General features: G+C 40.1%; 5 protein-coding genes and 1 pseudogene across 10 annotated transcripts; 2 read left to right on the forward strand and 4 right to left on the reverse strand.

Moving 5' to 3' along the window:
• Window positions 1-4949: 4949 nt before the first annotated feature.
• UBA2 (ubiquitin like modifier activating enzyme 2) lies at window positions 4950-22743 on the reverse strand. Of its 2 annotated transcripts, XM_064519687.1 has the most exons (17): window positions 22493-22743; window positions 19091-19174; window positions 18744-18814; window positions 17528-17592; window positions 16997-17097; window positions 16714-16835; window positions 16015-16082; window positions 13474-13595; window positions 12530-12629; window positions 11814-11974; window positions 10741-10834; window positions 10529-10641; window positions 9911-10066; window positions 9213-9309; window positions 8442-8547; window positions 7547-7683; window positions 4950-6040 (listed from the first exon to the last, which is right to left on the reverse strand). In XM_064519687.1, the coding sequence occupies exons 1-17, from the start codon at window positions 22634-22636 to the stop codon at window positions 5859-5861; spliced, it is 1923 nt and encodes a 640-aa protein (XP_064375757.1). In that variant the 5' UTR covers window positions 22637-22743; the 3' UTR covers window positions 4950-5858. The 2 variants fall into 2 exon arrangements, with proteins under 2 accessions (XP_064375757.1, XP_064375758.1); XM_064519688.1 differs by lacking the exon at window positions 18744-18814 and having other exon boundaries at window positions 22493-22632.
• Window positions 22744-23790: 1047 nt separating this feature from the next.
• PDCD2L (programmed cell death 2 like) lies at window positions 23791-34660 on the reverse strand. Of its 3 annotated transcripts, XM_064519690.1 has the most exons (11): window positions 34467-34660; window positions 33767-33868; window positions 33419-33527; window positions 31411-31540; window positions 30467-30598; window positions 29276-29439; window positions 29100-29169; window positions 27660-28060; window positions 26461-26574; window positions 24637-24785; window positions 23791-23937 (listed from the first exon to the last, which is right to left on the reverse strand). In XM_064519690.1, exons 5-11 carry the CDS (start codon window positions 30503-30505, stop codon window positions 23807-23809), a joined length of 1068 nt encoding a protein of 355 aa, XP_064375760.1. In that variant the 5' UTR covers window positions 30506-30598; window positions 31411-31540; window positions 33419-33527; window positions 33767-33868; window positions 34467-34660; the 3' UTR covers window positions 23791-23806. The 3 variants fall into 3 exon arrangements, with proteins under 3 accessions (XP_064375760.1, XP_064375761.1, XP_025963442.2); XM_064519691.1 differs by lacking the exon at window positions 31411-31540; XM_026107657.2 differs by lacking the exons at window positions 30467-30598; window positions 31411-31540; window positions 33419-33527; window positions 33767-33868; window positions 34467-34660 and adding an exon at window positions 29572-29818.
• A 2682-nt stretch (window positions 34661-37342) lies between these two features.
• Window positions 37343-49876, reverse strand: LOC112987670 (fatty acyl-CoA hydrolase precursor, medium chain-like). 2 transcript variants are annotated; one of them, XM_026107654.2, is made up of 13 exons: window positions 49720-49876; window positions 48739-48943; window positions 47756-47900; window positions 47101-47234; window positions 46615-46768; window positions 45540-45641; window positions 44460-44564; window positions 43637-43777; window positions 43468-43551; window positions 42286-42433; window positions 41956-42087; window positions 41554-41626; window positions 37343-41127 (listed from the first exon to the last, which is right to left on the reverse strand). In XM_026107654.2, the coding sequence occupies exons 1-13, from the start codon at window positions 49790-49792 to the stop codon at window positions 40950-40952; spliced, it is 1674 nt and encodes a 557-aa protein (XP_025963439.1). In that variant the 5' UTR covers window positions 49793-49876; the 3' UTR covers window positions 37343-40949. The 2 variants fall into 2 exon arrangements, with proteins under 2 accessions (XP_025963439.1, XP_064375759.1); XM_064519689.1 differs by lacking the exon at window positions 43637-43777.
• Window positions 49877-55257: 5381 nt separating this feature from the next.
• LOC112987645 (fatty acyl-CoA hydrolase precursor, medium chain-like) lies at window positions 55258-65555 on the reverse strand (annotated as a pseudogene).
• Window positions 65556-68424: 2869 nt separating this feature from the next.
• CIAO2B (cytosolic iron-sulfur assembly component 2B) lies at window positions 68425-70939 on the forward strand. 2 transcript variants are annotated; one of them, XM_064519693.1, is made up of 5 exons: window positions 68425-68627; window positions 68722-68789; window positions 69065-69190; window positions 69750-69795; window positions 70341-70939. In XM_064519693.1, exons 1-5 carry the CDS (start codon window positions 68483-68485, stop codon window positions 70436-70438), a joined length of 483 nt encoding a protein of 160 aa, XP_064375763.1. In that variant the 5' UTR covers window positions 68425-68482; the 3' UTR covers window positions 70439-70939. The 2 variants fall into 2 exon arrangements, with proteins under 2 accessions (XP_064375763.1, XP_064375762.1); XM_064519692.1 differs by having other exon boundaries at window positions 68426-68627; window positions 68722-68801.
• Window positions 70940-86583: 15644 nt separating this feature from the next.
• Window positions 86584-92292, forward strand: RRAD (RRAD, Ras related glycolysis inhibitor and calcium channel regulator). The gene is made up of 5 exons (XM_064519694.1): window positions 86584-86732; window positions 86824-87202; window positions 87296-87369; window positions 87884-88088; window positions 89347-92292. The coding sequence occupies exons 2-5, from the start codon at window positions 86842-86844 to the stop codon at window positions 89622-89624; spliced, it is 918 nt and encodes a 305-aa protein (XP_064375764.1). The 5' UTR covers window positions 86584-86732; window positions 86824-86841; the 3' UTR covers window positions 89625-92292.
• The last annotated feature ends 51887 nt before the right edge of the window (window positions 92293-144179 follow it).

Raw genomic sequence — 144179 nt, forward strand, 5'->3', positions numbered from 1 at the left:
TTCATCTTCTCCTTCCCTTAGGTATTTCAAATAATACCAGTTCTCAACAAAGCAATCTAGTAGCTCAGATTTAGGAGACTGCATGTAGTCTTAGTCATACTTCCTTGCAATCACAGGACATAATCAGTGTTTATTCAAACACAACCAGTAAACTTAATAGCAGCTACTACATTTGCATAAATGCATACATTTAAGTTAGCCAGATCACTTAACAGTGCACCCACTTAGTACTCTGAAGGTTAAGTAGCTTATTTCAGAGACTTGAAAATATAAAAACAAACCAAGTTTCTCCAGAGCTAAAATTTATCATGACATCATAAAAAGAAGGTCCCAATTACAATACTGTAAAACCTCATCTGGCAAAGGAATCAGATAGCATTAGTGAATTCAATAAAAAACAGAAACACTGCATGAGATTCAGACTCCTATACACATCTCCTCCTGGTCTCTGCTGGTGATTGCTCCCAGACTGACTGCACATGCCTCTTCACGGCACTCAACAAGCACGGCCAGCCTGGAGCACCCCCCTCCTGACCTGGCAATACAACACACTTCAGCTGTCATGAGAGGGATCATTTTAGGAGAAGAAAGGGGACAGCAGTTTGTTGAGAGTACCAATTACTTGTATGTTTCATGGTATTTTCCATATAAGAAATCACATAACATTACAGATAAAACAGTTGTTAACTGAAAATATTAAATGCATTTGTAAGAAATAAGGAGCTGTTCCATGAGCAGTGGAAGCAGCAAAGGCCGCTCTGCTACAGGGCTGTTCTAGACGCTTTGCATCCTGCAGCTCCTCCCCAAATCCCCAGTAACGTTGCAGTCTGGTTGCCCTCTTTGTCCCACGGAGCTCTCCCGTGGCTACGGTCCCCAGGACCTACCAAATCCTCAGCCGCTACATGCAATACCTCCAGGTCCCCCCCACCATATCCCCCTACATCCCTCAGCAGGCTTGTCATCCCTCGCCTGTCTGCAAAGTTCCTCCTCTACAACATCTTTAATTCTCTCCTACATCTATCTTGAGCCTTCCCTTTATAATATCCACAGCTCCTAGCACTTCCCAAGCTTCTCGTTAGGTCTCTTAGCGCCCTCTTTCCCCTGCTTGCTTCTGCTACCTCTAGCGATCATCTGTCAGATGGGCAAAATGCATCAGGCTCCCACGTGGCGCTGTGTACCCGCCGGCAGCAGGTGGGTGAGTGCGGCACAGCTCGGCTGAGTGCTCCCGCGGGTCCCTCTCCCCTCGCTGCACACACTTACTTGTAGAACTGCAGTAGCTTCGAGATCCCGGACAAATGTGTTTAACATTCGCAAGTAGCTTCGAATGCTGTTGAAAAGGACTGGCAGAGCAATTCTATATGTATCTTTTCTTTAGGAAAACCATACTGAAAGTGCTTCACTTTTCTCTCATATGTGAATGAAGTAGTATGCTGACGAGAAAGACAAACATAATGACATGTATATAAACAGCAACATTCTGTTGTTAATGTAAACTGATATCAAGCTATATATAGATTTACACACTTTACCCCATTCTTCCCTTAAAGAAGCATCAAGGCTTCCACGTTATGGCCACGTTATTAAACTGCCTCCTCCTCCCATCCCTTTGTCCGTAGGTGTACGGTCTCTGTAATCATTCTGCTTAGACACTAGCTCAGAAACAGTCTCAGGCAAACAACAAAACAAAGACTTTTGGCTTGTGTCATATTTGTTACATTTCTTTCATCCTCATTTCCACATTCTTGCCAATTCAGGAGTACTTCAGATATTCAAAACCGAAGCCTTTTGTCCTTACAGTTGCAAAGAGAAGAAAGAAAAAATCTCTACCTATACCAGCAGAAAAACAGAATACAGAGAGGACCCGCCCCAAAATTTATTTTCCGTAATTCAGTGTGTGTTCAGTTTTCTAATCCAAATTTACAACTTTGGGGTAGTAGAGATAAGGCTCAAAGCAGACAGTATCAACAGTAAATACGAACTAAACACAGCCTTACTTTACTTTCTGAGATCTAATAAACGGTTAGCAAGAGGTCTTTGTGTAAAGGTCACAACTTGAAATGGCACATCAATCTGCTTGCCAGCTGCTGGAGTCAACAGGCCAGGAAAGCATGCACATCTCTGTGTGGTTCAATGCCGAAATGGTTTCATAAGGCAAAATTAAAATGTCACAAAGAACTACTACAAGCATTACATCAATATCTACAGGTTAGAGTTGCTTTTTAAGAAATAGGCTGGTACAAAGCTGTCGTGTCATGGCCCCAAAAGCTCTTTCTTCTGACTTCAATGGTTATCAACTGCCCCTTGAAGGAGCAAGTCCTGTACTCAGGTGATCCTGTGAATGTTTTGCGAATCAGATAGGTTGTGTTTCTGTGTAAAGTTTATTCTTTCTTACAATAAGATTGTGGGAAAATCCTCACAAATTTCTTCACTGTAAGTCAGGAGAGCTTCAGGAATCTCTAGTTAACTGCTATACAGGTGGTCAATACACTTTTCCATGCCCCAGTGCAGAAAAGGCATATTGAACTAATAGCATACAAAGACAGGTAATGGATACCCACACTCACAACTGCATTTAACTACATTAAAATACTCTACTAATTTTCTAGTCCTTTTAACACATGGCACTCAAGTTCACTACATGAATAGAGATACAAACATTATGAATCATTTTTACAGAGAAGCAGCCAGAAAGGCTTGTCTACATCACAGAATTTGCAGCAGCACAAACAAACAACTAGAGAAAACTGTGTGACAGAAAAGCCACTTTGTATCACTGCAAATAACGATTCATAGATCGATTTAATGACCCTGGCTCAAAAATCATTAGTGGAGACAGAGCCTACATCAGGACTGCCCAGCTAAGGCACTGAGGAGAATTTCTACTCCATTTTAATGCTTAAATCTCATGTCTTCCAACAGTATTTCCTTCTATGTTAAGTTACTGCTATTGGGGCAATAACACAAATGTTGAAAAGCAGGTTGCTGGGTTTTTTTTAACTACTTGAAAGCTTAGTAAGTGCTTCAATTTATAATCTGCTCTCAAGGTCAAGAGAAAGTGTCTACACTAATACAATGTTGGTGACTAGTAGCCAATTAAGGATACTGATACTTCCATCAGTTTTGAAAAGCAATTTTTCATTTAGCAGAGGCAGTTTGCGTTTTACTCGTTCATTCAGTATTACCGAACTTAGTAAGAACCTAATGAAATAGCAGAGCCGCCTGTCATATGTTCTACAGAAACAGTCTGTTTAAAGAAAATTATTAAAAACTATCCCACTTTAAAATATTTTACAGGAAGGATCTTGGAACACTTATAGCAATCTAAATATTTCATACCCAAACCAGAGCAGCACAATTACATCTCCTAAATACATCAACATGTATTTGCTTATGTTATTAAATTCTAGGCTACCTTTCATGCTGCAAACAAGAAGATACATAGTTTAAATTCTGTGCTTCTTGAAAATCTTATCTAACCAGTGTCCTGCAGTGGCCCCTCACATCTGAGCTGGAATGCTTGGTTAATGCCAAACATTTTTGCAATCTGGCTTTTTGACAGAGTCAAGACAGTTGTCTACCACCCTGACAGACTATTACCTACGTCTTATTGAACATTAGCATCCCAGATATTTTGAGAAACTAATCTTACGCTAACACTACACATCAGCTTAAATGCTAGATAACTTAAGTAGAAGGCCGCAAGACTGAATAAAAATCCCCCTTCTTACTCTTCTCTCTTTCCCTGCCAGATGTGCTGGTGCTGCATGTTATTGTAGAAATCTGTTTCAAATCAGCTCATATGCCATTCAACTTCCAAGTCTTGAACTCTCAACATCAGTAAAACTGATATGATAAAGTTACCCAGAATTACAGCTTTTACCATAACTAAACTCCTTTAGTTTTCCCTGTGCAAGCAGGGAAATTTCTCAGGTAGTAAATAAGATAGAAAAAGATATTTTAGACACGTTACACATGCCATGTGCTTAGATAGGATTGTGCTCCTCATTGTGACGTGACAAAGCTCTACCACACAGGTAACAAGCAATTTCACAACTAACTTAAGAAGCCAATAAAGCTTTATTTCTAATAAAGCTTAAAAGAAAATGTCAATTTTAATTTTCCAGATTATGGCAATCTGCACTTCAGTGACATCTGAGATGTATGAAATTCTAGTGCTTTAACTGCTTATGGAGAAAACTATAAAAACTTCCCATATAGTGTTGAAAATACTTTTACCCCTTTCATTTACATCTTTACCTCTCAGTCTTCACTGACGGTGGCCAAGAAGCAACTAACTCACAAGCATTTACAATTTCATGGTAGAGAGGTTTATGTCTCCAAACAAGCCACTGCATATGACTATTACCTAAAAGAAGAGATAAAACATTAATTGCACTGTAGAATCCTACAGTTCTGCACCTCATTGGCAAATTAATACTGATGAAAGTGGCCTTCGTACTAGACAGAACCAGATGCAGAACTGAAACCTAATGAAGTGTTTTTGTTTTTTTATATCCTCCTTCTCCATTGTTAATATCTTGTTTAAAATTTAGTCATTTTGCAAACTAAAATAGAATAAATCTCATTTGCTTAATATCCCTGCTCTCTAAGGCTAACACCGAGTACTTAAATGTTAACAAAAGCAGTTCTGGTTCACTGATACACCAAAGTTTGCAAGTAATTTCAGCAGGGCGACAGTAGTTACGATGGATCAGTGTATTCTAAGGACCGACGCTCACAATTTTGACAGCTACCAAAACATTTACAGAAATGCAGTAGCTTCAATATATTGTTCCTAAAAATAAACACTTTTGCTCTATGCACAAAGCGTAGTATATAAAAGACCAGTGCTTTCTCTTTCTAAAAGCATGAAGTGGTGAAAGCATTTGTACATGGTGGTGTAAGTGCTCCAGCTGAAGAGGCCAATAATTGATTGTCCAGGAAAAAAAAACATTCACAAAAGTTTTATTAAAAAAATCCCCTTTCACCTCAAACAAGTGAAGCTTAAGTTCTGTACTGCTAGGTTATGTTTAAAAAAATGAAAATAATACAGTAATTTTTGAAGGCTATACATTGTAAAATCCCATAAATCAGCGTTAACTTGGACTGTGCAAGCAAATATAGCAAGTATTTCAGATGTCATTTATTTGGTCCATCAGATGTACAGTATAGTAGTAGTATCTGAGTTTACAAAACATCAAATATAAATAACCTGAAACTGTAACAATACACAAAAATTTGCTTCTTACACTGACATACCAGGCAGTACGAGCTGAAAAACTTGAGTAAATTAACAGTTTTACAGTAATGTACATAGTGCCAGTTGAAGTTTAAGAACACTGTTAAAACATGGCACTAATTTGCTTTAGTGAATTTTGTCCTTTACTTGAGTTCAGGGTGTGAAAAATATTTAGGACTAGGCTAAAATATTTATCTTCAAGCAAAAAAAAAAAAAAAAAAAAGGCTTACTTATAAATTTGGGTATCAAATGATGACCCTTTACTAAATGAGGGTAGTTTCCTTTGTCCTATTGAATTATACCTAAAAAGTATTTACACAAAAATAACATGCTTTTTTTCTCATGACATTTTACGCAAATACTTATGTGTAAGTTTTTATAGACTATGTTTCTACTACATTTAATATACCATATGGAAAAACTTCTAAAGAGTCTATTGAGATGAAAGCTTGATCATCAAGAGGAACAGACATAAATTATTTAAGCCAGTGGTTTGGTATTCCCTTGGAACAAAGGTCTTAAAATTAGTCTAGTTCTGGACATTTTTCACACCCCCAACATGATATGCTGTTACTGTATTACATTATCTGAATCATTCTGTCAAGGGGCATTTGCATATTCAGTCTAATGCTATGATTTCATCTTGCTCTTCTGTCTGCTCTGTACGCACTCTCTTAGTACTGATGCACTCTTTATCTTCTAGTTTTCTCTTACGGCTTTTATTTTCCATGTCATCATCAATGTTGCTTGAAGGACCTTCATCTTCAGAATCAACAATCAATAGATCATCTTGATCTGGAGCTGCAAAATATATGTTTTTAATTCCAATGGATACTGCAAGGATAGTTTATCCTCAACCCAAATTTCATGTCACAGAACAAAAATAAGGATGTCTCTAACACAACAAATACATCTTGCAGCATTCTTTGTCCACATCCTTTGTCATTCAAATGCAATAATACTTTTCAATTTCCCTGAAATCCAAATAAAACAGGCTTTTCACATGTTTCTACCTCTTCACAAAAGATGAAAATACCACAGTCACCCAAAAACATGGGAAATGCATTAGACAGCAAGACTGTTTTGCATGTGCAAAACAGAAGAATTGCATGCTATCTGCAGGAGTCCCTGAGGAAAGAACCTTTACACACACTGAATCACAGTCCAGCCTCACCTTTACTAGCGTATTCAACAGAACTCTCACCAGAAGCCAAATTCCCTGAGAGAGAGAACACGAAGAAGAAAAGGAGTGGAAGGGGGAGCAGATTTTTAAAAAGAGCTAAAGAATATCCATAGATAGTATAAAAGAGGGAAAAATAGAACCAGATGGGAACTTTCCAGAAACCTGATCCATTTTGTTTCTTTCTAAATAAAAATTCACTGTAAAAACTAATTTTATGCTATTTTCTAGTATTAGTTTTTATTTAACTTTAAATAAATTAGATCAATGCTTTAACATTTAGTCTCCCCTGAGACAAGTAAGATGCAGGTATCATAAACAGGACTGACAGGCAGATGAACATCATCCCAAAGCGTAAGACAGAACTACAGATATTTGTGTGTGTCACAACAAATACTCAGATTTATATGCTATCCCTACGAAGCAGTAAGGCGTTTCCAGTACATTAGCTTTTAATGCTTAAACATCTTGTATTCATTTGAGTCAAGCTATTCTGAATAGATTTAAAGAAACATTCTGTGTTAGGAAGGTCATGGTATTTTTTCCTGGCTAGCAAACACTGTTTTTGCCATGCTTTGCTCAACGGGTGAAAAATAAGTAAGTTATTTTGTAAGTAAATAATAATTACATCTTCTTAAATTAATAAAATTAAGTATGATCAAAGACAGCAAAAAAGTATTAATCTGCAGAGAGATGGTGACAAATCATCTTTTTCTTCAAGTAACAGAGTGACCATCAGATAGAATGGGTCTGACTTTATTCAAATCACTATGCAAATGATGCACTTAAGCCAAATCCAGCCTCTCCACCAATCTTCTGTGAGTTAAATAATATGATTTCAAGGTATATTACTGTAAACCTTTATAATAATCTCAAATATACATTTTTACTATTCTTTATATATAAAATACATATATGTATAAATATATGTTTATATATACACATATACATATGTATATGTGTACATATATGTGTATATACACACACAGAGGTAATTTAGATCCTTTTCATTTCATATTGGCAAAAAGAAGTTATGTCCTAATACTAAAGACAACTAATGTTTTAATTGGACTGCACTACTGAAAGACTGCATTTCATTTTGTTTAATATGCATTTCTATTATTTACCTGTTGATGTTGATGGTTGCGCTCCATCATCACTACCATTGGTAATGTTCTTGGGTGTTGGTTCTGGTGGTTTAGGGCCAACTTTTTCAGGAGCATCACCAACAACTTCAAATTCTACATCTTTTTCTAGGTCTTCACTGTGGAAAAATCCATATTCTTTTAAATAACTAAATGAAAACAAAAATCTGACTTTTTAAAAAAGAAATTCATTCAACTATTACAGCACCCTACAATTATGACAAAATAAGAAAAAAAAATAAAAAAACAAGGAAAGCCTGTTCAGTTCTCCTTCATAATGTATGCTCTGTCTATTCATACTGTTTCACCCACTGCCCTGCCTTAAAATGCTTAGGAGAGGAAAAAAAAACCCATTATGTGAGCTTACTTTTCTTCCTCAGTTTCACATTCCTGTTTTCCTTGGAAGTGTAGTGTGTTAAAATTATTATATATAATATATATACCTCTTATCCACTGTTAAAAACACAGGCCAATTATTTTAAAGTGATTTCTATTTGCATTGTTGCATCTGATTACAGGTAGTCAGACAGATGATCTATTATTTAGCAGGGTTTTTTGGTCTTTGTTTGTTTTAAATCCTTTGCAGTTTCTCACTTGTTGGCAGCTCCAAAAGTAAATTTATTTTTTTAACTGCATTTTTCCTTTATGTAATGATCATATTAATTCAAATAAAATAAACTCTTTCCAATTACTACTATAATAAAAAACACTCAAATTATGTCAATTAATAAAAAAATAAAAATTCTTCTTTAACCTCGATATTTACTTTCAGTAGCTTAATCTTTGAGTTTTATTGTGAATTTAAAATTCTGTATTGGAAATTCCATATGGAACTATTTAAAAATAATACATGAAATAATTATTTCAGAATCCTTACCTATGAAGCACATTGATTAACAGCGTATAGTCCTGGAGGAAATCATCTGCTTGTAGTCGAGTGCCATTTCGAATTCCAAAGTCTGATAATTTCCTATGGTTATTTGCTAGAAAAATAGTGAAATACTGTGGTGTATATGGGTATTTATATTAAGATCTTATTTAGTATTAAAATTCAAAAACTATCCTTTACACCTGAATAAGTTTGATGAAATTAGCAGTGCAGAAATTTTATGTAGAAAAATAAGACTAACACTTATTGGCTATATTTAAAGTAAAAGCTGACTTTTAAGACTACGGGGAGTTAAACCTATATGTTTGACTTATTTACCCCTCATGCATCCAGTTCAAACACCTCATTATTATTACATTTAGGAATGTTTTCTGGAGAAGATAATATTTGTATTACAATAGCGTCTACAAGCATCATCCATCCTAAGAAGATCATATCTAAGAATCTAAGAACAAGAAAAAGAATGGGATTACAAACAGGAGGAGATCACTGGAGCACTTCTATAGCTGAGTATTTACTCTTGAAGTAGTTCAGATGCTCAAGGTGAAAGCATTTTATACAGGAAAGCCAAACACTGCTTACAGGCACGTAGACAATAGCACTAGCTATTCTTAAGCCATTTACATAAACACAAGTCCAGTTCTCTTCAAATATTAGTCCAGGGGATGTATACTTAGACATATGCTATACTTCCATTCTGTACATCTTAGTTACTTTGAAGCTTTTATTTACTCTTAATAAAAGCTTCAGTATGCATACCTTCTGTTTCTCCTTCTTCTGAAGAGATAAGGATAGTTCCTTTCCCATCATCTATTTGTACATCTGGTGCTACCATAGCAAATTTTTCTTTCACTATCTGAAAAGATGAATATGATTATTACTATCTTACTTGAAATTACTTATGAAGGAAATAAGCTTAAGTTATGATGATTTTCCTATCCCAGTCCACGTTCATTAAAGCATCTGCTAAAGCCTGTAAAATTATTATTTTTCTTTTTTTATTCCCACGAACAAAATAATTATCTTTTTGCTATCTGAACCCACAAAATCTAGCCACTACAAAAACCACCTGTAAAACCTGTGATCTTTCCTTTAGAGGTTCAGATACTATGCTGAAAAAAATCTTAGAATACTTCAAAAAAATTACAGAATTACAATTCAGTTGTTACTACAACATAATAATGTGGCTATTATATTTTTAAACTGAAATACAAATCGAATTTTTTGCTGTTAGATATGAGTAGGCTTTAAAAATATCAAAAACTTACAAAATACAAGCATTCTTTCACAGGAGTCAGAAGGGTACTGACTAATCTAGCTTTTCTTGTAGCTGAGAGAAATGCAAAGTATAGAGCAAATATAAACAGCTAAAGTACAGTGGAAAATATATTTAGAAAACTACAACTTTAATCATGTACATTACAATCAGAATAAAAGCTGTAGTTAATAAGATTTACCTTATCTTGGAGCGTTAACACGGTAACTTTGTGTACGTTAAGTTTCACAGTCACTTCTGGCTTACTTGCACAAACATAACAGTTAGGATTTGGTGGATCCAAAGCACAAGGAACCAATAGCTTCTTTCTGGGATTTGGTTGCTTATTCAGAAAAATCTTGAAGGAAGAAAAAAACAAGTTATTCCTTAAGTAACAACACTAATAAAACTTGGTTTCCTAGAGATTTATTCTTAGTCTCATAGGATGTTCTGTTCCCTAATCCTCTTTGACATGCCTGTTGAGCAGGAGAAAGTGCACACACATTACGGCCAGTCCACAATGACACCTGTGCTGATAGACCAGCTACTGCCAAATAGACATGTAACATGAAACAGCTGTATTTCTCAAGTGGTGTCAGAGTCTGGTTCTCTCCCTCCTATCCAGCAGCGTATTTTCATGAAATCAGAAGGAACTTAAGGATCCTTGAGACTTCCATTTCTCTTTCCACTGCAGCTGAAACTTTCCAGCACATTCAGGATCTACTGGGGTAACAACTGACAGAGAATAAAACTGCGCACCAGTCAAAGCAGGTTAATATAATGAATAACAACAAAATAAAGATATCTTATTCCCACTTACCGTTCTACACTGATCTATTTTTCCTGATAAAATCTTCAAACCCTCCAGCACTATCAGACCAGCTATTACTGCATTAGTAGTAGCTATAGCTGGGATAATATTTCCTGCCATTGCTGCAAAATAAGCAAGAGTATGCAGATTTTTAACAGTAAATGAAGACTAGAAATTTTAGATATCTATTTAAATAAAGTGATGGTATATTTTATTCTTACATTTGATGTCAAATCTGCTCTTCATATTCATACTGAAAACATGCATCCTGAGGTTTGCAGCAGAAGTGACAAAATCCATTGCAGAAGGATCATCCTGACAAGAAGTTAATGCAAAAGTATTTAAAATCAGATTATATATTGGAAAAATGCTTGCAGCAGATGGTTTCTAAAATTATTACCTTAAAAACACTTTAAGAAAGAGTCTGTATAAATCCAGTTCAAAGTTAATACATTGTCTCTTTCAAATGGTATGTTTAGGCAGAGCAGTAATAGTTTAAATATGGGTTTAGAAATTGTATTTAGTATTTTAGTACTGAATTAGTATATTAGTGTTAATAAAATGCCTTGTATGTTCAAAATGTTTAAGTACTCAGACTTGTAATATTTTATACTCAGTTTCAAAAACAGGTGTTTCAGAAATCGTAGTATAACAAGTATTTCACTATCTGTTGTAATACCATTCTATTCTTTTGTCTCCTCTGTATTTACATATCACTTTTTTTGTTTTATGCCAGCTGACTGCAGCAAGATCACACTGTCTCTGGAGCTAAAACAGAGGCAACTCTTTCACTTTTCATTTTTCTTCAGTAAAACTCATACTACATCACATGCCTACGGTCAAAGCTAATTATTCTGTACAACTAAGTGCACACTTTAGCTATGCACCGTTGTATAAGAACATATTTTGGAGAAAGCTAGAGCAAAACGAAAAATGAAATGGCGTTATTACAATATTCTCCAAATCACAGCTATGTATGACAACTACTTCTGAAGCTGTGCTTTTTAAAGTTGTTGAATTAAGTTATTACCTTACATCTTGATACTTAATCCTTAGACTAAAAGAGTAATAAAACATTAAGTGTCTAAAGTATACACCAGTTTACATACAAAAAGTGTTTTCAATAAGATGCCAGACATTTTTGTTCAAAGTAGTACTATTTCGCGGTGAAACTTTTGAGTCCAGTAATATTTGTACTACATATGTAGACTATAAGTGGTTCTTACGTATTCGGTGAACTAACCTTATCACATATGTAGAATATAAGTGGTTCTTATGTGTTTGGTGAACTAACCTTATCCCATATAAGTTCTGCTCCATCACCTTTCTCAGCTAGGTGAAGTCTCAGGGTTTCAACACTCTTTGAAAATAAGTGTGCATAGCTCTTTACATCCAGAACCTGCTGATCTTTCAAGACTGCCGAGGACTCATTTTGTTGGTCAGATACATTTTTCTCTTTGGGAAAAGAAAAAATAATTAAGACCAGGAATATTTAGAAATCCCACAGAAGTTCTTTCAAAGAGCTAATTTTTCCAATTTCAGTAAAATTAAATGTTTTCTAAACCAAAAAACAATGTCCTTAAACAACAGTAGCCCCAACATTTTACAATAAAACTGCATTTAAAACTACAAGCTATAGCTATCCTTATACCAATTGCCTGGACATGCACTAGTTACAGTAACTGTACATTTTCAGCAAAACTCAGCTGTTAAAAAATAAATGTATCTGTGTGTATGAGAAAGCCTCCCAGAATAAAGTAACATATAATTTTGTAAAATGTGAATTTTGCATGACCAGTACAGAGCATCTGAAATAACAATTCCAAAACAGTTCTAGAAAATTTGTTTTTTGTGTACAGAAGAAATAAAAATCTGCTGGAATCACAATCAAGTAATACGTTCATCATCAGTACTCAAACTGTGGCAGTGAGAAAACATTCATATCATAGAGATGCATTAACTAACAGGAGGTATGACTTACAGATACACAAGGGAAGGGAAAACAATTACCTTGATTTTGTACCTCAGCCCAGTCCAGTGGCACTGGAGGCTTTCTTTTCCTCCAAAGCTTATCCATTGTCAGCAAATATCTAATGTCATCTTTGAAAAGCTAGGAAATATTAAAAAAAATTAAAATGTGAGGAAGAAAAAAAAAACGTAGGTACTTTTCATCTGCTTTGAATATTTGCTTCTCACCTTGAAAATATTTCCAACCGCCTAAATAAATCAGACTACACAGAAGAAAAAGGTACAGGTACAAAAATGATCTTATTCCCCATCCTCTAAAACTTTTTGCTTCACACAAAGGAGACACAGCTCTGATGATTTTTTTTTTGTTTGAAAAGTAAAGTAAGTCAAGAAACAATAATCCAAGCACTGGGTACATCTGCCTACTGAAGCCATCATTGCAACTATTTGTATATTCTCCCTAAGATATTGTTATCTAGATGTCAATGAACAAATGAGCATCCAATTCCAAGGAAAACGGTTACTGCCAATCAATACTGTATCTCATACTCCTTTCCTGTTTATCTACTTGTGGCAGCTTTTTAGAACAAAAACTCCTAAAACAGCTTTTACTTCCTTACGCCAGGGTCTGATTACACGCAGGGGGTGAGTGATAGCTCTTTCACCCTCAGGCTGGATTGTGATTACGCACAGTGAAACTCCAACAGGATTCAACAGTTTGAATTTTTTTATATTAAAAGTAATTCAAATGAAGCTTTCTGTGTACAACGTGGAACCAGCTGCTGCAGCAGTAGCACAGACGCAGATGGAACACCATAAAACAACCAACTGTTGTTAAAGACCAACACTACAGCAAAACTGGTGGAAATCATGACATAGTTGCATAATTGATGGCTAGCAGTAAGCATATAAACTGTGTTTTGGATCAACTTTAAAGCAGTTCACACACTTTGAATACAGACATTTATTGGGGGCAAAAATGATACCTTAGTAAAAAGTTTAACTGGATCGTATCCAGTTGATTTAGCCCACTCCTTAGTTGAAACACGTTTAATCTCACCATCTTCATTGGATGCTCGTGCTCTGGCTTCCGCTTCTGCTGGCTCCCCTATTAACAGAGTGTTAACCAAGTATTTTAATTAAAAAACAAACAAACAAACAAAAACCCCACAAACCCACATCCAAATATTTCACCTAGAGTCAATAAACAAAATCATACAGGGACATAACATGGCCTTACTGTGCTCAGCAAAAGCTGAATTAGACATAGCTTGACTGCTCCTGTTTGCTTCTGTAACTACCATCCACGAATTTAACTTGATGCCACCTAAATCCTTTATTGGCAGAAACAGTGAATAATTGTTTCCCATTTATTTTCTCCACATTATGTTGTGATTTCATAAACCTCTAATCATCCCCTCTTAGTAGCCTTTTTTGCTGGTTAGAACTTCAACAGAGAGAATCAGCTTCCCACGTCTGGTCCTCCCTGCTGCCCTTCTCTGTACCTTTTCCAGTTCTACCATATCCTTTTGGAGACAGAAGGACCACAGCTATACAAAAAAATTCCATGTGCACAGATGCTCTTCATTTTCCGTTTCTTTCCCAGTCATGTCCAGCACTTGCAATTGTGATTCCTAATAAGTCGCACACTGATGTTCCCATAAATCTATCTATAAATATCTTGACTGAATAGGAACAAGTCAACTCAAAGACCATCATTTTATATGTAAATTTGGGAATGCTGCCCCCCTCTTCACCGATGCACCACTTAGTATTTATCTACACAAAGATTCACCTGCTATTTTATCTCCCAGTTATTCTGTATTGTGCAGCTTTCTGCAACTCTTTGTGGTTAGCCCTCATCTTCATTATTTTGAATGATTTTGCCTAATTATGTATGTTGAACAGACCTGGTCCCATTCACTATCTGAGAAACTCTTCTAGGCACCATTAATCCCTATCACTTAAGTACTTCATCCACATAAGGATGGACCTTTAGCCTTTTTCCATGGCCACATAGCTCCTTCAGGTTCCTCACCAACAGCTCCTGAGTGCCTTCTGGAGATTCAAAACTGTGTCAACCAGATATGCTTGTCCACAGGTTTGCTGATTCCTTCAAGGACCCGAATAGTCATGTAAGGCATGACTTCCCTTTACAAATGTTGTGTTGACCCTTCCCTGACACACCACTTATGTCCACTGCTTTTAACCAAAATTACAGCTACTGCTAGTTTGCTTGGTACAGACATCAGCCTACAGTTCAGTTCCTGGAATTTCCCTGGCATCCCTCTTAAAAAAAGTAGCATGGCATCTGCTCTCTTAAAGTCTTCCAGCAGCAGTTGTTTTAACTGGGTTGTGTGCCACTCACAAGGTTCAGTTATTTCAATCTGCACTTCCTGCAGGAATACTGGTGGGTGAATATTATCTGATATTTGGAGAATCTGAAGTATCAGAGGATCCCCTAAGCTTGCTCTCTCAAACCCATCCACCTATCAAAGGATCCAAAAGGAGAAGCAGAAGATGCTTATTCACCTATACACTAACTACAGTTACCGTCATTACAAAAAATACAGGACAGGTACAAAACACCCCTCAAAATGAGCATATTTCCTGTGCATATGAACGTGGAAGTGTTTCAGACCAGAAGAGTTCACACATAATCCCTGTATTCCCTTGCAATCCCTCAGCCAGAAGTTAAAAACGAAGAGTGACTACAAATATCACTCAGTTCTCTGTCCTCAGTTCAAAGGACAAGACTCCCAGCTCCAGGGAAGGAAGCACTCCCTCAAATACAAGTATATAGGGTCTCCACCCTGTGAAGATCATTAATATTTAATTTTCACCTCCAGCTCAATTTGCACTTCAAGTTTCTGCGCACACAGTGAAGACAGTTTACTCCACAGGCACCAGGAGTCTCTGAATATATAGTGAAAACCTCTTGATCTAAATCATATATCTTACACCTGGACGTGTTAACCCAAACTTTATAATTAGTGAGGGTATGACTGTTCCTCACAGCTGCTCTACCCACGTTATCTCTGACGCAACTAATGATTGCCAGTGACCCGTATTAAACTGCTGTAAAAAAGTTTTCACAACAGCTGAACAAATCATTTTATTAACTTTCAGGCTGCCCACACAGCTACAGTTTTGATAACTGAGACTATTAAACCATTTTGAAGAGTATTTTTTGCACACTGGCCACTCTTAAACATCTTTGACACACTATGTATCAAGGAAACCAAAAGACACTGAAATTGCTTCATATTTCTAGTAAGCAGTAGTAAGTGGGTGCTAAATTATCTACAGCGTACAAAAAGGTCTGTAAGGGAAACTACTGTTAACACACCCCAAACTCTTGCAGCACATGGGTACTGTAAGTGGAATCCTCTTAGAAGAAAATAGAGCTAAACTGCCTAACTTTAACTAACTTTAAGAAACGGATGGAAACAAGTCATAATTTCTGAAATAGAACTTTTAGTAATTAGACAGTATTCAAGTAAGCTACTAGTTTATATCACACTCACAGGCAGCTTCAGGATCAGCTCTGTCAGGAGAGACTTCTTGATCAGCATCTTCTTCCCCAAAGAGCTGGCTATATAATGATTAAAGATAAAAACAGCACTAGATTGTAATCATATCTGGTTAAACACTAAAATATTTCCTAACTGACATGCATCCATCTGAGAATTCTTACTACTAGAGCACCACTTCATACACTGCTTTTTAAGTTGGTGGAATTCATCACATGTAGACTTAACACTGACAATACAAAAAGTCCAACTAAAAAAATGAAGTAAAACAGATCTGTATAACTTACTCAATAGTTCATTTGCCTTATATTTATATTGCAGTACTGAATGCATTGCCTATACACCCTCTGTAAGATCCTAGCAAACTTTACAACTGTCGATACAATAATTATACTGAAAAATATATCAACTTCACAGAAAAATAAGTGAAGGATAAACTAATCTCTTAACAACCCACACTGTTGCACCCAACTTCTCTGCCAGATTTTCTGTGATACTAGAACAAGCCCTAAGTACTAACAGACATGTTATCTTTATATTAAACATACAGGTGAAACGGAAAGATTTCTCGATAATCCACATTCATTTGCAAAAAAAGTGTGTCCGTTTTGTTTCTCAGACTGTAGGTATCCCATTTAAAAACCAGAACACAGAGTGAATCACAGTAACTATTTTCTTTAAAAAATGACTTACTTGAACAAATACTTAGCCCACACAATGCAATGGATAGGTTCTGATGGCGTATTGCGGATTGTGCAGCCTGGAAAAGTCTTCTGAGTTGGTTTAGGATGACATTCATAACATTCTGTCACTCCCTGGTGAAAAGTGAAATATTTATTTGTCACATTGTGAAGACTACTGATAGTACATGTTATTACCAGATGAACTGGAAGTGTATCTCAAAATACCGAACACCTGGCTGTCTAAAACAGCCAGTGATTTCAACTTTGAGACAAAGAGTAATACACAACCTAACCTTTTTAATAACTGTTACTTGTCCAAGGTAGCCTGCAGTTCCACTCTCTATAAGAGGAACATCAGCAGCCAGACACATCCTGTTCACATGGTTACGGGCAGCTGCAAAATGAAGAGTTTTCAAAAAATAATTTGAATAAATAGAAAAACGTTTGACTTCTCCAGACTCAAACCAGACTCCTATGCAAATATTTATCTAGAATCTGCTTTATTTCATTATACACAAAACTATGCCTTTTTAATAAAGCCAGTCTTGCAATTAATACAAAATAGACTGACGCTATTAAATACAGCAAACTCAATTGAGAAGTCATATATGTACATAAAATACTCATCTGCTCCCATAAAACAGTAATATCAAAATTAATATTTACTTTGTAAAAGCATTGACTACACTTTCAAATTTCTAGTGATGCGCACAAGTATTAGTCAAACTACTGATGGGTTAAGAGGACACCTGTCACTTGACTGACATTGCAGAAATGCTAATAGTATTTTAATCTCAAATATAAAAACATAGGGAAAAATTCACCTCTGTTATCCAGAGCATTCATAACCAATGTAAACTGGCGGAAGAACTCTACATTATAGTCAGGGCTACAGAAAAGAAAAACAATATTCAAAACAGCATATGAAAGTTGTTGGTTACTATGCCACAACAGAAACTACACGCATGCAAAGTAGACTGATATTCATGGGATACATTACACATATCACAAGTTGACTGCTAGCCATTGATTACTCCATTGGCCTTCTGACCATCTTAAAGCTGGGTAAAAGCATGAATTTTATACTACTGGAAAGGAGCTACTCCAGTTAGTGCTAATGTGACCAGTGAAACAGGCAAAAAACGAAAGTGTGATTATACTGCTTTGACCTAATGAGACAGTTGGCTGAGCTGCGGTAACTGACCTTAAAAACCATCAGCCGAGGCTAAAAGGTTCACACTGTAATTACCACAGCTCATCAGACTGTTGATAATTCATTATGCTGCAATAGTTCAATTGATTTTGATTGTGCCTCCATATGCTTACAAGTCAAGACATGGGTTTCTAAAATCTTGACACTTTCATATTTTACATTGCATTTTTCTAATTAAAAAAAAAAAGACGACGAAGAGCACAAGTAAAGAGGAAACAGGATTAACAGTTTTACAGTTTCAGGAAATGAATGCAACTAGTCAGTGGTTTGATGAGTAACAACAGCAACATCAGACCTCAAACCTTAATATTAAAAGAGCATGACTTTTTAAGAAAATGGAAAAATAGGAATTAAAACATGGGAAATAGCTAACGAAAAGCTGCACGATTTTGTGCTTTACTAATTTACCATGGCTCGGTATGACATTAACTAGACTTTAACAGTTTTGGACATGTATAAAAGATATTCACTTACACACATACACACTTCATTTTTTTTTAGATCATGGACTCAACGTTCACATTTACTTTCATCTAATTATTGCTCAAAACATCTGGGCATCCTTGAAGTGTAGAAACTTCTACATTAACTGTTGTTAATAAAGGGGAAATTAGACACAAACAAGTAACTACAGCTTACTAACAAAGCATTAGAAAATTCATGCAAAATCTATGTTCCCACTCAAGTGTATGGTAGTCTTACATTTACAACCATTTCTTCTTACTGCAACAGCTTTGTAAATTATCTTAAAGCATCCCATTGTAGCATTTAAATAACCCAGTATTTGCTAGTCGAAACATGTAATTAGAGCTTAAAAACAAACATACTTCATGATGCTATCATGATAAGCTATAATATTAGCTTCTGGATAAAACTGTAAGACGCTTTCCTTGGCAACCTAGAAATGAACAAAAACAAAACATGCTTATTTCCTTCCTTCTTTCTAAAGGTAAAAGCTCAATACCAGTTTACTAGCACCTTACAGATTTAAATACATTTGAATGAAGTGGGTAGCCACAATCAGCCCAACACTTACTTTAGCAACTGTTCCGCACAGAAGACAAAAATATTGTAAGCAGTAGTATGTACAGTAGAAACACAGTTGTGACATATTCCTAACACTGACCATAAAATGCTAATACTGAATGAGACTTTAGCTTTAACTTTTTCTCACCTGTGATTTTGATCTTCCAACGTGTTTCTTTTGAAACAAAAACTGCCTGTTGAGATTGCTGACATCAATAGTATCCAAATCAATCTACAAAAACACAAGAAGCAGCCATTTCACTGTTACAGAAGTAAAAAGAACAAAATCATTACCAGACCTTTGAAGCAACTGTGACTGAGCAAAGAACATGAACTGTAGAGGTCCATTTCCAGAACTGCACATGGACAGTTATTACATTTGCATTACAGCAACCACTGAAGCAAAAGTGATCAGTTAATCATCTTCAGGAATACGCAGATTTTAAATAATTATTAATGATGGAAATGCATCTCAAAACCAAAGGGCTGCATGACAACAAACTCTTCAGAAAGAGTCCCTGCTAAAATGCACGGGAAATGCTGAGATACAGATGCAGAGCAGCCAGCAGGACGTTAACGGAGTGACTCTTCTGGTGACCAGGGGTGGAGAGGTCGGGGAGAGCTCCCTGGGACCAGCCCGAACGGACTCGGAGGAGATGCGGCAGACGGCAGCCTGGCTCCCGCCAGGCTCGGTAACTCCAAGACGGGACTAACCCTCCCAAACGCAGGCCCTCTGCCATGCCTTCCCCCAAGGCCCAAGAGAGGCTGCTCAGTAAACTAACTAGTACTTCTGCTTCTGGTTTGCATTTGAACACAGCTTTGAGCAACTGAATCAGTAAACCCCGGGCTGCATTGTCACCTAATTCATATACTGCAGGACAAAAGCTTTTACTATTTGTCACCAGGACTGACCGCTTAAATGCACCTTACAAAATTATGACATCTACTTACAAAGAAAGGCAATCAAGACGTGTAAAACCAGAACACCCAAGGTATGCAACCTCAAAGAATGCCGTAGCCTTAATTCCCCTATGAGCCATGTTTCTATTTCAGTATTTTACACTGGCTTTACTTTCCCATTGTATACATTAATGCTAGAATTAAGCAGATGTAAATAAAACTTTGAGAAGACATATTCGAGCCCTTGTTGCTGCTACTTTAAATGAAAAAAGTTTATCTGGCCGACTGCTCTTGTTAGAGGTCCTCTCCTGCCCCCAGCATTTTTAAACAGGCGAGGGGAGGGAGAGGACTTTTCTGAACCTCAGTGAGGTATTTTCCCCAAACTCCTCGATAACGCCAGCGCAGTCAGCGTTGTAACACTTTCAGCTTTATGGAGAGTATTAGCAGACCGACTGCAGCGTTAAGTTTGAACAGGACCTACTGAGCATGCTTTCATTTGCTTTTAATTTCTCATTATTTCAGTTTGGTTAATAAAAAGCATGCCACACACTTCTCATGGAGGAGCCGTCGCATGCAAGGGGCAACTTCCAAACTTAAGACTTCCTGTTGTCTGAGGGAAATATGTTTAATTTAAGGATTATGTTTTAATGTACTAACAACTGTAATATCCAAAGATTTTTAAACACCAAATAAAAGCACCTGCACATGTAAAAGCAAAAAAGAAAATATTTCAGAAACGTCTTTTCCAGTGGAAACTGTTACTCTCCATTACACACAGTATCCTAGGAATCACCTGCAACACTAGTTAAGAACATTTAGCCATCTTTATTGGACAGTTCCCTTACATCAATAACTTTTACACAGCTCCCACTGTAGTGAGTTAGAAGGAAAAGACCTCAGAAGCTTCTAAAAAGATATATGTTACTGTTCTCATTTCAGACTTGCATTTTGTCTAATTTGATTATGTCCCTGACTCATGAGGACAAAGACACTGTACTTCTCAACAAAGCATGGTTAAGCTACATATTTCTGAACTGTACATTCAAAACTACCAGAATTTTTATCATGGTTTTGATTAAAAAAGGGAAAATCTGCCATGGCTTACCTACGACAATAAAAAGCATTTTCTTGCATTCAAGTTTACTACTCTTTTTTAATCAAGAAAAACCTACAAAAATATCACAAACACTAACAGAAGCAATTTTTTTCATGACAGCAAAATTCCTCTTTGCATAACAATTCTCTTTTTGCATAACAACTCTTTCTCACCTTGTCCTCTGCCCACCCATTCCCTACAGCATCAAAATGCTACGTTCTTGCATAAAACACTGCCAACAATACTTTTAAAAGAAGATGGGCCTGATCCAACATCTACTTAAATTGGTGGAGTCCAACCAAGTTGGACTTGAAAACACAATGCAAAAAATCCAAGTACAACACGGGAAACAATAAACATACCCCAGCCAGATTTATGCCTGACAGCTAACTGGAAAATCAGGAGACACTAAACTGCCTATTCGAATGGACCGCAGGAGTACACAAATGACTGAGTAAGGGAGGAGAAAGGCGGAAAAGCAGCGCAGGCAGCGCAGGCCTCTGCTCTTCCCCCGCGCTGCACCCGGTGACACGGTGCTAAAGCCGGCTGGGCGCCCGCGGCACAGGGAGATCAAAGGGGCCGCCTGGAGCCGCGCTGCAGCGCGGAGCGCGGGGGGAAGCTGCAGCGCGGCGCGCGGGCCCGGCAGGCAGCTCTGTGCACGCGCCGCGAGGCGAGGCAGCAGCGGCGCTCGTGCAGGGGCTGCGGCAGCTCGGGTGACGGCGGTTTGCGACGTGCCCTGCCCGGGGGCCCGCGCCGAGGCCCCGCTCCCGGCAACTCGGGCGCGCGAGACCGCCCGGCGCGGCCCCCGGCGCAGCGGGCGCCACAGCGCGCGCGCGCTCCCGCGACGCCCCCAGAGCGCGCGCTGGCCGCGCCGGGGAGGCGCGAGGGCCCGCGGCCTGGCTGCGGGGGGCGCGCGCGCGGGACGCCTCCGCGGCCGCGGCCCGCCAGCCCCGAGGCGCTGCCTGCGCGGTGCCGCGCGCGCTCCCCGGCGGGCGGCAGGAAACAAAAGTGAAAGCGGCGGCGGCCCGCGGGGGGGGGAGGCGGCCCCGCCGCCCCGAGCTGACAGCTTTACAGCGCCGCGGCTGCGAACACGCCGCGCCGCCCACGCGTTTTGTTCCCCGCCGCAGCCCCGCGCCGCTGCTCCCAGCGCGACCCCGGGCCGCCGGGCGCAGCTTCCCCTCGCACGGCGCAGGCAGGCGCCGGCGGCCCCCGGGGGGGGGGGGGGGTCGTCCCGGGGGCCCCGCGCGGCGCCGCCCCCCCGCGCCCCAGCTCGGCCCGGCCGCCAGCGCCGCGCAGCGCCGGGGCGGGGGCGCCGTGGCCCTCCCGGCCGCCCGGGGCAGCGGCGGGGCGCGCAGGCCGCGGCCCTTTGTGGCGGGCCCGTCCCCCGGCGCGGCGGGCGGGGCGCGGCCTGCCGGCGGGGCGGCTCTGGCGGGCCCGGCGCCGTTTGAACCCGCGCAGACATCGCGGCGGGACGCAGCGCCCCGCGCCCGCCCACGCGCCGCCGCCGCCGCCGCCTCAGCCCCGCCGCCCCCCGGCCCCGGCCCCGGGCCGCACCACGTCGATGTTGCCGAAGCCGGTGAGCACCAGGTCCTTGAGCAGCTCGCAGCCGATGCCCCCCGCTCCCACCACCAGCAGCCGCGCCTGGGCCACGGCCTCCGCCAGCTCGCTGCGCAGCGGGCCCGACACCGGCGCCGACATGGCGGGGCGGGCGGCGGCGAAGGGCGGCGGGGAGCGGCTCCGCGCGGCTCGCCTCGGCCGGGCCGCACTCCGGACAGCGAGCCCCGGCCGCCACCAGAGCGCCGCCCGCCCGCGCCTGCCCCTGCCGGCCGGGAGGGCCAAGGGAGGCAGCGGCGCCGCGCGGCCGGGCCGCCGGTTCGAGTCCCGCTGCCCCCCGGCGGCCGCCGCCGGGAGCCGAGGGACTTCAGCCGTAATTTACCCCTAAAGAAGCAGTTTTGCAAACATACTCCATCCTTTTAGCTGTTTTTTTTTTTTTTTAACCTACACTCAGGAGACCTATTTATGCCGTGGTGTTAAGCCTGTACAAAAAGCTTTAGGGACACTTACTTAAATTACTCCTCCATTAAGTCTATTAAAATACAGCAGTTTAGCCTGAGCCACCAGGGAGCTCCACAGGGGAGCCGAGGCCGTTTTCACTACAGCAGTCCGATCAGTTTGTAAGCGAGCACCGGACTGCGGTAACAAGCCCAGGGCTGTACTAACTCCTGTCTTCCTGCATCCGTGAGAACAAAGGCGCTAACAAAAACCTCCACCTTTCCCCAGCCACAGCAACACAACTGTCAAAGCTCATTTAGCCATATAAACTTACCTCTTTTAACTGGAAAAAAAAATCTACAGAAAAGCTTCATCATAAATAAGATTAGTCACAACAAGGCCCTTTCAACTACTGCCCACTGAATCTTCAATCTGTGGCCAAAACAAGTAAATCCAATTTGATTTTTAAAATAATACTTACATTAAGCTTCTGACTGCTAGCTAGTCTATTGCTAGTGTTATACTGCTAGGATCCAGTTTGTAGAAACTAAGTAACTAGCAGTATAATAAGTAACTAAACACAATTGGACAATCTTTCTCCTTTAGTTTCCTCCCCAAAACATTTAAAAGTGTAACTACCATCATAAAACAATATCCATGCTTATTTCTGCATGTTTAAACAAAGTAAGCAAGTTTTCTATACCACTGCATTTTACAAGGCATGCTATGTGTATTTCTACCAATTAGTTATTCTTGAAAACAAGCCCCACATCATCAAATGAATTAATTTTTCAATTTAGCAAAAAATGTTGCATAATTACACATGTTCAACTGCAATTAAAAAATACACTTTTCATACATGTGGAGAAATACATTTTATTTAAATAATTTCTGATCTGGGTCTTCTTGTACAAAAATAAATTCTTCAAGAGGGGTTTGATGATTTGTTGGCCAACAGCTCCTCTCACACGTGTAAACTATAACAGTTCCAAATTCCACTGATAGATCTAAAAACAAAATAATAAAGGTATGCATTAGAAAAATTGTACAGGTAGGGGCTATTACTTATCACTGTCCTTGCATTTATGTACAGACTTGTACAACTTCATTACCCAATTTGTCACTTAGACAAAATTATTGGTCATTTTGGGGGATTGTTTTAGTTAAAACATCTGTAAAATGATTCAGGCAGGCAGCTTAGCCTGGGCTAAAAGAATTAAATAGCATTAACGTCAGGTACCCTAATCAGTACTCACAGTGATCTGATGCAAAAAGTACAAAATGCAGACAAGACCACTGTAAATCCGATGCTAAATGGTTGCCAGAGCTTTAAAAGAGCATTAAGTAAAACTGAGCAAAATTAGTAGTAATCTGAAGGACAGCTGTCTTCTCTCTTATGTTTGTGACAAACCCATGGCTTCAAAAAAATGGGAAAGAAACAACAACAAAAAAGCATTTGCAGTCTTATTAAAGTCCACCAGGGAGCAAATGTATTTGCAACCAGAGAGTCTCCATAAGATCAGAGATGTATCTTTTGCTTAGTGGTACTTATATTAGAAACATAGTAGATCCTATATAAGATAATCACTGCATTTAAGCAGATCAGTGCATACAGTTAAAAAGTAACAAACCAATTTGCAGTCCACTAAATGTTACCAAGAGGCTGACAGTTTCCACTGTTCAGCTACCTTAACAAAAGTCCACACCTGTATCACTCTGGAGCATGCTGACAAGTGCTGGCATAAGTTGAAATTCAAATACTCTGTTACTTCCACAGTTACTGCAGGCTGGGATACCTTTGTTAATGTTGGCTGGAGGACACGTTATGAATAAAGGCTGTCCCCCCCAGGAGTATCTAGGAGAAGAAAGTAAAAATATATATATATATTTTTTTTTGTATCTAAGTTTCACAGGAAAACATACATGTTGGTGTCAGTGTTCAGGATTCTCTGAAACCTCAGGGTTTGCTCGAAGTACAAAACATTGTTAGGAGGAAGAATCATTGCCAAGTTTCAGGTGAGTCATTCAACAAGATTAAAGATGGGGAAGGGGAAATACTTGGAAGGTCAAAACTTACAGTCTTATAGAGAGAGCTGCACTTAAGAAACAAATGCTTTGAACTGACACCTCCAAAATATCCTGTACCTGACTTGCATTTAATTAAATGCAACTACACATTCCTGGAAATGGAATCTTCATTGCTGGCTGTTAAGGATATCCAACACAGAAGGGGCCTCACAACCACTGTAAGTATGCCACAAAACCAAAGTTTTGCGGTTAAGGGCTATCACAGCTCTGCATATAACAAGAAACCATGATCAAAGATTGTTTCCATTGAATGCCAACAGGTGACTCTGTGTTGTGCTGACAGCACAATAAATAACTGGTAGCCCAGGAGAGGTGGGGGCCTGACAGGCACACTCACAATGCTCTGGGATCTGGAACGGAAGCGCTAGAGAAATACTATGACTAGTGATAATCATAGTGATCACCAGGTGTGAAGTTTGAGAAGAAATAACATTCAAAGAGTGCAATACTACAAAGTGATAAATCACGTGGAAAAAAGTTATTTGAAAAAACGTTACTTGTCTTCTGTAATAGTGAATTTTCTGTACAATCTTTGATGTTTAACTAACACAAATTCCTGATGTTTCTTATCTGTGTACTATGCCCTCAAACTTCGCTTCCTCATTGAAAAAGTACTAGTTAGTTCTACCTGGTTCTGGAAATCTGATAAACAAAAGTCCTATCACTGCACTGAGAGAGCCTGATCAGATAGACCACATCACTCTCTCTCTGGAACAAAGAAACTACAAATTAATACTTTATACAATCCATGAAAATGAGGGGTATTTATGTGGTACTATGAAAAATTCATGATTTGAACTCTTCGTTATACTTCCATTCAGAAATAAACTCCTCTTTGGGGAAAGCAGCTGTTCTGTGGTTAAATCTGCTTTTGTTCTAGGAAAAGCAACAGACTTAAAAGAACTGAAGTCTGCGTGGATCCCTAGGAAAAATCACAATAAGCTGCAAATGAACTCAGGTTTTAAAATCAGTAATTTCTTACTTTATCGTCCTAAGGCTTGAGACATAAGCAATGACAATAACATCACAAAACTTCAGAGGAGCAGATAACCTTGGAAATATATCACAACAGCATACCACTGTGCATTATGGTCCCCTCTCAAGACGGTCTCTGGAAAACCGCTATGTCTAGGTTTCACTGGGCCTTCAAAAAACAGTCTGGGTTGGCTCTCGTCAGGTCTTACGTTGAAGATTCTCCCACAGACAGATCCAGGCTCTCTGACCCTGCTTTGTTTCTCATCCGGCTTATACTTTGTATAAAAAAAAAAGTCCAACTAAGGACTGAAGTCTGACTACATATGCACACCAACAGTGCTCTTGGCAATTTTTTTGATTAAGAAAAAAAAAAAAAGACTCTTTGCAATGAAATAGTTTTATCTGACGTACTGGCAATCCATGACTATAGTTTATATCTCCCTGTTGTAACAAAATGATCAACATACCTTAAAATCTGTTCATGACAGACAGATATTCTTTTCATAAATTTATGGAATGTGTGATCCCTGCTTTTGACTTCACTCTTCTCATATTTTTCATTGTCACTTTCACCTGCAAAACTACAGAGAAAGAAGAAAATAAGCAAAATTTCCAACAAGGTTTTCAGTACAATGTGTGTGCTGTAAATCAGCAGTTGTTACTCTATATACATATAAATTACATTAAATACACTGAAAAAACTATACATGTTAAATTAGATGCAACTCCAGTTACAGGATGTAGTTGACCATCTTGCTTCTAGTTCTTTGGTATCTGGTGGCTTACAATTATTAAGAATGTTTCAAATTACCACATGAAAATCAAATCCACCAAACAGCTACTTAAACCTAAAGTCATTCCCTTAGAACCTCTAAGGAATATTTCTAGCTTTTAATTATGGTGCTTTGCATTTTTTTTTTAATTAAGTGTAATTAAAGTTCTTTGATTCTATTAAGGCCGAAAAAATCAACAGGAACACCACTAATAAAAAGCATTCCATGCACATTCTGTAATTAACTGTAGATTTAGCATTCAAAAAATTCAGCATAGCCCACAACTGAATCAGGGAAAGTCACTGTACACGTTAATACTAGCAAAAGAGACAGTGGTCTGGATATAAGCACTCCTCTATGCTAACATTCAACATGTTTGCAGTAACTAGGTTCAAAATTTGTTTTACAGACAACATCTTTAACAAAAGCTTTGTGACCTGTTACCATCATCGCAGTCTCAAGTCAAAGTATAACTCAGTCCCCAAGAAGTTAAACTTTTAAAAACTCAAACGCAATTTAAGGAAAGCTAGAGCGTTGAAAAGAAGAGTCAAAAGTCACAACAAGAACTTGTGCCACTTAGCATAAAGTGTGGCTTTAACCACATTTTAGAGGCTAAAGGTCCACCGCTCCATCTGGAGCCCAAGGAGGTTCCAGTTGTTCAGTCACTCAGAAATAGGTACATCTCTGAATAACTCAAAATTCCAAATTCTAACAAAACCGTGCTCATTGTTGTGATCTTCCTGCAAGGTACCACACATCATTGATTCTTGGTGGAGTCAGTTATGAACAAAAAGCACTGAGATTTACAGAGAATCAGATGTAGTCTGTCAGCCAGCACAGAGGAAACTATGCAAGCCCTTCAGTTTCAGCATGAAGTCTAAGCCTGTTCTCACCTTTCTGACATCAACTGTTCCAAATCAACACCCTCTCTCTGCTGATACTCCTTTAATAGCTTATCTGCATGATCTGTATCAATGAAACCAGTGTAGTCCTCCTCATCCACAACGCTAATGTAATAGGGCTGGAACACAGGAGCTGAACTAGCCGCTACTGTTCCTTCCCTGACAGGAGCACGAATACTCAGGGGACCCGACACATCTTTAGCTTCAGACAAGCGAAGCTGCTGGAACTGGGATGCACACTCCACCTCTCTGGACAAGGAGTTGCTCATCATCACTTCATTTAAGCCAAGCAGCTGAAGGGATGTGTACGCAGGAGATTCTGCTTCATCACAGACCCCCCAGTCATCTGCTTCTTCACACCAATCACTTGCAGCAAAGTTAGATTCCTGTTTCTGAGGGGAAAAAAAGGAAACATTTTCAAGACCCACCACTCCAATGCCTTTCAAATACAGTTTCACTATTACAACAGAAAAGAGAAGTACATTCCTCAAACTAACACTTAGCATTACTTTGCCCACTTGCCCCACAATGCTGACTACCAGCATAACTATGTTTACTTTTCACAGCAGTGTACGCAGTATGGCAAAAGAAATCTCAAAGTGGAGAAACGGCTCAAAAACGTATTGGCTTTTTCAATGGGCTATGTACATTGTGTTGCCATACCTATGCTGTTGGCAAGACCATTGCTAGTTAGTTTTCGTATACTTATCCAAACCACAGTTACTGTACCACAGACAAGCTCAAAGAGCAGAATGTGGAGGAAATATATACTACACATACATAAAATAAATTGTTTAAAAATTTGAGCTGTGGAGGGAAGCAGCTAGAGAAGGAAAGTAAGAAACAGTTTAAAAAAAAAAGTGTTACCATTTTCATCAGAACTTCATCCATCACAGACTCAAATTTCATGCAGCAAATGCAGCTGTTAAACACACTTACTGCCTGTCATCATCTTGTCTCCTCTTTCAATTTTTATAAGCCAACATATAAAAAATTAACTTTGTAAGAGAAAATCCCAGAAATATATTAACAATAATCCAGTCAGATTACTTAAAATTGATGATAAAATAGTAAGATAAAACACTTTTTTAAGGCAACTTAGATAACAAAAGTATTAAGTGTCAGTTTTGGCCATACAGTTAGACTACAACTTCCACTTTAAAATGACCCTAACATAGATCACAGGTAAGAAATTGCTCTTCTAGTAAATAAGGTGTAGCATTCACTGTGTCACAGAGCCACACAGATGACTCAAAACTAGCATGCAGTGCAACTTACTGCAAAAGGTTATGGTTGCTTAAACAAATATATATAAATATAAAGCTCATCCAACTCAACTGCAACTTTATTTTAAAACTTCCTCACCACTAGGCTTCATAGATCTCACTAAAACAAAAGGCAGAAAGTAAAATGGCGATATGCGAGCTTTACCTGCTTTAAACTCCGATCTCGTGCTTCCTTGTCTTCTGCCTGCAAACACTGGGAGCGCAGCACCTTCCAGCTTCGGCACGCCATGTAAAACAGACGGGGGCGGGGGGAGTTGAGCGACACCCGCTAGCCGCGCCGGAGCCGGCCGCATCGGGCGCAAAGGCGCAGGGCGCTCTCACCTCTGCGGCTTTCCCCAGCAGCCCTTCCCGGCACAGGCGAAGACGTTGGCGACGCGGTGGTAGGGGGACGCCTCCAGGGGACAGTACACCTGCACCAGGTGCAGCAGCGCGGCGCCGCAGACCCCGCAGCCGGGGCAGCCCAGGCGCACGGAGGGCACCGCGTCCTGCAAGACCAACAGCACAGCCCGCGCTGCAGGCGCCCCACTGCGGCCTCAGGGCCCCGCGCGGCGCGGCCAGGGTCCTCCCCGCGGCCCCGCCGTCGCCCCCCGGCCCGGCCCGGCCCGGCCCGCCCGTACCGCGGAGCCGCCCAGCTTGTTGGTAGCCCAGGCCGGGGCCCGCCCGCCGCCCCGGCTCGGGGCCGCCATCGGCGCGTCGCGGAGCCCCAGCAGCACGGGGCGCCTTGCCGCGGCGGCCATGACACCAGCACCTCCCGCTGCGCTACGGCGAGCGCCGGCGGACAAACCCAGGCAGGAGCTCGCCCCGCCCCGCCCCTTCAGCTCCCCGGGGCCGCCAGCTGGCGGAGAGGCGCCCGCGCATGCGCGAGGGTGGCGGACCGGGGGGGGGGGCGGGGCGCTCCCTTGGCTCGGCAAATCTGAAACTACATTCAGTAAATGCTGTAGCGTTGAAATCTTAGTTTCTGCTTTTCTCCAAGCAGTCGAGTTACCCGCAGCTGTTAATCTAAGGCAACGCTGCGGAATAATATCCCGTTTACAGTCACTAAGAATGTAACGGGTTTGATCTTGGCTGTGGTATTTAGGCAGATGAACGTGATCTTACCCATTTCGAACAAAGCCAGCCCAACACTGTATAACGGCTCTGCTAAGTTTAACCTCGTCTTCTGTAGCATTCCCTGCAGGACACCAGGGAAACTGCACTGAAAGCACAAGATGAACAATCTGGCGCAGCGCCGTAGCTGCCTGTCTGAGCATCCTTTGTGCAACAATAAGCAAATGAAAACTTCGATTTCCTCTCTGTTTTGAAACCATTTTCGGAAGTCATTGCAAAATTACAAGAACTTTGCACGAATATGGACTTCAGAATTGACTCCAAATGAAGAATATGATGGAAAAGCACGAGTCCAATAGTATACAAGAAAACTAAAATTTCTTATGCTACTAGAAATTTTTTATCTTATCAGTACTTAAGTACTGATGGTGCATATACAAATTATTTAGCAAACAGATACATCACCTGCCAAGAAGGGCTTTCCAAGTGCAAAGCCAATGTCATCTGGATGATCTGCTTTTACAAAGTTTGGCCTTGTATATTTAGTTGAACTTGGTTGATGCTGAACTTCATAAAAGTACACTGGATTACCGGCATCTAATAGACAAATAAAACATAAGAAGTTTTGTTATTAATAATATTTATCACCAAAAATTATATACTTAAATCAAGAGCTACGATGATAAGGTTTGGGAGAAATGACCATCGTATTAACTGTAAATGGGAGTTGTGTGGACATTGTGTATTCTCAAAGGTTGATAAAAAGGAATCCTTCATATGTAAGTAGACCCTGACACAGTCACAGAGCTGGTGCCATTAACGTTACTGGGACATACCTGACGCTGAACTATGAATCAGATTGTCCCTGAGACCTGTGTAGAAGGCATCTCTTACCCTGTATCATGTTCATTGTGGACATTTGTATTCATTCTCTTTCTGCAGTATAAGAAAAAGGCTCCACTTTCTCCTGTTGTAGATTTTCAGTTTTTCTGCAAGAATGATTCCCAACCTTCACTGTCCTATGGAGAGTTCAGAACTGAAGTCTTCAGTGAAGTGGCTTCAGATGCAAGTGACAAGAAGCCAGCTGAAATGACTTCAGATACATTACACTTTGCCTCCACTTGACATTAGTTTCAACTTCCTGCGACTGCACACAGTGCCAGAGGTTTGGGGACCAGTGCCTGACCTCTGGCAGGAGAATTTCAGGTGTTCAGGACAAGACAGCAGTTTCAACATTCATGAAAGATGTAAGCAGGCTTATGCGTTGTTCTAAGGATAGCTTCGGGACATGGGTTGAAAGCATTTTGAGGAGATATGGTAACAGACAGAAACATTGAGAAGGATCCTACTTGGGCTTTGCTCTATTTTTTTAGTTCAGGTATTTTTCTAAAGCTGAACTGGTGACTCACCTCTGTGATATCTGGCTTTTTCAATATCTGGAAAAACAAATATTGGATCTCCCAATGCCTCAAGGAAACCATTCTCACACTTCTTTACATACTCATCATATACTAGATGAACAAGCTCAGGAGGAGCATGCTAAAACAAACAGTAAAGATACCGTGTATAACAATGATGCATATTCTAAAACCTTAAGTATAAGCTTAATGTATTCTCCACCCATTACTAGAAACATTTTCTCTTCCTTCAAAAAGTAATCTGCACTGGTAGTAGTCAAAAACTCAGAGATGGGACTTCAGTGTTACTAACTAAAGCTCCACCTGGAAGCAAGAGATTTGCAGGAGCACAAAGGAGAATTATATCAATATCTGCTCGAGTACTATCAGTTAGCGTTGCTTGCTGTTTTCCCTCTGTGGAAATTACTTGCATGAGAAAACAAAATTCAGGTAATTTTACTGAGAGTTTCCACAGCATTATCTCAAGCTTGCTCCATTCCCTTCCAGGACAAGTCTAAAGTTCCTCCCCTCAGATCTTTGGAGCAACTTCTGGAGCTTGGGAACCAGCCCCTTGAGGACCCTGAACAGACAGACCCTCTGCAGAGCCTTAATCCCAACCTAGTGGCCCTCCCTACACCTTGCAGTTAGTTCAAGGACACCACAGTGCATGCAGGGATTTTGCTGCAGTGACTGTATCCAAGATGATGATGATAATAATAATAATAATAATAATAATAATAAATAATAATAATAAAGGAGGAACTAGTGCAGATCTGAGGTATCAACCCTCACCAGATAAAAGTCAATTAGTACATTAACATGCCTCTTACTGTTAAAGACTCTGTGCTCTGTAACACTTGAATTGCTACATTTTTGTCCAATACTTTTGCAAAAGGAGGATATTTTAGCAGCTGCAGAATTAAAAAAAAAAAGTTTTCTGTGAGCTCCTGCACTTCTGAGGAATTAACTGATCAATATATAAATAAAAGGCATTATTTTTACAGGATTACAGTTGGAAGCAGAAATCCAAATTCATGGTTTGTTACTCCTATTTTATATGGGACTGCATTGATCCTTTTTTCAGCTAGTAGCAGCAATGGGTTTTTAAGGAAAAATATAACATCCACAACTGCATCAATAAAGAGGGGATGGTGAAGGAAAAAAACCCAACATGTTGTTATTTACATATTGATTTTGCATATTGATTTGCATTTACATATTGATTTTTGATAATTCAGCATTCCTATTATTGACCTAAAGAAACCACCCAAGTGAGCTATTTTTAGTTAAAATATAAAATATCAAAGATAGCTAAAGCTAAGTTTCAGGCCTTGTTTTGAGTTTCTCATATTTTTAGTACTGCACATTAAATTAATACTGAATGCTCAAGATAGAGAGTGAACATGGATAACTCCACGTTCTTAGGGTTGGATAAGTAACAGGGTCAAAATAAACTCATGCAGTAAGATTGCATAAGAAATGACAAGCCAGCATTATGATATGGAAAAACTGGGTTTTGCAACAGGTAAAACTGCTACTAACCAAATGTCAGTTTTGCGGAAGGGAGAGTTTTCTCAATGACTGTACTTCCTACAAAGTTTTGAAAAAAGCTTTATTAGTTATTAGTTAGTTTATTAGCTCCTAGAACGTGCCTTGCTGATGACAGAGGTTACACGAGGCAGTGTGCAAAGCCGGCGAGCTCCATTCTGCAAATTTTAACTCTCCTGCCTAGCATTCCTGAGCTGCCTGGTTCATAACCTCTCCCAGAAGAAACCGCATTTATTGTTTACATTCCTGTGATGAATGCACTTCTACCTGGAAATGCATAAGAACAGACCCCAAGGAAGGTGGGGAATGTTACCTATTCAGATTGTTCAGGTGCAGTATTATTGTCCAAGTGTACTTTTGTGAAGTCCTGTGAAAGCCAAGCAAGCACCACACAATAGTTTTGCTTCAGGTTATTTTAGTCTTACAGAAAAAAATTGTTCTGTCTTGTGAAACCGAATGAATACAGTATTACCTGCCATTTTTAGAGTTATGTTTACCATCTCGTCCTCTGTTTTTTCTCTTAAGCACTGAACCATTGTAGCTGAATCAGATTTTTCACAGCCAGCCACAGTTGCAATTCTCTGCAATCAGTACAACACAAAATTTTCTTATGTTAACCATGCTACAAGTTACAACAGCATGCACACTACTAGGTATTTGCAAGTCTGAACGAAGCAGTGTCAGAATTAGGTGTACACACAGATATTCTCACAGGAAAGTATCATAGTATGGAAAGCAACAATATTAAAAGATCAGTAATAATAAAAAATACCGTTAAAACTCTAAAATGTGGAACAATACGCATCTTTAAAATACTTACTTTGGCTTGTTTTTCAGGATGGTCAGTTATCAGAGTTCTGGCTACAACTCCACTCTCTGAGATAGCCCTATGGAACAGACTCTGTGGCAGAGGAGACAGGACCTGAGAAGCAAAAACGGTATATAACAAACATATCTGTTCACTCACTTAGAAAGGCAATTACATGAATTATGGTATAATTAACACATTTTTGAAAATATTACAAAATTAAGTGTTCTATTGACAGAATGTGACAAACAGCGCAATATCAACAATTCTTGTTGAGGAACATTATCTAAACACACTGCTAAGAATTCTTAAAATATAGGTGCACAGTGTATCACCACATGCATATTTAGTGCATATGGACTGTTAGTGTGATGCCAAACTAGGTATCTATACCAAATGACTACTAGTAAAGATAAGAAGTGGGGTTTGGTCCATAACCTAGGAACTTAAAGGTAACTTCTACTTTGTGGCCCTAATATTATTCCTTTCTCAATTGCTTGAAAGAATGCCATTCTCAGTATTTGGGGTTTTAAAATAGAAAGATGGACTGAAAGCTTTTCACCCAGCCAGAAACTACTTTGGTATCAGACGTCCTTAACAAAATGATAGGCCTTACTTTTCCACAGAAGCGAAACCTATAGTTTTTCATTCATAAACACAAGTGATTTTTTCTCTATCCCCTTTAAGAAGATAATGATTTTTGTGAACCTACAAGGGCAGAAACACTGATTCCTCCTGCAGACTATCCAGCAATGGTGACAGAGCCTGGATCACCTCCAAAATTTATGATGTTTTCCTGTACCCATAGAGGGGCTGCCAATTAATCCAAATATCCTCAGTTTCCATGGGCATCTTCATCACCAGTACCGAAAAGGAGGGAGTATAGATTACTTTACAAGGTTTTAGCTTCCAGTAAGAGTGCGTGAGAAACAAGCAAACAAAACAGTAACAAACTTTGTCACAATTTTGTACAAGTGCTTTGGAAAAAAGCCAGCACAACATCTTGACTAAAATAGGCAAGGATGCCTACTAGGTATTGAATTGCTGCAAACACTATGTTTTCAAAGGCTGAAAGGGCTGAGCCATCATCTGTTGAAGCTGCACCCAGCACTAATGCACCTCCAGGGCTCCACACTACCTGAAGAAAACCAGACAGGGTCAGAGTTTCATACCTGCAAATCTAAACCCATGGATTTCAAATCACAAGTGATTTCACATTGATTTCACATTGATTGCTAATTGATTGCTAAAGATACAGCTCTATTTTGTGCTACACGCAGGTACTGCTATTGTAATCTCAAGTAACTAAGAGCATTAGATTAAAAAAGTTATAGGAATCTTTGAATGTTAGAGTCTTAAAGAGTAGTTAAAGTTGTTTAAAGAAGCACTATTAAGTATTCATATTATATATATTCCCTGAGTCTTTCAAGAGTTTTAAAAATAGAAATGTTGCATTAGGATACCTTAAAACCATTTTAATATTTAATTGTAAAATATTAAGGAGATTGTGTATCTTGCAGGTCTGAGTAAACGCATAGGAAAATTGAACATGCATTTATATAGGTTGATCCATTTTGCAAAACCGGTTCTAGAACAGCACCTGTACATTTACATACCACACTAAAGCACTGGCTGTTTCTATTTTTTCAACCAAATTAAGCTGTTGTTAAACAGATTTGGAACAAATTGAGAGCTATATCCAGCAAAGACAGAGCATACTTTTTTTCATGGAAATACATCAGTTACAAGATTGATCTATGGTTTCTCACTGAGTTAGCTTACGGGTAACTTGTTTTTGTCTGAAGAGGCAGGTATATACACATTTAGGTACAAACAGTATTCAGACATCTGGAGAGAAATTTTTGTTTTTCCTGTTAGTAATGATGTGTGATAAAAACTGCCCAACAACTTTATCCTGTAGGCACCTGAATAACTCAAAAAATATATATCAACCACAGTCAATAGACTCAGAATAACAAAAAGTCCACAAATATTGTATTCAGAAAACACGCAATACAGGAAATTCACATCTGATATATTTCTTACTGAAAGAGAACATATAATCATTTTCCATTTTCAATACAAGCACTCTTTTCCTGATGTGACTGATAATCGAACTTGCACTATACAAATATAGATAAGCTGACAGTAAAATACTGTTAAATTGTTAACTGGAAATGTAGTTTTAAACAGCTACCTGCAGATAGGCAAGGGCTAAGACAAATAAGCCTTCCCACAGCAGAAGTGCAAATGGATTCTCTCAAATTTATATCTAACCCTCAAATAGTGCATTAGAAATGTTACTGCTATCACTTAGGTAACCAGCACAAAGAAACAGCACGTGGCATAAGAATTTTATATTATTGACTGAATTGACATTAATCTTTATATGTAATATAATACGCAGGGGCATTTTATTCCTTCCACTGTTTTCTTAAGCCCTTGTCCCTTCTATTCCTAAGCTATGTGTTTCATAGTCATTACACGTGAGAGATTTAAAATGCCATAAGGGAACATCACTGACCGAGCAGACACCATTGATCCTTACCAAACAAGCATCATCTCTAAAAGAGCATCTGAAAAAGAATTTCAAATTCATTCTTAATAGACTAATTCACAGGCGATCCAAACTCTAACTGAACACAAACAGTTCTGGTTTTGCTGTCCTAAGTATCTATATTCTAGTGCTTCGAAATATAAACAAAATAAATAGATGGAACTAGTTTTGTCATTTTCTTACACTGGTGGGTAGAAAGTGGCATCTCTGCCACCTTTCCATGGCTCAGGTGGCTGGGGTTCGGAAAACCTCAACGGTCCAACAGGAGGTTTAGCAAAGGGAAGTCCCAAAAAGACATTGACACTCCTCTCAGCGGCGTGTACTCTGATTTGGTTTCCTCGGACTCTCCCATATTTGGTCACCACTTCTGGTTGCTCTGTGTTTTGTCCTGGGGGATGTGTGCACAAAATCACATGATTGAATGGTCTGTTCAAAATGACCGGGCGGTTTTCTAAGTGCCGCAGTGCTTAATGTGCGCGCCTATCACTGAACTGCACAAGTGTGATATTACTCCCAGAGAGGCAAGGAGAAATGTTTTAAAAACCTTACCTACAGCTGGAAGATCCCTCAGGCCAGCTACGAGAATCAGAGGCAGCAGGAAGGCATTCTTACCAGCTGGCATTTTGCAGCCACTCCAGGTCATTGTGTAAAACGCTCAGGGAAGTGTAAATAGCTTGGGAGGGACAAATGCCTGGATTTAGGTGTGAGTAATCAAGACAGTTGTCAGAGGCCACAAGTAATGGGCTGAACCTGTTCAGTGAGGCAGGATAACAGTGCATGTCATCTAATGTGAGGCTGGGAGGAGGGAGGCCTCAGACAGCCTCTGCCTTCAGGAGTCTAGGACTGACTCCATATACCTAATTTTGGATATAAATCATTTGTTGTTCCAGGTATCCCCAATCAGTATCCATTATGACTTAGAATTTGTCTTCTAAAGTAAGAAGAATAAAGGTTAAAATGATTATTTTAATCTGATCGAAAAGTAGTACTATAAGTGAAATAACAACAAAAAATGTTTCAGAAGAAAAATGGACATTTAAACCTTTTATTCCCAATTTGGAACAAAACTTTTTTGTTTTGTTTTGTTTTGACTGCTGGAGTTTCCTGTAGGACAGGAAATACAGTTCATGAGTAGCTTTACTGGCATGGTTGTTGCCTTGCCATTGTCCTAAAACATCCAAAATACAAACCTGACAATCTCCACAGTTAATGTTGGCTGCTTTATTGAAAAAATCATTGTTATTCTGCTTGGAAACATAGTGGGTACTGTATCCTTCATTTAGCTGGGAAATGTTTTGCCTGTCAGATGTCTTACATTTATAATATAACGTAAAATGTGTGTACCATGTGGTGAAAGGCGAAGAGAGGCCTTCCTAGCTTGACAGAATTTGAAGGATATTTTCAAAGACTGAAACTAATCAAAGCAAATGGAATGCTACCTGTCACTGATGTCTCTGGCTCAGAGCAAATGTATAAATCACCTTGAGAAAAATTAATGCTGCTTTCTATAACTTATTATTTTAAAACAAAGCAAAACTAGAATCGCTTATAACCAGTTAGCATGGACTTAGCATGAAGTAACGCATCGGAGCATAAAGCGAAGTCACGCTTAGAGCTATGTGACAGCACCCTTAAAAAACATGTCATTCATAAAACACAGCAGATGGCAAATGCCTTTAGCTGACCTCTCTCATGTTTCAAATGAGTGTGAGATTATTGTGTAATTTGCTGTATCACTGTTAGTGAGTCTACAGACTATGAACCTCATGTTGAATACAAAAGGTCAAGAAGTTAAACCATTTTATGGTATCAGGAGAGCAGAGGGGCAAAAATTTTGTAAGATTACAAGGATGTAAGAACGAGAAGTCTACAATGTTTGTTATGTTTTTAAGTAGATTGGGCTGCTGCTTTTGGAGATGGTGGATATAATCATATTTTAATTGCATTTGAAATTACAAACAAGTTCCTCTTGTGCCTAAACGTAGTTCAGCAGAATGCAGACTGACTTGACAAAACAGACCAAGATCTACACAAAATAAGGGATTAAGCACTAAAGCAGACTTTGTCAGAAATACTAGCACCAAATACGTGTAGGCCAAAATACTGCAGATTGGGAAATGGCTAACACTACAGGAGCCCTGCTTGACCCTGAAATTCTCTATGTGCCCACATTTCTGCCAGTGCACACTTTTCACATCATCAGGCCTTCCCTTCATGGGCCCATGGACAACAACAGTGAGCTAATAACAAGCAGTGAACAATACCATACTTTGTTCTCCCCTCAGCCTTGGTGGGTGTCTGTCCTGTCAGCAATGCTTCCTTCCTCTGGCCAATGAATCATGAACTCTTTGCCAGGAAGGACGGAAGAACAGAAAATCATGCCACAGAATAGTCTGTGAAAACTCGAGAGCCTCAGGACTCAGGTCTTGCCACAGAAAGTAGGAAAATTTAGATCTGAAAGCTTCAGACTGAAGAAAAACTGAGCACATTTTTTACTTCCTAGGTGTAACCTAACCAAGGTATATCGTACAAAAGTGTCAAAGAGCAACTATTCCTTGCATTATTTTGATTACATGCAGCTCTCCATATCCAAATGGGCCATTTGTTTCAGTATATAAAAAATGCCACTTCAGATATTTTGAGACTGCTTGTGTGCTAAAACCACCTGAGGAAATATCAAGCAATTATAACCTTTTGTATGTAGACATTTTTACTTAATCATAAGCAGACATTACTAATATAAAACATCCCAGGTTTCTAAAGTTTTGAAGTGTCTTGAATAGTTTTAAGCTGCGTTTTATGAAATACACCTTTCTAATCACATTTTTATATATGCCATACCTGTTTCCAGGTACTAGCACTGCTTCCAAATTCCAAGCACTGGTTTATTTATACTGTAATGTTAAATCTGTGGGAAAAGAACAGGAAGATAACTACTCATTTTGTGAATTTTAGTGCAGACAAGAAGGTAGACATATGTGAAAAACTGCTCTGAAGGTTATTGCCCTGGTAGCTGAGATGCTGTGACTGCCCCAGTCATTCCAAGGGCAAACAGAATCAGAGTTTTCTAAAACACATTAAGACCCAGCTCAAGCTGAACAAATAAGTGACTAAAGGAAAAAGAGTTCACGAGACAAGTTTAGACTGGTGTAACTAAACCTCTACAGATTTATGTATCAACAAACACTGCTGACATCACTGCCAGATAATCTTGCAGAAATGGTTTGCCTTACTACAACTTATCCTAAGCAACACTGTAACCACCAGCTGTTCCCAGCCACTCCTTTGCTCAAATTACAGACATGCAGCATGGCTGTTTGAGTGAGCGCTTATCATCCACTTCAATACAAGATCAGATGACTCTGGCACTCTGCTGGCTCACACACTTGCTTCTGTTCTCCCTGTCATTCTTCCTATGCTGTGGGGCAATGAGGTCCAGGTAACCAGCCAGCTCTGAATGTGAAGCTGTGTAGTCAAAGCCAGCAGTGCTGTCAACAGAGCTCATTCAGAGGAGCAGAAAAACCATTATGATTATGCAAACTGATGCTTTAACTTGAAGATATTATACAAATGTTTGTGTCCCGAACTTGGTGGATGGTTTCTGTGTGCAGATCACCTATTTCTGCAGCTTTGTTTCCAAAAAGAAGTACCACTGATCAGTTCAGACCTGGGTGGCCGACAAAGGCCACCTTGTTGCATGGGACACCTTGGGCTGCCAGGCTGTGTCGCTCACTGGAGAGCAGAGCTATGACAGATTTACAGAAGTCCCTGTCTTGTTTCCAGCCTAGTGCTGCCAGCATGTACAGCTCTGGGACTTGGAGCCACAGATAACTTACTGGCTTGCACAGCTGGGCAGGCCCAGGTGCAGGGGAAGATGCCCTGATGCCAGGACTGGTCAGTTCCACCCTGTCCAGGCTGTACATGGAAGACAGAGCCCTCACGGTTCCCAGTTTGCACTTTCACGCATTTCTTTGTTGAGACTTTCGCAACAACCTCTTGGAATTAGCCTGCATCAGTTAGGTGAAACAAAAGGAAGCCCCGCCCCCTCCCCCCCAAAAAGAAAAAAGTAACATTTATTTAAAACATTTTATATAACAAGAAAACAGGTAGAGAATTTCTGTCCTGATTTGTGAGATGTTGAGGCTGTCTCACAGACATTTTTATCATAGGGAAGATTGCTCTGCTCTCTACAAGCTATTTCCAGTAAAGAAAGTGGAAGCAGGCTGCAGGACTGACAATTGAGGACTGTATTCTGAAAGAAGAGGGAAATGAATACATATTCTGACATTTATGAAATTCATAAGAATTATCTATGCAGAATATGTCAATGTGTCTGCCAATTTTATTCTTGTTCTTCCTTCTCTCAGGAGAATTATTCAGTTTTGATATCCACTGGGTAGATACCATGGTGTCAGTCTGAAAGATTGTTTTTCTTTTTCCCCACTTCCTTCATTAAATACTGATTTTTAGTCCCATGAACATTCCAAATTTCCCTTGATTCTCTCCTATCAGTGTGATCATGACAACAAATTACATAATAGTGAGTTAGAAACTGATTATTAAATTCTGCATTCTGACAAACTAATTTGGTTTGGCTTTACTTCAGGTTTTAAAAGCAAATTACATCCTCTGCCGCACTTATAAATCTGTGTGTTCTGTCCTTCTTTCTGTCATGGTTTGTTTTGTGATCTGTGCCCAAAACTCCATTTTGCGTTCTTTCAATTTCTTTGCTGCCTTTTGCGTTAGGTCTATTTCCAGGTATCTTTCATCCAGATCATACTGAGGCCAATGCACCAAGCCTTCTCCATTGGGATTTCTGGAAAGAGCATAATGAAAAGTTAGCTTTTCATTTGGCTGTCAATTGTCTTCTGACTGCTCAGGCTCCAGCTGTTCCAGAAAACTAACAGGAGCCCAGATTATGTGATTCTAATATCTGAATAGTCAGATGTTTCTGTTAAAATGCTTAGCTGTGGAATAGTAAACATTTAATAACTGCCATTAGAGTTTCAGATCTAAAACTCCATTGCAAATGGAGTATTAGGACTTAGATCCTTTTTTTTTTCTTTTTTGGTAGGCAGGTTCATTTAAAAAGTTTTTCTTGGAATTGTTAGGAATACAAACAATTTGTTTCAATATTTATCTTAAATTCTACAGAATTTGTGGAACCACCATATAAGGATGGCTATAGTGTTTCAGGCAGCACAGGCAAAACTTGATCTGTAATTAGCATTGTGATTCTCACCCATTTCTAGCAAAGTTAGTCCAGTATCTCATAACTGTTCGGCTAAGTTTATTTTCTCCTTCTGTAGCATTTCCTGAAAAGTGAGAGATGAAATTGCAACATTAGAAAATGAGTAATCAAAAAACAGCACTTAAATCAATTCCAAAAAACTATAATCAGTTCTACTTGTTATTCTGAGCTATGGGAGGTTTACATGAGCAGACTCAAGGACAGAACTGCAGATGAAAGATTTCATGAAAAGTAAATACTACTAAAAAAAAGAAAATAAAAGATAGAAAACTGATATTTTGATTCTTATGTTTCTGAAAGCAAATTCTATTCTAAAAGCACTCAAGTAAGTAAAACGACTATTACTAAGGATGCCTTAAAAAAAGAATTCTTTAGCAAGCATAGATACATCACCGGCTAAAAATGGCTTTCCAAAGACAAAGGCAATCTCATCTCCATGGTCTGCTTTTACAAACTCTGGTACAACACCGGTAGCTGAACTTGGTCGATGCTGAAACTCATAAAAGTAGACTGGATTGCCAGCATCTAAAGGAAAATAAAAGAGTGCTACTTCTACTGCTGAAAATACCTGCCACCAAAGATGATAAAGTTTCATCAAGAGCTATTTTGATAAAATGAAAACAAATCTGTTCTTTTGATAATGAAGTTTGATGCATACTGTTCCTAGACACACCCTACAATGTAATTCTACATTTCCTCAAATATATGCTGAACTATACTCACCTCTATGGTATCTAGCTACTTCAATGGCTGAGAAAACGAAAAAAGAGTCTCCTAGTGCATCAAGAAGCCCATCTCGCACCTGAACACGGTTCTCTGCATTCCCTATGTATTCGTTGTATAATAGATCAATAACATCAGGAGTAACATCCTAAAGTGAACAGAAAAGATATTTCCTATAATAATGATCAACATTAAAAGGAATAGCAGCATTAACACTATCTTCTTTCAGAGACAATCCCCAATTGTGCTGGAGTGGGGAAAGAACTCAGAGCTTGGAACCGGGAGTTACACAATTACCAGCTATAGATATTCTCAGAGAAAGAGATTTGCAACATCACAAAGAGTCCCCTCCAACATCTTTAGATAGATATCACTCAGCGATGCTGATGAACAGATATGGCAGTCTATTCTCCCTTCTGTGGAAATAACCCTCATAAAAAAAAGAAATTCTGTTGGATTTTATAGAATTCATTTATTATTATAGATGGCCATAATTTAATGCCTTTGGAACAAGCCTGGGTTCTACCGACTCAAGTTTATGTCAGATAGTTGTGGCTCTGAATGATCCACTGCAAGTATAGGCTATAAGTCCTTAATTCTTATGTTCTGTAAGTCCTTAATTCTTACCTCTTATGTGGATTTTTCTATATGCAGTAGTTTCAGGATAGCATCCAGGAAGCAGAAAGCTAAGAGCTTTCTAAGTTTCAGGAAGCAAAAATTCAGATGCCTAAACATAGGTTTGTCAGTGCCATTTTAAACATCTCAGGGTATCCTTTCTAGTCTCCAGCCGCTGCTTCAGAAGGGCCTGTGTGTTCCATAGGTCTTGTGTCATACCTGCCAGTACTGTGCGGATGTCTTGGATATCACAGAATGTCTAAAATGTCACAAGACCTATGTTTAGGTACCAGAATCACTCCTGGATTTCTGCAGAACTCCTTTTATAAAAGATGGAGCATTTAGGAGGGAAACAGCTAAATTTAGAGCATATTTTCTGTGTTAATCACTTGCTAGGGGCAATAGGAATTAGAGCCATGTCGGCTGCCCATTTGGGAATTATGGCTCCACAGTAGGAAGCTGTCACACACTACAAAGTTTACCTCTAAAATATACCCCTCCAGGAGTACAAATAACATCAGCCCAGTCAAGAAGCAGCACTGGGTTATTCTGGAAATAGTCTCTTACTGTTAAAGGTGATAATACGCCCTGTAAAACTTGACGTGCAACATCTTTGTCCAGACCTTCTGCATAATCAGGAAATTTCATTACCTGTATGAGAGAAAGAATACATATGTAATAGGAAGTCTTATATTAACAAAATTATATATAAATAAAGCCATTATAAGTCTCTTACTGTAGGAATTATCCATCCAAACTCACAGTTATTTACTCCTATTATATATGGGACTGCATTGATTACTTTTTCAGATAGTAATTGCCTGGGACTCTTAGGAAAAAATACACCATCCACACATGCAGTGATGAACAAGGGAGGCTGGGAAAAAAAAAAAGTTCCATTAATACATTAATTTTGCTTCTGGAGAACATTTTCAGACTTTTAATGTAGTTCCAAAGCAAAACAAAGTAAGTGCCAAGTGAAAGTATAAGAAGTAATAGTATTCAAGACATCTCTTAGTTTCCCTGATAGATTTTCTGCACTGGACAGAAAGTTATGTTAACATTAAAATTACATTTTGAATATTCATGAAATGTAGGTGCTATTGTCCAATTTACATTTCTTCTTGTTTAGTTCAACCCTATTATGGATGTGTGCAGCAATGGGGGAAAACTTCTGTGATGAGACTGCAAAGGAACTGGGAAGTCAGTATTAGAATGAGAAATTTTGAGTTAGACCTTATACATGTGATATTAATTATTTAGGTTCTCCAGGAGAAATTGCGACATTTCACACACTTCTCCTTTCCCTGTTAGAGCAAGACAGCAAAACACAAGCAGCTCAAAGCCATATAGAAAGAGAGGGAAGTAACCTGTTTACATTTTTCAAATGAGGTATGGCATAACTGTAGTGTTGTGAAATCCTGCAAAAGTCAAGAACAGTAAGATGTTACATTCACTTCAAGTTCTCCTAGTGCTACAACACACACAGAGCATTCATGATAGCTGTTACAATAACATTTGAAGTGTCGCTCAAATGCACAGAGTAGAATTTCACCTACTATTTTCAGAGTTATTTGTTCCATCTCTTCTTCTGTTTTGTCTTTTAAGCACTCAACCATTGCAGCTGAACTGGATATTTGACAACCAGCTACAGTAGCAATTCTCTGCAATCAGTAAAAACAACAGTCACTTTTTAATTGATTTTTATGGACTATCCATATCCTTATAATTATCCCTATAATTCCTGTAGAAGGCTTTTATGGGCCACTGACTCAGACTCCAGCAAGGGGGTATCTAAACTTCCCAGCAAGGACCATCAGAGCCAGACATGTTCCAACTGCAGAGGCAAGAATAAGAAGCCTTCATAACCCTTCATGTTGTGGGCCAAGCAGAGAGACAAGCACATACTTCTCTAAAATATTCTGATACAGAACAAGGTATGGCATCCTTGCAAATAATATACTGGCAGAGAAGGCAGGATGACACATGGGAGTTTGTGACGCCTACTCAGAATACAACCATGTAGGTGGTAATAAAGAGCACATTACACCATCTTAATGATGTGCAGGTTTTTTTGGGTGGAGTAACATTTCTCAGCTGTCATCAGAGTGACAGAGATCATTATAACATTGCCTTTTTTATATCCTGGGTTAGCAAATCTAGGTTCCTTGGAAGTTGTTTCTTGTAGGTGGAGACTGCAAGGTTGAAATGAGCTCTTCTTTTGTTTATTCAATCATGAATTGAATTATGAAGAAAATTGAAAATCTTGTTTCTTTGAGCATGACAGGAATCAAACAGGGGGAGGATGAAGAGTATTCAGAGTCTGGCACTATTTTCCAGGCAAAAATTTGAGTTCAGCTTTTCCTAAAGACCATGTAATGAATTTCTTTACATTTGATGCTTTTTGCCTGCCTTCTCTCTCTACTTCCTTACTCTTTTGCTTTCTCTCAGGCATATGTGGATATCTGGGTATTTGAAAAGCAAAGCATCATTAAAGATGTATTTCTTATCTGCATACAGAAATGCTGTCTCTAATGACTGTGGTTGTGGTTTCACAGGAAAGTTCCACTTTTTGAATAAACAATTTAAAATGAGCAAAACTATCGGGAAAGTATTTAAAAATATCACAAAATACCCACTTGTGCTTGCTCCTCAGGATGGTCAGTGAACAAAATCTGGATTGCAGTACCACTCTCTGAGATGGCCTTATGGAACAAGCCCTTTGCCAGAGGAGATAAGACCTGAAAAGCAAGAACAAACATTACAAGTATGACAAGCACTATGTTCTGACCACTGACTTAGAATTTCAATATCAGAAATTGCCTTTTAAGACATTTTGAAAACATGACCACTGACTTAGAATTTCAATATCAGAAATTGCCTTTTAAGACATTTTGAAAACAAATGTCACAAGAGGGTTGTTCTGTAGACTTTGGTCATAGTTCAGCTACGCAGTGGGCTTTGGCAACAATATCAGGTTCAAGAGTTCATGCCTGTCCTTTCCCCTCCCATAGCACCCCGCTTCCAAGACTTTGTGGGACTACATTGCAAGACAGATATGGATTGAAAATGACTGTGTCCAAGATAGTCTGGCTGTGCTGCAGTAGGGATATAAACAACTATTTGCCAGAGGGCAGGAGCTCAGCAAAAAGGAATTACTGCTAATGCACGTGTATCACTGAAACCAGGTTTTGTTATGCATTTTCTATCAAATTATGAGAGTTTGAAGAAGAAGAGCCTCTTAATCGTAAATGCACCTCAAATGTACCTCAATGTGCTCAGTACTGATGTAAAAATTTTACATCATCACTGGGTCACAAAATGCATATCTAGTTCAGATATTATCATGACTATTCACTTTGGGTAACTTTGCCTGAGTGACTGTCAACACATAGGAAATGGGCAACAAGGCATCTTCTAAAAGGATTCTTCTCACATGGATAAATTTTGTGTTTACAGTTCTTGCACAAAAAGCAGAATTCAAGCTAGTAGATGAGGAATAATATTTTGGGTCTGAACTAGAAGATTTAGGTATAGACCATTTTCATCAGTCAGAAGCTGCATTTGTATCACATTGTCTTATAGACCAAAGTGATGGGTGGTTTATTATAAAACCATCGCTTTTCTCTCCCTGACTTTTCTTGCAGATACTAAAAATGAAAACGGATTGTATTTCTTCAGAGTGATTAAAATTAATGATTTCTGTGAACTTACAAGGGCAGAAACGCTGACTCCTCCTGCAGATTCTCCAGTGATAGTTACGGATCCTGGATCTCCTCCAAAATTTATGATATTTTCCTGAATCCACTGAAGAGCTGCTACTTGATCCAAATAACCCCAGTTTCCCCGGGCATGCTCATCACTAGTGCTGCAAAGAAAGAACAGACTTGTTTAAATGCTTGATGTAAGAAAAAAAGTGGAGATAAATACAATCTGTGGTATAAGAAATCAGTTGCCAAAGAGCCTCTCTACACAACTGAACCAGAAATGGCTCAGGAAGGGTTGAGATAAGCCTAGCTATCAAACAAGAACAGATTCTGAATTTGACTTGAGACCCTTAAATTGTTCCCAAAGGTTGCATATATAATTAAAAAAGTGTAGTTTCCTTGTATAAGTAAGTATCGTGCACATCTCTTTGCAAAGGTTTTGCGCACTTAATTTTGGAAATCACTTAGCAAAAAATAAGATAGACTATCTTACCTAAAATATCCAAGAATACCTAATCTGTACTGAATTGTTACAACCACCACATTGTCAAAGGCCGCTAATGCTGAACCATCATATGTTGAAGCTGCTCCAAAAACTAATCCACCTCCATGGATCCATACAAAGACCTGGAAAGAAAAAAACATAAACTAACAACCCAGTACAGATGAGAGGTCCCTGTGATACAAACTAAATATAAAACAAAACAGAATATTTTGTGCTATTTCACTCACAACTCTTTCAGATTGCATTTCACAAATGGTAGAATTCTTTTGAATATGAGATCTGCAATCTTATAAAATGGCATTCATTTTATTAAACATTTGCATTATGCCTATGCCCACTGACTTTTCAGAGATTTTTTTAGAGGAAATCAAACATTACTTATTGAAAATGTCAATCAGATTTTATCTGTAAAATAGGATTTTGTACACTTTCCAAATCTCAGCAAATATTTACTGGACCTAAGCATACAACTTGATTAAAGCTGGAAAACTGCACCTGGAAGTCTGCATATAACACAGGTTGTAGGTTTGCTGTAAAGTTATTTTAATCCTTGAGAAACTTTTAGAAGTTTTAGGCTTAACTTGTTCCATGAAGTCACAAAAGCAATCAAGTTTGTCAGAGATTTTATAAAGATTTTGCTTACAGGCAGTTTCTCCTGTTTTTCTGTAGAAGTGGGTGTATACACATTTAGGTATAAGCAGTCTTCAGACAGTTGGAGAGGAATCTTTTCTTTTCTATTAGTAATAAGATCTGAAAAATACTGTCCTTGTTCTCTATCCTGTAGACATCTGAATAAATAAGAAAAATAAGCAATAAAAATAATTAAAACCTCCAAGTTTCTTCCTCTATAAACTACAAACCAGTAGTCCATCCTGAGTACATTTCCAGATGTTGGCAACAGAAAAAAAATATATAAAAAATGAAAAAATATTATATTTTCTTCCTTTGAATGCCAGTCAGACATGTTGTTAATGAGATCAGTAGAAAGGAGCCACAGTATAGAGTAGAACAGTGACATGAAGATATAATTTTGCGTGTTTCAACATATTACAGAAATCTACCTGCAAATGGATATGGCCATAAGATAATTCAGTGAAAATATAAATGAATTATTTTGCACCTTATATAACTTTTTATATTGTACATGTAGGTTTTAGGCTTGAGGTGCTAATCAATGGCAGTAATTCGAGTAAGATGCTTACAGTATAGACTAGAACTGGTCTGTGTTTCCTATGTATCCTACTGAGCATGTGACTCACTGAACACTTTATTCTTCCACACTTTATTCCAACATTTCTTAGTTCCTTTTTGTTTCTGCTCCAAATTTACAAGGTTCATAAACATTACTAAGTAATGGCTGAATGTCCCCCAAAGCACATTATTGATCAAGTGCTTGCCCTTCCTAGTTTATTGCTGACACCTATTAGACAGCACTTTTCTTAAAAAAAAGAGCACCTTATGATGATATCTTTAAAAATGTATGCATTGTAAAACAATTGCAAGTGGTAATGAGATGGCACCATAGAATTTATCATTGTCACTTTTGAATGCCCTGTATATTGGTGTCCTGCAGCTGCATATAATATAAAATCATTAAAAAGGTCAGTAGTTCTGTCATTATCTTACACTGGTGGGTAGAAAGTGGCATCTCTGACACCTTTCCATGGCTCAGGTGGCTGGGGTTCGGAAAACCTCAAGGGTCCAACAGGAGGCTTAGCAAAGGGAAGTCCCAAAAAGACATTGACACTCCTCTCAGCGGCGTGTACTCTGATTTGGTTTCCTCGGACTCTCCCATATTTGGTCACCACTTCTGGTTGCTCTGTGTTTTGTCCTGGGGGATGTGTGTACAAAATCATGAGTGGTCCATTTGTAAGCAACTGACGCATTTCTAAGAGCCTTAGCTACTCAAATATGCATCTTTTGTTTGCTTAAGCAATTCCTTTTCATACATAAGGCTTCAACAAATACTCAAATCAGTATAACCAACATTATTTCAGCCTTCATTCTGATTGTTTTTGTATGTATAACCTCTCATATGTATATCAGCTATTTTTTATATCTTATTAGCCACACACATTAATAACTGCATATAGATCTTAATCCTTTTGACCTAAGTCATTATTCAAAACTCCAATACATTGCTCTCATTAAGAAAAGGCACTTCTTTCTTAAGAAAAAGATCTGCGAATACACAAAATAATTTGGGAATCTTCATAGTACAGCCAAAAAAACCCTTCCAATATTCCTGAAAATAGTACAGCATACATAAATAATGTTAACGTTTAGGTAAGATTCATTTTAAAATAAGTATGAAAGTTCTCAATACCAAATTAAAAATGTGGCATGTCGGTCTTTGCCTCAGCAGAGAGGATTTGGGGGTAGGAATTTGATTTCATTATTTGTGAAAAAGGCAAATTAAGGCAAATGTCTGAAAACAGATCACTAAAAAGAAATGAAAAACTATCTGCTATCCAGACTTAGTTTCTGTACAGCAATGTCGGGTGTCCAGGTCTTCCAACAAGGCTGGAATTCCCTAAAGTGAGCAGGTTGTGCACATGTTCTGTCTCCTTACAGAAGGCAACAGTGAAAAACATTTTTGACGCTTACCAGTAGCTACAAGAGCTGTGACCCCGGCGGTGAGAATCAAGGACAGCAGCAGTGTGTTCTTCCCAGTCGCCATTTTGCAAGCTAGTCACACATTCACCCCCCCAGTTTGTTGCCTTATATACTCAGTGAAGTATGAATGTTATGCAAGGCAAACACTGATTACAAAAAGCAATACCCAAGCTGTGAACCAGCACTAGCTGTGAGCAGCCAGAACAACTGTCCAAGATTGTAAGCCACTCCTCCCAGGCAAGTGCAAGGCAGCCCTCCCTGCCTTGCAGCATGGCCCCCTGAGTCTAATGCTGGCTCTCTATGGCTCCTTCTAAATCTTATTCACACAACCTCAGGCATCAGCTATTTGCTTTTAAATGCTCTGAAAAGAGTCTTCCATAACACCTGGGGATTCTTCCTGCTGCTGTAACACAATCATCTTTGACAATTAAGTTAGCAACAATTAAGTTGCTCCCACTACACAGTGGAGACTATGGAATAAAACTACTCTATTATTTAATTACATTTATTTCCTTCATTTCAGTATTAACATCTTAATGTAAACATCACATAATATAGCCATAAAGAGCAAAATTCAAAATGCTAATCTTGAAAAAAATTGTCTTTACTGAAGTAAAGTTGAATGATTTTTCATGTCACAAAAGAAGGCTATTTTGTGACAATAGCAGTATCAGAAAAATCTTAGCTTTTCCTGCAGGGTGGATACTCCACCTGTCACTCAGTCTGATCAGTCCAAGAATGCTTGTTTGGTATCTAATACAAAACAAAGAGGTCTGCTACGCTGATATGTTCTGAAGAGAGGCTTTCTCATATTTTTTAAGTTTGGGAGCAATATTCAAAGATTTGGGTGGTAAGCACATGTTTAAATCCCTCCGAAAAATCAGCAGGACTTCTGTGTGGACTCACATCTATCACCAGGGTGTGAGATGAAAAATAAGGAACAGATAGCTGAATAGAAAAGATTATCCACCTCTGTAACTAGGCAGTCATGTTTATTCTGTGTTTCCCTTTGTAAGCTTTGGCCTCTGCCTATGTTTTTGGCAAGGCTCAGTAGCTCTTGCCCCACAAAGTCTCTGTGTCTTGTAATTTTATATCATGAGAATTCTCAGTTGTCAGAGACAGCATTTCCATGGATTATTTTAGTGTCTGCACATTAGTTTTCAGCTATGTATGTCCTAAAGACCCACAGTCATGAAATTAGTTCAGCACATATTTTAAGCACGTAATAGCTGTGTGTGCTATGTATATACTCATGTACTCTGAAGAGATCCTTTACTCCTGACTTTTCCAAGTATGCCTGCACAGGCATGACTTGCAGCTCATGTAAGTAAATCCAAGCTAGCTTTAAACTAGACTGCTCAGGGAGTAAACCGGTAGCAAGTAGCTTCACATATATATGTTAAGCACATACTGAATATGTAAGTACTCATATTTACTCTGCTTATGCGAAGACTTTTGCCCTCTGTACTGAGCTCTGTGCTGCAGCAGCTACACTGTTAACAATGCCAATGCTAGCCAGCTTCTAAAAAAAACACTGTGGACAATAATTTGGTTGCAGAATTTTTAATTGGTGTGTAGAGGGTCTGTTTTTTCTTGTATTGTTTCTGAAGAGTGAAATTTATGACATTAATAAACATCAGGAAAACGGGGCTGGGATTAGTCTGTGCTTTTATGAATGTAAAGTCTACACTATACTGACAGATGTACCTACTATCAAATGCAATGAATGGAAAGAGGTGCCTGGAGTACAAGTAATGGTGTTTTAGCTCATGCAAACTTGTATCTTTATGCGACAAAGGTTTGCTGGAAGGAAAGTGTGGGAGTACTGTGTAGTAGCAATCTCTGCACTCCTGTTTGCCTGTAGGAACTTGATAACAGTGAAAAATGGGGAAAAGGAAGGAGGTTTCTGATTACTGGTTTCACTTGTACCGAACCTGACAAAACAAGGTTCCTTCTTCAGTAATGGATCAGGCTAAACAGATGCAGCATCTAAAGATTATTCCCTGGACATGTTGACACAGTATCTAGTCAACAGTGGAGGACTTGGCAGAAACACTGCATACGAAGTTATTCATTATAAGCTGCTCTTTGACTTCAAAATAATGACCAGAAGAACAAAAAACATGAAAACAAAATGCCTGTATGTACGGTCAAGTCATCTCCTAGGCACCCAACTTATAGCTGTTCTTCAGACTCCAGTAGAAAAGCATAGGAGGAACTGAACTGAGGTTACACTCTCAAACAGTGAGCTAATGGTGTTGCTTCCTGAAAAAAAGGCTGTTACTCCACCATTTCATGATTATTCTGCTGAGTCATTTTCCTTCCTCCAAAGCACTCCTGGAAGCTGGAAATCTTAAATGAGGGCCTTGGAAACTTGAAAACAATGGAAACTGGTTGAAGATGCATATGTAGAATTACCTTGTGCCAATTACTGTCAATGCTTAAAATTTTGGTATGGTATTGTCTGTCAGCAACAGAACGGGGAGAATGTATTCTTTTTTTGCTTGTGAAAGGCTGGACAGGACAATACATAGATGTTGCTAGTTTATGACCAAGATGGGGCGGTGGGCATATATATATATTCATATACCCTTAGCAGTTTACATAGATCTGGTTGAATACTGTTGCAAATCCTCTCACCATCTCCATTTACCTTGCACTGTTCTGGTTCTTGTGAAAACTGTTTCTATACTAGATGCAGCTACAAGAATCCCTGCTTGTAACGCAACTTCCATCCTGGTGGGCATGCGTGAGTCTGAACTCATTTGTGACTCTCAGACTACAGCAATCCTTTACTACAAAGCCAAATGCTATGTTGTCTGCCTGTTGCCCTTTCCTCTTGCTAAAACTAACCTTATTTATTTCTGTAAACAATTTATTTTCTATCTGCTGATCTTTACTGGTTTTCCAAACTCTGCTTTCCAATTTGCTTTCCCTTTACTTCCCCCTTTGTTTACTACTCTATTTTCCAAGCACCACTCTTCGGTCTTTGTTCTACCCCTTTCTTCCCTTGGAAATACCCATCTTGCAAAATGTATCAGCGTTATCCCATCCACAGTCCCAGAGATGTACAACTTGGAGGCCAAAGGAAGCAGCTGTCCTGAAAATATTACCAGAGGAAATTAGTTTCTGCAAAGTCTGCCAATCTCATTTACATAAGATACTAAATAAACAGGATTTTGTTTCCTTACTGCTTTGCCTGCAGATCCTTTGCATGGATCTGTATGTGGCAGTCCTTACCCTCATGACATACACTAACCTTGTGGAACCTGGAGACAGTGCTACATACCTGACAAGGAAAATCTTGAATCCTGCTCGGCATTTCATTTGAAGAGAGAAGATTTTGCAGTTTACTCTCAATCTGTCAACAATGCGCAAGTCAGGGACCAAGCCAAAGTAATTTTGCCATGAGACAAGATTTGCCTCTATACATTAATGTACTACTACTTTTCTTGATTTCAAGAGCTGAAAAAGTAAAGACAAGTATCACAGTCATGGGCCTATGTCACAGTTATGTACGGTAGAAATGTTTAGAAATATGCATTTAAAGTGGACCTGAGTTGGTCCTTTACTCAGCCTCTGGTGAAGACTGAGTCAATAAACTAAGGCTGAGGTTGGCCTTGCACAAGAAAACTCACAGAGCAACAACAAACTCCCACTCTTCACTCTTACCTTCACTCTTGCTTCTATACTTGATGATATCAGGAGCATCACGCTTGTTCTCAACTTTTCTTCTCAAGCGTGTCAAGGCTAAAGGCAGCAGTCATCTGTAATATGTTCAGACTAGATATCAAGGGAAAATCTGATAATACGCATTACTAAGCTGAATTTTGAATGTATTTCAATGTACCTGTATTACATCCTGCAGAGAGGAAATGGCTAAACAGAATGGCAACCTCAGCTTCTACGGGAAGAGACATGTGACAGTACATTTGGCACAGTGTCCACTTCTAAGACAATTCTGCATGTCACAGTTCTTACTCAGAATAATCCCACTGGCTCTCTCTCTATGGGAGAGCTAAAAGAGGCAGTTATTGAACGTGCAGTTGGAAATGATGTTGTATTAGAAAAATCACACAGCCATTTATCAAGCATCAAACACACCATGTGAAAGAAATCAATCAAAGCAAGGGATAACAGAGAATTTCTGCTTCTAAATCAATGAGTGTTCAGGCAAACCCAGTTCAACTGAAGTGTATAAAACTCAGTGCTAGAGTTTATAAAACTTAGTATTTGGACAACTTTAGTGCTCTGACTCCGGGCATGTGATGATCTCACACCAGGATGTATCTGGGGCAGCACAGAGTATCAGAGCAGTTGCTGCTAAGCAGATAGGAATAAAATCTTTTGACGTGATCCAGTGTGACTTACTTTTAGCACTGCGCCTGTGCATAAGAAGTCAGTTCCACTGCACTTCCCCACACATAACACATATTCTCTGCCTATATACGTACAACATTGCCTATTTTTCTCTTTTTGTTGGATATAGCCATGGAACTGCATGTGCAATGAAAATCTGCCAGACTATTTTGCTATTTTGAGATTATGTTCTCCTCACAAAATGTTAGCTAAAACAAAGAACAAGGAACAGATCCCACTTTACCGAAACAGCAGTTGTGTTAAGTCTAACCCTACCTTTCCGGTTCTGACTGGCAACAGAATTTGTGCAGAAAGGTGTAGGAAGCTCCACCTTATTTCCTAGGACAAAATCATTCAGAAAGAAGGAATGGCCAGTTACTTGCTGCAGGACATGATTAGCTGGGAACGACCTTAGTAAATTGTTCCAGAGATAAAGAGGGGAGATTAAAGAAGGACAAAAAAAAAAAAAAGAAAAAAAAAAAGAAAAAAAAAAAAGAGGAGGAACAGATGTGCAGTGCCCTGTAGGATCTATGAAGCTGCATAATGCTGTAGGTGCAAGGTAGCAGTAGGGTCAGGAATATGGTGGGAATAGCCTAGGGGCCAGACAGAAAGCAAACAGGACATAGCAAAGAAGTTCTTCACAACATGGAAATAATGCATTCAAGACTTGTTCTTGGCCATCCAAGTGCATATCAGCTGAAAAGGATGTCTGAATAATTCTGGTAAATGACTCCCTCTCCAGTGTTAGTAATGAAAGCCTGTGACCCAATGCAAACAGAAAACCTGGAACTGATTGATGGCATGGAGAGGTCTCCCCCAATAAAATAAGCACCATGGAAAAGATAGAAAGTGTGGAATGAATGTTACTACAGCTGTTGTAAAGTTAAAAAGAAAAAGAAAAAAACACTGTGGGTACTAGAGACTGCTTCCCTCTTTTCTAACGGTTGAGAGAAATCTGAATTTCAGCACTAAACTACTCTTACAGATTAAGTATCTGAACAGTCAGAAACATACTGGGCACTGACAGTTGTCACCACTGTAAAACTGACTTACGAAACAGAATATTTTTTACTTTCAATTCCTTTCCCAAAGTGCATTTCTGTAAGTGAATCAGACCAGAGCTTTCATACCATCACTAATATACTTGAACACCTGACATCAGAAAGACTGTTTTACTTGCAAATCAGGTCTTTATTGATTTCATTATATTAAAACAATGTTGATGCTACATTCTGTCTTCAGTCATGGGAAAGAGATATAAAACCTGAGCAGAAGAGAAATTTGGTAACTATCTTTAATAAAGGAGAGTTCTGTTGTGGACATGAACCCAGGAAAAAGTAAAGGATCACAAAATAGAAAGAGATCAATTGAAATCATTATAGTGAATATCTGTAAATGTGACAACCGGAAAGAAAAAGTGAAAGGAAGAAAAACATAATTTTATCCTCAAAAATATTTTAAGTAATTTCTTTTGCTATCATAATGATATGTCTATTATGTATATGTTTAGACTGTAAATTATAACTCTGAATTAACTTTCTTGTTTTCTGTTCTTTCATTATTTATCACTTCAAATATGACCCTTCTCCAGAAGTCCACCTTCTTTTCTTTCAATTTCCTGGCTTTCTTTTGTTTTAGATTTATCTCTAAGTATTCTTCATTTAGGTTGTAAGATGGCCATTCAACCAAACCTTCCCCATTTGGATTTCTGGAAACAAGAAGAAAGAAAGAGGGAATGCCCGTTTCAATCTGCAGCGAAACTCAATCACAGCAGTTAAGAATGAATGAACAAAGCAGCCAACTCACTATGGAGACAGCACAAACGAGCTAAAACACTTTTCTAGTAATGTGTGTCATGAGTCTCACGATTCTCACCCATTTCCAGCAAAGTTAGCCCAGTACTTCATCAGAGTTCTACTAAGGTTCTTTTCTTCCTTTGTGATTTCATCTGAAAGACAAAATACAAATTATTATTGGTGGCAGAAATCAAAACATTTCTGCTACAGAAGTAGCATTTCCACTCTGTGGATACATTAATCTTCACACAACCTATCTGTCACAACAGAAAGATCTCAGCTGAAATAAGTTAGTAACAATTCTAGTTACAGAGTGTTACCTTATTATTTATACATACACCTCAATATATCAAGAAAAATATTTGCTATTTTAATGTTCTCAAAGTCTAAGAGAACAGAAAAAAAAAAAGTATAGTACTCTCTAGTATATGATAAAAATCAAAAGGTACAGATTAATGAATGACTTTACAAGATAGTTGGACCACTCCAAAGTTCACTGGAGTAAAGAGTTTCATTTGTGTGGGCTTTGAAACAGATTGCAAAATACTGTGATAACCAGAAAAATGAAAGCAGAGAAAAATGACAAATTCAACCTAAAGTAAGTAAAATTTCTGTGTTTCTTCATCTAAATAAGAACTGCACCAAATTTATTTCTTGGGAAAGGAAATACTTTATTCTGAGTATTTACACTTTAGGCATCTGCAATTAAAGTGGAAGTGCTGGATTCATAATATTCCCAAGGATGCGGTTTCTTTTATCTACCTGTTCAATGATTGGGACATTCACTTGGACTGTTGCAAGGTGGAGTTCTGCGTGAAGGAACCGAACGCCACACTTACGAAATCCTAAGTGAATATCCAAACAGCCAAGGCGAAGGCAATTTTAGAAGTACATCCTTAATCCTTCCTCACTTGACCAGTTCCATTTTAAATAAAACGCTTAAATATTAATCGAGCCATGGGAGAAAACAGTCTTTAACCTAACTATTAGATCTTCATACAGAAGATGAAACACTGGAATTCTGTCCTTTTTCTAATTAACACAAGCTGCAACACTATCAGCAAAACAGACAGGGTCCCCCATTCCCTGGAGCCTGATGCCCAGGGGGATTTCATGAAAAGGATGATACATTAGCTTAAATTCCTCAGGCCAAGGAGAAAGCCTCGATTTCCTGCTTCCTGAGTACTCTACTAATCCCCTGCCAGTTTAATTGATCTTTCACTCAATTTATTTTTCAGACAAAACTATTCAGCAAATTCACAAACAGTGTTGGAATAATGAAAGTGATCTTTTCTAGCAAATTTTCTATTTGTGAAAATTGTTTACAACATGTGAAACTTATTGTGCTTCAGAAACAGCAAACCGCACATGGTAAAGAATAGCGAAGACAGTAAATTAATGTTAAATAAATACAGACAGGAGAAAGGGTTATAATTTGGTCTCACTTCTAATATATGTACTTTTGGCTCATTAAAATGAAACTAGTACTGCTGAATACAATACTGTCAGTATTATCAGAGTAACTGATAAATGAACACCGAAGATTCCATTCCTTACCACACAGGCATATGTCACCTGCCAGATATGGTCCTCCAAAGACAAAGCTAACTTCATCTCCATGATCAGCTTTCACATACTCTGGTTTAGTATCCCAGTATAAAGCAGGCCAATGCTGATATTCAAAGTAGTAGGTCGGAGCTCTGGACTCTGGAAGACATTACACTGACAGAGTAAGAGCTGTATTTGTTATGTCTGACACCAGCTTCCTAAAATACTGCTCTAAATATGCCCAAAGCTTTATAGATGACAGGGCACATTTATTATGTAACAGCATAGTCAAACATGTGTTTTTACTTTTAATTTGAAATTAAAAACTCACAGTAATAACACAAATCATGAAAGATTCACCCCAGGAAGACTTTATAGGAAACAAAATAAAATCCAATTATCTTCCAATTCCGGGTGTTTTGGCATTGTTGGTCTACATTTAATATGAGAAGATCTTCAGCCTACAGAACTGCCAAACTCCCAAGTACCAGTGGGTCAAAGGACAAATTCCAAGTTACTTTAACATGTTTTAATTTTTAAGCCTGTATACTTCATTTATCTACATTATCGTGCTGCACACTGGATATAGTCCAAGTATTGGCACAAGCGCAAGACACTAGTACAAAAGTAAAGGAGTGTATACACTTGCCTGACACAGTCCTGCAGATCTAATCACTTTTCACCTTAAGTTCCCACTTGGAATTTCAAGAAGGGCTGCCTACACATGGCAGGATTTTTTTCTAAACCATTTGATCCAGCATGTAGTATGAGGTTTGAAGGTCCTATTTTGAGATTTGTTTAAAAGCTGGTGTTCATTAGCTCACCCCTGTGATAATTCAATGTTTTAATAGTAAAACAATTGCTGCATCGCCCAGCAAGTCTAAAAATCGGTCCCATAGCTCAGCGGGATCATCTGTGTCTCCTAGACACCCATCCATTATCACAGACAGAAGCTCTGATGATACACCCTATGAGAAAAAGGGAAAAGAAGAAACAAACAGAAAAATTAGCATTCTTTGAATTAGTAGCTAAAAACGTCACCTTTGAAACTTCAGAGATTCTGCAATAGCACAAAGCTACAGAGTAGCGCCCATGTTGATGGGAAATCACGATGGCACACAAAACCTGTTCATATATTTTGTGGGGGGAAAAAAAAACCAGCTCAAATTTACATGAGATTTATATGGGTTAAAACTCTACAGGAACCAATGAAGTTCCAGCAGCTTCTCCCGACAATGACTTTGGCATCTATTTTCTCAGGGAGAGGGAGACCGGAATAATGAAAGTAGAAGTTCCGAGTCCTTGAAAGATTTGTGGACTACGAGAATACAGGGCAAGACTAATGGAATCCCCAAACTCATCCTCTTGCTGTTGGAACTTACTGAAGAAAAAAAAAAAAAAAAAAAAAAAAGTACATTTCAGAAATGCAAAGTATTTCAATAACTATTTGAAAAAGCCACATTAAACATAATGAAAAATACCACCTTGAAACCCATCAGCCAAGAGATTAGCTATTAGATACCATCCTATTTGGGGCACAATTACAGTAATTCTACATATAAATGTGTAATATGAAAATCTTGGTTCAGAGGTCTAGAAAGAAAAGATTATTTCCCAAAATCTAGACTTCATGCAATCCTATTTCTGTGTAACTCCATACACTCACTGTAGTTCTGTCAGCTTTGCTGGGACTGTCCCCAAAGCATATCGCAACTTTGAGGCATAGTAGCACTATGACTCAAGCAGGAAATTAGAGAGTATCAAATTTTGCAAATTTGATATACTCTTTAAAAAGATTTCACATCTGAAATGAAATTATACCAACAGTTCTTACCATCACTGGACGCAGAATCTCTAAAGTTGATGAGATTAATTTTTTATTTCCTACTTCCTTCAAAACTGGTATTGTTGACGTCTGCACAGAAAACAAGAATGTTATTAGGCCCATGCAACTTCTCCACTATTTTTAATATTGGAACTACTTTATTCCACTTCGTTCTTCTCACTACTAGTATTTATTTGTGAAGCATCATGCCCTATGCAGAAATGTAGTACAACACAGCAGCTATACCAAAGAACCTGTTTACTCCAGTGAATGTTTACTTAGTGAAGGCTTTCTACATAAATCACTCATGCTAAGTGATTTATCCTTAAAACAATGTATATTTCTAAGAAACTTAAGAGACTGCAAAGCACTAGGGCATAACTGAGGTGAAGAGCTTCAGTAAAAGCCTTATTTTCCTTCTCCGTTTTGGAGTTATCTATGGAAATCCCACGGGAAAGGGAAGAGTCTTGCACTAAGAATGGGTAGTACACACACATTTTCCACATAATCTGTCCCCATCTGAGATCTTCAAATAATATATCTTTTTGCATCATACCAAGGAACATGGGGAAATGATAGATCCAGCAGTCAAAGTTCATAATAATATAAGTAGCAAGCTACTTAAGATGATCAATGTAGCATTTAAGTGTTCCAATATCAATCCTGAATACTGCGTGTGTAACATCTGTTTGTTTTGTGGGGATGGATTGTTTTTGTTTTCCTTTGAGTAATAAGCTCTTGACTGTTGTGCTGCTCATCCCCTCACTGCTCAGATGAGAAATTAAAATTTTAGGAAGCGAAAATACTGTATAAAATTGATGTTCCAGGGACATCCATGTAGTTCGACCTGCAGGATGGAGCCTGTCTCACTGTTTTCTGAGCAATGGAAAATTGTTCTGGGCCATTATAGACTTGTAATGCAAGTAAAGTTTATCTTGTATACATTTCTACCAATGCAAAGCCTTTTGGCCATTCTTAAAATATGTCCTACCAGCGAATACCTCATTTATTCTTCTCAGAGATGCCTGAATCAGTTAATGCACACATTCAAAAAAGTGAAGAATAGCCATTAAACTACAGATCGAATATTCCAGCCAAATTCATTGTTGGTGACTCCTATCATAAATGGGACTGCATTAAACTCTTTTCCAGCCACTATCTCCTCAGGCGACTTACGAAGAAACACTCCATCCAAAGCTAAGGGTAGAAACCGCATTATCTGAAAGATGAAAAAAAAAAAAAAAGATCAAATTGTTAATAATATTTTTCTTTTCTTTCAAATCATGTAATAGAATGTCTATGTTAAATGGTCTAAGTATGAAAAATGGCTCTAAGAAATCAGGGTATATAAAAATCTACAACTACTGTAATAGTTTTGCACAAGACTATCAAATAATAGCCTGGTTGAGGCATGTAATGGAGTAATTTAATGGTTTCCTGAGTCTGTGCCGCTTCTAACTGACATTAAAGCATATGTACACTTGAGTCTTGCTCAAAACTTTGCACACACTGTCACACTTCGTTGAAAATTCTAAATCAACTTTGGAACAGGTCAGCTAGGAACTCTGGTCAGAGGCTGAGCTGAAGTTTTGCAAGTATGTGATTAAAAAGTCTGTAATTCAGTAAATTTTCACCTACTGTACTGTTAAAGACTGTATCTTTTGCTTCCGGGTTCCTTCAGCAATTTATTACTGAGAGTGAAGCGTCTGCCTCACACTTAAATATAATTGGATTTTCTGAAGATTATTAACAAAGATATGAACTGTCAGCTATGAGGTAGTCTTGAAGGAAATTATATACAGAAAATTATTTTAAACAGTATTGTTAACAGTTTTATATAAGGGCTGATTTAGGTTAACTTGATAGGTCTTCAGGTATTTTATTTTACTATAAATACTATAGTTAGACCATGAAGTCAAATCATCCTTGTGTACTGTTCCTTCTTGCTATCCCGCCATTCACTTTCCTGTAACAAACCTTGCTGTAGAAATAACACAAGGTTGTAAAATAAATCGAGTAAGGCAAGAAATTCAGAGAATCAACTTATGCGAGACTCACATTATTAGGTTGCTGTTTCAGGAAAAGAAATGAAAAGGTACTTACAGAGAGGAATTTAAATTTCAAAGCTTTTCTTTTTAAAATTTATTGATTTCAAATAAAGATCTTCCATAAAAGCCCGTGGCTGAATAAAAAATGAAAGCCTCTTCTGGATTCTAGTTAAGCATTCATAGTAATTTCCAAAATAAATTCCATAGTTATTGCCCAAGTGACAGTGTGCACAGAAATGGACATATGCCTAGATGGGCATGCATGTATTTGAAAATACTCAAATCCTCCCACAAACATTATAACCACATAACTGAACAACCTATTCCTAACACCAAAAGAGCATGGTAAGACTGCAAATAAATAGAGTATTTCAATGAAACACCTACAGTGATAGTCTATATATCTGTACATATGCCTTGAGAATTAATTCTTATTAGCTTTACTGTCTATTATGCAGTAAGATTTTCCTCTTTTCTCTTTTAACCAAAGTATCAGATAAAAGAAATATCCTATTTTAGATTATATAGACTTTAAAATGCAAAAATAAGCCTACCTTAAGATCTGCTGAAAGAAGTAAATCTTTATCAGGAGAAAATAAAATTCCACTCTCTGATATTGCCATAAGAAATAGACCCTTAGACAAAGGAGATAAAACCTGCCAAAAAGGAAGGAACAGAACATATTTATTGTACTTTAAGGTCCTTATCTCATTACTTCATATCCAACTAGACTGCTGGATTCAGTGGGGAAACACACATCTTTATGTGCTTACAGGAGAAGTGTCCAGACTTGGCACAACATACCATTACTTTTAAAAATTAGATTAAGCATTAAGTATTACATTAATTGAGTCGCTTTTTAAGATTTTACATACTTCACTTTTTAGTATATTTATTCCATGCCTACATGCGCAGAAACACAGCAAGATCCTGCTGACACACCAAAGAGCGCAACAGATCCTGGATCTCCACCAAAACGTTGAATATTTTCTTGGATCCATTGAAGAGCTGCTACTTGATCCAAAAATGCCCAGTTCTCACGAGCACATTCATCACCAGTACTGAAAATAAAGCAATATAAGCCAAATTTTCAGGAAGACCATTAGTTCTGTTTGTTTGTCCATACACAGATGGATTCCTAGCCTTATATTATATGAATTTTTGTTTTATACACCAGTGAACGAAGGAGATGGCAAGAAGGAACACCCTCCATAGAACCAAACAAGCCCAATGATTTAATAGCAGGTTGTAATCAAATGACAATGCAAATAAGTAGGTTTTTAGGACCTGACTCTCAATGTCCTCATGTCCCAGTGCTAGGGAACTATATAGATTTAAATCACTGCACCAGTGTGAAGCTGGTGAGAAGTTCAGTTGATTTAAAAAACAAAACTATCTGTGTTTTAAACAAGGTATGAAATACTTAGCAAGAAGTGAAGTACGTCACCTTATCTGAAGAATCCAAGAAGTCCAAGTCTGTACTGAATTATTACTACCACAATATTCTCATAGGCTGTGAAGTACGGAACCATCATACCTAGAAGCACCACCAAATATAAATTGCCAGCATGGATTCACGTCATTACCTTGAAGAAAAGAAGGTGAGACTTACTTTTATATATCACTTTGTGGATTTCATTTGAAAATGAAAGAGAATTAGGAACTCCAAATCACTGAAATTCAAAGGGAGCTGCATTTTAAGCCAGTGGACTTACATTCCTTACATTCCTCTGTTTTAGAATTAGCAGTGCAGACAAATACATGGATTTGTATGCAAATATATGCATAATACGGTGCAAAGAGATATGGACATAAGACATGTGGTCTGCAATGTCCCTAATATTTGAAGATTCTTAAGTCTTTTTGGAGCAATAGTGTTTACGTTGTGTTCGCTGCAGGATTAAAAAGGTTATCTTAAAACCTTCCATAACCTTTCACCACATTTGCTTTGCCAGGAGTCGGTACGATTTCAATGAGTTTGATTGTTAGTTTTTTGTTACCTTTGTAGTGTTTAAACTTCCCATTGCTCTTTTGTTCTTCAGAATTGTTTTTACAGTAGAGGTGTTAAGTCTCAGCTCCAATTTCTCCTGCAGAATTTCAAATGAAACACCATCAAATGCTAAAACGTGATGTACCTTCTGACTTCTACATAAGAGAACTTACTAAGGTTTTGGCACACTATTACTATGAAATGTAAATTTCTTAAATTCAAAGAACAGCAGAGCAAATAGTCTTTTGTGACTTTACATTCAACATCTCTCTATAATTTTAAAGTTTTAAGGAAGAGACAGAAATTGGAATCTGCTTTTTCTAAAAGGTGAACCCAGCCAACATCGCCTCCATTACAGGAAAAATCAGCTCAGACTTACCTTTTGTGTCTCCTAAACACACAGAAAAATGATGCTTGCCAACAAAACTTATTCAAAGTAATACACACTAACTTAAAGACCAATTTAAGATAACAAAGGAATGGATTAAGAAGTAACCTTTAATGCCAATGCAATCTATATATTAACTGAATATAATACAAAATCAAGATGAAAATAGAGATAAATAGGAACTTTGCTCACAGGCAGTTTGCCTGCCTTATTTGAATCAGCAGGTGTGCAAACATTTCATTAATCTTCAGCAATTTTCAAAACAGGACTCTGAATTTTTAAGATACTTCTCAGTGTTTGTTGCCAGTCCATATTTTGTATACACCTTAGTGATAAAATGAAAGTCAGTATCAAAGAAAATTACATTAAAATATGAATTTTACCTGATGATTTCTCAGAATCGCATTTCTAAAGTTTAGTAAATTTCTAAAGTGATCTAAAAATAGCTGTTTTAACTTCCTGTTGTTTCATAATACTGAATTATTTTGAAAAAAAACCCCTGTCACTAAAGAACTTAAAACAAAGAAAGAACTTTCTGAATGAAAAAGTCTCTTTACCTATATCCACTGACAATACAATTACAGGAATCTGTCCTTACACTGGTACACTCAAGTCTTTATTCATAACCTAGCTCACAGACACTAAAGACTATGTAAAACACCCACAGGAAATTAGATCAACTCATCTTTAATCTGCCCAAACACCTTTTTTAGACCCACAAATGATATCCAAACTATTGCATTATTTCTGAAGAGATATCAAAAGCAACTGAAACATAAAGGGATTGTTATGCAAGAGGCTATCACCTTGCACTTAAAGTGTTACCTAATGTTACAGAGAAAAACACTGTTTTTCTTTCTAGTCTCTCTTAACCTTTCATTGAGCCTGAGAAGCCATGAACTGGAAGAAAATGTCACCTGTCCCCTCATTCCTTATGCCATCAAATGAACTATTTGACCTTACTTTCAAGGCAACTGCAAAGACTATCCTTTATGTATAATCTTTCATTCACTACTGAGAGACCGATGTTGCTTCCAAAACCGTGATGCTAGCTTACAAACGTGTACTATTTATCCCATTCCTTATAGGATTTGTCATGTGTTTGGAACACTGGCTGTGGTGGTAACACTGCTGACCCAAATTTGTAAAGTCACTATAATTAATTATTAAATATCTCATTTGTCATATTTTCTCCAAAAAGCCTTGACACTGACTACTCAGTCAGTATGGAGACCACCAACTGCTGTTCTGAATGATACTGTGTATCTTTCTGTACTCTACACACCCTATTTATCTGTTATCCCATGTTACACTGTTAAGCACTTGGAGGCAAGGGCCAATCTCATTCATATACTACTTCACACAATCAAATCTATAACTAGGACCTGAAAGGACCACAGTAGTGAAAATATCAATATCATCCATGAATAATTAAACTTATTTATTACACCGCATTAAAAAACCATGAAAATTACTAACAGATTTTTTTTAATTTTTGATCATTACTGAATTATTTTTTAGAGGATGAAATAACTGAATTCATAGGACAAATGGTAGAAGGATTTTAGGACTCCTTCAGTCACTTACACATTTTAATACAACCTCAGTAAAGCAAGCATGTATTGATTTTGCAATTCAGCAAGCAGAACACAGAGCTACTAAAAAGAATTCTCTTACACTTGAAGGTAGGAAATGGAGTCTGTCCAACCACTCCATGGTTCAGGTGGTGGCATTGAAGGAAATCTCAATAATCCAGCTGGTGGTTTTGCAGCAGGCATCCCAAGATGACATTCACAGGCTTATTTGTTCCTTTTATGTTGTTCTGTCCTTCTTGAAATTGTATATTTTGGTAGTCACTTCTGGATTTGAGCTTTCATGCCCTACACAACAAATTACAAAAAATACACTGTTTTTTTCTTTTTTAATCAAAGAGTGGCTCAGGTGATCTCTGGATATACTTATATTAGAAATAAACTGCACATATAGGTCAAGAAAAACAGTTTCAGTTCTTTTTTGTACTTGTTAGTTCATCTTCATTCACCTCTAAAGGATGGAAGCAGGTATTTTGAAAAGTCCCTTTGACTTAACTGGTTCTATATACAAGGACAGAAATTTGTCTGTGTCGACAAAATCAAATCAAAAGAATCAAGAGTCTAAAAAGCAATGTAAATCACTACAGATATGTTTACAGTTTTATTTGCCCATGTTCATGAACCACGTCGACATTTCTACATTCATGTTCTAGCTTTAGCGTAGAACAGGTCTGTGAACACTTCTGAATCCGTGACTCTCAGCTATTTCCTCTCTGTGCAAAAGTCCAAATCAGAATGTAGATGCAGAGTAGCTGTGAGCTACAGGAGGCAGATAAGAGAAATATTACACTGGGAAATCCACAAGTTCTAATTTCCACATTGTCTAGCTCTTGGTTAATACAGCCCTATTCTGTATTTAACCCTCAGAAAGTTCCTAAAGTGCTTATGAATATATTCTCTCAGTATGCTACTAGTAGGCCAAAGAAGCACCATCAAAATGCATTATCTGTCTGCAAGGAGAATGCAACACACCAAGACTTCCCATAGTGTAACATACACCCTCTTATGATGGGATGAGGAGTTACTCAGCTCTGCAGAAAGTTTACAGAATCCAGTACCAAAACTAGGAGCATGTTAAGCATAATTGGCAGCTCTACAAAACCCCTAAGAATTTCAACCTAGAGCTTTGATAATACCTCAGGTCTATGTCAGGGTTATTTTAAGCAAGGCGAAATACCCGTGAACGTGCCTAACACTGAATCTGTTGTCCCTTATGACCCCCTACTCTCAGAAAAGAGCCATGAGACACTGATAACAGTAAAGTTACAGGATGTAGTTTGTGTTATTACCACAGAAAACATGGGTTCCTGTGGAACTTCTTGGCATAATTCTTGGAGGACTTCTTTGACAGGGAATCCACAGGAAAGAAGGCCAAAATTCTTTTGTAGGACAAGCTTATTGCAGGGTATTTTTTTTCCTAATATTTGAATCCTTCTGTCAAAAAAAGTTGTTGATGCCTCTCTAAATTAATTTATAACTTCTACAGCAACAGGTTAAGTGGGACGATTTGGGCAGCTTCTGCAGTGAAAGACCGCAAGAGCAAAGGCCAAATAATAATTTTATCTGCTACACCATATGAATTCAAAGTTGGCAGAATGAATAAACCTGCTTCATATTCATCACACAAGCAAACATTTCTAAAGCAGTGTACAAATATTATTTCCAATTCCTCCTCACTATAGGGATATTATACCCCAAAATTTCTTCATGTACCAGGAATTCCAGCTGATAAGCTAATTGGTGGAATAAAACTTGGTACACAGACCATAGTGGTAACTGAAAAGATCCTGGTATTCAGTCATGTAATCTGTAAAAGAGACAAGATATGATATGACTTCCAAAAAACTCAGAGCATATTCCAGGCTCTTTTACATAAATGTTTTTCACAGATAGCACAGGACTGTGCACAAAATGAATGCAATCACTTAATTCCCTAGCTCCTAGAACTGCTTTCCAGCTCTGGAGATGTGCTACCAAACACACTGCTGTCCCAGTTTCAGCCCATGCAAAAACACTTGTTTCTGTCTGTGGTGGTGTAGTGCAAAAGGCAGCACACTGCACGCTGCTAGGGCAGCGCCGTTCTCACCAGACTCCATGCAGGCAAAAGCACAACTGCATTTACTGCAATTTCTGTAAAGCAGTGTTAAGCAACCGAACCACAATATGTGAGTTTCTTTTAAACCTCTAAATCTTTTGAGGCAGTACATCTCAATTCCTTTCAAATCCACTTTTATTTCTAATTAACCACCAGGGAAATTACCTCACTCTGCCTGAGGAATATGTTTTCCATATATAAAAAATAAAGTTAAGTAGCTTATGTGTAACTATGACTTGACACAGTAGGTCAGATGTGTCACTAAGCAGAAGGTTCCAACATAAATCTACTCAAAAAACCCTATGCCGATCATTTTTTGTGAAGAGAAACAAATATACAACAAGGATGACTGCATACAAGATGTTTATGCAGGAGTAAAAAAAAGCTTTAACTCCACTATAAAGGGGTCTATAAAGCCAAGATGTAGATCACCATTACAGTCACTTTATCGCATCAGTTTCTTTGTCATGTTTTGTCATGTTTTCTATTATATACAGCTTGACTTTTCAAGTTATCTACACGATAACAGAAGCCATCTTAATCACCATTTTGCATTTAAAATGCTGTTTAATTTACCTATCTTCTCAAGCACTAAGGTCGCAGCAAAGGCCCTCAAATAAAAATTTTACAGAGCCACCGACCTGAACGAAGCCATTCCCCCTCCCCCGTTAGCCCTCACGTTTCACGTCAGGCAACAGCGAAACCGCTGCCCGCCGCCTCCCGGCCCGCCAGCACACCCTGGGACGCTCCCGCTGCAAGGCCGCGCAGGAGATGCTGCCGCTGCCTCTCCACAGCTGGAACAACCTGCCACACAATTTCAGTTCACCCTGCCCTCCCGCGACGCGCTTCCCTCCTGCGGAGGCACAAGCGACAACCGCGGAGATAACCCAGCGCCGGTGTTGCCGCGGGGGGAAAGGTAAGGGGGCGGGGTGGGGGTTAACGCTTCAGCATCCCCCCCGCGGCCAACCGCCAACGGCCACCTGCCAACCGCCAATGGTCCCGCGCGCGGTGCGGCGCCGAAGAGCGTCCGGGCTCCTTCCGCCGCCGCGGCGCCGCGCCGGAAGGGCCCCCCGCCTCGCGGCGCCGCGCGAAGAGGTGCCGGGCGGGGCGACCATGGTGGGCCCGGGCCCGGGCGGCGGTGCGGCGCCGCTGGAGAACGCGAACCCCCTCATCTACCGCCGCTCGGGGGAGCGGCCGGTGACGGCGCGGGAGGAGGACGACGAGCTGCCCGACTCCATCGACGACCGCGAGATCTTCGATATCCTGCCGGGGCGGGGGCGGCGCGGGAGGGCCGGGCCGGGGCGGCGGGGGGTGGCGCAGCCGCCCGCGGCGCGTTTTCCTCAGCCTGGCACATCTCATCCGCTCCATCAACGACCCCGAGCACCCGCTCACCCTGGAGGAGCTCAACGTGGTGGAGCAGGTCCGCGTCAAGGCGAGTTCCCTGCCGCGGGGGCGGCGCTCGCGGGGCCCACGGAGCTCGGCCGGGCGCGCGGCTTCGTCCTCGCGGTGTTTCGGCCCCGCGGGGGGAGGTGGCGTCGGCTTCTGCCCCGTTGAACACAGCGCGTACAGATGACGGCGAAGAAGAGGATGAGCGGCAGAGCGGAGCCGCAGGCCGCGTGTCGCATGGCTTGCCCCCCGCTGGCTTGTGGTAAAGTCGGTGGGTTGTGTACGTAGAGAGTGTTTGCTTTCCAACAGGTGAACGACGCTGAAAGCACCGTGGCGGTGGAGTTCACTCCCACGATCCCGCACTGCAGCATGGCAACGCTAATCGGCCTGTCGATAAAAGTAAAATTGATTAGATCTCTGCCTGAGAGATTTAAGGTGAGTAACAACATCAGAAAGCAAAAGAAGGGGGTGTGTTTCTAAAAGACTAACAACTAACTTAGAGTGAAAAATCAATTAAAGTGAAAAGTAACTGGAGCTTTTCTCCATCTCCTCGTATGATGGGGGAGGGAAACACCCCAGGGATCAGAAGGCACTAAACTAAGCAGTGGATGCCGAATTCCTGTTCTCTGAAGGTCGAGTCAAAGGCGACTGGGATTACGATGGGAAATTACCGGTAGTTCTTTGTGGTGCTCTGACTCCTTAAGGGTGAGAATCTCAGTTTTAGAAATGGGGATTAGAGGCCTGTGTTTCACCCGACTGCCTGAAGGAGGCGTAAAGCAGATCAGAATGCAGTGCAGGCTGCTGCCTGGAAGGGCATCCAGATGTTAGACTTTGTTTTGTTCTGCTATATATAGTAGCTGGCTTTGACAGGAATGTGTGTGTGTTGGGTTTTTTTTAATTATCTTGTTTTCTTTGTTAAATTGAGTTTGAGCTTCCAGTGTGTTGTTGACTTGTCCTCTCTTTCTTATTTTGTGACCTTTTTGCTCCTTTTAAGGTGGATGTTCATATAACACCAGGAACACATGCCTCTGAGCATGCAGGTAAGCTTTTTAGTGCTCTGTTGTGTGGTTTTCATTACATTTTTAATCTTGAAGACTAGAGATGAGAGAGACTCCTGCATCTGCAGAGCAGCTGTTGAGTATCTGGAACTTTACACGCACCAGCCCCTTCCAGCAGATGTTACAGAACCAAAATGTGTAATAATGAAGCTTAGATATGTTGTGCACCTTACCTGAAACATTTTCTCAGACAGCCTGTGCTCTCAAATAGTCTTGATTTTCCTGGGTTATGGAGGCCTCAGAAAATGAGGAGAAGCTGGGGATAAATTCCTTGTCTTGTTACAGCTACACATGCGTAGCTCACTGCTGCTGAATTATAAATAGCCTCTTTTTTTAACTTGTGATATAATATGGTAGCTTTGACTTTAGATTACAACTCTGTGGTGTGCTCGGTATCTGCAGAATTACTAGTCTACCTGAGTACCATAGCAACAGCATGATTATCAGTCTCAATGTAAAATGTTTTAAAAAAGACATTGTGTACCAATATTTTGACCAGTTCTTTGTGATCTTTTTTTTCTGAATAGTTAATAAACAGCTTGCTGATAAAGAACGTGTAGCAGCTGCTCTGGAAAACTCTCATTTACTGGAAGTGGTGAATCAGTGCTTGTCTGCTCGATCATAATTGCCCAATGAGGAAATCTTTGGTATTATGCTTCATTAAACACATTTTGTATATAAGTAGTGATGCAAGTGTTTCACTGTCTGTGTATCTATAAGCAAAATAAAATTACTTGGATTTTCTTAAAGAAATGTTTCATTACTTCTGCAAAAATTAATATGTGGGAAATTGGCTTGCAGGCAGCTATATAACTATTATGAAATTTGTCTTTTAAATTTATTAGCTATAGCACAGTAAGATTTTTCTGGGCCTATCTTTAAAAAGATTTGTTTGAACTTGTTTTTAACAGAATTCTGACTATCCTAAACCAAAGATTAGTTATAAACTGCATTTTAGAAATGGATTTTACACATTGACCAAGAAAATTAGCAGTTAAAATCTTTACATTCATATGGTTAGTTTGGACTGTTAGTATAATTTCAGCTTCAAACATCGAGATTTTTACAAGTTGGTGCGTGCAAAGTCATAACATGCCAGTAGCAATAAATGTAAACACTACTAGAATCATCTGTCTGTTTTTTATTATATTGACTTGGATTTGCCAAATATGGAGACCTCTTTAAACCTGCATGAAATGTGATTATTTTTAACTACTCATTACTTCTGGTAGCAAATACAGTATTTCGGAGGTAGATTTTTTCCTGCACCTGTCAAAGCCTAGGAGGGAGTCATGCATAGTTTGCAGTATGAACAGTCCAGCTACTCTCTGCTGAAAGACTTTCCTGGCAGAGTTTGACAGCTAAATCACAAGTTTTGCATTAAGCGTATTCAGATTTAGTACTAATACCTATCCCATGTTACTGGGCTGGAAAATATGGCACTCACCAAACAGTTGTCTGTGGTAGAAATTGACAGTAGAAAAATTCACTAAGATAGATTTCCATAATTTACTTGGATTTTTGTAAGAGATGTTTTTAATCCTGGACCACACGAGGAAAAAAACCCAGACTGTTAAATAAATAGACCAAGTATTTTGGTGCCTGCACACATGCAGTGTTATGTATCAGTTATCAAATACCTTCACCGTCATCAGTTACCTCAAGAGCGAGTAACTAATACACTTTTTTCAAAGTAGACTGTGCTGGTCCTATCTATAATGCTTTATCTTTCAGTAGTAGTTTCTCTTGAAGGATCTTGCAGGATCTTTTGAAAATGGTGAACCCTATGAACACTGACTATGTAAACCACAGCCTGATACTTCACGCTAATCTCCGAGTTGTTACAAAACTGAGGAAGTGGTATCCAAGTAGCATAGCTAAAGTCACAGAGCAAACTAAGACAGAAATAAGTCCTGATTTCCTTCCAGTTTGAGAAATGAGGCACCTAGTTTTCACAGGGCTTGTGCAGAATGCCAACTCTGCAGCAGCCTTCATCTGCTTATTTGGTTTAGCATCCTTTGAATGATCAGCTCTTGATTAGATGCATGAGTTTGAAATTGTAAATAAAGACAATATTTGTGTAATATTAATACTGGGAAAGCAGCAGAATGTTCCATATGTTAGTATTATCTACCCTCTCTGCCTTTTTTGCTGAATCATTAGTCAATTCTGATGTTGCCAGGTATTGCATCACAAATGAAAACTTCAACCATGGCAGTTCACGCAGGCATCTCATGGGCAACAAGCTTTGTTGGTTTGTTTTTGTTTTCTGTTTTTTTTTTTTTAATAGAAAATGAATGGTGCCTTCCCAGCTTTGGGGGAATATTGGAGTGCAAGTATGTGTGTGGGGAAAACAGAAGGATGAGTAAGCTGTCAACAGATTGCTTCAACCTGCACTCCAAATGGAAAGAGAATCTGGAAATTATGCTTGATTGAATTGCTACTGCTCAGCTTTCGGCACTATATGATAATAGTATTAAATAATTTATTGGCATGTTGGCATTTGCCTTGCAAGGCATGTTATACGTGATAACACTGAAGGGGCACACAGTACATGATAACACTGGGGAATGTTTTGTACCACTCACCTTTCCAAAGAAGCAACAGTATGTGTTTACATTGTTTAGACTTACAGTACCTAGTTGTGGGGTGACTTTTCAGTGAAGGGAAAATCTTCAGTCCCCTGTGTATAATGATAATTATCTGGCTCCTAAACATTAATTTGTTACAAATATTTGTTTTCAACACCCCCGCCCCCCCATTTAATCTCTAGAATGCCTTGTAATAGGACACATTCCATCAGAAAACATGACCCTTTACAGCAGCTGCACTGAATACAAACAGCCTCATTCAAGTCCAGGAAAAATGCCAGAAGCAGACATCTGTTTCGCATTGCGAGGCTCTGGGCAGAGTCTTCCAGGGGTGGCTGAATGGCATTCGCTGCTCTAAATCTGCAGACACAGCACCACGAGCTCCCCAGGGCAATGGGCTGTGCTGTGCACTAGAATAACCTGCCATGTGTTCAAGCCAGCGGACCAACACAGTTGCGTCCGTGCATCTTGGGCCCTGCCCCTTGGCACATACTCCCCCCCGCCCCAATCCTTCCCTCGGGGAAGAAACAGCCCTCTTTCTAGCTGCTCTCATACTGTCATTGCTTTCTAGTACCATCAGCCTGAAACTTGTGAAGACGATTCATCCCCCAATTTCATTACGAGTGGATAGAAACCAGCTTGGGGGCAACTTTTTTCCAGAGGTGCAACTAAATGCAGTCCACGGAAGATGTCACAGGAGGAACTTTACACTTTAACGGGCAATATTTCTTGGGTTCCTTGGGTGGAGTGATGTGTACCACACGCTGGCAACTGTTTGTTAAAAAAAAGTTATTTCAGTCTTCTGGCCGTGCTCAAGATTGATGTGTTTACATCGATAAAGTGCTTTGATAGAGATCTCCCTCCAGAGCTTTGATTTATAAACTACATGTTTTGCGATGTTTTTTATAGCTGCTAAAAACATTTCCTTTTAGCCTGTCAGGCAGACAACTATGCCACTTTCCCTTCCTTGACGAAATGCAGTTTGGCGTAAATGCAGACTGCGAACAAGTGTCAGACTCAAATTTTTTCCTTAAATGAAAGGGAAGCTTTATAGCAAAATCTTTCAAATGTTACTATGGAAAGCTAAGTATCAGCTTAGAAAATAAACCCAGGGGAAAGTGAGGCTATTATCTGGGTGTTTAAGTTTGCTGGTGTGCCTCACCACCACCTGCCAACAACATTTAATAGTAAGCACATAAAACTGCCTGTTTTCTCATTCCACAAAATGCTAAAAATACACAAAAATTTTACAAAACATACAAGTAGCAAAGAGCTCTGATTTTACTCAGTGCGCAGGAAACAGCAGGAGCAAACAGCGCCTCGATGTCCTGCCCCTACCTGCAGGATGCTTCTGACCTCCTGCTGCAGCAACGTGGAAGACCAAGGAGCTCTTACAACTGCTTGCTGGAAACCCTCCCCTCCAAACCGCAGGAGCCAAGAGACTCCCGTTACCTCGTGCTAGACATCTCCCACCCCTCCGGTTTCCATATCGCCCGCGGGCTGGCTGCCCGGCGGGGAGAGTCCAGCGTGGAGCCTGCGGCCAGGGCACGGCCATGCTGCGTGGAGTGCTCTGCACAGTGCCAACGCCAGGTCGGTGCTCGAGCAGCACGAAGCAAGCTGAGCTGCACCCAGGGTTTCCCTTCCCTCTGCCTGGCAGCTAGGCAGCCCGTCCACCGGCCCTCGCGCTGCAGCAGGCAACAGCAAAGCCTCGGCAGCCCCACTGCAGGCAATCCAGGTTCCTCCCTCCCAAAAAGCAGCACAAGGCACAGAGGACCAGGAGGGCAGGCATCTACGGAAAAATAATGCTCTTAACATGACAAAGGGAGATGCACAAGTTGCTAGGCTGTAAGGGCAGTGGTCACAGAGAGCAGCCGTGCCCATGCCAGGCCGAGCAGGGAGAGCCAGGCAGTGACCAGCCGTCACTGCTGCCCTCTCTCCTCTCTGCTGGACGTGATCCTCCCCATCGCTTGGCCGCAACCTGGGAGAGGAGATTTCCAGTTCTTCTGGATGATGGTTTATCACAGCGCTTCTTTTCCTTATCTACCAAATTAGTTCCATCTGGGTTCCCAGCAGATGTCTCACACAGGGTTTTGACCAAAATAGCCTCAGCAGATTGTCAGGAGCACCGGCTTGCCTAACCCCGTGATTCCTGGCAGCAGTATTTCTCTAGGAGGCTACACCTTTGCTAATGGAAGAGCTGGCACCTGCTCTGTCTAAGGATTATGAAGATACTTAAGCAGCAATACTCCCCCCCTCTCCAAGGGCAACAAATAAATCATCCACGTAGCCTGAATTGCTTGCAGAGAAAACCAATAAATGCCAACGGATTCCAAAATTTACTCCCAACAGTTTTAACAGAGCAGCACTTGTTTTATTACTGAAAATTGGGAAAAAAACAGTCCCAACAGCACTACAGCAACTTTTTTTAAAAAAGATGGTTACTCTAGAGGTAGAAGGAAAATAACGATTAGGAACAAGTCACATATAGATTATTTCTCTTCAAACTTGTACTGACTTTTATTTTCATACTGAGTTTTTAGACATTGTTTTTGGAAGATGGAAGTGGATAATAAAAAGTGCCCACTAAATTCTATTTTATAAATGATTCTTACTAATGATGAACATTGACTAGGAGCTTGATATCAGATCTGTTATTTAAACAATTTCTTCCTCTCCCTTTCCACACTCACCATGCTGGGTCTGATACTGCAAACTGAGAACTTGGATTGAGGTGATACTCTGGATTATATTTTTAGCATATAAATGATGCTGTCTCATCATTTATTTATTTTTAATGGTAAGAAAAAAATTGGGCCATTCCTGGCAAAAATCAAGAGTTAATTTAGTTTTGCAAACAAAAAATAAACATTACATCAGCTTTAACCTCATCAATCTTGACAGCCTCTCTTCAAATGCATATTTCATTTGCGCGTATAGATTTCAGTTCATTTATAGTCTAAGCATTTAGCTATCCAAGAGCTGTAGTTATGCAGCTACCAACTCATAATTAATAGTTTTCTTGATTTTAAGGCTGAACAAATAAACACTATAGCTAAGATGCATTGTGTCATAATACACATCAGCTAAAGTGTCATACTAGTTTAGAAATGGCATTTGCAGTGTATTCTAGTACTCCTTAAAACAGCCTTAACCTTGTTATGAATGTCACCAGTGTTTGAAATAAGCACACAGAAAAGATGGCATGCCTTCCTCTGCTCAAGGCTTTGTCAGGCTACAAATAAATTGTGTGTTTTTGTCTTCCGTGCCTCCCTGGGCATCCCTGCTCGGGCATCAGGACTGACGAGATGAAAGAGGCAACGTGGTCTGGATTGGGGCTCGGTCCAGCTGGGAACAACGGAAAGGATCCCACTGAACAGGCTCCAGCACACACAAATCAAACAATATGCCAAAGAAAGGGAACACATATAGGAAGGCTGCCAAGGTAGCGATGTAACAGCTCTCTGATCAGCGGCATGCGGGGCTGTGCCACAGGAAACACTTGCCACAGAAGCCGCAGTGCCCAGAGCACGGGCTCCCCCGAACACGGCCGGATCCAGAGGGAGAGCGCTGCTCCCCGAGGGCCCTTTCACCCGGCGCTCTGGGTCTCCTGTCGCCGCTGCCCACCACCCGTCCCGGCCACGCAGGCTTCGGGGACTGGGGAGCGAAATTCGAAAGCTCTGCAAGTTAGATATACCTGTGTATGTACATGCAACTCGGTGAAGAACACAAAGGGGAAATGGGAGATAGGGGATGGCTAAGAATAACATCCCCTTGCAGTTTCAGACGCCACTGCAGATTCGCCCGTTGCTCGGGCGGTTGCCAGCGTCACCCCGGTAGATGGTGCTGCAATTGCGCACCGGCCAGCGGCCGCGATCCGAGACCTCGCCGAGCACCGGAGACCGAGGCGGCAAACGCCTTCGCCTGGACTCCGGGAGCGCGCTGGGCCTCACCGGGGAGAGCCGGCCGCGGGCGGGCAAAGCCGACTTGTCACCTCTTTGGCCGTGGCGATGGCCGAGCCCCGCCGGCAGACAGCGAGCTGGTCGGCGTGCGGGGCTGCGGGGCGCAGAGCCGGGCGCCTACGCTGTACCTGCTGGCCCCCATCAGCTCTTCTTGTTCCACCGACCGCAGCCGCTTCCCCCTCGGCAGAGCAGTGCTCACCATCCGCAACGGCTCATAGTGACGGGCCGTACGTGCAGCGGGATGCCTTTTCAGCTTGAAAGAAAACCTCTTTTTAATGCTGACACAAGTTCAGCTGAACTGAGATTTGATTTATTTCCGCCGACTTGGTAACTACTGAAGCATTCCGTTTTAATGAGGAGGACGGTTAGTGAAATCCGTCATTAAATCTGTTGCGGTTTTTAGCCTTGGTGAAGCAACTTACCAATATGTAAAAATACAGAGAAATAAACAGGTACAATATACACTGCATTGCTGTTTTCTTTCACAGCTAATCGAGGGAAGCCTATCCATCCATACGGCTTGATGATGACAGGCTGACAGACTCATTTCTCCAATGAACCATTTTCTTCTTATAAGGGAAAAAGGACTGCATCTGAGTGAGATCATTTAGAAAAGCCCTCCTTCCCGAAAAATACTATATTCTTGTTTGTTGCCTAGCTACCCGCGGCTGTTACCTTAGAAGGCTGCAGATTCCTCTGAATGATTCTGGTGGTGCTGATGTGTCTGAGCAGAGGAGTAATGCAAATATATAACCCTTTCTTTGGTAAAGATTATGAAAGAAGGATTATGCAGAAGGAGGGGTGAGTGTGAAAAGAAAGCGCCTTTGCAGAGGAGAAATTTAGTGTGTTCATCATCCTGGGTGTATGTGCAGGCAGTGAAATCACCGACTTGATGCTTTTGACGTGAGAGTCTGATGCCAGATAAGCGTTTGCCTGGCTAATGCTAATTACTGCTGTGAGTAAGTGCTGAGAAGGGAAAAGACTGTCAAGGCCTGATTCTGATCTCATTTCCAACACTGTAAACCAGTAAAAATGCCATGAAAGGCAATAATGTTGCTGAATTTCATTGCTGCCAGAGAACGGGATAATCACTGAATCTCTTTTTAAATATAAGTAGCCTTAGTAATTTGGATAATTAAGAAAGACTATTTTAAATGCCTAAAACCCAAAGATTTACATTGTAATGCACCTATTGAAGGAACCTCTGACAGGGAGCTCTGCCCTCAAGCACGAGACGGCCGAGTTGAGAGTGTGAGCGCTGATCCCCTGGCAGCTGCCCAGCTCACACAGCAGCCCAGCACGCTCTGCCTCGCACGGCACGGCGGGCCGCTGGCCCTCGCTACACTCGGCACCTGGCCATTGCTCTCAGGAGGAGCAAGATGGACGGAGAAATAAAGCTATTTCATATCTGCTTCACCGTACCTGGTTTGGATGTGGAATAGTTTTGATATGGGTCAAGGTTAGGAAGTTTTATCTTTAGGACCTAGAGAATTTTAGCACTGGAGCTTTGATTGAGCTTATTCCAGTAAGGGCTGGCTTTGAAATTAAGATTTATATTCGAGTTGTGCCATTTCTTTTATAAAGTAACTCTTTTTTTTCATGTCTGCACTTCCTATAGCCCTCTTTATACAAGGTACACATTTCATATCTCAGCCTACGCTTGTATTTGCTACCCATTTTTTATCATGAGTCTAGATCTTGATCAGTTCAAAATTTTTCTAGAGAAAATGAATCATATTTTATATATGAATATATGAATGATGAATATGAATAATGAATCGTATTTTTACTATCATCACCATCATTATTGTTATACTCTTTCACAAGAATAAAATCAGAAAGAACTTAGACAAGTTAAAGTGAAAACAACAAAGTCCGTAGGACTCTAGGAATCTCTGCCACGAGGAGTTTGGGGGCCCTCGTCAGAATAGCTTGTATAACAGCAGAGGCAAAACAGGAGAGAAGGCGTTCAAAAGAAGACAGAGATGCCGGTTAGTGCTCTGCTACGCGAACGTGGAGTTTGCCAAACTCAGCACATTCCAACCGGACAAACTCTGAGCTTCTCCCGGCACAGCTGACAACATCCCTCACATCCCTTTGCCCACACGATTTTCCGCGGAAGATTCCATGACATCACTTACAGCAGGAAAAGGCAACTACAAATTCCGCACTGGGGTAGAGAGAAGTATGAAGGCTTTCCAGTCCAAATGCGTGAGCCTCCCCTCCTCTCTCTGTGAGCTTGCCTCTTGGTTTCAAGCTTTCCTTTCCTGCAGTGAAAGGGAAATGGCGTTTTCCTTGCAAGGGAAACGAGGTCAGACTTTAACACCTAAAGCAAAAGGGCAAACGTGTTTTAATTTTGGTCACCATCACTCCCTACCAGGAGCCTTATAAAAGGTGCAGTTACTCTAAGCATTATAAAAGCGCATTTGGGCACAAAATTAAAGCTTTCTGCTGTAGGAAAATACATATAAAAATCCCTATGCTTTTTCATTATCTAGTACACAGAAGAGGGCAGCATAGTTAAAGTTTCACTTGATATTGTCACTAGCATTGTAAACTGCGTGTCTCCCTTACCTCCTCGGCGGGGACCTGATCCGTGTGACCGACGTCGGGCAGCTCGCTGCTCCATTTCCTCGGAGGACCACAAGCCTGCTGCCAGGCTCAGGCCCTGCTGATGGATTTTCTTTGCAAGGAGACTTTGTCAAAGGCATTTGTTCACCTGTCACATTCATGGAATCCTCTGTAATATGATGATTTTATCTGAGATTATTTATTATTTGGATGTAGTCAAGATCTGCAGTCCTTATATGGCCAAAATCTTCTTTTCTTTGATACCTTTGTATCAAAGGCATGAAATGTAACCAGTAACTTGTTGCTGATGCAATCTGCCATGTTGCTGGCATCCTCACTGTAATCTCTTGCTACAGAGAAGTTTTCCCTTACAGCTATATTTTTCCTTTTGCAAGTTTCTGCAGTATTTCCGCAGTACTGCATGGAAGATGCGTGTTTACAGGCGACTTTGGAGACATTGTTCTGCAGGCATGCAGGAGAAACAGGCTCCGCACGTCGCCACAGCCAGCTTCAGGCTGTTTTCTAGCCTATTTGCTACCCTGGCTATTAAGTCTTTAGTGGCTCAATAGAAGAGAACTACAGTAGATCCATGAACATGTTAGCTCAATGCTCAGTTAACAAAGAGGAAACAGACGCTGGGGACTTTTAGGAACAAGGGACAAAGTGGAAACCATCACTGTCTGATGTGTAAGTGCTTGGGCACCCGCAACTGAATAATCTGGGTGCTTCTCATCCCCTAACTTCCAAAAAGGTGTATTAGAAATAGAAAAGACACAGAGAAGAAGGGCAATGGGAATGATTCAAGCCAGGACGGTGTTTGTACAAGGAGTGACTAAATGCACTAGGTTCTTCAGCCGAGGGGAATGGTTACTGAAGGAACATGCGACAGGAAGCTATGAAATCAAGAGGTGTATGAAGAAGGCACAAGAGAACACTTATTCTCTGCTTCACAATACACTAAGTTGAGGTGTTGCAGAATATCAGGTGTCTACATAGGTTAAAAAGAAACTAGAAAATGTTCAGTAAAAAAATTCATCAAGGACCACTGAAAGAAGGAATACTCTTAGCCTGGAGGATGTACAGGGGAAGTTCTCATGTGTTTGTCATATTCTCACCCTCTTCCTTAGATATCTGCTGGAAACTGGAGGTAAGCTGAACCTGACCCAGTATAGTGCCTTTAATCTGTTGTTGTAAACAGATTGGTTCCTCTTGTCAAGAGCTACTGCTGGTAAACAACAAATCTTACATTTGCAATTTGCTTCCTTACCACTGCGTACTCCTCAGTAGGACAGCCAGCCAGCCATCTACTTTGCCTGCTCCTTAAACCACCATTGGCAATCTGTAAATTCTGAATCTTTTTCATGGTATCAGACTTCTAGATATTTCTTGTAAAGGGCTTCTGAAATCCACACTAAGGAGCATACGTCTCGCAGTATTTGTAACAGGATATTTAGCGTGCTGTTCATAGTCGGATGATATGTTACACACATTGGCCCTGACAGGTTTAAGATTGAAAAAGAGGAATTAAGGGTGATAACAGAAAATAATTACGGAGATAGGTTAGGTCATGTTCTGATTTTATTACAAACTTGAAATGCAATACGAGCAAACAGCTGACCAGACACAGTACGTGCTAATGAGCCTGTTCCCCAGTGACTGAACTGACGAACCTAAGGGGGTATCCAAATTCTGACTCGTATAGCATGTCATAGCTCATAAGTGGGTTACTGTATCAGCAAAAACAAACCTGAATCCAAAAAACTAAAAATCAATGTAAATTTGGAGTTAAGACAAACTGCTTTCTACAAAGGTATTCTAACAGGTAGATTACCAATAGTGTTTTGCACTTTATTAAAAAGAAGCTGGGAACTGCACAGGGAGAAGTGAAATTAGATATGCCACTTGTGTAACTTCTTTTTTTCCGAGCAATGATTCACCTGGTTCCGTTGGTCATGAGCTTTATCGAGCAGTGAAAGCTTTTCAGATTACTCAAAGTGATGAGAACTTCAGAGCAGCAGGAAGATGAACGACATTTCCAATCACTCCTATCCCAAGTTATTTTTTGCACTCTTTAGCAAGGGTTTCAGAAGGACAGAGACCTTTGCCTTGAGTTGCAACCAGTGGAACTAAGACATATCTATCCTGTGCCTTTCTCACTGAAGAACACCACCAGTAGCACATTCTTTTGCAGTACCTAATTTGTGACCCTTAGCATTTCTGGTCTGGAGCTGGAAGGAAGCACAACGGCTGTGAGAGGAACCAACGTACGATTCATTTTGTTGATATAATACCTCAGTTTAGTTAGGTTTCTGTGTGCATTTTCTGCCTTGGCGTTATGTGCGAGCCTGCTAAGCTGTGTTCATTTCTATTGACTCCCAAGTTCATTTTTCTCATACCTCATCAATGCAGCCCCAATTCATGGCTACCACTATTCAGTCAAAAATATTAGCTATGATTAAATGCAAGAGTAATGATGGGCGTAAGAATGGCTCCTTGGACAAAGAGATGCGCTGCCTCCCTTGGGAACGTCCAAACGCAAGTTCACGTGGATGTGACGCTCATCAGGCTTTCAGACAAAGGGAGTCAGTGCCGAGGCTGAAAGCTGCACCGTTGCTACAGTCATTCCTACAGTCTAAACTGTGGCCTACTTTTACATCTGTGTATATCAACTGCAAAATAATGCAATATACAATATATTACACATGAGAAGGTCTAATATATATTTGCATATAAATTACAAACTGAACCAATTACTCCATATCTGTCCGGCACACACTGTTCTAAGGTTTTAAGGGTGGTGGAGAGGAAAATTTAACACCATATTTGTACCATATCCTACTTGTCAAGAGTTAAGGAGATATGAAGGAGTATTTTGTTCAACTCCCTGCACCTCTTTCTCTCTTGCTTAGGTTAAAAAAAACCAAAGCCATTTCCTACTGCTGCCTCTGCCTCATCTCTCACCGGCCTGAGTATGTCAGCTGTGCAATTAAAACAATAATAAATATACTCTTATTTCTTTTTCAGTCCAGGTATTTGGGAGGTAGCCAGACTCCTGCTTCTGCGGGAGTAATGCGTCATGCAACTTGGCAATACTAGACCTTTGTGGATATCTCTGAAGTCTGCATAGAAATAACTTCACCCACATAATGGTTGATTAATTAGACTTGAAGCAGCGCAGAGGAGTTGAAAAGTAACAAGAGGAGAAACCCACAACTTCCAGTGTCGAGCCAAGCTGAGAACAATACTTTCTCACAAGCCTCACTGCTGCTAATCCAGTCTTTGGGCTGGACTTATTTTGTTCAAAGTATTTCTATCGTTCCTAATCAAACATGGAACAATGCCAACATAAACACAGGCAAAATAAAAACTGGAATTCCATGATTAATATTAATTTGATGTAAAAAATATAAATGCTATTTATAATTTGGTATTTGACCTTGAAGAAACACTGATAAGGTGGAATCACATACAATTAATTTTACCCGAAACGTATGCATTTCTGTTTAAAAATTCAAAGAGGTCAGGTGTTAAGTAATACATGCTTAATTATCACTGCATCCTTTGCAAAGTCTATGCTTGTTATTTAGATCATGAAATGCATTCTGCACCTAATACAGCATACAGAAATTCAGGCACAAGCTTAATTCCCCTAGTAACTGAAAAAACGGAATTGGACTGTGTGTTTTATATTTTCCATATGATGAAAAGTACTTGGGCCAACAGAGTGCACTCAGAGTGAACAGTGATACTCCTCAAAAGCCAGGGGAACACTGCAAGGGAGCAAAAGGAGACAGAGAAGAAGAAAGGAACGGGATGACAGAAAAAAGAAAGTGGGCCTGCTATAACAATAAAACACGAAGAAAAGGCACCTTAGGAGGAAAGCAATTGAAATAAGGAAAATGAAAATCATACGAAGATGAAGTGAGACTGGAAGAAAAAAACTTACAATCCTCGATGGAGCTTTGTGCTCCATTCGCCATAATAGAGTACATCAACCTTCCTTTCCTTTCCAGTCTCATTAAATTCATCCATGAGAACCACGAGAGACACACCACAGATGATGGGTAGCCACGCAAAGTGAAACTTCTGGATTTACTCACAAATAGGAGGTTATGGTGATTCCCCCAGCTGATCCTGGGATCCCCCAGGATCCCAGAATACTCTGTGTGTTAGGACATAGTTGACTCGGGTGCCTGGGACCACGGGCGATCCAGTGACTCTGGCCTCAGCAGAATTCACTGGTGACTTCTGTCAGGCCTTGCTCCCCCGTGCAGCAAGGACTTGGATTGCTCCGCAGCCCTGGGCTGCAGCTCTGCTGCTGGTTATACGGCCTAGCCACTGCAGGAGATGGGCCCCACAGCTGCCCAGGAGCCACCTGCGGCTCAGGAACTGCAGCCGGTCCCACTGCTGCAGTGATAACCCTGATTCACCGGCTTCCCGATCTGCCGTGCAGGCTGGAGGGGACTTCTGCCTGCAACACTGACAGGCTCCAGGTCTGGCTTCATGTAGAATTCAGCAAAATTGTAAAATTTCCTGTTTCCATTTCAATACGTAAGGAATGGTATATTAGGCTTGCTAAAAATATCAAGTCTACAGTATGTGACTAAAGCACTCATTTAATTAAAACAAACCTTAGACCAGGAGAAGCTAGAACAATGGATATTAAAAGCAGAAAAAACAGGACATTAAAATCTCCTTTTAGCTAGAAATAAATTACAGTAATACATCTGTTAAAAGCACCGTCCAGTAGAAGAGGAAATAGAGAGCAGGTGAGAAAGGAGAGGGTCTGTAAACCCTTTAGAGGAACTAAGATCAGCTTTTCAAGTTTGGGTGGTCTCATATATATCCCACTGAAACCATCAGGTGCCACAGTAATATATATACAAACATATAGAGTAATAATGAATAGCAAAAAGAATTATATGCTATGTGAAGCAGCATGTTATCTGTCTCAAGTGATTAACCTGAAGTATCTGCTAATTCCTTCCAACTTCACAAAATAGCTGGACCCATAAAGATCAGAGGAGATAAATTAGCTCCATGACCCCCGTGATCTCGCCCTTCCTCTGGTTCCAGGCACAAATCCTGCGGCAGACGGGAAACAGACCCAACTGCCTTGGCACAAGGCTCCTCTGCAAAACTTGCAGGCATCCCTCTAGGAACAAGCAGATCCCCAGGGACCTAATCCAAGGCCATCTCACTTACTGTGAAAGGACAGCTCGCAGCAGCCAGTGCCAGACCCCTCGGAGCCTGGAATTACCAGCTCTCAGAAATCCCCGTGCTGGTTTTACACCGCATTCCCCAAACGACATGACTGTTGTCCCTAACGATCCTTCCGAGCTGAGAAGGAGCCCCACAGCTGTTTCCACAACGGGAACCGAACAGTAAGCTTCTGAACTGAGCTTTGCAAGGAGCCGTACATCATATTTTTGGGATCAAGGAAAGCATACTTCCACTCTGTGAGTTCTTTAAACTCGGCTGTAAATCCAGACGCACATGGTAGTATCCTGTAACCATCAATTCATTAACTGTATCTGTGGCTGGCACAAAACAATATTTGCCACACAGTCCTGATTCTTTTGTATGTTTGCTGTCAGGTAGCTTTTATTTTCAGTCACTTTTACTGCTGAAGCACTGTTCTCTCAAGGTTTTTATTTAGCAGTCTTCTATATAAGCCATTCTTGATTTTTTTTGGGGGGGGGGGTGCTAGTGATGGCTCTACCCTGAATTTACATCATTCAAATATTCATGATTTTCACCAGCAAAAGACCTGGAATAAAATATGGCTTTTTAAAGTCCTGTTTCCAAAACTCCCTCCCATTTTTAGCTTGGTTCCAGTCGGTAGTGCTATATGAGGCAGAAAAGTAGCCTTTGGTTCTGATTTCCCTTCCTTCCTATAGAAACTATCACACACATCCCCCAAAAAAGAATAAAAAAGAAACAGCTTAGATGTCAACTTCTAAAGTTTGCCCTTAAATACAGTAAAGGCACGCAAGAAAAACTGGTCCAAAAGACTGATAAAGCCATTCAGAATGTCTTGAGGTGAGATTTTTTGCCATTTTTTAAAGTTAACTGAACACAAACCATTTCCGCAAGTGTATTTACATACTTCATTGTATGTAACTACAGATTAACCAAGGTGGTTTGCTTATCCAGCTTTTCCAAGCAAAGTAACCATTGTGTACTTAAAACGTTAAGTATAATCTATTCAAATATGATTTAAAATGTTAACTGTAGCTTTACAGTTCAGTTTGTTTAACTGAAGCACTCGCATCGTTTAAGCAGCGCACTGTGGCTATTCAAACCGACAAGGCTATTTCGGTTGCCGTTTGGTGAGACAGGCGGAGGGGACTTGCGAGCAGCTGGTGATCTTTAACTGCCACAGTAACGCTGCGAACTGCAGCTATCGGGGCAAGGGGGCCGAAAACCATCCCAAGGGCATGGACGGGACATTTATAATTAGCTCAGAAAATGACAGAATATCCACTCATTTCATTTCGCAGGAGAAACACCCATTCCCTCTGGTCAGCCCCTTTACAGTGTTTCTCGTGCTTATCTCGATTTCAGCTGAGCCTCAGAAGCGTAATGTCTCACAAGGAGACGTTTCTGAGCTGGGGTGCTGTGCTCGATCGGCTGAGCAGCCCCCCAACCCAATGCCACAGATGCCTTTCTTTCCCTCACTCTGTTCCTATTCCTATGACTTCATTTGCATCACTCCCCTATCCATCTGCTGCTTTCTTTGGCCTTGTTTCTGCATCGGATTTGTAAACCCTTAAACTTTCATAAATTTGATGGCAATGGTCCCCATAGAGAGTGAAAGGGGATTTTCCTGCACTGATGAGGCTGTAATCTCTTGGGAGCAGGAACCAGAGTTATTCTGGCTGCAACGTCTAGCATGTTGCGGTTGCTAGGTAAACAATAGACTGTATACACGATGCTTGGATGAGCCATTCCCAGTACAAGGATAGATATCTGGTTAGTCGTTCCTTCACTTGATCACACGGTAATGACTGTGTCACCCCAGAGATAAAACTTGCACAGTCTCCTTGAGCGGCTCAGGTGAAATCCGGTGAAGAATTTGACCTTTATTTTGGTACCGGCCTCCTAGGCCGCCAACGGCGCACACGGGCGATGCGCTGCGGTGTGTGCGCAGCGCTGGGCGCTGCACGGCCCCTGCCCCCCATCGAGCGGTGCAGCCCCAAGCGATGCAAACACTCCTGACGCTGCTGTGAACGTCCGTAACGGCCCCGAACTCCCCGGCAGCAGCACCAAACCTGACGGACCGCCCAGCACAGGGACTCCCCGGGCCGGGGCGGCGAAGGGAGCGGGGTGCGAGGCGCAGGGCAGCACCGCAGCGGGCAGCGCGGCCCGCCGGCACCCCCGCGGCTGCCGTGTCCCTCCGACGCGATCGGGGGGGGGGGGGTTCGCGGCGCCTGGGGGAAGCCGGGGCCCGCGGGAAACGGGCGAGGGGCTGCGTCAGCCTGGGGGCTGCGGGGCCGCCGGGGCCGCCCCCCACCGCCGCGTCGCCGGGCTGCGGGGCCGCCGGGCTGCGGGACCGCGGGGGCGGGCGGCGCTGCCCACGGCGACACCGCCACGGCGACACCGCCCCGGCGCGTCACGGCGGGGCGGGGCGGGGCGGGGAGGCGGCCCCGGGCGCGCCATAAAGCGGAGCGCGGGGCGGCGCGGCGGCAGCGCTCGCTGGGGAGCTCCGGCGGCAGCGGCGGCCACCAGCCACCAGCGGCGGGGACTCCGGCGGGGACCGCTCCTTGCACGTCGCGCCCCTGCGCCGAGCACCGAGGTAAGGCGCTGCTGCGCGGCGCGGCGCGGCCGGCCCGTGCGGGGCCGCCGGGGCCGGCGGGGGTTTGACGGCTTCTCTCCGCGCCCGGCAGCCGCAGCCCGGCGCCCCCATGACTCTGAACCGCGGCGACAAGCTGCGCTGCCTGGACAAGCGGCGCGGCAGCATGCCCTTCGCGGCGCACCAGCACCAGCACCTGCACCGGCGCAGCATGCCGGTGGACGAGCGGGACCTGCGGGCGGCCCTGCCGCAGGGCGAGCTCTCGGGGCTGGTGCGCTGCACCTCGTACAGCCCCGGCGAGGCGCACCGCGAGAGCTGGGCCTCCGACTCCTCCGACTCGGTCATCTCCTCGGGCAGCGACTCGGACGGCCGCCTCTACAAGGTGATCCTGCTGGGCGAGCACGGCGTCGGCAAGACCAGCCTGGCCCGCATCTTCGGCGGCGTCGAGGACTGCGCGGACGCGGAGGAGGCCGGTGAGGGCGGGCGCGGGCGCGGAGCGGGCGCCGCGGGGCGCTGCGGCTGCCGGGGGCGGCGCGGGCTGACCGTGCGCTGCCCGTCTCCCGCAGGGAACACGTACGACAGGTCCATCGTCGTCGATGGGGAGGAAGCGTCTCTCGTGGTGTTCGACATATGGGAGCAGGTACTTGCGGACCTTCGGCTTTTCTCTCGTTCATTTAGCTACTTCGCTTGTCGTTCATGCTGAAAATGTGTAGAAAGGGAGCAACCGTGTCGAGTTATCTGTTGCATCAGGCTGATAACGTTAAAGACGGCAACATTAAATACAGGATTCCTTCTGTGTTTAATTCAGTCGCTTGCAATCGACTTCTAGTCGGGTAGCGATCTCACACCCTGAAGGTGAACCCCGTACTGCTTCGAATGAGCAGCCCAAGAAGTACCTGTCAGATGAGGGAGTCGTGCTCTGATCTGCGCCAGACCTGATAATATTTCTGGAAACAAGAGAATTGCTTTGTAATAGATGTTCAAATCAGGAAATTTTTAAGAACACTTTGGGGAAGTTGGTTTATTTTTAGTGACTTTTTACAGTAAAGCTAAGAAAATTATCTTTATGGTGCTTGCAATAATTAAATCATTTAGACATACTGTTTAACAGATTTGCAATGCAATAAATATATTCTTTTTGTGTTCTGTTTTAGGATGATAGTCAATGGCTTCAGAATCACTGTATGAAGATGGGAGATGCTTATATTATTGTATATTCAGTGACAGACAAAGTTAGCTTTGAAAAAGCTTCTGAGCTAAGAATCCAACTACGAAGAGCGAGACAAACAGAAGACATTCCTATTATTCTTGTAGGCAATAAGAGTGACCTGGTCCGATCCCGGGAGGTCTCAGTTGATGGTAAGAGACACTCACTGTAAAGCAATATTTAAATTAGCAGTAAAGGCTACCAGAGGGTCCTGATCCAGTAGAAGTGGTCCAATTTTGATACAGAAAAACTATATGATTTGAGGCACACCTGAGAAATCAAGCCAACAGGTCCATGCTGAGGGACTTTGTATGACAGCAAAGTGATGGAGGTGGTGGTAGAAGAGGACTTCTGGCTGTGCAGAGTAATCCTCTGAACTCCAGTGCCAGAGCAGGAATGCCTCAGAGCTGCAGCTTTAGCATGTTGCTCTGTGTAGGATTTACTTTGGGCCGATACAAATGAAACCTTTTCAGTTATGTTACGTACGCAGTAGCACTTGCTAGTATCAAGATATGATAATCTCAGCTATGTTTAAGGGACAGGAAGGCCATAGTGTAAAACCTATCAAGCCAGCGGCAGCCTTTAAAAAGGGTGGTCCCACAGAGACTGTACAATGCTCTTTCTGCTGGAAGTGACTCCATTATATGTGAGGTGAGCTAAAGGGACCAGGCTCGCATGACTTGAAGTCTTTCTGTACCTGTTCCACAGCTGCGGTCAGTCAGTTTTCTCAGGTATTTCGCTTCTCAGCTAGTGCATTTCTGTAACTAGAGCACAGTAACCAGTACCAACAACACAGTGTTAATTCCACTTATTTAAAAATTTGGGTGTCTTCTTCACTGGGAAGGATGCTATAAAAGATCAGTGCCTTGATGCAAGAGCAGTTGCTGTCCGGTTCTGCTGTGTCCCCTGTGTTAAATGCCCAGTAGCCTATGCAGGGAACTGATTAGAGCTCCTCAGGAGATTACTTTCAGGCAGGTGACAGTGCACGGTTGACCTGTCCTAGTGGTGATGCCACTACTCTGCTCAGATCTGTAGAAATAAGAACTAGTTTTTCTCTCAGTATCTCACACTCTTTCCTATCAGACAGCAAGTATGCATCTAAATCCCTCTCTTATAGCTGATATGTCTTAAACAATAGTGAGAATAGTGAGCTGCCTATAGAACTATTGTTACTTTATATTCAGTACTAATATCAGTCAAGTGATATTTCTGACAATACCACAACAAAACCTTGAAAAATGGAGGGTCAAAACCATCGCTGCAAATATGCACCTTCCTGTCATATAATAAAGTTCTTCTGTGGCATTAAAGGCACTTTCCTTACTTTTAAGTCAAATTTCAGTCTTTGCCAGTATAAATGAATGGAAAATGGCAGTTTCCACTCATCTCCCTTTTTCTCTTTTGATCCAGAGGGACGGGCCTGTGCTGTGGTATTTGACTGCAAGTTCATTGAGACTTCAGCTGCTCTTCACCATAACGTCAAGGACCTGTTTGAAGGTATTGTTCGGCAAATTAGACTGCGCAAAGACAGTAAAGAAGACAATGCAAGGAGAATGGCCAACACAAAAAGAAGAGAAAGCATAGGCAAAAAGGCCAAGCGATTCCTTGGGAGAATTGTAGCAAAGAACAACAAGAAGATGGCTTTCAAAGCAAAATCAAAATCTTGCCATGACTTATCTGTGCTTTAGAAGCTTTCAGCAAAGCCAGATGTTGCACGTGGCTGCTGAACAAGCATTTGACTGTTTTGAGAAGTGTATGGATGATCCTCGTGGTGATAAAAAGACTGACTATCCACTGAGACTCTTTAATGCCTTAAGGTGCACAAGCAAGACCGGAAGTTGCATTACAGTGTCTGCTTCATTGATAAATGGTTTAAGTTTCAATATGTGCAAGTAAATGAACTAGCTAATAAGTGGCTTCACATGCCCACACTTTCACTGTGTACATAAAATATGTCCTCTTGTTCTGTGGATACCAGAGATGCAAAGATAAGAAAGGATGATGATAGAAAATGAAGTATCACCACAGACTCTTCTCGTTTGCAGAGCAAAACTTGAAAATTGTACGCAGGCTCGTACACTCTTTTTAGTATAAAGCAAGCAATGTTAAATCTTTTTAAAATTAAATGTGGGGTTGGGGGAGTAGAACCACATTAGAATGGGAGAAAGCAAATTATAGAGAGAGTTAAATACAGAATAAATATCCTTTTATGAAGTTAATTTGCACTTCCATTAACTGTTATTCAATTAATTTGTTACTTGTTTACAGGCAGATTTTATAATAAAGTATTATTTCCTGTTATAATAAACTGTGCTTTTCTCATAGCATAGATAAAGAAAGAGCAGTATTTTTATACTGGCATTTTTTCACTGTACAAAAAGTTATACACAGACTTCAATTATCTATGCAGACTTGCACATGATAAATATCTGGAATGAAATCAATCAGGAATACTCTGTGTCCACTCCTTTGTAGATAGCTTTCCAGAGATAGACTCTACTTTTACTATCTTGATGAATATTCTACTTGGGAAGTGGAGCAGGAGCTGGACCTTTTTTATTGTTTATCTTCAGCCTGGTTCTCAGTTCAGCTCTAGCAGGAACAGGCCTCTGTATAACGCCTTTAGCTAGATAGAAGTCTTATGTCTAGTTACATTGATAAATAGAAGCCTATCATGATCTACTAAAGTCCTCTCCTGCCTTGAAGGTTCTGTGTTATAGTCAATAAGCAAATGGCTTTTTTTCTTCTTTTCTGCTGACAGTATAATTCCCTCATCTATTCACAAGTCTGTAGATACATTTCAGTGATTTCAAGAAGATCAAACCAGCTTGGCAAGGCTGTTTGAAAGAGGTGGAGGTAGATGCTCCAGTGTATAGTGTGGCCTTCGGTGCTGTTATGGTTTTCATACTCATTTTGCTCTGTTCAAATTAATGCATTTCCATAATTTTTCCCTGTTTGCTCTTCATGAAGTTAAAATGCTTAGCTAGCAATCATGTCTCAGTGAAACATTTGGACTTGCTACATTTGCTTTGTAAATTCCTCTTCATAGGATATATTCTCTCAAATTCTTCCAAAAACTCAGTTCCCACAGTCAATAAAACATACGCTCCTGTGTCTCTCTCTACTCTCCTTGGCTGAGTCTAGCTGCTGAGAGAGACTGTCAAGCTGTGTGCGAACACTTTTTGCCCATGGTTTTATAGTGGCTGATCTTTCCCATACAGCAGATCGATTGCATCATCTGTCATACCTTAGAGCAGGCTTCCACGAGCTCAAACTCCTCTCCGCTGGGCTAGTCCAGTGCTTGGGTGCTCATCAGGGAACAGATAGTACCGTGGGAAAGGGCATCAGGCTTGTGCAGGTAATGCTCTCTGCTTTGAGTCTATAGAACTAGTGCTGTGCTGCTTGTGGAGCTCTTTGGTTAGATGCACAGCCAATCCCTTTAGCATGTGTTGCTGTTATATACAGGACACATCAGTTTTCCTATGAAGAGGGGTGTTTACTTTGTGCCCTGGGTGAAGTCTAAAATGAGTAGTTCTGTCCCACTGCTAAAGCTTCCACTTATCTGATGATACATCATAATTGAACCTGGCTTTTTTCACCAGTCTTGATTCCTGACAAACTATTTTCAGTGGGACATCTAACCACTGTCAGAGTATGGCACACGGCATCCATTTACACTGAAGCTTTGACTGTTAACACAAAAGCAATGCTCTAGTGCAGAAAAATCTGCAGCAAAAATGTCCAAATTCAGGTGCATAAATGTGGCATGAATCTATTCATGCTCGTGCTAAAGTTAATGACAAAACTACAATGTCATTTCCTGTGTGTTTGCAAAGCTTTTGTCTTTTGTTTGCTTTACGCTTTCAGAATAGAGGCCAGTAGAGGACTGACATGTTTGATTTGATATGTAAGATTTAACTGCTGAATTCTGCCCATAATAAATGCAAGGAATGTGATGCAAGCCCAGAGTTTAAGATGCAGCTTTTCACAAAGTGCTGAGCGTCACGAAGATGTATCACACTTGATGCTGCAACACAAATGCAGCCGCAAAGCCTCTTCAAGGTCATGGTTAACAGCTGTGCTTTTGCATACTCTGACCTACAAATCAGATGTTTTCCTGTGTTCATGAATTCAAAAGATTAGGTTTGGACAACTCTTAAGCCTGAAATATTCATGATGGGCTCTAGCACATTGCTAGAGGTTATTTTAAACTGTGGAAAATAATTTGTATTTTCAAAGTATGTCATATAGGACACTATGAGACAAACTGTGAGTCACTCTAAAAAAAACCTGGGTTGATCTATAATGTATTCTTTCAATAAATATTGAACAATAAAATACTTATTCAAATCATCATTATACTCTTTTCATTTGTTTATACAGTGATTAGCATAATTCAGCCATGGTTCATGAATAAGAGGAGGGTTCATTTTTATTGCAGCTCTAATAATAACCTGGTCTAGACCAAGATTATCTTCCATGCTGTAGCAGTATTACCATGAGTCCTATTCTGAAGAGATTTTTTTAGCTCCTGGAAGCTTTTCTACCCAGAAAAACCTTACATTTTTTGATGCTACTTAGTGGAACTTCCAACCACACTGTTTGGAAGTACATGCACAACGCCGATGAGAAATCAGCTACAGACGCTTATCTGGCAAGTGTCTCCAAAAATCAACTCCATTTCTTCAAGGGGTTATTCATATCTTTAAGCATTTGAAAGTGGTCCATAGGGTTTTGTAATCTGAGATGTTTTATTGGAATGGATACTCAGATTCGTGCCGTTAATGGGCGTGAATCTATGTTGGGAAAAATACTGGGAGTCCCAGATAGCAGTGTTTTCCCTTTATTACCAGAAAAGAGTGGCGGGGGTAACAATGGTGTGAGTTTTCTCAGTTTTTGCCAGTGTACATCAGCTTTAATTTGGAAGGACAGTTCACATAGTCATTTAATCCTTACTGCCTTTACTACTGCTGCCAGCTCAAGTTCCTATTACTGCTAATTGCTGTGGTGGATTTTGTTTTGGCACAAATCCATTTGGAACAGCTCTAATTATTAACATCTACAGTGGAAGGACATTGCCTTTTATATGTGACACATATGTTAGGTAAACAAATCAAAGACTCCTCCGCTTGCTATTGCTAAACTAGCTTCTGTAATTTCTTCACAGTATGAAAAACGTGAAGAAAATCGTTCCTCCATCTGCCAAAAATACAAAGCGTACAGTCAAGTCACATAAAATTAGATGAAATGTTAGCTGCCGGGGGAAGACTTAGTATCACCAAAAATGTAATTTTACTCAGATGTATTTTCTCAAAATAGGACTAGAAAAAACAACTCACCATCCACATAGTAACGTTGCATAACACAGATGGCTGTTTTTTACTGAAAAAGAAAAATAGTGAATTAATGGCAATTAAGCATCCAGTGTACGATAAAACATTGCTAAGAGGTAGTCTAAGGAAAGTAGGATAATACTTGAATTATGCTGGAACTGGCTTTAGAAGTTGTAACTTTATTCAGGGGTGGTGTAAGCTTAACTGCATGTACGTCACGGAGACGTCACTGAATGTACATTTGCAGCCAAAGGTCTTTGCATTCCAGGACTGTCTTTTACTTTATATTTTACTTTATAATATCTAGTGTTATAAAGGACAATTTTATTCCCTCTTTAAATAAAAGAACATCTGAACTCCAATACTATTGAAGTTAATTTCTAAAAATTGATATCGGAAATTATGTTAACTGTCCCTGTGCCCTATGACATGGACATTGAATAGAGAAGTAAAAGATAAAAGGAGAGAATGAAGGACTCATTATTTACCTCCAAATGCCATCTCTCTAACCACTGTTCAGAATCAAAGGAGAAACAGCTTTGTTTAACTTAAAAATGTACTAGGAACTCCAGTGCTAGAAAGTAGGAAGCAGGAAAAGGAATTCACTGCGACACTAAGTTCTTTACCAGCAGTTGTCTTGCCATTAACAATTACATATCACAAAAATGTTCTGGTAGCTGGATAAAATGGACAGTTAATGTTCTAAAGACTTCCCCCTTCTCTTGTTCTCTTTTTTTTCTTTTCTTATTTATGAATCTGCTGTCTAAATCCATCACTGGAAAGCAGTTAGGAGCCTACCAATTTTTTCCTAATACTTCCCATATTTATCACAGGGGCTGAAAGAGGTATTAATCTGAACTAAAATTCAGCAGATTCAGAGTCTGAGATGAATAGAATACATTTGAAAATACTGTTTTTTGCATCCTCTAAATAAAGCTTCTCTAAGGCCCAAAGCAGGGACTGAAGAAAGGACAGGAGTCAGAGCACAAGAACAGAACCAAAAGTTGCCCCTACTCAGAATAGTCTAGTGAGACCTACAGAAAGTAAGTCCCGCTTCTGTGAGGCCTGTAACGCTAGCGTGAACAGTTACTTCTCCGTCTGGCTGGCAGTCCTGCTGAAGGCTGTGGCCCTTACTTGGGGAATGGCAGTTTTCAGCTCAGTAGATGCCTTGGCAGAAGAACAGTAATTTTTATCACCTCTAAACTGGATTATTGTAATGCATTATGCTTAATAAAGAGCTCTCAGGAGCTCCAGGTAGCAGAGAAGATAGCCAAGTTAATGATGCTGGCTAGGTCAAAGTGAGCACCTAACTTCTGTGCTTTGGCCTATGTTCCCGTACATTTCTAGGTGAAGTGATGATCTAGGAAAGCTGTAAGTAACACTGGACACAACTAATGTTCAAACTGCCTCGCTCTGTTGCGTGTTTCCTGGCTGGCTACAAAGCTTGTTGGAGTTACTGCGAGGCTGGCAGCATTTCTTGATTTTGGACTGCTCAGTGAGAACAATCTTTGCATTTCTCATTGCAGCCATCTTGCTGTGACAGGTATTCAGATGACAACAGTTTGATTTGTCTGACGTTGCAGAAGTATCTGCAAGAGGTCATGCCTATTTATTACTTCTGCAGATCAAGGATGCAAAAAACATGAAACTACAGAAATGCATCTTAACTAGAACACACAGAAAATTTTAACACCATCCCAATTTACATCAGCTCCACTGCAAGTTCATTACAGGCCTGCTCTGGAATTTATCGAAGACTGTGCATCAATGTTGCTCAACACAAAGACGAGCATAACTTTCTTTGGCTATCAGTTGGGTGCTGAACAACTTTCTCACAGTTTTTTCAGCTCGAGGTATCTCAGTTGTAGGGCTCCCCTTTGTCACACGTTTTTCATGTCAACTTCTATTTTATCTTTCCAGCCTCCATGGTTACACATTGTCACCCTTCAGCAGTGGCTCTGCAGGACGCTGGGAACGGGAGAGTGACACCCCCCTCCCGCTACATGACTCACTGAAAAACATTAGCTGTCAACAGTCGTAACATGAACCTGGTCCCTCAGCTCATTGCTTTACATAATATAGTCCAGATAAAAATGTCAGATTTTGCTGCACATAAGTCCCTGATTAAGACAGCATAGCAAATTAAATTACTCTCTCCTTTAATGTCAGGGCTACCGTTGCATTTGCGAGGTGAAAGAGAATGGAAGATTTTTAGCGGTTTGGTTCATGGGAAAAAAAAGAGCTTTGAAAAAACTTAGGCAATCTGACAGCCACTTCTCAGTTTTACCCCACAGTCACTTTTCCAGTGGAAATCTTTAAGGCTATAGAGCCTATACTCTTTTGCACATACTCTTTTGCCCTCTGACTATTCATAGAGTTCTCGGATCTCTATTCTTCCTACCTGGTTCCATTTGGAAAATATTCTTAAATGCCTGACACATGAGATCCAAAATAGAGCAAGATAAGTGACAGTCATGAGCAATGAAAAGTTTCCATGACTTTTAAAAACACTAATGAAAACATTTTTTTCAATAAATCAACATTTCTGTTCTTTACAACTCACAGCCTGCAGCATTATGGTAGTCTATCAAATTCAAAAAGGAAAAACTGGTTATATAAACAAAAAACCACAAACTAGTTACTATTTATCAATAAATCAGTATTTTCTGTGCTCATCTTGATACTCTGGAGCAGATCTAAAGTCACTGTCTGTACTAAACTGCAAAGAAGTAGTCAAAACAGAAACAAAGAGATTGGGCTGTTTTCACTCTGCTTTTTTAACTCATTTAGCAACATAAGCCTTTACTTGTGATGCAGATAAAGACCTGAATTCATATATATAGTAAATGCACAACCAATGGATCTACATACCAGATATCCCTATTCCTATTTGCCTTCTTAGTTTTATCATTTAATTTGGAGGCCACATGCAGATAGTTCATGTTTCCGTCGCGTTAGCCACTGCACGCACACGGGACAAAAGCCAGCCCCTTTCCCAAACGCCGTGCCGTCCACACATAGGTGTTAACGCTCCTCAGCCAGGAGAAGGATAAAAAGACCCAGCTATGGGCTGTGCATAGTGCTGAACCAACTGGGTCTTCAAGCCACTAATGCACCCTCTCCTAAGCTCTGCCTATTTGATTTGGTGGCTGGCCTCAGCATAGAGCACAGTCACTCCAGGGCTGTTCCCTCCTGCAGCTAGCTGCCTGCACTCCCGGCAAGGGTTTTGGGAGCCCACCATCACCAGGCACCCACACACCACGAGAACAACCTCTTTGAGAAAGCTAAGAGCCAAGAGCAGAGAGTCAAGGCACTGTTTCTCTCTTTTCACTGTAAGATTGTCTATGCAGCAGGAGATCCTTAATTCACCGTATAAACTTGTTACGGAATTGCTTAGTTCTGCTGGAGTACTTGAAATTTCAGTAACATGACTTCACTCCCAGCCGTTACCTGCAAAATTGGTTTTCTTTCCTTTTCCTCTTATGTAGTAACTCAAAACATAGTACTGAAAATCAAAAGTAGAGTAGAGAAGCAAAATGAGCACAAAACTAAAGCAGTAGACAGAAATGAGTAGGCTAATGATGCCTCCTGCAGACCTGACTCTGATTCAGTTTTTATTTTTCACGGTACAAGGGAGCTAAGATATCAAATTTAGTCAAAAGTAGAGCTAGTCACGGGTCAGAGCAAAACTTTGAATGACTAAATCCTTGAAAACGAAGACTTAAGGTGAAAATATGCAAGACCCTGCCCTTAATCGGTTCTGAGATCTCGTTAGTAGAATGTTTCTACATCAGTTTCCAGGGTTCTCAAATCAGAGTATGTTATCTGCTAAAATCACCTTCAAATCCAAATATGTTAGGAGCTTTATAATTAACAATTTTATACTCAGCTTTCAGAAAATGAGTTGTAAATTAAATTTCTAGTTAAATTCTATAGATTCTGACTTGGTTAGTAATTGGTTCATTTTTAATTACAAGGTAAATAATTAACTAACAAGCCTCTATTATTTCATTCCCAAAGTTATGTTCTGCCCTTCAAGAGCAAGAAGAGGTAAAGAGCATTTTGTTTTTAACCAGAAAAACTGGGAGTAGGCTCAATTTCTCCCTCCTTTCTGATGGCTTGGACCATGACCCCCTTAACTCACCCTGCTCCCACCCGCCCCTCTCTCCAGCACGAATAAGGAGGTCTCCAGCCGGTGAAGTGAGCCATGTAGCAAAGAGCATTTTCTCTGTTTTTCAACTTTTAAATTTCTTATTTTAAGACTGTGCTTAGACATCTGCTAATATAGTATTCATTTGGGGATATGATGTAGAGCAGATGTGAAGCCCAACAGAACAAACCACAGACAAATTTTGACAGGAGTTGGGATGCTGTGAATATTGTAAAGGCAAATTACTATTCTGGGTGTTAACCTCAGGTCTTTCTTGACTGGACAAAGATTTTCAATGTTCTTCTCATTAATAAATGTTGATATTTTGTAGGTTTGTTTTTAAGGGTTTTTGAAGTATTTAGGCACTCTAAACTTTATTCTGGATGTGGTATATTTGGTGGCAAATATGGATAAAAATTTGTTTTAACTGGAGTTTTTCAGAAATTTTAACTTTGGACATCTTAGGAGGAGTGACTCATTATCTTGGTACGTGCAGAGGTCATATAAAGGAGTAAACGAGTAAAAGGGAAAATATTGAAATTAAACCTATATGCAACTCAATGCTGCCCTTCAAGAGGAGAGCTGGAGTCGTCATGAAGCAAACAGCCTCTGACTTCCTTCAGTCCCTGCAGAAGCTGGGGAGATGCGGGATGGAGTGGATGAACAGCCCAGAGAAGGCGTGTAGGTCCAGATGGAGCATGCACACAGATCCTTTCCCCACTCCTCGCTATACTCCTCCCAAACTCCACAGCCACTGCAAGCTGGGTAAATGCAGGCCTTCTCCGACTGAAGCAGGGAAAGAGAGAGGGAACAGAGGAGGAATAAAAACGTCACTTGTACTAACTTCTTGCCTCTGAGCTGCTTCAAGAAGAAACTGCAGCATGGGCATCACTGGCTTCAGCAGGAGCTGTGCCTGGGAAAGAGGGAGTGAAGGGTCTGTAAGCTGCCCAAGCAGGAGTGCATTCTCCCGTGCTCTGCTTGGTGGGAAACTTCCTGTATTTCCAGGGGTTACCTCTTCCCCCCGAAAAAAAAGGGCTATTTTTAATTCACTGGTTGTACGGCTACTTTCCAAACAGCAGGATGGAGGTTTAATTAAAACTGCACCTGGTACTAACATAATCCAGAGAAATCCCATCCATTTCAGGGATCAAATCCCTGCTGAGGTTGGTTAACCAGAGTGATACAGTTTAGGCATTTCTGTACTCTTCCTTGAATTTAACTGTATTTCTGTGAGAAAAGCTGCCAAAACCATTCAAATCTCTAAAACATTTATATGACATTGAAAATGGCTTTTTAAGGTCACTTGGTGGATAACAGATGAAGAACACCAAGTGCATTTTAATATTTGTGCTTCTCTTAACCTTAGAAATGTCCACAAGGGTGAACAGAGAAAAAACAGCCGAAGCTCCTAACGCTGCTATTTTACATGCCTATCTGCCTGTCAGGGAAGGCACAGCACCTTCATTGCTAAACACACACTCAAACATTAATTCCTTCTTCTACTGAGAACTGTGTATGCAAATAATACTATTGCGATTACAGGAAAAATCCTGCCCTTTTCTGGAGAGTCAGCAGATTTAGGCCGTGGTTTTGGAAACACTAACAGATGCTTAATGCCAGGAGGGTACATGGGCTGTGTAAAAATGAATGAATATTTAAAAGGCTGTTGATTTGAATATGGGGAAAACAAAAATAGAATTTGGCATAATGAAAGTGTCTAAGTCATCTCATGAAAGTGTATGGTATGTTTGCAGGATCAGAACTACATTTTGAAAACAAAATAATTGGTAGGACAATTTACATGAGGGCACAATCACACTGTAACAAAAATGTGAAGGAGTACAAGACAGTTCTCCAGACTGGTCAAAAACAAAGCCAAACAGTCCTTCCACTGATGATTTATTTTATCTTAATTCATTTTAGGGAGCTATAAAAATAAGATAGATCAGGTATCTACCACTAGAACAAGAAAGAGGGACTATATTAATCACTAATAAATTCAACACTTGTTTTGGAATGTTCTCAGTACTTACAGCTCATCAGCTAAAAAAGAAGACAAGAAATTACTAAAATAATAAACTAAGTAAATTAAAGTAACATGGACACAGAGCTTTTATAGAACAGCACGGAGCTAGGAATCAGTTTTCCAAAGAAAGGGATACAGTTCTAACACCTCCTGCAATTTTATGGCAGGGATAGCTGATATTTTGCCGAATGCCTTACATTTGAAGAGGAATGAGTATGCTGGAATCTCATTTCTATCAGAAAAGACTCTGCCTCTGAAGATACAGGAAAAAGTTGAAAATGTAAACTAGATGAACCCCAAAGCCTCAAATAAAAGATATTTCTGAGCTTTCATATAATTTTGAATCCTGGTTTGTGAGTTTGTGATAAAACTTGAGACTGACAGTATCCTGGATCTCTGTCATCAGTAGAAAGCATCTGTCTGAAGCTAGGGAACCTGTATAAACTTGCATCTGGGTCTTATCTTCTTCTGAGTTACAGCAGAACAAATTGAAAGTAATGGCACTGATTTCAAAAGAGGATTAGCCTTAGGTTTTTGTTTTACTCAACTCTTTTTATTTCTTCTTTGATAATGATTTGATACTTTAGGAAATGAACCATTAATTTTGTATCCATCTACCACTTCTCATCTGGAGAAATAACAATTTATTTTAAACTTAAGTTTAACTCTGTGCCATTTTCAGTATTCTAATTAGAAGTATGATCATTTTATTTAGAAAAAGGAAGAAAAGAGTCTATAAATTTGCAGCACAATACTGTATACTTTTTCCCTATATCAAGTTTGGGCTATAGCAATTAGCTTTCATTTTCATACATTTTTGGCATCTTTAACGTTGAATTATTAAAAGGTGAGTAGATAGATTTATGGCATAAAGTAATGCCTCCCTATTTGGAGTGTCTTTGTCCTCTGTATGTGCACATATCCTTTTTCTTTTTATCCTGACACATCAGGTACTACTTCTATATATTTGCAAGGCAGGAGAAGAGACCCACATCCACCTCAGGGATTTTTAAGCCTGCAAAGCAAGCCGTTCTAAAACGTCCACCAGTCAGATGGTCAGGGCACTGAGCTACAGTGTGGATGGGTTAGGTCCTTTGACTTGTCTTTCCTAATTCAGACCTATTCCAGTTTACATAAATAAGTATACCTTTGAATGCAGAACTGGATCTGGATCTAGTTGCTGTAAGTTCAAGAATCATTGCTTTATGAAATTCCTTTCTGTTCTCCCTCCACTCCCTCTCTGAGTCCCCTATTGAAAACAGAGGACTTTGGGGTTTTGTCCTGAAGCAGGGAATAAGAAAAAAATTGAACGCCTCCAAAAGGCATGTGATGGGAAAATGGTTTCCTGCCCAGCCCTGCTGGCAAATGCAGTGGGTTAAATGCTAACCCTAGTGAAGCCAGTTAGAGTTTTCTCTTAGACTTGACTAGGGCCAAGATTTGTATTTTCTTTTTCATTAACGATGTAGTAATTTGAAGAACCACAAGAAGGAAAATAAATTCCATTTGAAGTGGGCTTTTTAAAAATTAACAAATTATACATAGAAAGAATTTGAAAACTCTACTTCTTGTTACGTGTTTTGCACAAGAATGTTTTGACAGATGGATGCATTCAGACAGAGAAATTGAGAAAATGAACCCAGTAAAGATTTCCTGATTATTTTTGTTTCCAATTTCTTGAATATTTGGATGACTAAATGCAAAACTATGTTTCTATGTCTGGGAGGCAATTAACAACAACAAAACTGTGGAAAACTCTTTCATTTTATTTGATTAAAAATAGAGCTAAAGTCTGAGTCCTGCAAAGGACACACTTTACGTGACTGCAGAGCATTACTGAGTTCAAAGGAACAACTTAAATTTGAAAATTTAAACATATACCAGAGGATGTGGATAGCTGACCTTCCCCGGCTCAGTCTCCGTCCCAGCTCCCTGGCAGGGAGCGCGGGCCCTGCACCCCAGCCACTTGGCTCGAGCCGCGGGGAAGGTAGGGTTAAGATAAGACCCTGGTTACCCTCATCGGAGAGGTGCAGTTGGCATCTCAGAACAACGAGATTTTAAAGATCCACAGCAGAATTTATCAAAGCTCTTCTGTCACCGCTCTAAGCATATGCATGGCTACAGCCCTTCTGTACAAGCTGGTGTGCATTAAAGAATAAACCACTCAAAGTTAAAACTGATACACTGCTTTAGTAAATGCAACTTAATACTGCGTCTACCCTGGTATACTGACATTTAGACATGTGTTTGATACTACTTGAATAAAACCCAAAGTAACATGTAAGTATGTATTTACAGAGCCACGGCTCTAATGACTAATACTGGTATCAGGAGGTCCTTTGGAGTATTACTCTTCTTTTTGTATAATCCAATATTTTTTCCTCAGAATAAGATATTTAAAAGACAGGAAAATATAGACAGATTCAAATAGTGTCCAGCATCTACACAAAAAGAGGAGAAATAAAAAAGATTCATCCACAGTTGGATTTTGTTGCCTTATACTATGGGAATTTAAATTCAGTCAATTGTTTTAACTTTGTTTGTAACAGGGATGCAATTAAGCCAATGTTCTGACACTGAGTCAAACAGCAGGCATAGCCGGCTTTAAAAGCATATTTTTCCATATATCATTCTTTCACTGTTCACCTTTCAGTAAACATAAACATTTCTGGGAAGCTGAAACATCTTTGGCCTGAGAACTCTCTAGTAATCATCTTTATCTTTTCATAAAATAGTATTTGTAATAATACTTTCTCATCTTGAATGTTGTTATACATAAAATTACTACTTTCAGTTTTCTAGGACAAATGAACTTCTAATTCACCCTGAAATCCTTTTACCTTTCACAGGGATATTTAAATATCAGGTTTCGGTTATCTCATTTGTGCCTACAGAACTATCATCAGTCTAGTTTATGGCTGAAACGTTACACCAATTACTCCCTACTGCATTCCAAGCACATTAGCAAGCCCATTCTCCTCTTTAATGAATATGTGTTAGCTGAGATTCCTTATGAATGTCTGCCCCTTTCAGATATCTGCTTAAGGCCACCGAAGGCTTCATTGCTTTAAAACATGAGTGTGGCTTCTTTAATTAAAACTGTGAGCCTTAAAAAGAAAGTTTTTTTTTTAAATGATAAAGAATTCAAAAAGCATGGCAGGTTAGAAGTCAGAAGACCTCTTAGAGAGAAGCCAGTGGGGTTTTTTTCCATCAGCCTTCCTTTTGATGTAAGGGCCTAAGTGCAAATTTATGTGAGCATACTTACTACTTGAGAGGCATCAAGCTTGTAGGAGGCAATATTTTCCTGAAACAAATTAGCCTGGCACAGTAGGAAACCTGCTACCAGCTGAGAAAAACAATATATGATAGTATTATGTGATGTTACCAGCAGTTTTATATACAGTAAATGGTATTCTGTAGTATAACCTGTAGGTATACCTCTAATCTACAAAACAGGCCACCTGAAGAAGTTGTCCCTTTTTTATGCTTTTATATAAAGATTTGAAAACAAAATCTGCTTGTTTTCAGAAGCATCAGGAATGATCAAACTTCCTTTTAATTTTTCTACCAGGCAACTTCTGGTAGGGCTGAAAGAAGTGTTTGCAGATACTAGGGGAACAAGTACAGATCCTACCTGTTTCTTGCTTAAGTGTTGTATATTCCTAGGTCATTTAGTATTTCATATGGGTAATTATACATATTTTAATCTCATTTAACCATATTCAATTGTATTTTGCTCTGACAATTTATTTTGAAGAAAAAAATTATTTATTTATTTGTTTATTTATAGACAAATCAGAAGACTAAAATAACTTTTCATTTTGCTTCAGGATGTCTAAATTAATCTTTACTGTACAGCTATTAATTATTTCCTTTTCTATACTTCAAATGGTATATTTATATTTTATATACATGTTCTATGTATGTTATGATGTGAAAAAATGTGTATTGCTTTTATTAATAACTTTTCTGTGGTATGTATATTAGGACTCCATAAAATGGATATTTTAGGACTCCAAGTGCTGCATAAAGTTAGGCAATAAAAGCTCCTGATAAGACAAATACTAGAATATTGTATTAGGTATGGTCTCTAGTCATGCACAACACAGACAAAGCCAACATTAAGTTCCAAAATATTTACACAAAAATATTTACACCGTTACCATTAAAGTAAGGGACTAGCTTTTTGTTTTAAGAACAAGTTTGAGATCCCAGCTACCCACTATTCTAAATATGGAATGTCCTTTTCAATAAAAGACATTAGATTTTTACATTTCTGGGCATAGAGATACTTCAAAGTTATGATAATTTCTTGGATATGATCTCAATTTGCAACGTTAGAACCCCCAGTTAAGAGGAGTTTTAAACAGCATGCTTGATTTTAAGTATGTGAGCAGTCATCCTCCTTGAGTAGTTTCATTATTCATGTTCTTAAAACTGGATGCCTACCTAAGAAAGTGGGTGAATCATGGCCTAAATCAAGAGTTGCCATATTTAATTCAACTTACACTGCTGTGAGATCAGAATGAAACTTATAGGGCCCAATTCTTTACTTCTTGTCACATTCTTTTTAGTTGTTGTGCAAAGTGAGTATCAAATACTGTTGAACCCGATGTCTCCACTGCTGCGTCTGCTACACGGAGCTAACAACGTGCAGTGCAAAGGAGCCTGGCTGCATTCTATGTTATCTTAAAGCAACCTCTGTAGAAAATCCTGTTTTTGCAGTTTACCTAAGTATCTTCTCACACGAGTATGATCTCTACTAACAAATGCCAAGCTGCAGCTTCTCTGTGCTGCCAGGCCATGCTGACATTGGGTATGGTCGGGCGAATGGCACGGGCAAGCCTGAAACTGAGCTTCCCTGACCAGGCTAAGCTCTCAGCAAGGGCCAGCTGAACTCAAATATTCAGAAATTTCGGGTAAGTCGACACAATACATCCAGAGTAATATATCGTGATGGAATATTTGGATCACAGAGTTGTGATATGAATCTCCCAATAACAGTGGATCAGAAGAGTCCTTCATTCTACAGATAACTCTCTCTGGACCATAAGAAGAAATTTTGACTTGATTTTGTCCCTAAAGCATACTATGAAGCTGCTCCAGGAGTTTGCATCATGAACAGAGATACTGGCTATGATCGTGGAGGAGCTGAGCCCCGTAAGCTTCTAATGCAGCTATCTGCAGTGTGCTCACTAGTGCATTTGTGCCGTAATTAAGTATAAAATGGTGTAGGCTGACAGAAACAATGACCCAGGAAAGTAGAAAAGTATGAAAACACAGTGATAACATTGTAGGAGGTTAATGATAAAGACTTACAAAGGTTCAGATAAAGCTCTTACACACACAGCTGCACACTGACAAAACGCTGGACTAGACACAGGCTCCCCGTTCTGCAGAAGCAGTTATGTGCTTCCTCACTCTTAGCCCCACTCAGACACCACACTCTGCCAGCAGAGGACTATGCATGTCACTGACATTTCTTGTAATCCTGACATCGAAGCAGCGACATTAGTACCAAGGAAACACAGTCTACATGTCTTTAATCCTCCGGTCTTCTGGATGCTATAGAAAGAGTTACAAGACTCTTGTGAGGACTTGTTACTCATATGAAGAGTTATAGGAGCAGTCCATGATTATTCACGCTCTTTTTTCCTCTCCATGATGATTCACAGTACAGCAAATATACATATATATCTGTATAATATTTTTCCTCCTGAAGAGTGAATCATCTGTACTATTTTGAATAGACTCATTATCCAGTGGATTAGCACCGTACAAAATGGTGCAATGTAGACTTTCCCTCACAGATTTGGTTAAACCTATGTTCCTCTGCATTAGGAGGAGCTGTAATGGTCTACGTTCTTTTCTCACTGGCTAGTGTACACAAAATTGTTAACTCTAGTTATTAAGCAAATAAAAGGGGGTCACAGTTCCTATGTGATGTCATATATTCTTTGTGGGTCCTCATAATATAAAGCACATATATGGACCAAATCTTTGAGAAATCTATTTTACATTGGTACACTACAATACCAGGACTGAAAAGTAATGTTAGGCATATCTTAGCCCATAAATGGGCTAAGATATATTTGTGACCTTATTCAGAGTTTTCCTGTATGCTTTTTGCCTAAAATGTAGTCTGTGGAAAACATCAATCATCAAATCAAGGAAATGTGACGCTCGTCAGTCTATCAGGTCAAACATTTTCTGCTTCCCCATGTTGTCTGGTGGTCCATGACGTTACAAATAAATGTTTTCTGCAGGGATGGGGGTAAGATTCATTTCTTCCACATGACCTTTACAAGTGCAGTTATCCCTGTCACCTGAGCAGCTGACAGTTTAATATGCCCGTCTGTTTAATTATCCTGATGGAGATTTTATTTAGACCTCATTCAAGGTTGATGGTGGTTACTCAGATGAGCATGAACCAAAAATTCTTCCTCTTGAGGCAAGCTTTTTCAGAAGTGCAGGGGTATTGCTTTCTGAAGTTTTCTTCTGACCGTCTTTAAATTATAACAACTCTCTAGTTTGAGTTTATTAAAGAACAAGAAACTTGACTGTGCTTGGTTCCCTTATCAAGTATTGAGGTCAGTTGAGTGAGCAGCTCAGACTATAACCTATATGCAGAAATAGAGACTGATTCAGAACTCATTCCTCAGCATTAAAAGCAACTCTAAATTAGGCAGAGGAGTTCAGATAATAGTGATTAAAAGCGTGACACAAAGAGGTTCTGAATCCCAGAGGATTCAGTGGAAGCTGTCAATATTCAGCACCATTCAAGACAAAATCCTCTGTGTTAGAGCTTATCCTGTCCAGAAACCTGTAACATTTTCTGTAACAAGCTAGGAACCTGTAAACATTTTCTTGAAGTATAGCTGAGTGTCCAGACGTTGCTGCTGTACCTAAGGAAGACTGAACACAGAATGGTATGTTTAAGCTGCTAACCTATGCAAACATTTTTGCTATGTATTTTGCTCATGTAGAGTAGTTAGAGGAATGCCTTATCGACATCGCATGAAAAAGCAAGTATTTATTCTTATTAAGAAAAGGAGAAAGGAGAACTAAAGTCTGATCTAGTGCATATTGATCAACTTCAGAATAACAAAACTAACTTTTAGGGAGTCAGGCCACTGAATTAAACTGGAATCTGTTCCACTGCCATAAAGGGAAGCCAATGCCCTAATATTGTCAGGATAAGAATAAATTAAATATTTGTATTTATTTTTCTTTAAATTAAGAGGTTACTCCATCTTACAGGTTTTTCCACTGTTATTAACAATATATCCCATTAACAGCAAAGAACATGTAGGGGTGCCTGAAAATCACGTTGGCTCATTCCTGTTGTATTTAAAGAAGGTAAGGATCTATACAGCCATTTATACACTAACACGTCAGTGGTATAAAGTTCCTTATAATACAGTAAAAACCTATTCAGGTCTTCACAAATATGATTCTCCTCCTCTTGTCAATGATTAGTAGCCCCACCAAAGTCAATGAAAAGACAATACTATAAAACAGATACGAGTCAAACAGACCTGCCTCATCTGCACTACAGTGGTCTGGTGCTGTTTGCAAGAAGCTTTTGCTGTATATTAAAAAATTATTTTCATTCTCGGCTTTCTATCTGCTTTTAATCCCTCTTGTTCTTCCAGAGCCCTTTTGCTGGTATGCAGGAAATACAAGAAGAAACCACTGATGTCAGATAAAAATACATTGATTTTAATAAATTTGTCTTTAGCAGCCTCCTTCTTGCTCTATACCCAGACAAACCTTTATACCCACTGAAAGCATTTTGGAAGCAGACTGAGTTTAGGAGTTCAGTGTGAAAAATGGACTAAAAAAGCTTTGTCTGGTCTTGATTTACTTAAAGAATGAGCCAAATGCCAAAGAGAAATATTTGGAAAGTGCTTTTCTTCCAAGAAAAATGTCAACAGAAATGCACAAACATTCTTTAAAACACATTTCATAGAACAATTTCGAAAGAAGGTCCTAAAAATTTGGGCTTGGAAATGTTGCTGTGCTAACTCCAAGGAGTCACCGTTCATGCCCTGTTCTGCTGCACGTGTTGGGCTCCGTAGCAGGGCCGTACGCACGCCCTGCGCACCAAAGTCTTCCCTCTGCTCACGCACCCCCAGAGTCCCTGACCACGGTACATCAGGAAAAAGGCAGGACGATGGAGAAGGAAGTCCACAGAGGAGAGCAGAGCTATCAGAGAGACCTGTTCCCATTTTTACAGCCAGTATCTTCATTTTAAATGAAGAATTAGACAGACCTAGCTTACTTCGCTTTTACAGTTATTATACTGATAATCTTTACACAATAAATGATGCAAAGCAAAAATGACATCCTAAATTTAAAAGTGTAAACATTGTTCACTGGAATCACTCAGTTAAAACACATACTGAAAACAATCTAGACTGTGTGCCTCTCTTTATCTTGGGATCTTACAAGGCACAGGGAGATTTTGGAGAAAGCATCATAATTATTTAAGACAACAAAGCCAAAGTCACTTAAATATTATGCTCCTACTCAAACTTACCACAGAGCCTGCAACCGAAACAAGTGTCAGCGATACTAAGTTTTGTCTTTTAATTCATAACAACCTGTTTGACTTCAGTAACTGTTGTCTGTTAGAATACCAAATACAGCCATTCTTCTTCCCAGTTATAAGCACCATCTGCCATTTAATGTGTTTTCAGTGACTCATTATTCTGTACTTAAATTGACTTTGAACAGACACTGCCGTTTTATTGCTGCTGTGCTTTGCACCACCAGCTAGGACCCTTAAAGTCAATACTGATAATGTTAGTATCTTTGAAAACAGTGTCCAGGCTTGCATAACTGATGCTACAACTTCATTTAGAGCACTAATACTGCTTTCCATATCTAACACTTTCTAAACTCATGAGCACACAATGTGGTACAACTGCACTGTTTTTCACAGAGTAATATCTCAGGGTATGTTTTCAAAGGGGACCCAAAAATGTTTTACATGTGCTAAAAACAGTAACAAAATAAACTGCATTTTCATGCCGATTAACCGTCTCCTCTTTAAAATAACTTCCAGAATACATCTATTTCTGTAAAGGTTCTAGCTATCAAATAGAGTCCAAGTCCTTAAATTCATATTGCTAATAAAACCAGTAGTAAAGTTCTTACTGCAACCAATGGTTGTTTTGTCCAAGTCTTGCAAAAACAGACCTTTAATAATTACACATCACTTTCCGCTTGTATTTGCAATGTGTTTGCTTGTCATGTCAGATCTTAAGCACTGCACTTGGAGATCAGTGAATGAAAAGGCTAGATAGGCTTGATTTTATAGGGACTACTTGACCAGATGTTGACAAGTGAATGTCTTAAAAAAAAGAGTAGTAAATAATGCTAATTAAAGAAATAAAGATCAAACAAATTATTCTTTCAAAATTAAGCCCACATTATCGACTAATATCACCCTACCCAATAAGAATTTGCAAATTAAAGAACATAGACTATTCTGGGTTCCTGGTCAAGAAGGCCACTTTTGGAAAAGTCAAATTTTGGAGAAACTTTGGGGGAAACTTATCCTGAATCACCTATCTTCCCTGACACTAATTTAGGCAACACTTGACACAAAGTCTCTTGCATTCCCAAGGACTTTCAACATGACGTGAAATCAATATAAAGTCTATAGCTGAAGTATTCAGCTCTAATCCGAAGTACATACAGCAACCTCCAAATCAGGAGATGTGAAGTCCTGAATGGTACGAAGGTGAATTTGGTAGAATAAAGCTATTTTTAATAACAGGCCTTCTTAAATGCTCTATTTCTATCTTCAGATAAACCTCATAGTTGTTCCCCAAACAGACATTCAACTACTTGGAATTGATGACGGTCTGTTTTGAATTGAGCCAGTGTCTGGGATTCACTTTGTTACTAAACTACTAGATCAGGATAAAGAAACCTTCTACCTGCTTCAGATATTGCCTATTCTTATCTTCTTCTCCCACTACATACCTCACAGGTACCCTCCGCAGCTGGCATTTTTTCTGCTGGAAGTAAGGTGAGACGTCAAAGAGAAATGAAGGACCAAACCTCCCTTGCAACGTGGCAGCTCTGTGATGAGGTGCCAGCTGAGGTAGTTGTTGGCAGGACCTTTCTTCAAATTCCTGGGATAAATACAGAAGATTTCGGACATCCAGTGAAGACACTCCAGTTCTGACTGATCTCTAGGTGAGCTACAGGGGCTCAGTACCACATTTATTTTTTCTAAGATACCAGTTCATATTTACCTTAACATACACTGGTGACAAGTTGAGATAAAGTGAGAGACTCATAAACATCAAAAGAGCCAAATACTGGTCCACTGGCAATACCAGTAAAGCAGTGGATCTCTTCATATAGTTTTCTTTCTGGACAACACACAAGCAGACTACATTGTGGTCATGCCAGGATGACTAAAAGGATGGAAGAAATAATCGTCCCCCTATTCCTTGAAGGCAGACACAGCCATAATTACATACCTTAATCTCTCAGAAATTATTAGCAGCAATGGTAAGACCTGGAGATCTCAGTAGGGGCCTGTCTTTTATCTCTCCACTCCCTTTTTCGGGGGGGGACAGGAGGAACAGAGAAAGCTGCTTGTCTCCACACCTCAGTTTATTTCTTTCCTCTGCATTATAAATAGCAAATCTAACATCATAGGTTTTTTACTGCTAACAACTAAGAGAGCTTTTCCTACGGCTCCAGTGTGTGTTATAAAACATGCTGTTTTAAAAAGCAGGCAATTGCAAAAGATGAAGGTGAGCATCCAGTATTAAATTTCACGACCACAGTAACAGCAGCAAAAGACGCAAACAACAACATGCCAGTGTTGGCTGAGGATGTCTTCTCTGCAATTCTTAGCAAAGGGACAAAGCAAGGTAGCGTTAACGTCACCAGCTCCTTTCTTTAAAGAGACATTTCTTTTTCACTTGCCTCCTCCTAGTATTCAGTGTCAAAGGTTTTACAGATCACGTGTGCTAATCTTTGTAAATTTAATCAAACATTCCATTAAGATCATCCAATTTATATAAATTATACAGTGTCTATACTAGAAATAGTTCAGAAATTCTCTGCCTCCCAGAGAGAAGACTAGAACTGAATATCAAAGTAGCAAGTATAAAATGCCTTCCCTCCTCAAAGATAATCACAACCGTATGTGTGGAAAGGAGAAATAAAGTACGTTGCTCTTTGGGATTAGGGCACTCTTTTAATATGCCATTTGGCAATACGAACACAGTAAACAAGACAGAAAATATAGAAACCATGTGACTGCTTGTTCCATAGCCCTTTGCACACTGCCGCTGTAGAGTTGCTTTCAGATGTCAGTACAAAGCTGCCTGCTCCCTGATGCTCAGTGGGGAAATGTCAGGGAAGAGATAAGCAGGCTAAAAGGAGACTATCTTAGAAGCATGGACTGTTCTATCATTAGTTCTATAGATAAACTTCCCAACATATTTTTGAACATCAAATGTTATTGTCTAGCTGAGCATAAAGTCAGAAGGAGACAGTATTTTAATATGGAAGTAGGTGTGATTTCAGGACCTTCATAAAGACAGTGAGTTAGTTTAACCTTGTTAAACCATTGCTTTAAGCTGCTTGTGTACTTAAGCCATGATATTAACATGGCTCTGTTGTCAGAAAAATGAGAGAAAATATTTCCTGAAGATTTTCTTGCTATTCTTGACTTTTAAGAGTAAATGAGTTGTCTTCAGGTGAACATTAAGATGTCATGGAATGGTAAATAAAGGTCAAATTCTGCCCATACAAGTATCAGCAATCTTCAGTTTTGTGGCTCAAGGAATTGTTCTGAAATATTTCCTGAACAGGGACTTCTTGCAGTATCTGATGAGCTACTTTGTGCTGACTGTTTCAGCACAGGAGCTCAAATGCTTCAAACAGTGTGCAAGCTGACCTTCTGGGAAAATCCTGAAAAGTTGAGAGATTTGCACAGTGAAAAGATCTGCACAGCAAAGGACTATTAAATTACCCATGTGTGTCTGGTCTACCAGTGTCAAAGGGGATCAAAATTAGGGGCAGCCCCCACCATCCCTTACTTTTCAACGAGTTCCACAGTGCAGGAGAACATGTCTGGACCAGAACTGAAAAGAGGTGGGTTTAGACCACCTTAGTTAACACATTATGACGGACACCATCAAAGATCGGCATGGTGACAGACAAGTTAATGTGCTGTCTTCTCGAGATGATTCTGTAAAGGCACAATCTAGAGATCACCTTTACCTACAAACATATATTAAAATCCTTTTCTTTCGCAATATATTTTAAAACGTTAGCTAACATATTTTTAGAAGTCCTCTTAGTCATATCTAAACACACCCTAAAGGGATTTAATTTAGACTGAGATTAATTTTCTTCTCCTTTACAAGGCCAGTACAAACAAGGTATAAAAAGCTCCTAAATAAAACAGGAAGTATCTCAATGCTAACACAGATGTCAGGCAGTCATGATGCAAGGCAAAAACCAGCAGAGAATGTGACCTATCTGGTACTATTTTCCTCTCACACTGTTATGAATAAGGAGCAACTCCGCTGAACTCTGGCTTATTATATTGATGAAAATGAGCGTAAGCCAGAAGAAAATAAGATCCTTGATTAACCATGAAAAGTTTTTTTCTGTCTGAACTACGTAGCTATCTTCAGCATGATGGCTTCCTCAGTTTATTCATTTGGCTTGCATTGGTCATGCTGCTTTGCGTCATGTCTCAGGAGGTGGCTTTGAACAGCAATATTTGTTGTATTGAAGACATTATAAAAGGTTTGCTGTGCATTTATTTCCAAATGTTTGTAAGAAAGGCAAAAGTTACCTCATGCCACAGCAGCAGAAGGATTCACAGTGTGAAGGCTAAATGAGTTCTAATGGGTACTTGTCATTCACTTCAATTTGTCACAAAAACTTGGAGGAAAAAAATAGGTGGAGAAATGCAGTGCTACAATCTGTAGTGCTGCATTACTGACATTTAACCTAATAGCACTGTTCTGACGCTAACATTTTCTGAATGTTATTACTGTCCCAGATATTAACCCTTACATGGTTTGTCTCCACCTTCATATTAAGGAGAACACATTCTATTGTTGATAATTCGTTAATATTTACTCCTCAGAATGATCCTGAGAAACACTGTTGGACCTCTACCATACTTGGGAGAAAAGAGAGACACATTTTTGACCAGGCAATCAGCAGGTCCTTTGGGATTCCCCACACATGTCAAACCCTGCATTTATGTGCCAGATAATCCTAACAGCACCATTCAATTAGCATTCAGTGAATGCTACCTGATTGCATAAGCTATGAGCTAATACAAATTCTTCACTATGTCTAGAAAACCCCACTTAAATTGGCATATAAACAAGGGTAGAGTTTGGCTGTGTTTTGACCATAAAGACAGCTACCTTCAGTCTGGAACACAGAAGCTCTTTTAACAGCTGCTTAAGCACATCCAAACATAAAAGCTGGAGGGATCCTTAACTTCAAAATAGCTTTTATTCAAAAAGATTAAGCAATCCTGTATTAAAACACAGAAAGAAAAGAATGGACGTCGTTCACATCAGGGGAATTCACTGAGTTAGACCATCAAGGCCTGGGCCCCTCTAAGCAGTATATCTGCTCGTTGCCTACTTCACACTCCTGCTAGAGAGACAAGAAAATTGAGTTTTGCTCACACCAGCTGTTAAAAGAAGAATGTTTTAGAAATATTGTCACCCCTAAGAAAACCCCCAGTTACAGGCCTAGGCTTGAACTTCTGTTTGATCTATTGCTGTGCTTCTTGGGCCATAACTGACACCAATGCGAAGCAAAAGCAAACACCATCAAACCAGGAGGTGCTGCTCCACCCTGTTCGTAGCGGTACACAAGACTACAGAAGATGAGAAGCACTAGTATTTGTGCCCTGCCCAAAGGCACATCATTTGTACAAGACACTGTATTTTGTTTCAATTCTGTAACTTTGGCAAGCCTGCCACCAGCAGACTTATCCGAAATACCGTGAAGCACACAGGTACTGAAGACTCTCTTGCTCAGCATGTTTTTGTCGCTGGGTTTTGCCCACCCACACATCACGCATGCAAACATAGCATACATCCTAGCAAGCTTTTTGACCTCAAACTCTTAAGTCTTCTTTCTGACAGCTTCAGAACAAAACCAACAAGGAGCTCTCTATACCTTCTCTGCATGTTTCTAAAACAGAGACCTAAAGCAAGATGTATACAGTCTGTAAGAAACATCTCCAGCAGCTAAGCTGAAGGGTTTAAATAGTAACAAGTGGAAAACCACCTGTGTCTAAAACCTCAGTTCTCATTTTCAAGCTTTTCTCCGTAACCAAAAAAAGTCTTTGTTCCACTGCTAGCCTAATCAAAATCACCAGCAGATGCGTTATTAAGAAAAACAACAAATATCATGAGAGCTGGCAACTTTGAGCCTCTAAAATGGGGTTGATAGAAATGTTGCAAGACCCTTGAATGCCTCAGAGAAAAGGTGCTATGTAATTGCACTTCTCATTTACAGTAAGCATCTGAGGTAGCCCTGAGATTTAAAAACTTAAAAGATATACGTTTAAGAAAAGAAACTATTAAACAAGCAGTGAAAACAGAACCAAGTTAAGCAACTAGGGAGAGGTACACACAGTACTCTCTGTCTTTCACCTGAAAAAGATCCAAACTCTCATGTAAATGCCTTTAAGTACAAAGCATTTTAATGTTTTCAGGATAGGCAGATGTTCACTAGGAAGAAGATTGTCTATGAAAAGCATTTTTCATGTTGAATTCCACTGTGTTTTAGATAAATCAGTGTGCCACTGCACCCAATTTGCAGTCTCTAAACCAGGAGTATCCTTCATGCACCACTGCCTTGGATGAGCCCTCCGCACCAAATGCTGAGTTACAGCACAAAATCTTCACGCAGACTCCAAGCTAGCCTTCAGAGCACACGTTCCAGATAGAGTCAAGGACAGGGGCTATTTCTTTATGTGCACAAGGTAAGATACAGCTGTGCAGCTCTCCCTCGTTCTGTACTGAAGTGTTTGTACACTTACAGATCTTAAGCCTCAGGAAACAGAGGTCAGTTATCTATTTTGAGTGCATGTATACAGCAACCAAGCATGTGAACTAAACAAGGGAATGTTTGTAGAGGCTCAAGGATGTATTGTCTCTTTTAGAGCTAAGACGTAGTTGTTTAGGTGCTGTTACCAGAAAAGAAGTCTTAAACACCCTACACCAGTGATGATACTCCGAATAACCAATCCTTGCATAGTAGAAAGAGCACACAGCAGCTGTCACATCATGGAAGCTCTTCTATAATATGAAAAAAATGCCCCTTTAATAATATCTGGTGGAAGGTTCTCCACCAGAGTTAAATTATTTAAGCACTCGAAATTTAATCCCTCGGTATTACTCCCTCTGAGTGTCACTTTATCATGATCTCAGCAAAGCTGAGACTTTCTAGCACTCTAGGCAGAAAACTTTCTACCGGATTGTATTCCAGTGCACCTATCACCAGATGACACTGCTGATTTTACTGCCTGGCAACTCCTATCCTCACCTCCCTTGTGAGTAAAACACAATATGCAAAGTTTTATTTTATATCAGTTTTTTTCTGAATGTGCAGATCATAAAGTGCAACTGAGAACTTGCCCATTGTTATCCTTGAAAAGCACTGCCTGATGCTTTGTGTACACCCACGCGATGCATCACCAATAATGACAGGTTGGATTAGGTTTTGGTAGTGCAATGAAAGGTCTTTCTGAAGTTCATTTTATGCACCTGTAGTCATCATGTACTGTATGAAAGATTCTCGAAAGACTAAGTCCATACTAACATAACAGCCATAGGAAATTCAGGAAACTGCAGCTAAAAAAAGTCAATACTTATGGGTAGAGGATTAAATCCATCTTTATAGATTTTTTAAACTCATAACTTGAATTGTGGCACAGACTGTGCTTATTATTTTGCAGTGAGAAAGAGAATAGGAAGGGAAAGGGAGAAAAATATTTAAAGGAAAAATTACTCTTATAAAAAAGCCCACAAAAAAATTGAATGACATTAAACGTTGCAAAACAGAAAACTACGCAGGCTAAATGCCTGCTACCCCCAAAATAGAATATCCATCAAACTTTAAGTTTTAAATCACGTGCTGTAACAACTGAAGAACAAATGTCTTGAATTGTAATTCAGTGTGCTTCTGCCTTAGCCATTTTGCAAATGACGTTACATTTTATACAGAGAAAAATCTCCCAGAAATATGACAACAGAATGTGGCAACTCAAAAGTAATAATGGAATGAAATGGAAAGGGAGAATAATGTCACATTTGAAGAAACCAATATAGGTTACAGAGCTTTGTTTAAATGTATGTCACTGCATTGTGTTATAACTGCACATAGCAGTGCATTTCATTTTTCAGGGTCTAGGTCACCCTGCTTGAGCCGGGGGGGTTGGACTAGATGACCTCCAGAGGTCCCTTCCAACCTCAACCACTGGTTGAGGTTGGATTCTCTGATTTCTGGTCATTCCTGCATATTCTTTATGCAATGGTACAGCAAATGCCTTTTATTTAATAGTGAAATGAAAACCTCAAGTCTGGAAACTGCCCCTTAATATATTTCTTACTTTTATTTTTACATTTTCAAATGCTAGGTAAGGCTGGCTACTGTATGGGAAATGCACTTAAAGGCAAATCCAAGACAGAGATGGCAATTGTAAATGTTTTCATGACACTGTGGTTCAGGAGCTCCAAGGAAAAATGATCTGGGGTTTGATGCTAAATTTGATACACAGCCTGAGGCTGAGGTCAGAGGAGCAGTCAGGAACAATGACCAACCTGGAAAGTTTGCTTCTTAGATTATATGAAGGCTATTTGAACTAAACTATCCCTGAAAATGTGTTTCAAATTCAGCAACAAACCCAAAAGAGGAAAGTTCAGAGGAAATCAGGCTTTTTCAAGCCTTTTAATCTAATATTGCTCCTCAAATGTCTAAAATACAGCTGTCATTCAGTTGATTTCCTTTGTTCCAGAAACAGTTTAACAGTGAAGCACATCATTCATATAACTCTTTGGGGGAAACAGATTGAAAAACAACAGGCTTTCCCATCGTCTTCCTCCTGATTGCTATTCTTTTTGTACTGACACAGCAACCTGAGATAAATCTCAGCTTCTTGTATGACAGAAAGTACCTCTTCTGCCTCTCTTGCGATAGCAGAAGAACACGTCTTCCCTCATTCAGGAGTTCTATTTCTACGGCTTTCAGGTATTAGTCATTACAGAGTGACTACAGAGTTTAGGCTGCATCACCAGCTCGATAGAGATGTAGGAGGGAAGAACTTTTAAAGACAAATCTACATCCTCCCCCACCAGGCTCCTTTAATACAAGCTTAAGCCCTACAGCCCTTCCCACTCTTGACATTTCTGCAACTCCAGTCAATGAGATTACTCATGCTGAGGAAGCAATAAGGTAATCCAGCAAAGTTTTGGAACCAGAGACAAGGTCACACACAGTAGTCAGGGGGAAGGATGGCCTTACGGTCAGAGAATCCAGGCAGAGAGAGGGGTGGGATGGGGTCTGCTGTGCGGCTCAGTCTGGCCTGCAATTCGGTGACAAAATGCTGGAGTTTGCAGGGGTTCAAGGCTGTCATCCCCAAGGAAATGTTGGTCATCATGAATCAGCTCGACATCCTATCTGTCCAGCTTTGGAAAGTTAGCAATGCACATCACATTGGCATGCCAGTCAGGTCAGGATGCCCAGTGCCTAAGGATTTAGGAGCTTGTGTAGATATGTTAGCATTGTCAGAATGGGGCCCCCCTTGGAAATGGGAAGGGGGACTTTCCTGAAGCCGACTTCTGAAAGCCCTTTCTCCTGGCTGCCCGCAGTGGCACACAGGAACGCCGTACACGCCCTACGCCATACCCAGCACAGTGTTGCTGTCATGAAAATAAATGCCACTTCAGGCAAGTGATAGCGAATGCAGGTCACAGCATAGTCTGGAACAAAGTCAGTATGTTACCCATGTTCTTCTCCCTCATTTTGCTACATACTTCTTCATCTGTCCCTCAGTGGAGCAACTCTCCCCTCAGGGAGCCCAGAAGCTGCCCTTCGCTCCTGTGGCACCTCCCGCTTAGGCCTGCGAGATCTTTCCCTGGCAATGCTTCCTTTCCTTCCCAGCAGCAGCTGCTGCAGTCACCTTAAAGGGAAGATCTGGCTGCCAGCATCATCGGCAGGAGTGTTCAGCATGCACATGACAACCACAGGAGCCTCTGAGAGATACACAGGCATCATGGAAGCTACAGTGCAGATCTGTCGCAACAGTCACTTTCTTAGTACTCCTCCCTTGCAGCAGGACCAGCAGAAGTGTCACGTTTGCCACCTTGCTACCATTGGCAGTACCAAAACTGAATGGAGCCACCAGTGAATAAATACAGAAAAACACACAAAATCAAGGATACAGAAATCTCCCTGTAGCAAAGTAACTGGCCTAATTATTTAGCAATACTTAACAAGAAGGGGAGCTTACTTTCACGTCCCTGGACCAGCTGTCATGCTTTTGCAAAAGGATTATAAATGTTTTTGATAAAATTCTCTTATTCGTAGGCAGCTCTGCGCTAGACACATCCCAGGTCAGCAATTATCATCTAATTGTGCAAGTCAAAGATTTGGGGAATCAGTGTCTAGGATATCGTGCCTTAGCAACAGTGGAAATTGCAATTGGGGAAAACATCCGGGTAGCTCCAAGTTCCATTTTCCACCCAGAACACCTGAATATAAGTTGTCTCAGATAATTTCCAAGGTAAAGCCAAGAGATCCTGATTTTCAAAATTATTCAGCTCAGATGAGATGAGGACAATAGATTCTCCTGTAATCTTAAATCTACTACAGATAATTCCTTTGGATTAGGAACATAAGCTTTGATTCTACAAACCCTTGTGATTAAATAAAGCATGTGAATAATCCCATTAAATTCAGCTTCCCTTGTGCATTTGCAGAAATATTGCCATGGTGTGCAGCTTCATTCTGAAAGGTGGATTTGCTGTTGAACATTGGAAAGCAAAAGGGAAATGTGTATGGCAGCAGGCCAATTTTAATTACGAGAGGAATGGATCATAGATATATGATCTTCAAGTGACAACTGATGACCATGTGTTCCAGTTACATGAAGATATTTAAAATCATTGACATTCCTCTGTTTTGGACTAAAGTTCCTATTTATTTTTCTCCCTGAAAAATAAACCACACCACGCTTTTGCATTCTCACCCCTACATTCTTGGAAATGGTTTTCTAGGATCAGTGCTGCATTTTCCTGGCTTCTTACTGGTGGCCTCTCTAATTGCCTGCCCAGCTCGGGCCGTTCCAGCGCTAGCGGGAAGGCTGTGCTGCCGGTGCTCAGCGACCAACTGCTGCTGCGCTGCTTACTGGAACTCCAAGGGGACTCCCTGAGGAATGTGAAGATGAGGAAGGAGGAGGAAAGGTTGCTTAAAATAACCATCTTATTTTAAGTATGGCTTGCAGATTGCACGGTCCTTTCCTCGTAGCAAATCAAGTCAAGCAGTGAGGGAGCTTTCAGACATGTGACTGCATCCACATAGTTTGGGAATATAGTCATAGGGGTGAGGAGGCACAGAGTCTAAACAAAGTCACCCAAGAAACATATTAGTGCTAGCATAAACAAATCAATGTTTAAATTAGAACGAGGCCTCCATAATGGCTTCTCCTGTTATTTTGAGGCCTGATGAGGCACTGCACACATCCCATTTATAACAGTCACCTTCCATTTTCTCCTTGTTAGGAGCTGTTCTGCGCACATGGAGCCGAAAGGGTTTATGTCTTATAAAAACAACTGACAAGCTGTATTTCATGAAGGCTGTATAGTCTAAACAGAAGTGTTTGTAGCTGCATCTCCATGGTAATAGCAAAAAAATTGCTTGTAATTTTCTCAGAGTTTGCTGTCCATTTTTCCTGAGACTATTTGGCATAAAAGTGTCTATTGCTTTTCACCAGTGCAATAGTGCAGAACTATTTTTAGCTCTGCTAATTTAATTTCATATTTAAATCAACCTGAAAATGCTTTAACTTTCAGTCTGCCAAAGGATGTCAGGCAAAGCTTTCACTGATTTGATTTTGCTTTGGCTTGTGATGATGGAAAGATTACACCATGTCACAAAAAGGACTTGTGTCCCAAAGTTCTAGAAGAATTTCATTATTCCATTTAAATTTCATTATTACCCTTTCGAATTTAATTGATGTAAAGTGGTGCTGTTTGTGGAACAGCAGAGACTTGCAATATCTCATCAGTAGTCTCATTAATAAAGTTACTATATCACATATTTCACCAAAGGATCTCAAAATAGATCGTAAAAGTTACTTATATAAGCCTTGCAATGTTGCAGGAGACAGCCAAAAATTAATATATTTATTTTTACAGTAACTGAGACAGAGATTACTGATGGCTTCATACTTAGATGTTCATCCACAGTTAAAATCCAGTTAAAGTCAATAGCGACTGGTTAACTTTGGGGTCATAAATAGCCTGTGTACTGATACGTTTAACGAGTCTGGTAGAACTGAGATTCCAGCCTGGCTTTTCTTGATTCCCAGATGCCTGCTATAGTTAGCAGACCATATCTCAACATTTTTAGATAATATAAATTGTTTAAGAAGCCTCTTATGGCAAAGTACATTAGTATGGTCTTCAAACACAACTGTTTTAAAAGCAGACACTGAACTGCAGCTAGATGCAAGAGCAATGCTGTTTTCTCCAGTTTCTTCCTGAGGTCTGTTGCCTCTCTAAAAAGAATTATTAATAAAGAGAATTGAATTCTTCTGAAAACAAAAAAATTTGGGGCTGGTAACACCAAAGAGAAGCTTCTCTGTTTACTCGCGTGAGAGGTAAGGAGAAGGAATGACAGCACAAGAACCTCACACTGTCCACCCAAAGCGCCGTGACAGTGCTCTGAGCAGGTGATTCCTACAGGGCAATTTCATTTCTATGCCTGCTTATCCTTCCACCAATCTTCTTTGGCTGCCAGCAAAAATGTAATGGTGGGTTTGAGGGACCCTTCATCTTTGAGATTGAACCATTCCAATATTATTCATATTTTCTTCGAAACTTGGAAATTTTCCTCTACATGAATGTTTTGCACATGACTCCAGATTCAAGGGCAAGGTAGAGAAATCCATTACTGTTTGAACGAAAGCTCTCTTCAGGCCTTTTTTTCAATTCATCGAGCAGAAAACATTTACTTGACACAAGAGCTAGACAGAGAAAGTCAGGCAGAGGCAAGTATAAATATAAGCAATAATCAGTCTGAAGTTACTACATGGCTTTTTTAACCAAAACCCAAAAGACTTCAGCAAACAGATTATTTTATTAATATGTATTCACTAGCAAGACTTTATGCAGGTGAAAAAACAGCCTTTCTAAAGATAAGACCAGGGCAACAGAACCTTTTGCCTACTAATAACTCTGTCTTACAAAGATTTATGTCCCTGCATGCCACCTTGCCACCCTTAATGGATAGCCTCTTCAGCGCTTCTGGGCAGTGTGGCAATGCTATTATCTCCACCTATAGAGGAAGAAAGACATAAGGTAGACTAAGTGATCTGCCCAAATTCATACAGGCAGTCTATGATTAATCTAGGAATTACACTCTATGCAGTGCCTTATCCCTTCGACTCCTCCCGTTAGGAATAAGCTCCTGATATCAATTGCATAATGCAATTCTGCTCAAGCCAGTAAGAGTGTACTGGAGTAGGAGAAGGATTTGTTCCCTGAACATAAAAATAGTGAATTCTCATATATAACTAAATCAGTACTTTAAATCTGATTTGATGCATTAACTCTGTTCAGACTTCTATGCCAGCATTACTTTCCTCTATACTTCCTCTGTAGCTGTTTCCACAGGACCAAATCTCGTGTTCTTTCACTGTGTAATTAGTCCTCATTCTCCCAAAATACCACGGAAGTCAACAGGACCTGACAACAGTCGGAAGGAAAACCCCAGGCTCTGCCTCAGTGAGGAGGACGGAAAGGGATTTGGGGCTAGAGCGTGCTGCGCAGGAGCCTCAGGAGCGGTGAGCACAGAGCCGTCTGCAGCAAGGAGGCCCGGTGGCAGCACTGTTACAAGGTAAATCCTCGCTGTGAATGCCCTCTCATGTCCTCCTGAACTTGATCCCAGAACCCCTCAGCCCCTAACAGGCACTGTTAAGAAGAAATACTGTGCCAAATGTTGAATGGACTCACAATAGGAACCTTCTTGTCTACACTGTTTTGTTTTGGATTTTTTAGATGATGTCCTTACTAAGATGCTACTGTCACACTTTTGCAAGAGGATGTAACAGAAGAGAGTTTACTGATGCTTCAGTGTTATAAGAACATATGGTCGTAGATATTTATAGAAAAAGCCCTCGGACTTCCATACATTCGGAAAGCCTGCAAGCTGCCATCTGGTATTCTAAAGTCTATTTTCTGTCTTCAGTGTTACACATTTTACCTCCAGGCTTTAGATTTCTCTCTCTGGATACATAGAGCTAAGAATAGTGCATACAGTGAAGTCAGGTTTGAAGATCTCTGTAGAAATAAACTTTCGTTTGAAATACTGTCATTTGAAACGTGATCAATACTTGTCAGGGAAGTTTATAAATAGAAAGTGATTTTAGCTCTGTCTTTGTAGTCCAGAAATTGCTAGCTCAGAAAACATTAGCTCATGGTAGAAGTGCTCAGATTTTGGGCAGAACTGAAGGCTAGCGTGTTTTGGCGATGCTTCACTTCCAGAGGAGACAGGCTGGCCGCTCAGCAGCCTGGAGCACCCACCGGCACAGTCCGGGAGCAGCACGGAGGGGCACAAGAGTTGATTTTGCACAAACCACTCCAGCTGAGGACACAGTCTGCAGGAGGACGAAAAGGAGGAAGTTTTAAACACTAGCTGTCCAGTGCTACAGTCTCCTCTCCTCTTCTTGCTTTCATCGGTTCTGCTAATAAAAACCAGGCTGTGAGTGAATTATGAAAAACCTTACTGAGAAATTTTGTATTACATGACAAAGTTACAGGTAGCCTGTACAGCTGAACACAGAACTTTGTCATAGCTATGTTCCCCACTGAGATCTACACAGCCTCATAACGATTTTTCTTTTTTTTCCTCCCCTGAGTATTAAAAGGGAGTTCTAGATTACATATATACTGCAGATCAAGGCAGAATATTCCATGAAGGAAAATATTCATGCCAAGTTTTACTTAAATTAATAACGAACATTTAAATCATGTTATTTAAATTTTTTCATCACATAATTTGAACATTATCAGCATGAGAGTCAGGCTTTTTGCTGAGAACAGTGACAAACTACCATACAGTGGTCCACTTACGCTGCTGATAACAGTAAAAGATGAGAATGGTGGGCTGTAAAATTATGGAGTCCGCCACAGCTGTAAGCAAGGATGACAGCAGCTTAAATACTCAGCTGTGCAATCCTTTCACCAGTGAGAGTCTAACCTTCGTAGCTGCTAAAGGAGAGAGCCCTTATGTGCTAATTACGGGCAATTCTGCAGTACTTAAATGTTCACTATTTATTTCTCATATTCTGCTCTAGTATCTTGTTTTAGTTTTATTTCTGCAAAGATAAACTCATTATGATATTTATTATATAAGGTATGCTAAGTAAAATTGTCTCAAACCACTGAATTTAAAAGGTATTTGGATGTGGTTATAAACAATTTTTTTGTACTGAGTAGCAATCAAAGCATTTTTAATAGCTGTATTAATGATTTTTTTAGTTCACTAATAACTTATTTTTACTAATAACTTTTACTGTGCGCAGGAAGTAAGATCATCACAGTAAAAGCAGAGGATATTGATGACTCAAAGATTAACGGTTCTGAAATGGCTTATGAGAACGGAGCCGGGAGCCGCAGGTATCGATGGCCGCTCGTTCCACGCTGGCAAAGCAGCGGGAGCGATAACCTGGCATGATCCTGCCTCGAGGCCGGTGCTGGGAAGCACTGCCACCGTCCTGTTCAAGCAGCACCCCTTCCTGGTAGTAGGGGAGGTAAGTCTGAGAGATTTGGGGTTCTGCTCAGTGATTTATTATGAGCAACAATTGCAAGAGTTGGAAAATTGCACCTAAAACAACCAGTGTTTTAAAAACCACAGTGACCTAATTGCAGGTGGCATGAAATTATCACAACATGTATCACTCCTCAGGACTGAGGAAATTCAATGGACACAGAAACCATTGCCTTTTTGAGTAGCTTTTCAGTATAGTGGATTCTCTATAGGTGCCAAAAAGTAACTGCCAACTTCATGCTTGTGACATTGGCCATCACCACTAATGACGAGGAGGCGGCGGCAGCGATTCCCCAGCGACACAGCACTACAGCAGCTCCCACGACATAGGCATCTCTGCGGGGAGCTTTACGGATACTAAAGGCACTCACAGTCTGAAGTAAACCGTCCGACATACAGATCCACTTCACAGAGCGTATGCGCGCACACACACTCGCAACACGGGTAGGTTTAGAATTAAAGGCCACTGTAGAACATCACTGATCAGACGGATCACTCGGACTTTGTCACTCGGGCTTCCCTTGTCATCAGATTCAGCACAGATCTTAAATACTTAAGAGGAGATTATCTCCTGTCAAATATACCACACCAGAGACCCTGAAGCAGGCAGCTGGGATCGACAGTGTCCTATCAAAGAGCACCTGCTTCTGCAACAAATATGTACTTTGGATCAAGAAGCCTTAAAAACTCCCTCGTGTTTCATTGCCAGATCTCAACTCTTCTACCATTTTCATTAACCTTGTGGATGTAAATGATGACTCTATCCTCTCACAGACGAAGGGTAACCTCTCTTCAACTGTTACTAAACTCCTGCCCCGACAACAGCATGTTGTTCCAGCAGAGCAGTTTGGTGCCTGGGAAGCACTCTGGCATTGCCGAGACTTTCTCAGAAGCACCACCCACCGCGGTCGTCCTGACGGCCAGTCCCTGCTCTCCCCTCTGTCCTGTGCATGAAGGAAGCCAAGGCACACACGGTTTAGTACTCCAAATACGGAAAGTCATAGGGTTGCAAATTAATGGTGTATTTATCCGTGAAGAATAACAAACCAACATTTTCACGAGTTGATTAATACAGCTTTTTGCCAGCGCGTGGGTAGGTGTCTCACCTGGGAGAGACTGTATAGAGGCAGGATTTGTGCGCGTGTGACAATGCGGGCACTCGTACACATAGCTGGCTCTGCACCTTTAGGCACGTACTGGAGTAAATACCTTCTCTGGGGGCCAGGAGGCAGACAGCATGTATTTTTGCTACTTTGGTGTATGCATATATGAGCCATCTATGTAGGCAGGCACAAAGATTTACCTACTCCTTCATGGGCCCGTATCTGATGACCAGCCAAGCGCTTACTGGTGTTGGTTGCTCACTCACCCACGGAGTAACAGAGTTGCTAACCCACTCAAGATGTTAAAAGATCAGAATGAAAGTTCCCAGCTCATTAAATCACTAAGTACAACATGTGTGCACGCACACACACCGCTTGTGCAGGGGAGAAGGGGGGAAGAGTTGCCTTCTGTTTTTAAAACCCCTGCATTTCAGTCAGGTCTCACGTCTACCCTGTCTCCAGGTGTTAAAGCTACAATCAAAGTATCACTTGTGAGAAGATTTGCAATAACAGCATGAGCATTGGGTACTAACTTGGGTGTCTACACACCTATGAGAACTCTCCAAAACACCGCGAGGCTCCTGAAGCTTTTACGGCCGGTCAGAGCTTTGACCTACTGCACCGGGTTTGACAAGGTCCCCTTCCCTTAGGGCAACGTTATTTTTTGAAGCCATGACTTGCTTACTTCAGAAAAATGCTCTGATAAACTGAGTGCAACTTCAATAAGATTGACGGTATTTTCTTCCAATCTTGATATTTCTCTATTGTTTTTAAAATACCATGCGAGGGCTTAGAGGCAAGATAAACACAGCACAAAACATGGAAGTGATTCCAAGCATCCCTGATAACTATCTGGCCCATTAAGATGTTGTCATTCTTATTATAGAAGGTGCAATGTTTGATCTCAGCGGGGGCAGAATTTAAAGATTAACCCAGCAGACTTGGAAACTTTACTCCGATAGCCAGCTGTCGAAGGAGTGCTGACATCTTACAGAGTTGCACCCTGGAGCACTGAATGTAACGTTCAGCTACGCGGCAGCTTAACCACTTCCATACGCAGACAGCCATGACAAAGGTTAAGGGCAGACCTAACTTTGTTCCCACTAAAGTCAGTGATAAAATTTTCATTAACTTCACTAGGAGCAGAATCAGACTAACTGTAGTCTGATACTTTGTCGCAAAGATTAGCTTATTTTTTTGAAACCTAATTACACTTACTTAAATAATGCTGCAATGGAAAAATTGTACTGCATGGTATATTTATTATTCTCAGATATCATTAATTTTTCTATGCAAAAAGTATTTATGTCACGTTACCTCTTCCTCCTCTACCTACTCTCCACATTTTTTCTTAAACTCCTTTGATAAGCTTATCCTAAATCATGATTCTAGGATTACTGAAACATGGAAAACTCTACACATTTATAAAATTCACAGCACAGCTGGACCATGACTACTTGAGCTCTCTAGATGTTACAATAATGCTGCTAACAGAGTATATTAGATTAACCAATTTTAAACTAACAAGGGAGAAATTTAACTATTAAGCACTGTATATAAACACTATATAAACAGTAATTATAATAAATTGTAACAATATTTTTTCCTCTACTGTATCTAGAAGTAACATATCTCAGGATACAAAACAGAAGCACAGTAAAACCTACCGGTTTTTCTAATCTCTTTCAGTGTAGTGTGGTCTGTTCATTTTTGCTAAAATTACAGAAGTAGGTACACCAATAACTATTTCTGCAAGAAATGAAGAAATGATATGCTTTAACTTTTCTGTGGATTTAGGGAATGAAGATGGAACCTGCAGAATCCCAAATGCAAAGGTGCCGCAGGGTCTCAGCTGGAGAAGAATTCATCTGTGGTTGTGAACCAATGGGTTAAAATTGGCTCAAATTAAGAGGCTAAGGTGTACTGAAAGAACAACTTGCATTCAGCCAGTATATAATTACATATTAAAGTAGACTCCCTTTAAAAATCAGTAGCAATATGTAAAAGGTTATAAATTACACTGGGAGTAAGAAGTCCATTTCTGGTCTAGGATAGTTCATAGGTCAAAAGGTTCAGAATAAGAGAATTACCAGTTTAAACTCGCTTCTAAATTTAAAACTCTGGGCTAGATAGTAATATAAGTTCCATAAAAAATAACCCAGAGTAACGATGCTCTGCTTTTGTAGAGTAATTCTGGACTTCTGGAACCAAGAACAGAATCTCATTACCTGTGTGTTGAGCTCAGTCATGAGACTAATTTTGCTAATAAATACAATACTAACAGTTCCTAATTTATACTGCAGAGACACAAGTACCATTTCTAACAGCACACAAATGGAGGACTAATGGGAACTTCAATATGGTTTTTAAAAATAAATTAATACATTTTTATTCATTTAGCTCTGTCCATAGTTTGCTCTTGCTGTGGTTTCCTCTGTTGTGGCACCATATAAGAAGGTAAATGTGGCTGATACTGCATTGTTTGAATATGACAGAATCTGACAAACTCTGAATGAAATTTCCAGATATTTGCCAGTCTATGGAATAATCTTGTCCACTCTTGCCACATTTTTGCCTTTTTGTAACATAAAACTTAATAGAATTTAGAAGCAGCCCAGTTTTAGGTCTGACCTTTAAATCTGAAAGTCTTTTCTTCTGAATGTTTCATGTAACCAGGGTTTGTGAAAATTTATCAGGGAAAAAAAAGGGGGAAGAAAAGGTATGTTAGTCTTGCTGTAAAGCACATTAACCAGGGTCACCACTATGCTCTCACCCGGCTGTACTGTATTATGTTTATCTCTCAGTAGAACTCACCTTTTTATTTTTTACCTCATATTTAGCTCACATGTAATTACATCACAGTACAGAACTCAAATTTTAAGCCATGAAATCTAATCCCTACAGACTTTTCTACCTGTCCCACATTTTGAAAAGGGTTTATGTCATATATGTCTAGTGTCCCAGGAGGAATATCTGAGAAGCAGATACAAAAAAGTACTACTTTTTATATTCTTTTTCCTCTAGATTTCTACTTGTCTTGGATGAGAGTCTACAAAAATAACAGAGCAAGTGGACAGTAGATTATGGGCAAAGGAAAAAGCAGTTAAAAGCACTCTACTCAAACTGTTCTTACCAACTTTTCTGCAAATAATTATTTACAAAAGTATTTTTCTCCTCTTGCTATCACAGTGCAGGTACTAGTTTTATTAATTTTGATTTGTAATATAATGGCACCCTGGAATCCACTCCTCAGTTGGGGCATTACTATACCAGTGCTCTGCAAGGACAGAAAGGGACAAAAGGCCCCAGTTCCATACAACTTACTGTATCAGTAACTCTGTTTTATTGTAGGGGAAATCAGATACTGCAATTGAACGGAGTCTTATAATATAGAGATAAGAATTGGATAAAGCTCCAGATTGGCACTCTGCATTTACTAATACAGCTTACAACATGACTATTAATCACTAAGGGTCTACTGGCACCACAGTCAGGTATTATGACTTCCCACAGATCTGAAACAGTATGAAACTTGGGGAAAAAATCAGTTCCTTGCAAACCAGTTTCCAGCTAACTCCTCCTCCCTATGAAAAACAGCCATTTCCCTCTTGTCCTGTGTGGAAAGGCTTAGCATGATGTGATATAAAGCTACAAAATAATAATAGAAAAAGATACAACCATTTTTAAAAATCATAATTAAATTATTTCCTTCCTAAAATATAGCCCTAAGCTCCTGGAAATTAGTGTTCAGTTTTTCTCTTGACTTTAACAAAGCAATTTGGCTGTAATTGAAGTAGCAAGTGAAACTACAGAATAAGTAAATAATTAGGTCATTTTATTTGCAAAAACAACATGAATTATTCCTATAGTCAGCTCCTTTAGGAGAAGTCCGGGCTGTGCTCTCCTTAGGCTAACCTCTTCCCCGCTCTGGTGGGAATCCTGCTCGGTAAAGGCTGTAAAATGAATTATCTATATCCATTTTTCTTCAGGTTTAAGAGGGAACAACAGAAATCATTAAAGCACAGTGGGGATTTTGTCCTGAGACCACATGAGTCACTAATAAATAAAAGCAATGAAGAAAAGGGATTATCATTTAGTAATTGCATAATGCAGTACATCCTTATTGGTTTATTTCTGAGTAAACCAGTCTTACCTTGCTGCTGACGTCAGTGAAAGGGTAAAACCTGGGCTTTTCAGTGTCACCACTGAAAGTGCTAACGCTCTTAAACAGACAGCCGTGGAAGTGATGATATCCTTTCAGTGAGGTCAACTAAAACAGTAGTCTTTTTAATCATTGTATGTCACTTGCAAGGAAATTTTAGCCCTTGACAAAAGTTAGTGACAGAAGGTAAAAGAAAAATCAAAACTGGCTACCCGGTGAGTTCTCAGCCAGTAAACTGGTATGTGCAGATTTGGACAAGGCTGACCATTAATTTCAGTACAAACTCTGTCCAAAACAAAGATGGAAGATGTTAATTCAGAATCAGCCTTTAAAATTATTAGTTTAAATTGCAAATGTCCAAATATGTCTTTGCCCAATTTCCAGGTTAAAAAGAGTATGAGGAGGCTGGTATTACCAACTAAAAGACATTTTGTCCTTAACACATAATACAACCTACTTCATCCCAGCAGAGACCCCAGGAAATACTCGGGGCCGAAACAAGAGGACTACAGCAAAATTATGTTCGAGGGACACATTGAACTCTGAAAACCTTGAGGGGGAAAAAAAATCTGGTGTTTGTCCAGTGCTTTGCCTCCTCCAGAGCCTGCACTCTTTAAAGCCCTTGTTCATGGGGGTCCAGCCCTGCCTGGGGCCCCAGGGGCTCAGGTGCCTCCCCAAGCTGCAGCACAGCCACCAGCCCGGGCTGCCGTCTCTCCCCGGGGGCTCCCTGCTGTCCCGACAAGCTCATCCGGGGAGCGGCGAGCCGCGCTGCCCAGCTCCGCTCTCCGGGTCCAAAAGCGGCAGAAGGAAATAGCGGTCAGGAGCAGGCTGGCAGGCTGCGTGCTCACGCAGAGCGAGCCAGACGGACTGCGTCTGAAGGGGGGCAAGGGTACCAGCGGTGGAAGACGCGTGGCCAGAGAGTTTGAGAATTTGGAACTGGAAGGAAAAATTAAAACCTTTAAAAACTACTCAGAGATGAAGAATACTCAGAGGAACACTCAGCAACTGTAACGGTGATCCAGAAAATGCTGGGTTTGAATGAGGCAGACTCCGGAATGGAATTTATCCACTAGAACATCAGATCCCAAAGTCTGGAGAACAAATCCATAGCTCTCCCCCACATGAAGTTAATTTGGTCTTTCTCACAGGTGCTTAATCCCTCTGACTTAAGAGAGCTTCGCTTAGACTTCTGAAGCATAGAGTTAGAGGGGTAAATTCTTAATTTATTAAGAGAAAAAGACAGACTGCTTCCTCGCTCAGATCAACACAGTCATTTCTGGAAGTAATTGCTGAAGAGGAGTCGCATTCGATTCCTACTGCAGCCGGAGGTTGCACAGGTGAATTCCCGCGTCTCCCTGGACTGGAGGTGCAGAGCTGCGAGCGGGTGAACCGGGGTCCTGACTTCCCATCCTGTCCCGGCACCGCGCTGCCTGCTGCTCTCCTCCTCACGTCTCAGTACCCCTGGGCCTCCTCTCGTGGGACTGATGAGGGGACTAATTAGCTTAAAAGACAGACATACACTGAAAACCCAAGTGCTCATGTAACTGCTAGTAAAACTATGGCTAAGCCACCCAGGGAAGTAAACAATTGTTTGATACTTTCTTTCTCATAAGTGTATTGTTCAGAGACACAAAACCAGAGATCATTTTATGCAATCAAATATAATCGCTGAGGAGAGACCACAAATACTGAGTACGGCCCAATCACAACAGAGGGTACTGCTTCAAAACACGTGTTTATTTGGTTTGTGTATATAGAATAGCCCTTACAGAAGGATGATGATTACATTATTGTAATCTTATTTTAAATCTGAGATAAATGCTGACTTTGTTTTAGTGCTTGGTAAGCCAGAGTTACTAATAATTCTATTCTGTATCTACGAATTTATTGCAGTTTGTGTACTATGTCTTGATAAAAACCAGACATGTCTGAAAGTCACTGCCTTCAAGACAGTTGCAAATTTAAGTGTCCAAATTACTGTCATATTCAAAGAACTTTTCCTTATTTTTGATTTGGATCCTTCCTTTCTGGTCAGTTTTGCTTAGCTGGGACCTATGCACCCAATTACCTTCCTGTTTCTTTTCTCCTTCAAAGGAGCATATCTGGGGAGGATGGAGCCAAGATGTAGGGAGTGAAGGTGTTTAAGGTAACTAATAGGACTATAGCACTGATTATTCACTGTAACTGTGGATAAACTCTCCATGCACCTTATTGTGCTTCAGTTTTCCCCTGCTGGGAAATGAGGATGATTCTACTGTCCTGACCTCACCTCATGGCTCCCAGGCTTTTTCCCCTCTGGAATGAGGGAAGCATCATTAAATGTCTGTGCTTTGACCTGAGAGATTGTGTTGTCCAAGTATATCTTCCTTTCAATAATTTAGTCATACCTTCAGTATTGCAGAGGCCACATGCCAAAAGCTCCACAGGCTCACTTTACTATTTACAGAACAAATTGGGTTCTTAGCAGGAGAAAGCGATGCACGCTTGTACAGAGTGCACTGGGAACCGTGCCATGGCCAAATGGGGAGGAAAGGAGGTTTCCACTCCCAGGGAAATCTTGCATGTAAATCTGAGCTGCGTCTGCTGCGCTTGCTGGCGCACGATGGACATCTTAAATAGAATCGCTCATAATGTAACAGGAAATCCTTACAAAATAGACTAGTATATTTGACAGCTAAAGCACAAGAAACAACAGTGATTCCTGTTATACGCAGAAGAGTATGACTACAGAAAATTTTATAAATACTAAAAACAGCAAACATCAAGAGTCAAAAGAAAAGAGGGTCCTAAGAAATGGTCTGGTGTGCAGATGGATTTAAAGCGGGATGTGGATTTGGCCAAGACAGCAGGAGTCTCACTAGATCAATTATGAAGTTTAACAAAAAATCACCTAGCATTGAAAGAAAAAAGAAAGTTGAAAGCTCTGGATCAAACCCAATGCAAAAAAACAAGGTTTGGATGTGGATCCTCAAGTTTTTACCTTAGAAAATCAAATGATAAAACCAAGAGCTGTTGCCAGTTTTGATGCAGGTTTATCAGCAACCACATTTTCTTTTAAATAATTGAAGTGGGTGCTGACTGAGATTTGTCAGCTTTAGAATACCTGCTCATTAGTATTCCTAGTCAAAACTATATAGCTATTCTATAAACTGGAAAATTTCAGCATTGTATCAAGAGGTAGAGAAAAAATACAGCTAAATCCAAAATATATTCTTCATAAAGGTTACTATGGCAAGAAGTGTAATATGAGAATCTCTTATTCCTGTGTTTCTCTGCAAGCTGGGCTCAAGGTGAAAAACAGCCACTACCCTGTATCACTGTCTTCTCTCTCTTATAAGAGAGCCAGATGAGCATCTTGGGAAGGCAAAAGGTAGAGTGAAAGGAAACAGTGAGGTGGTATGGGGCACTATACAACTTCCCCTAGCTGGTCTTGACTGTAGGATCTGTGAGCATTTTGTTGTGGAAAAATTTCAAGGACTATCACATTTTCTTTTGTTGCTGGAACTAGAGCAAATGCACCCTGCTCAGTTGCCATTTAAGAAACCCTGACCTGAAATATACAGATTTTTCTGGTCCTCATTCAGTCTTTTCCTATGTTTGGTACAATTCAACCCCTTGTAGGCAGCCTTCTGGAGCTGGTACCATTCATGCATTATCTACTCTTTTATAATTATGACCAAACTTACATGTTTCACTGTCTGAATAAACATAATAGCCAAGATCTATAAGAAATGCTAATTCAGAGATAATTTAGTTCAAAAGGACATGTGGAGTTTGTTTCCTTAATGATGCTGGAGAGGCTGTCAAATTAACACATGAGAAAGAACTGTATATGATAGCATCTGAATGTTACCTTTTGAGGGGAGAGTATGGATACAGATGCTTTGGAAATGCTGAAGTCATCTGTGCTGAACCTGAAGCCTAGGTTTTGGGGGGCGTGGTGTGGGGCTTTTTGGTTTGGGTTTTTTCTTTGACAGCACAGCAGACTGGCAGTTCATTTTTTATTCAGAACCTAAAGTGGAAACCTCACATGTTTAAGGAACATGCAGGGTAACACGATAAAAATATTCCCTATGTTACAAAGGCCTGAGTCTGGAATTCCGATTAAAATGGAGGCAGTAAATAAATTGTAGATGCTCTGGCACCCTGCCAGCAAGCACACAAGCATTAATGAGGTAATGTAATTTCTTTTGAAACACAGTCTACAGTTCAAATTATTCCTTATTTGTCTCCGTGAGTGTGTACCCAAACAACTTTAAAATAAGGACAAAGATTTAATCTGATCCTTTTAAAAGCAGATCAACCACTGGTTAGTAGGAAGGAATACAAGGGAATACTATACAAGGAAACTTCCAAAAAATGTAGATTTTCATTTTACGCCAGTGTGCACAGTACCTCTTTCCACTAAGTTTAAGCAGGTCTGCAACCTACCGTGGCAGCTTTCAGAAGATCCACAGAAGCCTACCCCAGACTCAGGATCAAATCTGTAAGCATCTACATACCCTTTCCCGTATTGGTTATCACAGGTCCTTGCTTCTCAAGCCTCCTCCTCACTCTTCCTTCTGCCTAAGGCTCTGCTTCCCGCTACCATCTGAGATGTTCTGGATACCAAAGCTCCAGATAGAGGAGGCAGGCACTCCTTCAGCAATACGGTGCAGCTCTCTGCTACAGGGGCGCTTCTGGAGGCCTTTACAGTGCTTCCCCAGTGCAAAAAAGGTTTAAGAATTATAAAAGTTATTTCATCTGTCGATAATCAGATTTTAAGATAGATTTCAAGCACATTACACACAATAATCCAGCATTCAACATGAAGTGCAAAGTTAAGTATTTTAAACATTAGGATATTTTAAAAAAATCAAATTAAAAAGAGTGGCCAAAAATTGCATTCTGCCCCAATAGCACACTATCCCAACCCTTTTCCAACACTCCCTGTTGCCAGGCTCCTGTCCCATTTCAGTCATGGCTCCAAAGCATGAAGGCACGAGAGCAGTTCAAGCAAAAGGTAACCCAAATTTCTTACTAACAGTAATTCCCTAGATTTGCCCTTAGGAATAAGTAGATTAAAACAAAAACAAGTTAACCATTTTCATGCAGATAAACAGGATGGGATGTTTTCTTAAAATTAGGACAAAATTATTAGCAGTATCTTACAAACTGAAAATGTCAAGAAACCCTAATAGGCAGATCCCTTTCTATACCTTCACTACCTCTTCTGGGCTCGTCAGCCTCAGCTGGGTTGTACCCCTTAACTCCTGTCAATAAAATCATCACATTCCACAGCAGAGTAAGCTACTTTGACTCACCTTGCAATTATTGTGGAATAAAAGCATACACACTGACCATCAGCACTGAACAGCTGATGTCCTGAACATAACCTAATTTAACTCAGTTTCTCATTCACCTGCTCATTTCCTTAAAGGGGAATTAAGGTAGGCTTTGCCCATCATGAACTTGTGAACAACAGTGGAAAGGCAAAACTGAATACCAGGTCCTTTTATTTTTCACTTCTGAAAATATTAAATTTCAGTATAATTCACCATAACATTTCATTTCACAGCTACTTCCTAAGAAATGACTGAGAGTGGTTTGTCATTAGAGGGCATCTGGAGTCTGGCAGGGGCTGGACAGGGAGGCAGTTCAGAGCAGTCACATGAGGCAGGTCATTGCCCTGGATAAAGCTAAGAACATGTTTAGGGTTTGCAATAGAAAACAATTTCTTCTCATCTCTTTAGGACCAGATTAGACAATACCCAAATTCTGGAGGGATGCACATGGATATAAGCTGTACACTGGTAAATGAGTGTCTAGATAAAGCATTCAGGCTTGGAAGAGATGACACCAGTGCGAGGTAAGTGATTGGCAAAGATGGGCATAAAGCACAGTTGCTGGGTACTTGGGTAGTATGTGGCTCCACTGTGGTCCATGGAAGCTGTTTATTATAAAAGTGCATACTTGCAAAAATTTCCATGATTGTAAGTTTTGAAGACAGAGACTTGCTTGAGCCGAGTTGGCTTGTCCTTATTCTTAGACTGAATGGTCAAAACTGATAGTTCCCTCATGCCTAATATGAAATATACTTTCAACAAAAACTTATTCATTAATTACCGGACAGGCAGATTATCTGCATGCTTGGGCCTGTGGACAAGATCCTGTGGCTTAGAGTAGATACCACAGGGATTATTAGGAGCCCTTGAGATGGTTTATTCCAACAAAATTCTACTGCCTGTTACAACAGTGAAAGTCTACTGTAACCTCTTACAGCCACGTAACCAAACCAATTAATCTTTTTCTTTTATGCAAAACTGTGTTTCATTTTTTCTTTATATTTTAAAAATAAAGTTAGCTGTTCCATAACCAAATTAGAGTGTCCCATAATGTCACAACACTGCATCATTAAAAATGATGTGAATGCACCTAAAGAAAAGCTAAATAGCTCTTATTATGCTTAAGGCCTTCATAGCAGCAAGCCCCCTTTCAAAGTGTGTATGCGGCAGCCTTACTGAAACAACTAGACTTAAAAATTGCCTCAGTTCTGTGTGTCGAGGGGGCTGGCTACCGGATAATCTAGTTTATACCGAGAACCAAAAACAGCAAAACTTCATTTTGACTTTTTCTCTTCAATATTATTTTGAAATCAGTAGACACTGGGAAACAATCTAATGGTTTAAAAAAAAGCAGGCTGTTTCTAATGAGCAGAGATGTTAATTCAAGCACAGTTGCACAGACACCAGCCATTTATTGCTGTAAAAGCCGCTTCTCTGCGGTGATTCATACTCCAGTGACGTCACAAATTTACCTAAAAAACCCCCAACTAATTTAGACAGGAATGTTTCTCTTTCAGTCTGTCTGAATCACACCTGGCTTTTGGGAGCAGATGGGGAATTTACTGTTGTCATTTTGAATGAAAGAACCATATGTGAAAGTGCTGTAATTTAAAAATTCTTCTGTGTCATACGAGACTGGAGGGAGCTGGCTGCAGCAGATAAAGGTTTGGCACTCAAATTGCCTTGAGCCAGCAACACTGCTGAATGGTAAATCACCGAATGCATTGGAGAGGGCAAGGTCAACTAGATGACTGTGATCACATTTCTTTATAGACGATTACAGCAAGCAGCAAATAGGATGATTCATTCCTAAATATAAATAGTATCAAGTGCTCCAAAACCTGAATCCTGAATGTTTTTAAAATCAGAACTTGAAGTTCAGCCTCTCAAAAGAGAAACTCAATAGTTTCTACTGTCAGGCTTTAATACCTTATCTTCATGTTCAGTGGTGTCAGAGGGGCTGCATTCCCAGCCCTGTCTCCATCTGTATACAGCTGGGAGAATTGGGAGTGCCAGGAACATGATTACATGCATGGATCTAACACAAAATTGGCTTTTCTAAAAACTCAGCTGTCTGTTTGAAAAATATTAGTAACTCAGTCTGAGATCCTAGGGCAGGCAGTACATGAACCCCTCTCTCAGGCACTGAATTTTTGTCCATTAGCTTTAGAAGGCATTTCATAACCATATCATTTTTGTTCATAATTTGAGATATACAAACATGAAATCAAGCTGTTTTATTAAAATGATGCACAGTGATTCACTTGGAATCCATGAGCTCATACAGCCGAGAATTCTCTTGTAATTTTCTGATCATGCTTTCTCTGCCCTTATTTCTCCCCAATTTATTAAAGCTTGTGGGTAGTTAAAACTATGTATATTCCTTTAAATGAAGTTAAATCAGCTCAACACAGAACAGCATTATATCGCTTCTACTTCAGAATCTGTTTCCCAGACATCACATGATATCACCTGAGACATGAGTCAGATACTGTAAGATTTTTCAGAAATGTTGTACTTGGACAGCAGAGACCACATTTTCAGCTGCTGCCTCTAAATCCATTCTTACAAGACATTAGACATTTCCATGTGCAAATAAGCATGCACTCCTGCAAACAGGATATTCTATAGGGACTATTTCAGTATCTTCCTTGTGTAAAGGTGATCTACAGTTTTAAATAATTAGAGAATAGTTGAAAATATGGCTATGGAAAGTCTATACTGATTCCCTACAAGGAGAGAGACTAAGATTTTCAGGTGAGAAACTTTAGTCATAAAGTAACTCAGGCTGGAAAGGCCCTCAGGAGGTTATCTTGTGGTCAGGTCCAATCACCTGCTCAAAGCAGGGCTAACTTCGGTTATACCAGGTTGCTCGGGGCCTTACCCCATTGAATTTTGAATAGCTTCAAAAATGGAGATTCTGCATTAAATTCCACATACTCTATATAATAAAGATATACTGCTTCCTACCATTATTATTGTCTAAGACAGAATGACTTACATTGTTGATTAGACCAAAACTGAAAAATCTTCCAACATCCTAGCTGTTTTATCTGGTCTAAGGAGTTCATATAGCATCCACTATTATAGCATTGACCTGAAGCATTATTCTAGCAATGTACTCTGTGAATCTAATTTCTTTTACATCTCTATACCTTTGCCTATTACTATAAATTATGCCACTTTATCAAATTAGAGTTTGACAGACAGTTTTCTAAAGAGTTCAACCTCTAAAGCTGGGATGAGATTTTTAAAGAGCAGAAGTTTGTTGCTGAGCTACTGTTAAAATCCAGTCATGTCACAACAGATGTGAGCATTTTCAATAGCTAAAAGGGTGAAGAGACATTGCTATCAGCAGAAAGAAGAACCTAGAAGGATGTACTGAAGTTGTATCTGATCCCTTTCTATTTCTTTCTCCAGCTCGCCCATCAATGACAGCCACGGCCGAAGCAGTGATTCACATTCTGGACGTCAGTGACAACGCTCCAGTCCTGGTAGGGGACTGCTCTGAACTGCAGCTCCCCAGAACGAAGAGCAAGCCATCATTAGCAGTGCGCCTTTGACCGTGGTAGAGCAGACAACATCCCATGTAGTTTTAATCATACTTTGGAGGAACTGGCAAATCAGCTTAGTCAATGGTGAGTTCAAACTATGTTTTGTTTTAGGGAAATGGTAGCTTTTTCATGTTTAAGGCTGAAATCAGCTTCAAAGAAGGGTCTGCTGTAATCACCTGCTTCAAGCTGTTTTGCAGAAGTCTGTTTCATCTGAGAATCATGGGTTGGCCATCTTGGAAAGGGAAGAGAGTATTTCTGCAGACTTTAGCATCTAGTAAACCACTCTTGCACTACAGTTCACTAACACATTTCAGAGACTTCAAAATTTGACTTCTCCATATTTATTTTCCATTTCAATAGCTTCCTACTCAAGGTTTTCTATATGATTAGACAGCATACACACTTTCAAGAATGCCTATATTTGAGCAAAAGGAAGTTAATTAAATCAGCATTAATACATTCTTTCTTACAGATGGTTTGGGGATCCAATCCTGCTGATTCATTGATTTTAATGGGAGTTAATGATCCAGTTCCTGCCCTCAGTAACAGCAGTAGGAGCTTTTGTCATTGGCATCAAGATGGAACAGCACTACATAGCGCTTCCTGCCCTCTTATAATTGGTTGCAGACAAAATGGGGATGAGGATTTTTTTTTTAATAGATACTACTCACAGGCAAAACACAGTGACAACATTTGGGAATCACCAACTTAGAATAAACAGCACCTTACAGATGCATGATCTTAGTCAGAAACAGTACTTCCCACTTAACATCTGCAATTACACAGCACATTAATCTGTAGCAGGTAACCAGCCACTCAAAAGCCCATTATTTTCCTCAAAGATAGAAGAGGGAGGACATGCTTTGAAGTTATCGCTAAATTCTTACATACAAACATGCACTTTCTCTGCAATATTAGTCCTTTTCCTTCTACATGTTCTCTCCTGCAGACACATGCTTCTCACTGTGGGAAACAGCTGGCAAGAGCCCAAACTGTACATGGTTCCCATTACCCTGAAAGACAGTGGAACGTCATCCCAAATCCAGCCCATACTAGGCAATAAAGTACTTGCTTTCCACTTGTCATTTCCATTATACAGATAATGACTTTAAAACACACTTTATATTAAGGTATTTTATTATACCCTATGCACTTTAGATCTTTATTTTTAAAGACATCCTTAAAGACAAGCACTTATGAGCAAAAAGTTGCCTTCCAGCATTTTGGAAGCTCAGTAAGAACAAATGAGAATCTGCTGCTTCATGGTCAATATTATCAGCAGAGTTTTGGGCAACATTGTTTTTCTATCACCTCAACTGGATGACAACTTTGGGAAATAGAAAGTGTTAAGAGGTAGGATTGTAAAAAGGGAAAGGAAAAGCCTGGAGAGGTTTTCTGGATCACGTTCAGTTGCAAGTAATAGAGCTGGCCCATTCACCCCTAGGATCAGGAGTTCCTAGGACTCCATTTTCCAGTGTATAGTGTGGGAAAAACTCATACTGCTCCCTTCCATAGATCATAAAAGGATCTCACTAACTGCATTGTACAGGTAGAAGCTCCTGAAACACCTTCACACAAATAGTACATTGTACAGCTTTATTTGTACATCTTCCTGAGAAAAGCCAGAGTGCTATTTGTCTACACAGTATGATGTGTGTCTAGAGGTGGACCAGGATATTCACAGGAAAACTCTGTGCAGCCTTATGTTAAGGTTGTTCCATACATTCTCACTGATGCTATTTTTGCTACCTTACTCCAAACTGTTTTCCATGCCAAAATACATTTTTAGCAAAAACAGTTTTGTTTATCTGACAGCATCTAAGTGAAAGCTATCTTTTGCCTTGTGCCAAGAACAAAAAAAATCTAAGCCAGTTTTGCTGCTGAGCTTTTGCCATTGCATTTGTTAAATCAGATGCAATTTCAACAGAATTTATACAGTAAATTTTATTCTTTTCCTTGTTTCTATCTTATTGCCTGTACTACAAGAAATTACTGTAGAGAGAATGAAAACTGTCCCCAAGACAGTCTTTTTGTCCTTGCACCACCAATTTGGATTAAGTGCACGGCATGTCCCAAGAGTCCCAAACAATACACCAACTTAACAGTCTGCTCAGGTACTGTATTTTATTGGAGCAACATATTTCAATCATGAAGATTGTTTATGCCATTTATTCACTAAATCATCCTTAAGCAAGTAGTTTCTTAAAACTTTCCTAGATATTAGAGTCAACTAAACACTGAGATAACCGGGTGAAGGAGCAGCTCTTGTTTGGAGGAGGTGGCTGACACAATGGCAAGGGTTTCCAGGGGTGATATTTACTTTCAGAGAGGGGGCGTAGAAGCAAAGCACTAAAGAGACAGAAGGAGAAATCAGGCGAGTCTGCCTCCTCTTGCCAGCAAGATCCTAGACTCATGAATAGGAGATGAGATCACAAAACTGCAAAGAAATATGAGCTGTTAAAACAAGTCTATATAAATAGTAAATCTCATTTGACAAACTTAGTGGAATTTAAGGGCTAATGCAGAGGACGCGAGGCTGAACAAGGCAGGAAATAGCATAATCCACATTCATGAAGACACCTGCTGTCTTGCAGTCTAGTAGGCTAGTAAGATAAATGAGCAACAGTGACACAATGCTGAGCTAAAGCTAAAAGGTGTAAAGGGAGTCATAGGAGAAGTATGGACAGCCGTCATCATCTGGATCTGCACTACAGTAGTTCTGGGCATTTTTATCATACAAATCTGAAGAAAACAACCTTCAATTTATACGGCATACCAATCTTTGCCTCTGGCCTTGAAGGGCTCAGTTTTTCTACCTGCTATCGAGGGAGTCACTGCACCTTAAATTACAACTAGGAACAGATTGCCAATATGTTTTTCTTCTGTCATTGTCAGTGACCTACAAGATCCATTTGTAATTCTTGCTCACAGGTTTCTCCAGGCCCTTACTCACCAGTGGGGAAAGGCCAAGGACTGCTGCTGCTGGAGTACAGCTGAAGGGAATTATTTCTACCCAGAGAAAAGAGCGCAGTGACCCACTTTGCTCTTACATTGGCTGCCTGGCATCTGGGCAGAGCTTCCTTCCTGTTTGTCCTCAAGATCTCAAGTCTGCTTCTATTGAAGCTAGAATTCAAGTGTGAAGTTAAGAAGGGCTGGTGGATAAGTTCATTTTAACTTTGATGCTGGAGAACAGAAGACTACACTGCTACAACTGCTTGCGGCAGATTGAGTATTATCTATCTTAAAAGTTATTTCCTGCATTTTCTCCTTGCTCTCCTTTTCTCCTCTCTAGAGTGCTGCTCATTAGTGCTTCACTCCACGTCTGAAAGCCGTTCATGGAAATGCATCAGCCATGGAGTCCACTCTCCCTGATGGCACTCCAAGCTCAAGTACTCAAAACAACAAAAAGCTTCACTAACACCTGTGAGGCTGGTGCCATCTACTTACTCACAAGTCTAGAATTCCTCTTGGAATGAGGAATTTGGTACACTTATCCTTGGCAAATAAGTTATTGCCACTATTTTTAGTTACAGAAGAAAAGAATTGACATTTAAGTCCACATTAAGTTTCCAAGTTGGACTGTACAGCCTGGTGCCTTACACTGAGTGAACATGTAATATGCCAAAAACAAAGCTCCTCTTGTAGCCTCCTACTCCAATGCTTACACCAAACTGAGCTGCGTGTAGTCTGAATAGCGTCATCTCTAAGACATCTAACTTTTCAATGCCTCTTGGAAATTAGCCCATTGTACTAAACAGCAGGTACCACAGAAAGTGAATAAGCACAGCCAAGCAGTAATTATTCAATCCAGGGCACTGCAAACAAATTGAACCCAAAGAGCGATTTAAGCTTTTTTCTTTGATTCGTAACTCCCAGCTGCAAGTTTCATCCATGTGAGCTGTGCCTTCATATGTATGTCCATTATGTGCACCAGTGCATCAGATCACATTAAGCGTTCTTTTGGCAAACCTGAGCAAGCGTGAGAAAGTTGCACACTTGGCCAGCTCCAGCACAGTTAGGGAGTGATCTGGCACTATTGGTTGAGATCAGTGGGTAAGGACACCAAGGTGAATGCAATACATTCCCAGTAAGCAGAGTACTTGGGGCCTGATCCTACAGTAAGGACTCCATTAACATTAGCGAGACAAGGATCATTGCCTGGACATTACGGTGCTTGGGCTGTAGTATCTAGCACAGTATTTCAGGGAGTCATAAGATTTCTTCTGCATTAGGGTCCTGATCCTGTTCCTAGAGTCTATGCAAACTGGGAACAGATGCAGTTGCATAATCAGGATCTAACACATGATTCTCCAGTTTCTTTCTTTTCTTTCTTTTTTTTTTTTTGGTTTGTTTAAATAGCTAGTGTACTGCAATCTATTTTGGCTGAATCCTTAAGATGTTTCAAAAGCCCAATTATATCTCATAAGGTCAGTAGGCACTTCTTTTTAAGAGCTCAGGGCTCTGTGTATGCATGGGTTCAGCCTTCTTTATAATGTTTTGATGTTTGTATTAAAAATCACTAGTGATTCATTAGCATGCATTTCTCCTTTGTTTGAAAGGGGATCATTTAGAGTGGCTATTTTAAGGGTCTTTAAGTGGAACATCCCAAGTGTGAACTCTAAAGATAAATAGAAACATTTAATATTTATGCTATGCTATTTTATGGTGTCTCAGTCACATATGAGATCACTATCCTTCGGCACCTTTTTTTTTTTTTTTTTTTTTTTTTTTTTTAAGAGATAGCAGTAAGAAATTAAGCAATAAAGCACAACCATTATCAACTTGTTAACACAGGTGATTATTTCAAGAGAAGGACTTCAGAGGCAGAATGCCAGCACATTTACAGTGCTGAAGACCAAAAGGGAAGAATACAAGGGAAGGAGTCTTCTGCTTCAGACCAGTGTCACAGTGCACTTGCTTTAGCCATAACTCCAGCTGAAGCAGCTTCAGCTTGCATCAGGCTCTCCCTCCTGCTCCCAGGGCTGCTGGGGCTACTCCCTGCAGGCGTAGTTCACTTCTTCTGACAGTAATACTGGTCTATGCAGTCTCCCTGCCTCTTGCTTCCCTGGGTTTATACCTGCATAACTGCTTGTAGGGTCACACTATGAACCTAATCGCTGATCCTTGTGCTAGCAAGGCTGAAGGGATGGTGAAGTACAGCACAAGGACAGGATCTCCTTAAACAGGCTTTGCTACAGAAATCAGCATATTGTCAAAATACAACCTCACAAGACAGTAGCAAGATATTGATCTGTTCATCCCTTGAGCAAAAATCTACAGATTATATGAATATGCATATTATACCAGAGCTGAGCTACGCTCCATGTAGTAGACTCAGGAGCTGATACCACTGTTCATTGGGTCCATGCACAGTTGTATAAGGACCCTACAACAATAATCCTGAGTGATAACTTCATGTTAGATGACATTTTTTCTGGTAGAGATTTAAGTCCTGAACTGTGAGATTTAATCAAAATTAGGTGTCCAAATTATGAGTCCAATCAAAATTGGCTTATGTCAACCAGTATAACTTTGGATATTCTTGTACATATACACTTCTAATCCCTTTTTGAATCTATGTTCCTGGTGCATAGATTTAAGGAATGGGATCCATTGTCCCAAGGGAAGATTGAAGGGTTTCCTGCTAACAGGTTTTTTTTGGATCAAGCTTACACCAATAGGCTGATCAGTGCATTTGTGAACTTGTACACAAAATATTCAACTTCTAGCATAACCTGAGTGTCTCACTGAATTCTGAAAGACTACACCTATGCTTAGAGTCCAGTTGGCACACATTCACTTTTCCCTTTAGCTTCTGATGAGTTTAATGGAGCTATGTTTACATATTTGCCAAACTATTTTGAATGACAAGTTCTGCAAATGTGTACTTAATACACAGAAAAACACACAAAAAAATTACCATCTGATTTTGTTACAAATTGTTCACCTAGCTTTACCAGTGCCTAGGAGTATCCCATAAAAGAGTTAAACCTTGATTCTCAGAACTGAAACTTGCCTGCTAAGTATAGACTTGAGCCTGATCCAAGCTCTTGCTTTAAAAATGTTAGTTTATACAGCTGACTGTGTGAAGTGGGATAAAAAGTTGTTATTGCTAAAGATGTTAGTAAAATTATTTTAAAATAGTAAGGATTTTTTTTTTTTCAGTCTCCCTCCCTGTCACATTGCTGGTCAAAGCTGAAAATACATGGAATACTTTTTTCCTTTCTTCCCAGAGGCAGGCAAGAGCAGTAATGGTTACAGGTTACCACAGCTGACATGCCTAGTGACTAGGAACAAGGTTGGGTGAAGAAACACAGGCAGAAATGATCCATGAAGTTGAAGCTGAAGATGAACTAAACTTAACTTGCTAATAAAGGTCTACAGGAGCACGGAGGAGACTGTATGTCCCCCAAGAGAGGGAGATGCACCACTCGGTGTGACAAGCATAGAGCTACATCTTCGCCCTCCCCTGCTACTGTGCAAGCTGCCCTAGCCTTACCTATCCTTCGGAGTTTT

Source organism: Dromaius novaehollandiae, chromosome 13, assembly GCF_036370855.1.
Source record: "Dromaius novaehollandiae isolate bDroNov1 chromosome 13, bDroNov1.hap1, whole genome shotgun sequence".
Lineage (NCBI taxonomy): Eukaryota > Metazoa > Chordata > Aves > Casuariiformes > Dromaiidae > Dromaius > Dromaius novaehollandiae.

Excerpts from the sequence above, each read along its gene's own strand:
- UBA2 (XM_064519687.1), bottom strand. The coding sequence starts at position 22,636 with ATGTCGGCGCCGGTGTCGGGCCCGCTGCGCAGCGAGCTGGCGGAGGCC. Across the intron at positions 19,175-22,492 it reads GCTTCGGCAACATCGACGTG|ATTGATTTGGATACTATTGA; the intron begins GTGCGGCCCGGG and ends GTGTTTTTGTAG. Across the intron at positions 10,642-10,740 it reads GAGCAGATTTGACATCAAAT|CAATGGCAGGAAATATTATC; the intron begins GTAAGAATAAAA and ends CTTATTTTGCAG.
- PDCD2L (XM_026107657.2), bottom strand. The coding sequence starts at position 29,691 with ATGGCCGCCGCGGCAAGGCGCCCCGTGCTGCTGGGGCTCCGCGACGCG. Across the intron at positions 29,440-29,571 it reads ACAAGCTGGGCGGCTCCGCG|GACGCGGTGCCCTCCGTGCG; the intron begins GTACGGGCGGGC and ends TTGGTCTTGCAG. Across the intron at positions 23,938-24,636 it reads CATGCTCCAGAGTGATACAG|ATCTATCAGTGGAATTTGGA; the intron begins GTGTGGACTTTT and ends TTTTGTTTTTAG.
- LOC112987670 (XM_026107654.2), bottom strand. The coding sequence starts at position 49,792 with ATGGCGACTGGGAAGAACACACTGCTGCTGTCCTTGATTCTCACCGCC. Across the intron at positions 45,642-46,614 it reads GAGTCAGCGTTTCTGCCCTT|GTCTTATCTCCTCTGGCAAA; the intron begins GTAAGTTCACAG and ends CTTGCTTTTCAG. Across the intron at positions 42,434-43,467 it reads GCGTATTATCACCTTTAACA|GATGTTACTCCTGATGTTAT; the intron begins GTAAGAGACTAT and ends TGTTCACTTTAG.
- CIAO2B (XM_064519692.1), top strand. The coding sequence starts at position 68,483 with ATGGTGGGCCCGGGCCCGGGCGGCGGTGCGGCGCCGCTGGAGAACGCG. Across the intron at positions 68,802-69,064 it reads TGGAGCAGGTCCGCGTCAAG|GTGAACGACGCTGAAAGCAC; the intron begins GCGAGTTCCCTG and ends GCTTTCCAACAG. Across the intron at positions 69,796-70,340 it reads ACATGCCTCTGAGCATGCAG|TTAATAAACAGCTTGCTGAT; the intron begins GTAAGCTTTTTA and ends TTTTCTGAATAG.
- RRAD (XM_064519694.1), top strand. The coding sequence starts at position 86,842 with ATGACTCTGAACCGCGGCGACAAGCTGCGCTGCCTGGACAAGCGGCGC. Across the intron at positions 87,203-87,295 it reads CGCGGACGCGGAGGAGGCCG|GGAACACGTACGACAGGTCC; the intron begins GTGAGGGCGGGC and ends CGTCTCCCGCAG. Across the intron at positions 87,370-87,883 it reads TGTTCGACATATGGGAGCAG|GATGATAGTCAATGGCTTCA; the intron begins GTACTTGCGGAC and ends GTTCTGTTTTAG.